The sequence below is a fragment of the Larus michahellis genome, chromosome 7 (genome assembly GCF_964199755.1).
Source record: "Larus michahellis chromosome 7, bLarMic1.1, whole genome shotgun sequence".
In the NCBI taxonomy this organism is placed as follows: Eukaryota; Metazoa; Chordata; class Aves; order Charadriiformes; family Laridae; genus Larus; species Larus michahellis.
In genome coordinates, this window is record NC_133902.1 from 36259373 (window position 1) to 36403551 (window position 144179).

General features: G+C 38.5%; 1 protein-coding gene across 1 annotated transcript; it reads right to left on the minus strand.

Moving 5' to 3' along the window:
* Positions 1-11263: 11263 nt before the first annotated feature.
* On the minus strand, positions 11264-111804 carry MYO3B (myosin IIIB). Its single transcript, XM_074593516.1, has 16 exons — positions 111651-111804; positions 109590-109678; positions 107992-108121; positions 93044-93123; positions 89886-89906; positions 88362-88439; positions 86308-86513; positions 76650-76761; positions 75575-75737; positions 74779-74859; positions 65350-65470; positions 55503-55566; positions 54481-54619; positions 14266-14372; positions 13845-13891; positions 11264-12528 (listed from the first exon to the last, which is right to left on the minus strand). The coding sequence occupies exons 1-16, from the start codon at positions 111802-111804 to the stop codon at positions 12393-12395; spliced, it is 1728 nt and encodes a 575-aa protein (XP_074449617.1). The 3' UTR covers positions 11264-12392.
* Between the last annotated feature and the right edge of the window lie 32375 nt (positions 111805-144179).

A 144179-nucleotide genomic window follows, 5' to 3' on the forward strand; every position in this document is an offset into this window, starting at 1 on the left:
CACGAGGCATCAACATACAACTGTATTGCTGTACCAGCCAAGTTTTGGGACACTGTTTTTTCCCTTGCCAGCTCCTTGTTGATCCATGTTTGGCTGGTTCCCTCTAACAGTCTTACAGGCATTAGTTATGACATTACTGGCATGTTCGCATCACGGAAATCTGGAGAGTTCAAAGAGGACTAAAAGTTTGGGGTACTTTTCATTCATGGCCATTCAGAACAATTTAGAGGACGCAGCAAATTATTTCCATCTAACCCTTGTTCAGTGCCCTTCCTGCATGTCCTAAGTGTCAATCCAGGTTTTGTTGTTATTTACAGCTATACAATGATATACAAAGAGCTAAATGAATACTTATAGGATATTGAGAACAATCTTGTAATCCTGCCTCTCAGAGTATTATGAGAGCTATTGTTAAACACGATTTTCCAGCTACTGATTAATTATTTTGTCAAAAACAAAACCAGTGTGATTTTAATGAAAGTACCCAGATTTAGTCTGGCTGAGCAGACAGATTATGTATTTAATTGTAAATGGGCTGTAAACATCTGAGATCTTTACATATGGAGAAAATAATAGTATCTATATTTAGATATGTGAGTGAAGCTTGGGTTTTACAGGATTGAACTGGAAAAATCAAAGTGATATATTTTTATCTCTTGGTATTTTTCTGATATCTCTTGATCCGCTTAATTTGAAGGTGGAAACATAAATGTATGTTAGAGATACCCAGAGATATCCATCTCTGTGCAATTTGTCTAAAAGAACCCCAATAATTTCTTGCAACATAATGAATCCCAGAAAAATAAGGGGAAAATAATTTTTTTTTAGACTGTATCATTCATACATTCCTCCTCAGATGAAGGATTACAACTATTTTTGCTACAATATGCTTGTAAATATGACGGATAAATCACAGCAAAACTACTTACATCAAGCCATCTAATAGCATATTTATGGTGGTTTGTTTGGAGAAGTATTTGCTAATTAAATATACTATTTATCACCTACCTATGATTTTCATCACCTACCCAGTAGGCTATCTTTCTGGAGTTCCAACTACTAAATTTCTAGTATGGTATTTTTGAGAATTAATACTCACAGATTTTTTTTTTCCTATTCTTGTGCTGGTATTTTCTGGAAACTTATGACAGGAAAGATTCTTTTCAAAGCTCATAGTAGATTTATAAAAGATAATGGGCTTAATGGTTTAAAAAACTGATTCCTTGCAGTACTGCAGGCCTAGAAAAAAAGGCTTTACTTTGAACCATCAAAAAGTGAAGATTTTTTTTGTGATTTTTGAAAGGCTAACCAGATCCCAAGATACCGATTTCAACATCATGGCAATTTCCTATTCTAGAAAAGCTAGTAATTTCATACTGGATACATTTTATTTATCTTTGGTTTTGGAATTCCAATTATTAGTCCCTTTGCAATTTCGTATTCTAAAAAAATTTACTTGGAGTCACGGTAACTATACCGCTCGCCTTCTCGGGAAACTTCCAAAGAATCTTGAAGTGGTTTTCTACCATAGGTGTTACATGCATCTTAAGATGCTCTGCAAGATGATTTAATGCTTTATTATAGTACATGATGAGGATAATCTTCAAAATTTACTAAAGGTTGCCTCTTCCATGAAACCTAATGATTCATATCTTTTTTTTTCCCCTCTTTCAAGTAGCTTCCCCTCTTTTCTTCTAAGTCTCCCTCATCATAGTTTTCTACTCCATTGTCCCCGAGTTCATTAATTTTTCCCTTCATCCAAGATCATTAATACTTCTCTCTTCATGTCCATCATTTAAAATTCTTCTTCCAAGTGTCACCCAGGAATTGGATACAGCAGAGGAAGCCATGGGCTAAAACAGGAAGGCTTTGCCCTCTCAGAAATAACAAATTACATGCTCTCCGTTTGGTTCTGAGCAGCAGTTGGAAGAAGCAGTGAAGCTGGCACCTTGTCACTGTCGTGTGGCAGAGACAATGAAGAATCCGCCTCTAATTCTTTTTGACACAAAAGAAGACAGGAGAGAGAAAAACCATGACCACCTTGATCTTCAGTTCCCCCTTCCTGTGAGAGCAGGATGACAGTGATGTTTCCTGCACGTTGTGGCTGAGCAGAAGAAAAGTCAGAGTTATCTGAAATACCAAACATTCTCAAGAAAATACCTAACAGTCCTCAGAGTACCGTCCATAGCTCAAAAATACCTTAAAAGAAAGAAAAGTAGCCTTTAAATCAGTCGAATCAATACCTGTCATAAACACTGCATTTCCTTTGAAAGTTTGTATCACTGTACTTTTAGCTTGTCAGCAACATTTCCAAGTACTAAGTGCACTTCTCTTATTATCAAAGCAAAGAAATACTTATATCCTCAGGACTTCCATCTGCAAATTAAAAAAAAAAAAGGAATTTAAAAAACGTAAACCATAAATGAAACTGTGACTGGAATTTCTTCCTGAAAACACTGTACTGAGTTACTAATGAGTTTCTAATAGAGAAAGCTCCTTCAAATTACTTATACCTACTGGTTTAATGGTGGGTACGCTTACCTTCTTGAATTTTACTGTTGCACAGGGAGTCCAGACTGTCGTCCCTTTTGCACTTTACCTCCTATTTTCTTCACAATTTGCAGATATACTCTAAAAATCACTGTGAATTTCCAGCTTAAGTGAAAAAAATATGCAGATCTAAGTTCAACAAAGGTAGCCGTTTCTAACAATCTCTAGCAAACACAACACAGCTGACAGCTGAATGTTACAAATGGGGCCTCGTAAACAGGGCTTAACAATGTCGTTTGAGATCACAAGTTCCCAACCAACACTTGAGCCACAGAAGAATGTCCATTAGCTGCTATAAAAGCAAAATTGGTAGGGCTTTGTGATTCAGTGGAGGGCCTGAAAGGCACACAGAAGCAGACACACTCCAACACACTGGAGAGTAGTAGAAATTCTTCAATTTGAATAATTTCCACTCTCTTTTTCTTCCTCTCACTAATATGAAATCACGTTTCGTTTCAGTTAAGAACATTTTTCTGCTCTATGTTTAATCACGTTCACGTTTCCTTCCAGTTTAGCTTCCACTGGTCTCTTTACAGAGCATCCAGTATGATTTTATACTGTGAAGAAGAAAAAAAACCCTCTGTAGCTCGAGTTGTTTTGTCCCACTGTTGTGTTCTTTAATCTTTTGTTCGATGCATGGAAAGATGCTAACCTTTCCGTGCTATCTTAACCGTGGTGATCTGGGAGCAAAGCAAATGAGATTTAGTAGATATGTTTCTGTTGTCATTATTAAACTTCATATGCTTTGCTATGTAGGCAACGTGTTTTATTTCTCTTAACTTGAAAGAGGTTTCTGTCTTATTGTTGCAATTTATTAAGGGCAAACAATCTAGGGCTTATAATAGGCCTGTAGGCAGAACAAAGCCCTTGTCAAATGGAAGGGTTGGCTGCTCAGCTGGGTAGCATGTAAATGTGCAAAAAGAACTGTTCTGTTCAAAGACACTAGACATGCTTTTTAAATAAAACATCTCATATAATCGAGAGTTGCCATTTAAGTGTTGTGTTGGAAATGTTAATTTAAAAAAAAAATTAATTTAACTGAAGAAATAGAGTTGCAGTGTTATTTTTTTGGTAAACTCTCATAATAAGCAAAATCCCACATACCACTAACATTTTTATTAGAGCCTGAACACTGTATGTTTCTAAAATGGCAGTTTATTGTCATTTTATAACACCGTATTATGCAAGTTAGGATAGGTTCATTGAGTGCTGTATTCACCTGGGCAGACCATGTAAACTTGATCTTATGCAAGACATGTTTTGGGGTTTGTTTTTAACATGAGATCACTGCCTGTTACTTTGACATAGTATAATGTCTCAAAAAGTAAGACAGTTTCTCATTCTGCAGCTCATTTAAAATTTCTCATTATGTGCCTCCTTTGCAAGAGCTGAAATTAAAATGACAGATAAAGATAACAACATAATAGGCGTTTTTTTCATGCGCTGGTCCACTTGGGCACAGGCAGTTCTTTTTTTCCTCTTCTGTTGAAACGGATAATCAGGACAGTATCATCAATTAGATTTTTCACTTTAACTTTTCATAATGTTTCCAGACTTCACTATTTGGCAAAGACAATTGGGACAGATTTCTTTATTTTTTCCTCTGGCCTAAAAATCAAAACCCCCCACTTCCCAAACTGTTACCACCGAAGAGTTTATTAAATGGCTGAAAAAGACAGCTGGTCCCACCATCTGTTAAAAATTTTCAGGGGCCAAATGAAACAGGTTACACCTTTAGCCATGCCAAGTCTCCCAATACCCCCTCCCTCTCACAGCCTGTGGAGGGCTAATCTGAATTTCACGCTCTGATTTTGCTATTGCTAATGTCTGAGCTTCTTATGTGTGCTTCTTGTAGTTGCTTATATTAGTTCTCCAGCAGTAACAAAAGCTCCCCTCTCCTTTCAACCTAGCTCATTTGCAATCAACGGAATCCTGGGTCTATAGTCTCCTTTACAATAAGATACTGTACCTTGAAGGAAACCCACAGAGAACCTAATATCTGACTTTTTGGAGCAACAGAGAAAACCAGGGGTACGTTTCTGTTGTTTTGCAGCCACTTTTCTATAAATGCTAATGGAAGTAATTCAGATGTGCCAACAAAGACAGAATCTGCAACACACTGCAGGTGTGAGGGGGCTGAAACAAAAGGGATGCTAACCCTAATGGTATTTCTTGTCATTAACAATTCTTTGATGTTCATACTCGAGGCTCTCTTTTATCTTGTAGTTTTTCAGCCATCTTTGTTAACATGCAGTGCAACTAAATCTTTTTTCCCCTAACCTTTCAAGACATCTGCAAAATGTTTATGCTAAGTTAGTTTCCATAGCATCTTTCCGTAACACACATTGAAGTAAAATGAGATAAAGCTTGGAAGGTTATTATTAAAACATCAGTAAGTTCCTATCATTAAGTGAAAGGAGCAGATCAATAAAAAGAAGCTCTTAATGTTACTTTAATAAGGATGAGTTTCTTGCAACAAGACTGGGGATGAACTTCAGTGTAACAGAAGCGGTGTTTATAATATAGCAGCTCAGTTGATAAGAACGAGTTTGTTTTACTTGTACTCATTTAAAAAAGAATTACAAATATCAGTAAGTTTCTATATTAAAGAGCCTTTCGCAATAGAATATATTTAAGGACATTCTAATTTTCCAGAAGGGATTTCTCTACCACTAAGTGGGCAATGGCATTCAGTCAAGACGCTGTAGGTGGAGTTTCTCCATATCCATCTGTCTTTCCATGACTTACAGATGGAAAAACGCTGTGTCTTTTAAAATGTTCAACCCAGTAGGATGACAGTAAAATGAAATGAACAATCAAAGCGCATAAGATGCCAACCCGAACTACTGCACAGCACTACCAGTAGACCCGGCGCTTTGCTCTCATCCCATCGGTCATGTCCTGTTAGATCACATCCCATTTTATCACAGTCTGTTGCGTTATTGTTGCAGCATGCTGGAATGTTGAATGAGCAGCATAATCAATCAATACCAATTTCCAATTTGAATTCAGCTGTAAATCTGCACTGACTTAAAAATGCTGGAGATTGTAATACCAGTTATCTAAAGATACAGTTTTATGAAGCCTCCCATTTTGTTTTTCTTTCAAAACTTCATTTCTAACAGATCGATTTAATCAAATAAACAGAGTCTGTGCCCGCATTAAGTTCAGCACTTATCTTTGAATTTGGATGTAAACTTCCACCACGGTAATTCTACAGAAAAAGGACATAAAGAACAGTGGTTACGTTCACACTTTTTTTTTCTTTTACAGCTTACTTCCATCTTGAGGCATAAAGGCAAACTAGGAACAGTACAGTTAGTACAAGTTAAAAATTTGTCCCAAGTTTCATCTGTACGGATTGATGGACCGAGCTGCTTCTCTTGTTTCACCTACAGCATTCAGCAGTCTTAGAAATGTGCATGGCAACGGGGGATCTTAGGTTATTGACAATTTTATGAAACTAAGAGATTATTTTTAATTATTTTTCTTGCGACAACACTGAGGAGTGCTCATTCCTGGCGTGACAGAAGTTAGAAAACTAACATTTTCTAATTTTCTAAAAGTTTCAAAGATTTTGCGATCCCAGTAATCGCTGTTCTGTCACAGAGGCCTTTACATAATCTCTCCCATTGCATTAACTGTGTTAATTTGTTGCTTGTAACAGGAAGCAGCAGCAAGAACAAAAAACCACTGAATAAACTATGTCACGCAATTTTGTGGAAGTACCTCCTCTCCATTCCTCTCCCTTTGCTAAAGGCTCCCACATAGGACCTTCATATCGTTGTTGCCCAGCGACACAGCGCTGCCATACTCCAGCACCCAGCTTTCGGAGGATCACTTCCAGCAGAACCACAAGACCCTGCTACCCCCGGCCTGGCCCTACCCATCCCCACCAGCTCATTACACACCACGGTGCACCAGTTCTGCACTTCCAGTTTTAGATAGGTCTTCATTAGAGACTTGCCACCATCAGTAGCCCAACAATTTTTGGAAACAGCCCTAAAAGGCCTCCCTCCCTCCCTCCCTTCCTCCTTCCCAGCCCAATGGAAGGCATCCAGTCCTTGTTGTGGCGATATTACCTCCACTGAGAGATCAAGATGAGACTTTCAAGCCTACATTTCACTGGTGATGGGTCAGGCATTGGGACTTGGGTCTTTTGTAGAAAAACGCAAACATGTTGATCTACCTACTTGCCTTCTCCATTTGCCAACTATCTTATGAAATACTATTTAAATTATTGAAAAAATAATATCTCCCTGCAATTTAATTAAAAAATAAGCCTGCCAAACAAAAGCAAGGAATTTAATCTATTACTGGCCTGATCAATAATATGTAATTTGTTTTCTGGAAACATTACTCCAAGATGTGTTTTTCACCTATCTGCTCCTATGTCCTCTAGCATCACATCACATGAGTACTACAATAAATACCACCCTGATAGCACAATGTATGTGTTTACTGTTCTGATTGATACTGGATTTATACATGTAATAAAAATAATTTCCAATAATTCTTGAGAAATCCATTAAAATGAGCCAGGGCACCAGCCTGTGTTTAAAGACACAGTGCACTATTATTATGAATTGTCGGCCTCCTCCCTTACCAGTTCCAGTGCCCAGCACGAAGGAGACACAAAGCCCCTCACTGAATTCTGTACCCTTTAGCTCTGGCCCAGAGGACTGCACCCCGGCCTTTGGTTTTCCGAGTATCCTGTGCTACTTTTGTCAGCCGGGGAGTCACGCTTTGTTGTCAAGCAGAAACATTTTCTGTTAACTAAGCGTTCTGCTACGACTCCTCCCAGGATGAACAGTCTTAAAGAAAAGGCACATCAACAAAACTTATTTCTAGTATTAACAACAAAACTGACATTATTTCTCATATTTTGTTGTCAGAGTTAAAGGCAGGGTGGATAAGTTTATTACATGCCACGTCTTGTGGATATATCGGTACTAAAACTACTTAGCTGTTTCTTATAGGATGATACTTTTGTGCCACATGGCTTTATTTTTAATTGTATGTACTATAATAGAGTCTGGTTAACCAGAAGACATTTAAAAATGCCAGAGCTTGGATGTCTCTCAAAATTCTCCTTCCATTTTGAGGAAAAAAACAAAAAAGGAATGAGAACTAAGAGTATGGTAGACTTCAGTTATTTATCTCATTGCTAACTATTTGACAATAAAACGCAATACCCCTATACAATTACAATTCTAACAAAAGGAGGGAACAAATGATTTAATTATAACATAACTTTTTTTTTTTAAAAAAAGGTAAAACTTTTAAACTGCAGGCTTTAGGCATACATGTCTTGCACTGTCAGAGACAACCATATAACAAAGTTATGAAACTCATCCTGCTTTCCTACTGTTTATTGAGTTCAATATCAAATAAGAATAGACCTAAAGACACTACGTATCTTATTTATTTTAAATTTTTAATATCTTCTATAATTGAAACCATACCTGTTTGTCATGACAATATAAGATATAAATAAAAAAATATTCCTTCACAATAATGGATGTTCGTTATGACAATGAAGGTTAGAGATCACCCAGTCAAGACCACCTTTAAATAAAGTATAGCAAAAATTGAAGGGTTCTAAATATAGAAAATAGCAACACTAGGAGGTTCCTTACAAATCTTTATAGCGTACAACCATTTATATTGAATGACAAGCACACCGAGGGTATATAAAAAGTAGTATAAAGTAAATTGGTAGCTCCCTTTTAGCCTCTCCCAGCACAAGTCAGAAGGGCTCCAACTCAATTAAAAAGGACCACGTTTAAGTACATTCCTTTTGTTTAAAACTGAAACAAAAAAATCCACTTTGTGCTTGTGTGCATGCATGTGCCGTGTATAGTGTTTAGTACCACAGTGCACCAGAAGTCAGGAACTTACTGGAATTAAAACACAATGAGACAATTCCTTGGAAGTAAAAACATTCACAGTTATATAAAATACAGAAAAATATCATATAAGTATATAATTATATAAGCATTATGCTTATATTAGCAACTATGCTGCATGACATAAGGTAATCAGTAGTTGCCTACTATTAGGAAGAAATTTTCCTTCCAGGAAGATGACTCTGTAACTGTCCAGTGTGGGTTATTTTCTGCACCTACCTGAAAATTTTGGTTTTGATTGCCACCACCAAAAGGAAAATCAACTTTTTGTCTGATTGGACTCAGTAAAGTCTTTAGCTTTACATTTTTTATAGCCATATTTTATAAGCTTCTAAATAGCAACAGCTCCTTGGATAGCCTGAGAGGGGCCACTTAAAAGACCCTCAGTGGACAAAAGCCTTTTCCACCGCTCTTACAGTCTATGGGTGAGGGAGGTCACAGTGGGGGCAAATTTAAGATGGCTGCAATTTACTCCTATTCTAAGGTCCCTTTATGTTACTAAAGTGATGTAAATGTTTAAGTGAGAAGCACGTTTAAAATTACCAAATGAAAGGGGCTAATCTCTGAAAGCTCCCTGCCCGATTTTTGTTGGCACAGAGAGAAGTTTTTAAGCTGCCATAACTGAAAGGCAGAAATTGTCCTCATCAAGAACTGGTTCCTAGTGCCATTAAGGTCTACAGAAGAAATCTACTAAAATCCCTTGTTGAGCTTCACCCTTTTCTCTCTCATCTGCTGAAAACTGTTTAATATATTACACACTGTCGAAGAAATTTTCTTCTTTCTAACAGGATTTACACTCTTTACTGTTATAAAATATTAAGAACAGGATGTGTTATGAACTATTAAGCAAAACACATTAATATTTCAGGATAATATACGTGAAAGGAAATAAATCAGAACAATGCTTCAATTGTATCAAAACCGAATGAGAAAATCTCAGCAATTCACGCTGATGGGCTCCCACTGACCACGATCATCACCCTGACACGTCTCCTGTGCTCCTTGTGACGCACAAATCAATCAACCCAAACGCACACATCTATCAATGAACAGCAGTTCAACTCTTTGGCCAGTTTTAATGCAACCGTGTGGTTCCACAGCAAGCTGAGGATGCGGCTTTAAATAATCTAAAGGCATATACGTGCTCTAAAGTGAGGATGAGAGAAAGGCCACCTCGCAGGGGTCATCTGGTGAGCGTAAAGTGAATTGATCAAAAACAAATGAGGCAAGGGGGCTAAGTTATGAAATAATAAAATGCACAGATTGGGTTTGTGCACAGTTTTTAGCCAAGAAGTAGCAAGAATGAAAACACACTACTCAACAGCAGCTTTTAGATCATAACCTCAGTATAAAAACATTAGTGACATTAAACTAATTTGAAAAATTACAGCGGATGTAGACAGTAGCATTGCAAATAACAAGGAAAATATTGTATTTCACCCTTTCCGTGCAATTAAAGACTGCTTAAAACCTCGTTGAAGTCCATTTCTGATGTCTGAGATTGATAGAAGATTAACAATTGGGAAGAAGAAAAAAGAAGAAATCTAAGGAATGTACTTACGGAGTGTTTGCATTTTGCTTGTGCTTTACTATTTAATGTCTGAAGCTGCTCTTGTAAAATCGGGCCCCCATTCAGCAAGGCTCTTAATCACGTGCTGAAATTTCATTGATTTCTGTGGGACTTAGGCTTTGGCTTAAGTGCTTCACTGAATTATATATCATTTTTCACTTTCCCTTGCTTCTTTCTGAAATTAATCGGACTACTCAAAGTAATGTGCTACTCAGCGTAAGGTAAACTGTTGGTTTTTAGACAGGTGACATAATATCTAACTGGAAACCTCACTACCATTTAACTAAAACAATTGATAAACTCTAACTACGCATAATAATGATGTGAACTGCAGTAATAATAAAACTTTATTTTCCCAAATTGTTTTCAAAAGGGAAGGATGGAACCACAAAGCATCGATATTGCTAGAACTCCATGTGATCTATGCCAATACAAGAACAGAGTAAATCATTTGACTCTTTTAAAATAACGTTATTTTCCATCTGGATATGTTACAAATTAACGGAGAAATTATACATTGCGTAGGAAAAGAAAATTATATGTTATTTTTGATGAGGTATCATAACAAATACTCATTCTTGTTACATTTTGATAAAATGTAAAGAAACTGATCTGCACACATGCATTCATATTAGTTGCTATTCATATTTGCACTGCGGTTTTTATTATCATTATCATTAATATCATTAATTCATCTGCAGCTACTCACCAATTCTCCGTTGTTTAAGGAGTCCCTAACTTTTAAAGGCTCTAACGTGCCTTTAAAGTACATCTAACCAGATGTACAGCAGAGGAGAATGAGCAGTGAACTGAAGGACTCCAATCTCTGTCAGGATTTTAACTTTTAGTTTCAACCTTCTGTCACGTTTTGGGTGAAGGATTGTTCTTCCTGGAACAGCCGAATCCTTCTCTCATCCTCTCAGCCCTGCCGGACTTAATTTCTGTGTTTATTAGGAGAGACAAAGCTTTTGCTGAACTGTTTCATTACCTCTTCTCCTTTCAAACCCTATTCTGGCTTAGGGATTCCCTGCCTGCACTTGGGTCTCATTTGCCATGCCATCTTTCCTTGTCCTGTGGTCAAAAAGACGGTGCCAGTGAACCCTGATAGATAGTAAGAAATTCAGTAGCTTAAGGAGCAGGTGTGAACTGCACCTCCACAAGGAAGAAGGTTTGTTAGCACAGATCAGAGTAAACCCATTGGAGGGGGAGATAAAAACAAGCACCACAATTAGATCTATATAATGCATGGTCACATTTAATCAGCGTGGTTTCTCGAAAATCCCAAAATAATAATTTTGAGCAAATTTGTAAGGCGATACACATGTGAACGTTTTATTTCCAAAAGTTTTTGACAGGCGCTTGTATGGAAAAGAAGCAAAGAATTGTCACAGATCAAAACCGTGGCTCAGAAAGAGAAAGTAAAGAGTAGGATGAAATAGCCAGCTTCTGTCACAGAAACGGTTACTAGCAAAGCACCGCAGCCTTCCATGGAAAGTTACATATTGTTTCTTTGGAAAGAAAGTGAAAAGCAAGTAGAAAACTTTGCAGGTGACTTTTTTTTTTCCTGCTACATACAAGAGGGCTGTGGAAATGTAGGAATCACCAGAGTCCAGAGATACAGGTTAGGAAAGAAATTAAATATTTGCATGGATAACGAGTCATAATGATGGGTTCAGTCACAAGGGCAATATGAAGCAGTGTGTGAAAAGTTCACTTTCAAATTATTTTCTTCTTATATTTGGAATAATTCTTCAAGTTAAACTTACGGTAAACTAATACTTTAGAAGAAAAATATTTACAAGGTAAATTGAGACACGATTATTCTTTTAGATAATTTTACTCTGTACATTTTTGTCATGTTAAAAGCCATACACTGCACAGAAAGTTATAAAGCATGACATTTAATATCAGTCTAATGAAATACAAAACATTTTCACCCCAAATGAAAAATTTTCAGTACAGAGGTCTTTTAATCCAGTTCAGTTCCTTGATCTTATTTTTCACACAGCTCTACCAGCAGTTGTGCCAGCACAACAGAAGGGATGGCACAGGGTGGGAACAGCAGCCGGGGGGAGCAGGGAAGAAGGGGTCAGAAATGTATAAACCAACCTTGCTGCTAAAGAAATGTGTCTTTTACCAACATCAACAGATACAGGTAGTGCTGCTCCCCTTTACTGGAATTGCTTATAGAAATACAGTTAAACGGGACAATTTGCAGCTGCAAAACCAGGTCTAATTTAGTGAAAGTTACTGAAATTGTATTTTTTAATATATTACATAAACACACGTGCACGAAGTTAGCTGGATGGGATTACCGGCATGAAAATACCCTTACCAGTATTAGTCAATAGAGTAAGTGAGGTTCAGCTTTGAGCAAAAGACACACCTCTTGAAGAAGGAGGAGATGGGGAACCGAGAAAGCTGTCATCTTCAGCGATAGATTCAACAGCTGACAATGATTTGTAATACTCATCCTCTCCATCAAGCACTTTGATTTGGCTTGAAAGAAAACAAACAACATTTATTAATTTAAAAAATGAGTTCTGTCAATATCTTCAGAAATAGAAACTTCTCCTTGGATGTGAAAATGGAGGGTGCTAATATAAGAAAGGAAAAAAAAGGGGGGATGATTTGATGAGAAAGACATAGCTTTTATACATACTTTTACTTTGCTATTACTTTTTTATGATTATAGTCTGAATGGTTCTGAGGATCAGTGAAATGCAATATAGTCTTTCAGTTTGGGTGTACACAATGATAGAGCAACTATTTGCGTCAAACGGGCATTTCATTTGAGCCATGTGGCTTTTTTATCTGTATGTGCTCCACAAGTAGGGTATGATTTTGATAACGTATTTCAGCTGATGAATTTGCCGTGAATATGAGCCAAAGACCACATCACCAATTTTTGGGAAAAGCCCTATTGACATCAAGGGGCTTTCATTTTTCCTGTGATGTATGATGAGCACTGCAGTCCCACGTTAGTGTTTTTATTCCTCGAACAGGAATACAGACTTTTTTAAACTAGGGAAATAAATAAACCGAATCTTGCACAGTCATGCAAAATTTTGGGGTTTAACCTTGACTCAAAGACCTGCTATTCATACAATTACATTCAGAAGATTAATTAAAACCAAAGGAAATAATACAGAAAGTTCTTGTGTATTTTTGGAGTAGATGCATTTGCAAGACCAAGCATCCATCAGTTCTCTCTGGTCCACGTGACCAGTCAATGAAATATTTTGGCACTTGCGTAGGAGCCAACCTGGCTTTTGTAAATTGTTTTCAGTGATTTCTACCTATCACCAGGTGATAACCGCTCGTGCGACAATGAGAATGGATGCAGTTCGACAGAGAAGGAGCAACCCCCTTTTGGGCTGAGGGGCCTCTCTGCCAGCTCTTACAACGTGCCCCCCCGGGAGGGCTGAAGCCCATTGCGAGCGTGGTGCTGCAGAGATGAGGCTTCTGCCCGTGTTCTAGGTCAGAGAACTTCAGTTTCAACGCCCTTCGTCTGGCACCTTTCACCAGTGCTAAACGCACTTAAAAACACGAAGAAAGCTATTTTTTTTTTCTGTAGTAGTAGTACTCAGAGAGAGCTGTGGAGAATATTTTGTGGTAATCAGTTCTAGTGGCTGCAGACAGCAGTACATGGAAGTTTTATATTTGCTTCTGCAGAAAATGTCCAATGTCAATGCACAGAAATATGTTAATTGTTTATTTTTAGAAACCTCTCTAGAAAGTTTTGCATATTCTGTAATATCACAAAGGACTTCTTCTGTTTACAGTTGCTTAGAACTAAGAAGATAGATATTTACCCAAGTTTTCTTGGCTTCCTCTTGCTCCCTTGATATTCTAGAGTTCCCTGTGGAGAGGGCCAAGAACACACAGTCAAAGCAAAGCAGCAAGTCGTTAATTTTTAATTCAAAGTGATTTTGTGTTGAATGCAAGCAGATGCTGATAATATCAGAAGTCACAGCATAATTTTTTTGATCAAAGGGCTCAAGTGAGCCTGATGAAGCATGCATCTTGCTCGTCTTTGATAAACCACATCAATTATTCACCGTGAAGGCAGACATCCTGACATGAAAGCAACAGATAAAGAGCATAAGCACATGTTCAAGACGAGAGCAGAAGAACGTGGGGGTGGGGCTGGAGGGGCTGAAACAGGTATTAATAACAGAATTATTAACTGGAAACAAAGCCAGTAAAACAGCTTTATTGCCACTTTGAACTCACATTTAACTGGTTATAGTACATGTTGTCCTCAGGGCTATTCAGCGTTTTGGGCTGCTGACATCGTCGACGAGGTGTTCTCAGCTTCTGTTCAAGACAGTTTTCTGAACCTTCAGTAAGATAACACAATTTAGTTTTAAGCTGTGCCAGGTGCTGTGAATGACTTGGAGTATTTTAGTCTGTAAACAGTCTTTTCTTCTGTCCTATTTGGTCCTGGATTTATTAGCAAGTCTGTCCTATCCAAAGTAAGCACACAGAAAATTGGGGATCTTTGTTTTCTCTTTTGAAACTTAGTTCAAACACAAGTTGTTAAAGCAGAACTTCATTTTTACTTTTATAACATTTTTTATTCTTCCATACGTCTATATCACACAGCTCCTCATTCCTTTCACACTTTATCATAGTATCTTCTGTTATCTAAGCAGGAAATGAGGTATATTGTGACTAGCTAGGGATATATCATTCAGCAGCAGCAAAACCGTTTTTCTACAGTAGACAGTAATAAAGCCCCTTGACTGATGAGACTTAGTCTATTATCATCATTTTTATTATACAAAAAGACTACCTTCTTGACACGGCTCTCTGTTTAATCAGAGTAGTCGGACCGGTTTGGAATTAGGCTTTCTTAATATAATTTGTGATGTGCTGCAAAGTAACAGTTGCTTAAAGTCATCTGGAAAGCAGAGTTTAAAGATGAAGGAAGTATTTCAGAAGGGGTGGATTCTGAAAAGAACTAACAGCCTTTTTATTCCTTTTTTTTTTTCTTATTAAGAAAAAGACATTATAGTGTGCTGTACTCTATTTTACCAGGCGTTTTCTGTGGCACATCCTCTAGATTACCAGAACAACTATTTTCAGGATAAATCAGGTTACTAAAAGACACTGCGGGGGGGGGAGGTGGGGGGTGGGGGTAAGGAAAGGTCATTTACTTTTCATATAATTCTCCCAATACCTTTGACTTTTCTGGTATCTCCCTGTTAAAAAATATTTTCGTGACAGTATGAATAAGACCAGTTTTTGGTGGCACTGAAGGAAAAATATACATCTTATCACATTTGCATTCCATACTGCATGGGAAACTTGCTCCGATACAAAAGACCAGCACAAAGATCAAGTAGCACACGAGTTCCTTTAAACACTTCAAAACTGAAGTCAATATGGCTTGTGAGGATGCAGGGCTCTAATCTCACAGATCCATTTGTAAGATCTGGCCTTAAGGAGCAGATAATATTACAAAGGAGGTTTATTATACACCCAGGTTTACAGTCTGCACCTATTGTACTTTTCTGCAATTACTGAGTGAGGCAGAGGAGGTGGCTGAACTTTGGCCTTTTCAGCTAAATGCCTGACCGTTCTGGGAGATTTTTCTCTCGTTCACTGTCTTTCCCCCTCTCAACAGTGAAATTTGAAAGATATTCATTTCCTCTCAGTGTGGGACTGCAACGCCTGTGTGGGAGGACCCTTGTTTCGTGCCAACTGTCATGTCCCCTCACACCACCTGGGAGGGATGGTGGGTTAAATGGCCACCAGGGAACCGACTGCAGCTCTGGGTCTAAAATTCAAAAACAGTTTTATAGAGAAAGGTTACATTTCTCCAGTAATACAAAATAACATTTGAATAATACATTCATGCTGCTTGCTAATTTAATGCCCAAAGCTTCAATGCTTTATACTTTCAACTTCAGTAAACCTTTATGTTTTTGCTAAAGAGATTGTGATGGCTGAGCCCGAACCTTTGCTACTTACCTGTATTGTATAAAACCAGACAAGGCAGAAGCTGGTCCAGAAAATACTTCTGGGGAAATTGGCTGCCCAAGTAATACCCGTGTCTTTGGAAAGCTTTTTCTCTAACATTTAGATAGGACATAGGTGCAATTTTGTTCTCTCTGAAGTCTCTGGAAGTTTTGCAGAAGACCTGCCATAACTATATTCTACTCTCTCTCTGGTCTAAAAGTTACTCAAATTGATCTCAGAGCTTTCTGTCTCACAACAGCAGGGTCTGCAATTTTTGCAAGCAATGTTTTCAGTTGCAAGGCCGTACGAGTTCCTTTTTACAGCAATGTAGTTCTCCAATACCTCTCCTCAAATAATTTTTTTAGCCTGGCAAGAGGCTGGTATGAATAAAGACTCAGGTCCTCACAGTTCTGCAGAATTTCACACACCTCTCACACACCTTGCCAGAAGTAAAACCACAGCATACAAATATTTATAGATTTTCAAGCAGTACAATAATATGATGGGGTATTCTTTTTACCTTTCCCTCAAATGCTTTTGTGGCCTTAATGTTATTTTTTCAAAACACCTATGTGTACAGTGTTTTTTTTTTTAAATGTCTTTTATTCATTAGGATTCTGAAACACTCATATTTTCCTCTAGTTTTTTATCCTGACACTTAATTATTTCTGTGTATTCTATGGGTGGTCTGCAGCTTGTGTCCTCCAAAGGAAATACCCTTTCAGTGGGCCCATTTGTCTTAGTGTTTAGTAGCATACTACATGAACAGTGAAAAATCTGGTAACATTTATCATAAACTACCATATCTGGAGAAAACAGTATTAACATGTGCTCAACACTCAGCAGTTGAATAGGCATTTTAAATGCTGTTCTAAAATATTTTGCTTTGATGACAATCTTAAAGCCACCAATAAGAAAAAAGTCACTTGTCATTTTAATGGCAGTAACAGCAGCACCGGTATCATTAACAGGGTATTGTCTACAACGCACCCAAATTGCGCCAAGTGCCTCTGGCACATCCAGGCTCCCGAGTTTAGTACAAGTTTAGAGACCAGATGAGGGAGAGAGCACACGCTCTTCCTTCAGGTTGTCCTTTAGCACCATTTTGTTAAGAGATCTGCCTCCCTTTTGTCTGGAAGAAAACTTTTGCTTTGCAACTCTAAGAGTAGAATATCCTTATGTTACAATTTCTTTATTAGTAAATTCCTTACTGCAGCGCAGAAATAACACAGAGTAGGCAAAACACCTTCTGCTGAGTGCATTACGTCAGCTGATCTAGCAAGTGTAGGGCAGCTGAGGTTCTGGCCAGCCTCCTCCTCTCCCCACTGGAACCCAGAGAGGCTGATAGACGGGGGTGAGCAGGCTCATGCGGATGCTTCCCTAAAGCTACTACAAAATTGATGTTGCTTACAGGAAGGAATTAGAAAGGAAAGGAATTAGAAACTGGCAAATGGGTAAATCTGTTGGCGTACACAGTATTTATAAGTAAACAAACAGCTGGGGTTTCTGTTTACTCCTCCATTACAACTATTGGTTATCCTTTTTATTTCTCTGGTACGTAAGAGCCCAAGCCAATAGACCAGGACCTTGCAGTGCTCAGACAGACTAAAAAGATCTGTTTTTTTCAACTAAATGCAAAGTCAAACATTCAAGTTACATTTTTCAGGATTGGGAATTGCATAATTAGAAAGCAGTGTCTCCAGGAGAGACTTGGGAATCATCTTGGATATTCAGCTGAATATGAAGCAGACCGGGTGCAAAGCAGAGGACTACTCAACAGAAACAGGAAAACAGCTTTAGTGTTGAGTGCAGAATTATTTTAAAGTGGGAGCTATAAAGTGCAGAATGTTTTGAGAATAAGAACAATCTGAAATCTGGAAAACATGCCATACAATGAGAAATTTAAAAAGACCGTTCTATTTCAATTTTTTCAAAGGAAGGTTAAGAGGTGATTTGAAGCAAGTCTAAACTGTAGAGAAGGTGGAGGGTTTTCACCTTCAGAAACAAACGTCTGAATTGTCTAATGGTCAGAAGTGGAAGAAAATTTCAGACCAGAAATACAGCACATGGCAAAAGCAGTCAGTCAGGACAAAAAAAATATTTAGCAGTATGATGGAAACTCGTGTTGAGATTAGAAGCTTCTAGGAAAGGTATGTTTTGACCCAAGCTACAGTTAAAAACTCTTCAAGATACGACACAGGTCACTTCTAGCTTAATATCAATCCATTTCTCTAATGTGATTTTTACCCTGAGTGTCAATCTGCAGAAGATTTTGTATTGATCTTTTGATTTCTGGGATATACTTTCACCTCTGAATTTTCATGTGTTTCTTCCTCCGGTTTCTGATGGCTGAAATGGAAACGTTTTTCTTCAATTTGCCATCACATCCATCATAACAACACTTTTTATGACAACTCTTGGCTTGGAGATGATTAGCACATTTCTTATGCCATATCTTATTTAGATGGATTTTTCTGTTTAAAAATCTATGCTTTCCATAAACTGCAAAGGACTGTTTCAGAAATGCACAAACTACCAGGTTTAATGAAAGACTTTAAAATGCTCTTTAGCACTAACACAAGGACTTTTGCATCTAGGATTTGCGTCCCGACCAATACTTTCAAAAGAGTACCTGCAAAAATGTAATTTTCTAATGACTTCCCATGAGGCAGATGATTTCACTTGATATTCAGTGAACATCTCATCTTAGATGTCCTGTTTGTCTTGCTTACCTTGGTATTGAAAACTTGCGGACAGGCACTGGGCACACTCTTCAGAGGAATTGAGAATCATCAGATTTTGCTCTCTGAAATGAATCTAGGATCTTCATAAACTGTTTGTGATTACACCCGTGCTTCAAAAACCCCTTGGTGCTGATGACTTTGCCAAACATCGCTAATTTTTCTTATATGGAAAATTCAGCAGAGAAAATGGTGTTGAGGCAGCTACAACTGCATTTGGAACTTATAAAATTCACTGATGTGAGTCAGATTCTTTTAAGGTTGGTGCAGCACAGAGGGGGCTCTAAACTCTGGATGACATCGTACTTTTAGCAAGGAATGCACAGAAGGGATCTTTGCCAATACGTCCGTGCCACAAAGCAGGCTGCGTGGCCGATTCCCTTGCCGAAGGGACTCCATCCACAGCAACACACATTGCAGGGTGGAGCTGAGTACGCTTATGTTCCTTCTGAAGCCATTTACTCAGGTTTGGAAGGGGTTAGTCTTGTCTCTTTTTCTCTTATAGGTGAACAGACACCTAATATCGCAGGAAGGGTAGTTATTCTCTAATTAGTCAGACGGGGAGATTTAGTGTACAAGAAGGGGCAGCCTGCTAAAGGAAAGGTAATGGGGCCATTTAGAGGATCATATATATTAGCAACAGTGTAAGCAAATAAAGTAGATAAATCAGTATGACCAAGAAAAATAGTAAGCATGTGGCTGATTTCCAATCTATAATATCAGATGAAACATGAAAGTGCAACCCTTAATTATAAGCAAATATTAGCACAGACTCATGGGATCTCATCATAACATCTCAAGGTCTACATTCATGAAAATTTAAGCAATGTTTAAAATCATGTTAATTTGTTCTTTGTTTGTTTCTTTTCCTGCCAGTCTAATTTATTCCAAAAGACTTTGGTTCTCAAGCCTGGATATATTGATCATGCCTATGTAAAGCATTGTTATAGCCTGGGGAGAAGACTTTTGTGGAAAAACTCGTCTTTGTTCTCCTTTGATAATTTATATGTATTTTGATGTTTTCAAGCTTTTCCAGTTTTGAACCATTTTTCAAGGCAGCAAGTTAACTTCACTTTTTCTCTTGAAGTCTTGGGCAAATGCAGAAATGACCTCACAGACAACGATAATATACATCCTCCTCCTGGACTGGATGCTAAGTGGATAATTATGTGCAGCATGTTGATTTCAAGGAACAGCTACATTTTCTTCTGTTCCATACAAGTCTGTTCAAGCAGAGGACTCGAGGGGCTAGCGATTCTGGTCCCACTCACATCAGTGTTAAATGGCAGTGACGGAATGTCACTTATACAGCAAAAAATGCTTTAAATGAACTATGCTTTATGATTTTCATTATTTCAGCTTTCTTTAAAAAAAAAAAGAGAGAGATTTAAAAAGGGCAACCAATGCTGTTTGGCCATGAGTGTTCATACAAACATGTTTTCCTCCCTTTCTCGTTCCCATGATTCTCCACCATTTGCACAAATTTGCATCATACCGTAAGTGCAAAATGGGAGTAAAATGAAAAACTTGCCTGAGCAGCAGAGTGAATACTCAGGCCGTTAGCCCCCACCGAGCTCCTGCTGCGCCTGCCTGCCTGTCGTATTCAAGCCAGCTAACGCAGATTTATCTTGCGCATCCCTGTACTAAACTGCGGTCAGCGTGACTTTGGTATGAGCACACATTAAGAGATACGAGGCCCACATCACAAGAGTGTTTGTACGCTGCCTGTTAAATGCTACCAGCTATAAATGCATCAGAAACAAGGGCAGGATAACAGCTGTAAGAGGCTTCACAGAACAAGTACTGTAGAATAATCTGTAGCTTCATTCGGGAATAATGAAGTTATCAGGTCTATGCTATATACTATAAATTTAATTATGTTGTGGTAGTTCTGCAAAAATGCTGGAGGCTGATAGAAAATAAACATACCATCTCTGGAAGATTTTAATCTCAGTACAGGCAAAACTACACCAAGAGACAACATAGGGTAGGAGAGAATAAAAAGCAAAGCTACTTGGTGACTTGAGTAACAAGGTATGTCTCTAATATCTTCTTTTCCCTTCTGAGGTTAATGAGAGGGGAAAGAGAAAACTAGAGGAAAGAGAAATGGATGGGAAAAAGACAAAAAATGAAACAATCAAGTAAGATCCCGAGAAACTAAGGAAGAGAAGAAAAGGGAATAAACAACCATTAACAGTGAAGCAATAGAACCTAAGTTCTGGCATCAGAGGATTTGATTAATCTAGTGACGACAGGAGCCTGGAGGCATATTGGCATATTTAATACTATTAACAATTGTAATTCTCTCCAGGATACTTCATGCTTACCTAGTAGTAGCTTCAGAGCTCTGCAAATGTTCAATAAGGCCATCCATTCTGTTGATATAATGAGATATAGTATGATGGACACCATTCTTGCCACTAAATTCCCTCAATCCCTTCCTCTACAGAAGAGTGTCCAGGAATATTTATAGGGGCTGGTGCTCTTCATGCTGCTAGTGACAAGCAAGCATGGGAAGAACGATAAATCAGATGTCCTTTGAGGAGTTACAAGGCCTCAGCCCTTGCTAACTCTCACAAAATATCTTACTGGAGCTTCACGTAAGTGTTGCTAAGTGAAAGGACATTACCTACTTCAAAAAATATATATTAATGCTTAGAAAGAGTGATTAATCCTTAGCAAATCCTGCAACTCCAGTGTACTCAAAGCTCTTACTTGGATTCGGTAGGTAAGAATAATAAATTAGATTTAACCATTTTCAGTGTCAAGTGCTTTGTAGTCTATAGCTCCAAATGTAGTAACCAGATTCACTGAAAACACAGAATCTGGAGGGGTAAAAAGCCCTATAATAGAAAGATTTAAAATAAAACAAAATCAAGCTTCATGATCACCTCGGATCCCCCACACAACTGTGGTGAACTAGAATTCTGTTTATTCAGATGGAGTGTGCTCATAGAGCCAAGAGCCATAGACTGCTAGGGAAATTAGTGTAGCCTCTTTGATGTCATGTGCATCCCAGAATTTGTAACACACTGCTAAAACTGTGAGTATAGCCTTTTGTTTATAACCCTAAACAGAACCATTTGAATACACACACTGAAAGAACTCGTAACAGAAGCAATGCATTTTCTTCCACCCAGTGATTCATTACTTACAGCTTCATTTTGGATACTGCAGTTCTATGCAAAGCCATATGCTTTAGATTATACAGCACACTAAGCAAATCATAAGTTTTTCAAGATGGTATGTAAAGGCTGTTTTTGCATCTGTTTGTTGCCAACGACCCAGATGATACTGTAATTAGAACAACAAATATTTTATGTGAAATCAATCATTTAGCTGTCTCTGAACCCTGAGACAATGGCTTTTAGGTACACTTTGTTGGGAAACAAGATCCATAAATAGTTAGAATCTTGTCTTTTGTTGGGTTTTTTCCCTTCCAACACAATTCTGATCTTTCAGTATTTGTCAGTTCTTTCAGTTTCTATTGTGAGTGATTTAACTGTAGAGGCAAAAGGCAGAGATTAAACAAAGCACACCAAAGAACTAAACTGTCAGTGACTAACATGGGGAAGATTCAAACCTGTCAGCAAACAGCATGCTTCTACAAGTACGGTCCTGAAGACATGTCTCCCTATATGTGTTGAATATACACAACCCCTCATACGCCCCGCATGTAATAACATCTAATAGTGGGTTCCAGACGTGTGCCAACTAGTCAACTAGCCAGTCAAAGCCCAAGAGGCTTGCACAGCTACAACTTTAACTCCAGGGAATAAATCATGCCAAACCATCCTGAATGGCAGAAACTACTTCTGGACAATGAAGAAAACTTAAACCGATGATTATTTTTCTTCCCCTTCTTAAACTTGGCCCAAGGCGGTTGTGGAAACTGCTTTCTGGTTAATTCTTGAGAACTCTTCAGAAGAGACAGTTACTCATGAAAACCAGGACATTCCAGGTATGCTGGAATTACTACATATCGCAGTGTATTGCCTGGTTTTAGAAGACCTGCTTAATCCAATAGCCACCAGGTGATAAAAAATAGCTATCTTACATTATCGTGTGAGGTAAGTGATATCTCTCTTGCTGTTTGAGCAATGCTGTATAATCAATACAATGAAGAATGAAGAATTTCGCAGGGGAAAAACCTACTGAGAGCAATTAAATACAAAGAGATCACTTCCGGATCGGGAAATCCCTGAGCCACAAACCATACTAGGCTGGAGAGTGTTTTGGGCAAATATCTCTGCTTGCCCTACTTTTGTACTATACCCTAGGCTTTTGCTCTTACTTACTGTCAGAGAGAGGAAATTAGGCCAAACAGACTTGGATTGGACTGGAAATGCTCTGTCTTATCTTTTGTTTTTTGGGCTTTTTTTTGGGTGACGTTGCTAGCATTCAAATGATCAGGAAAGAAACCCACTTAAAATACATTCAAGCAGGCCAAATCCCCAGGAGACACCTGACCCTAAGGTTGAGGTAACTCCTCACAAGGTGCATATCAGAGTCTTCAATGCAAAGATCACTTCAAGATCAACTTTAACTGCTTATGGCAGGACAATTGTGTTACATTTACCTTTTTGTTAGCACTGCACCAGATCAGCCTGAGCTTCTGGAAGGCAGAAGTAGAAACCCAATGCAAAGACGAATACAAAGGAAACCCGGGCATTCTTCAATTCTTTGGACATGCCCCGTTTTCCATTCTCTGTAGGTAGTCCTCTGAGGTGCTATTCTTGAAGCAGAAACACTGGGACACCTACACAGGCACTGTGCACCCAGAGGCTTGCCACGATGCAAGCTTGTCCCATCAGCACTGTGTCATGGTTGGGACTCAGCGTGGAAATGCAGTTTATTTATTTAGTGAAGTTAAAGAAAACAGGTTTAGAAAAAACCTCAGGTGACTATTTTGTCCTTCCCTGCCTTCCAAAGTAAAACCACATCTCACGTTGGAAGAATAAGAAATTTTCAATATTGCTCAGAAAGAAAAGATATCAAAAAAATCTTCACAAACATGGCATCAACAATGGAGCCATTCATTATTACATCTGCACAATAAGATGACAGCTATTCCTTCAAAGAAGAATTATGATGATGATTTAGTCAATCTGATTGATTAAATAGCTTTGGCAACTTTAAAGTACAAATCCCAAATATCATGACAGTATCATCAATTTTAGAGATTCTCCAGAGTACTTTTGGACCCGCTAACGCACAACTTTTTAAACTGCAGATTGTGGATCTCAAGAGCTGCATATCATGTGCTAATATGCCTCAGAAAACTCACTGGACATTTGGCACTCGTTCATCTCGTGGATTCTAGCTAAGAAAAGCAAAGCATATGGGGAAAAAGATGAAACAAACATAAAAAGTAAACACAGCGATTAACTTTTAAAAATAAAAAGTCAAAACATTCAGTGCATTAGAGAACAGTAACAAATCACAAATACCTTTCTAATACGGCTTCTCTACAGAGCCAACTACTGAAGTTGCCAAAAATGCATCATCCAAATGTGGGGAGTTTGTGCAATCCAAAGCAGGGCAGGAGGCAATCTGTAAGTTCACACTCAGTTAAGATGTGATTCAGAACGGGCCTGTGTTTCAGAGTTGCTGTCCTAGCATATAGCCTGGATGCTTTTAAAGGTAATCCCTCACCTTCTTCCAAGCTGTAATAATACCATTTTTATCCCATACCCTCAGAGATTAAGCCACTTGATTGACTTTGAATTCTGGACACACAGGAAATTTGTATTAATTTAGCATAATGATGAGGCGCAATAAAGGCTCTGTGGAACCACAACAGCATGGTCTCTAAGGTTTTGTTCGTTACAGAAACACAATTTGCATATCTAAAGGCTTGAAACCATGGGTCCATATTGATACAACTAGTATCTCAAATTTGAGTGTAGCAGATTCAGCATATATTTCAAAGAATAAATGGTAGAAGCCCAAGATAAAACTCTCAGTAGATTTCTTCATTAAGAAAGAAGTTTTTTTCTGAATTCAAGGTATTTGGCAGCAGTAACTTTTAAAGGAAGTATTAAAGAAAGCTTGACTGAAGCCTGCAAAAATGCCACTAGTTAGATATTGGCTTCCCAGTGTTGCTACAGTGGTTTAGCCTGCCATTTGTAAATGTTGGAAGTAGAGAAGGTATCTTGGCTAGACAAAGGAAACTAACGCTGCTGACGTACGTGCTACAGTGATACATTCCTTTAAGGGGTTGTTAATTGCTTCTGGGACTTCTAACGTTAGACCTACAATTAGCGATGGTGCACAAGTGATCTACAAATCAAACTCAGGCCAGTAAATTCTGAGGGAATATTTTGAAACTGAAGAAGCATGAGCAAACTATTCAGTCAGTGACAGAGTTGGAAAAATAACTAGGAACTAGAAAAAACCTTCAGGCTTTAAAGATGTCTGTATCCTGGATTTACCTCCTTCCAAATCCAAATTACAACCTTTTTATTGACAACTTACACTATGAATCTCATGGTAGAATGCTAGACATGTATAAAAATACGGGGTCATTATTTCCAGAGGTGTAGTTCATTAACTTTCATCCTGAAAAGGTAGATGGGAGCTTCAAGTAGTAGCAAAGTGTATTCAGAAAATGTAGAAAAGATGTTTAAAGAAAACTGAGGGAGGTCTGCAAAGAATTTCAACAGAGGTATCTCAATCCTAATAAAGCCATTTTAGGCTACGTATTTCATGATACCTAGCCAGACCGCCTGCTGTAAGAGTTTGGGGAGTGCAAAACACATCGAATATGTATACTTTTCATCCAGTCCTTCCTAAAAGCCTTCAAAGAAAAGTTTGGCAGACTTCAGCTCGTGGGAGCAGAGGAAGACATACACATATGCGCACATGTACAAATAAAGTGAGTTGACTTTCCGATATTACAGTGACTTGTTTATGTGACAATATGTTGTTTTGTTCTGAAATCACCTTTCTTGACAGGGCACAGCTTGCATCAGTACATTAGCTCAGTGTATTATATTCCCCTCTGAACACAGTCTTTGTACTTGAGTGTCACATTTTAAATTGGTAAATGCTACAGAATTAGTTGGATTTTTTATTTTTCTCATAAATACGTGACTAATTCTAGTGACTCTGATGACATTTTATTCCTCAGAGCTTAACAAACCCTTCTTTTACCAAAGTGAGTGGTCATTTCAGGGTTCAAACTGAAGCACTAGGAGGGCTGATTTTTAAACCACCACAGCTCACCCCTTCTGGTAAATCAGGCTCCTTCATGGTATGTTAGTGTAGGTACGTGGAGCTTCTTGTCAATCCAGAAAATACAGACTAAGTGATTTCAGAAATTTTTGGGGGGAGTTGATTTGGACATGTTTTCCACCTCTGAACTACTATAGATCTTTAATTTATTTTTTTTTTCCAACTTATTTCTTACAACTCTGTACTAGATTCTTGGCTGGTAATTGAATAATATATCCCTACAGAATAGCTTGTGATCAAATTCTATTTGTGTCCTGATTCTGTACTTGGGTCTGTGGTTATTGCAGAGCACGCAACATTATGAATTAACACTCTATTAGTTACCATGCACTAATTCCTTGTGTGAATGACCTACAAAGGACCACACAGAGTTACAACATGAATAAACTAGTGCATTGCAAGCGTACCTATTGCCACGGAATCCCACTTCCGATTTATCTGCTTCGGATAGCTGAGAAGTATGACCATATTAACATAACTCATCCTGCTTCTCGGTAGGACTAATTAGCTTAGACACGGCACCGCACTGCACTGCACTCATCCAGCTATACCGCCTCCAGGGTCTGATTCACATCTAGCTTGAGCAGCTTTGCAAAGCACTGGCATGCGCTGAGTCGCTGTATCATAAATTTCTATTATGGCTTATTCTATACTAACTTTCCCATGGAGACAAAACCTAAAAATCAGTTTTACTGCTGTGAACGCATTCATCAAATTTTCCTATTGAAGTAATGCCATAGTAATAATGACAATATCCTGTCCCCAGCAGAAAGGCTCATATCCTGAAAATGCTAACATTAATGCATACCTTCACTTCTAGAATTAGTTCCTCTGAAGCCAGCCCCAACACTAAGCATATGAATACCAGTGAAAAAATGGAAAGTATCAGAAAACCACATTGATATTAATACAGTTTAGAGAAATACGATTAAAATGGAAATGTATAACAGAATTTTAAACTCTTCCCTTTAGAAAGGGCTCTCTTAATTATTTTGATTATCAAAAGGCCCGATGAAATAAAAGGCTATGGGCAGAGAGAAATATGCATTTCTCTTCATTTGTAGAAGATACAATACATTTTAAAAGTTCAGCACTCACTCTAGCCACACAATACTTGAATTATCTCACGCAACTGTTTTAATTCAGAGATAATCAAGAGCCTTTCTACAAACGAGAACTTTCTACAAACACACAATAATATGTAGGAGTACTTAAGCTAATCTTTGGTGAAAAATTCTTCTATTAGGTTCTTCAATAAAATAAGCGCAAAAATAACCTTTGCGTTCATGGAAAGTATCAATTCCACATGTAGCTGCTCAGCATTGTCTAAATTAACTGGATATGAAACTGGTGGGTGGACAGAGGCAAACTGAAGATAATCTGCAAAAATTTATGTTTCCAAATAATGCACAAAACACATAAATCACTTCAAAGAGGCCCATAAAATTATAATTTTCAAAAAAAATATTTAAATTATAATATAGCAAAAAGCAAAGAAACATGACTTGTGGACCATAAGTTACAGTTCATTGTTTGCTTTCACAAGGTAGAGTGGCAGGAAATTATCTCCCTCTCGTCACGCATTTCATTTTTGATTAGGTGATTTTGCATTATTTGTAACTTCAAAAAGCAGCCACAAAAAAATGAGGTGCCAAAGATATTTTTTCTTCTCTGAAGATGCAATTTTCTCGAAGAAAACACCATGTACAGCAAAACAAGATTTTCAGTTTTTACTGCAAACGCTCACTCGTGCCAGCAATCTACATGAAGTCGATGCATTATGCCCCTGCATAATAATAGATCATGTAAGGCCTTGTAAGACGGGATGAATATTCTTTAAAATATATGTTATTATTTAGTGATTCATCCCTTTTTATTACTGTCAACCAATAACATGTATTTGTTCAAAACAAATTCCTGTTCTTTCATCATTATGTTGACATCATTTTGTTCAGAACAATCCACAGTACAAAAAGGGCAACATTATTTACACAGAACCATAAATCCTTATTTTTATTTCTAAAATATACAGTAGAGGTTAACTACACTTATCATACTTTTTTGGCATTCTGCGTGTGTCTCTGCTATTAGGACTTGGTCTGGAAAGTTTATGCGGAGATACAAAACACCTCAGGTCACTGTTTTGGCATATGAAGTCTTAGCTTTATGGGTTTGGTGTATTTATTTTTTAGAGAAAGAGGGCTCTAGTCACTGTGTTTCAAAACAAAGCCTTGCCGAGTAGGATGCCAGTGGGCAGGCTTCACAGCTGCTGCGTGGCCTGTGACGAGAAGGTGTCTGTAGCACCTGACAGCGCCGGCAAAGGGCTAATGGCCTCATTACAGTCGTCCTTCTTTCTCTTTCCCCCATGGCTGCAGACAGCCAGGACTAGGGTAACAGCCTGAACACACAGAGAATTTGTAACACTGGCCTTGTGAGGGATGAATTTCCCAGTTGCCTCTGCTGAAGTGTTAAATTCAGATGTCTAATGATGACATTCTAAACATCATCATTACTTATTTCACTGGAGCTCAACGAACACAGGGGAAGAGACAGTCAATCATATTATGAAAAGCTACATGATTTATTGCTCCTCTTACACACGGAAACAGCAGTAGCTTGTGCCACTATTCAAGAAAGACTTGAGTCCCCAAACACTTGCTGTGAACCTGGGCCCACAGGAAGGAGGCTGAACCCATCAGAGTTCATCCTTGTACTGAAACAGCACTGGAGGAGAGGGTTCAAGGAGACCAAGGAGCTGCAAGCACACACCTGATTACCTTCTCTAGTTTTATTTGTGGATGATGAAGTCATCAGAACAGATGTAGAACAGAAGTAAATGTTTCATGTCCTATCACGTATCACATCACTGAAGAGAAGGCAAAGCTTGTACTTCACGTAGAACCAAAGGAACAAAACCAGGAATCCTGCCTGCAACCGCACTTTTCTTATCGCTTTAAAGAACTCATGGCAAACTTGCGGATAAAAAGTGCTCTGTTGCTGCCACGTGTAGCTAAGATGGCATCCAGCCATATTTTTAACATCTAGTAAAAGCAGAACGATGGCAATTTAATCACAGAATCACAGAATGTTTCAGGTTGGAAGGACCCTTAAAGGTCATCTAGTTCCAACCCCCTGCGCTGGGCAGGGACACCTCCCACTAGACCAGGCTGCTCAAAGCCTTATCCAGCCTGGCCTTGAACACCTCCAGGGACTGGAAGCTTAACTTAGCATCCATCAGAAAAATGTGCTTGTCAATACTCAATGGGAAAACAAAGAGTCAATGACACCACAAGAGGAGCCTATGCTTGGGGTTTTTTTGATGGTATCAAAAAGTGTATTCTAGATTACTAGCATTTGAACATGAGAAACTATTAAAGTAGCACAGTAAGTCAATAAAACGATCTCACTAGACTTGCCAATGTGCATAAGGGGTTTTATCTTCCAAAATAGCCTAGTATTTAGTTGTATAAGCTCCAAATGGTGTTTAATGGGTGAAAACGCTTAAAAATTTTGAAAGGTGTTCCTACTTCTTGGCCATTAGCATGCCGCGCCAGGGTAGTTTACATCTGCTTCAGTTCTGCGTACTCAAGATCACAGCCCTCCTTATTTCTATAGGGGAGGCATTTCTACCTACGTGGAAGAGAAGCATCCCAATAAAAACTGTAACAGGGAGCCACTAATGGGCCCTCTTCAGGAAGTGCCATGACCAGACAACTGTAACTGCACCTGAGTTAGAAGTTAGTCAAGCTTCTTTTTTATTCAATTATTTCTTCACTAATACTGGAATTTTAGGGCAACAGAAACTTTTTTGTGAATTCAGGTCATATTAGCTAACAGTTTCAGCTGAAATAACATGAAAAAACTTCAGAGATGTTGAAACAATTCATTCTGGCATCTCAAAAACAAAACATTTTGATTTTGTCACAAGGGGACTCCTTTCCCAAAACAGAGGAGGTAGTGCTGCCACCCCTGATATCCAAAAACTCAGTGATTAGGCCATGTTCTTAGGTTGTGAAAGATGTAGCTTCAAACACCTCCTTTAACTGATTTGGTACAGGGACTTGAACCCAAACATCACGCTTCTCAGGAGAGTAACCTAACTGCTGGGCTAGAAAATATTCTTAGGTAGGTTTCTCTCAGCCTCATTTGTTGAAAGCGTCCCACTTTACATAAAGTAGTTAAATATTCATTGAAACAGAGATTGAAAGCCAGGTGCTGGCCCCCTTTTCCTCTGACTGCTCAAATTACCAGGATCTCAAGTCATTCACATGCTCTCTGTTTCTGTGGCCTACTTACTATTTAATGTACATTCCACTGATGGGAGAAAGGGGAGAAGGAGAAAATGCTTTCTCCTCTGAACTTCTGTATCGGCCTCGAGCGTAGCCCAGGCCAGCGAAAACATGGGTTGGTGAAAGTTTTGAGCCTTACCTTTGCAAGGACAGTAGTATGGAAGGTATGAAATTATCACTTTCCAACATGTAGAGAAGTTAAAAATAAAACAGTTTAATGACAAGAAATAGTATTCTTTAAAGAAGTGAGACATCTGCATCTATTTGTATCCAGCGTTTATCCCTATTGGCACAATTAATAAAAGCTATGCATAAATCACACGAAGTTCATTAAATCCACTGGCTCAGGCTGCTGGCTAATTGGTAAATACACACTCGATAAAAATGTAAAATGTATGCCAACTCCACATTTTAAAACTGGTTTCTCTGCTTCCCAGTTGCTTTTCCAACAGAGCTCGATTTTCACGGTTATTGGTCTTAGGGAAACAAGAATGCCCAGAAGATGTGCCAAAAGATCTTAGGCCCCAGAGCAGGAAAACAAAAAGCAGCTCTACTGAGCTTACAGAGACCAAGAGGTTAGCTATCCCATGTCTAGGGCGATTTTCTAGCGTACCTGTGAATCTAAGGTCTGCTGATGCCAGCCGTGCATGTTTCAGTAGACTCTTTCAGGCACTCCAACTCCTTTATGAATGCAGCCTTCAGCACTTGCTTCTGCAATGTTGCCTTCAACTAGACTGACGAGAACGCATTATTGCTCAGCGAAACTTTGACCAAGTCAAATCTGGCAATTCTGATAAAGTAAAGGTCCAGGAACTATGCAGGCCTGCGCAGACAGACAGTCTGACACTGTCAGAATTAGACACAAATAAAAACTAAGCATGAAAAACACAACGAGTGTGAGAGTGGCTGGAGTTGGAGCCATCTACCCCAATACTCCGCTCATTTGGACAAGGTGAAACCCCTGTGCTCCCCAGCCCAGCACACCCTCCTTTTCAGAGGAGGTCAGCACCCAGCCAGCCACACATTTTTATAGATAGGGAGCTCTGCAAAAGACTTTCATGCTTCCAATGCCTTTTAACAAATCCATGGAAAGCCTCATCTGAAGGGTCTCTTTTCGCCACCATCACTGATGGCTCTGATTGTGGAGGGCCTTCCTGACATCAAACAATCCCAGATGCAGAGAGGCCTTGGGAGCTAGCCCAGCGCTTTGTCTAGGCCTGACCTCAAGTTTTCTGTATTTACATTTTTTCCAAAACATGATTTAGAACAGATGTCACTGGACACCAGAGCTCTTCTCCAGGGCTGGAGCAGAAAAATCACAGCAAAAGAGGGAGATACAGAGCAGCTCAATTTACATTACACGAGGATATTGATCTGCATAGCAAGGACAGCGGAATCCACCCATCTTCAATTTAGTTTAATTAGACTCACATTCAACCATCAGTGCTGGTTTCCCTCTATTAAGGCTCAAGCGAAATGCTTGGTTTGATTGTGAACAGCCTTTATAACTAAGTGGAGTATTTTGGATTAGGGATGGTTTAGGACCATCTCTGCTTGTATTCTCTAGTTCTGCCATTGCCTTTGCCAGTGCCTGGACAACATATTCAAAGCACTTGCCTGAAACCACACTTATGGTGTGCATGTTTGGAACAAAGGATGAAATAATGTTGACAAACAGTATTACGAAATTGATATAGCTTTAATAGTGGCTTAATGAAAGAAACGGGAATATGAAACTCCCTTCTTCTCTAGACAATGTGTGGTGAAATAAGCTGTCCGCAATGGAGGGAAAACGCTCAAAAAGAAACATTTGGAAACAATACAATGACATATGGTCCCATATGTTGAATCTATAATGCTTCCTAATTCCTTCAGGGTAAAATTCACCCTTCTCCTGAACAAATTCCAAGTAACTGGGATTTGCCTGTGAGGACTGAAGAAAGGAATAAAATCTGCCCTCCATACACAGACAGGAGATATGGCTACGAAGCAACTTCTCTGCAGTTGTACCCCTGGATTTGAGCAGCACTGGTAAAGTTTTTTGATCCTTTTCTGGGTATTTATAATTGCTGATCCAAAGGTTCATCCTCATCTCTTCTCCCTGGTCAAGTCTGCTCAGGGAATGCTTTCCCCGCAGGGTGCTCCACAGTAAAGAGGGCACGTGCTCAGCTTTGTGAATCATGGTAGGACTGCAGAATAGGCTAGAGTTGCTTTATAAGTTTTGTATATAGAAAGCTGCATGTTGGTGCTGATAAGGCATGCCCAGGGCTCCAGGGCACGCCTTTACGTTCTGCAGCAGTTTTAGGTGATGCCTTTACAGCCCTTAGTTTTTTGAGATATGTGATTTCCACTCATAATTTCTATGCAGTTCGCCAGTCCCTGGATGAGGGAGTGGGAGAGGAAAAAGCCTGCAAAATCTAACAACAGTTTTTATGCTCTTACAGAGCAGATTTTGTAAGTGTGCTAAACACAAGTGGTCAAACACCTATCCAGCAATGGAAGTGTCTCATATCTAAATGCTCTGAAGTAAATTGTGATATAATAATAATTATTGGAATTTTGGCACATTTTGGGTGGCTGCATTACTCACAGGGTCAGCTCAAGGACGGGCAACTGCCTAGGTTACCTGGAGATACTGACGTGGCCACAGTTCTGTCGAGTCCTCACAGCTCTGGAAAGCCAGGCTACCTAGAGCTAAGCTACACACTTGTGGTTTTCATCACTGACCCTTATGGACATAACATTGCACTGCAATACGTCTGTTCATACGTGAGAGGGAAACTTTTCTCACAATCCTTATTCTTGCACTCCTTCTTGATGGGATGTTCCAAAACCTCAGATGCTCCAAAGATGACATATACTGCTATTTGCCTGCTCATTAAAGTACAGATCAATGGCCATTTTATAGGTCATTTAAGCTGTTTTTTAATTTGCTTATTTGTCATCATCTCTAGTCTGTTTCAGGAGCCAATAATTAGCTGTATTCATTGATCTAATTGTTTTGTATATGAATAGTTTTGAAATTATAGGTTTCTAAAAAGTTATATATTTGAGTTCTTGTTCATATTTTTTAAAATTTGTGTTAAATACCATGCCCTCACCAGCCTGGCTGTTAGGAAGCGGCACCTTTGCATTTTGTAGATGTGGGTCCTAGACTACTAGGACTATCTTTACACATTCAGCCAAATTCAGCAGACAGTGTCCTCTGCCGCTGATTCTCCTCTTCCTGTTTTGACTAGATCATGCAACTGAGCTGGCTGATATGTAAGTCAGATTAAAAAAAGAAAAGATGATTTTGTGTTTTACCCAGATGTGTTGGTAGTAACAGTAATGACCTGTGAACATTGGAGGGAGTAACACTGCAGTAACTGGCACCTCCACTGAAAAATGACCTGTGAGATGTCTAGATTCTTCAGCTCAGCTGAAGTCCATCAACAGGGAGAGGGATTTAAAAGGTATGTTCATGACTGGTATCAGAGACAGGTAAAAAGTGTAGCAGATATGAAATGAGATTAATCAACTCATTAAAAAAGTTCATTTAGCAGAAATCCTGCTGTGAAATGGGAATAAAGGCAGAAAAGCCTTTGTCCCCAAATTGGCAGGTCAAGGGAACTAAAGCAATACACTGAAACCAACCCAAATTTTCTAGTTTTATTTTCCCTTAGCTGTGAATACATAAAGCACAGGCTCATTATTTCCTGCATTCCTGAAGGATACCTTTGTTCTTTACTTTTTACGACAAAGTTTGCATTAAGAGAAGTTTCTGGGGAACTGGTATGGTTACGCATTTCATCCTCCACAAATCGATAAACCTAAACGTACACAGTGGCATGCTGCAGTGCCCATGCACAAGCTAAGGAGTTTGAAGAAACTGCAGGATGCTTCTCTGAGCTGCTGGTCTGGAAATTGGCAGTGTGCTACATCTGGCAAAAACATCGCCCAGTAACAGACACCAGCTACAATATCCTCTGCACGTAACACCCAAACCTCCGGGGCCCTTCAAGACTTCAACATTCAAAAACCTCTTTTATGCTCAGAGATTTCTGAAAAGACTCTCACACTATGGCTGGTACACGTTGGCTTCTACAAATGGTCAGTAATACTGGTATCACACACATGGCTACTAACTAGTTGTCACAGACTTCTGGAAGTTGGTTTTCTCAAAGGCAGAAAAATTCAGATGTGTCTGTACTGAGTGTCCTGGCTTTAGGGAAGTTGCAAAAATTGCCAATAAAACGAGCGCGTGTGCTACAAAAGATCTGGCTGCGTATGGACAAGACGGTTGTGTCAAGCTCTGCTTTGAATGAGCTTTTGTTCTTGAGTATTATTGGAGTTGACTCTGAGATTCTGCTTTACTACTTTAGCTGCCCAGCTGACTCAGCTCAATAGTGCTGTCCCAACGGCGCTGTTCTACAGCAAACACTGGAGCCCAGCATGCAGACCTCTAAACATGAGGTGTTTCACAACCCTGGCTTTCAGAAGGAATTTCTACTACACAGAGATGCCTCTTCAGACGCAGCTGGAGCTGTTGAGAGACTGACCTTATCTCGTAACCGGATTGGAAACCATAACCCTAAGGAAAGACAGGCACCATCCTAGGGAAGCAGTGTGTGCTCTGGGATGAGCATCTTCTCAATCCAGCTCTACTCATTCCAGCTCTAAGTAGAAGTCCATCCTCCAGAATGCTTTTTTATTTTTCTCCTGGAAGACAGTTATAAAGCTGTCATAAACTCAGAGATGGACATGATGGGCTTCAGATCTCCAATTCCCCCACTAAAAGCAGCAGAGGTCCTTTAAGGCTATAGGCAGAGATTAAGAAGTACTTGACTAAACTACAAAAGACAAGGACGGATACAAAGAAAGTTTTTAGGCCCAGAACCACAATAAACTCCCAGAATAAACTTCTCCCCAGTAAGTTTCTAGAAGACACTAAGCTAACCTTAATGCTGATCCAAGCTGAGTTTTATTACCTGATAGATACAGAGCCAACAGTACATCCTAAATATATCCACACAGTTACTATACACGCTATGCTACAGGAATGAAAAGTCTTCCTTCTTTGGGAAATCATCCTGTCTTGAAGGGAAAAAATGATTATCCCTCTTCCAATCACCACCGCTTGCTCTTCCCCAGCTCTGAAAAGGGCAGTGAAGGCTTCTCCACATCTACTAGAAACCACTTCAAAAGCTAAACCAAGATAGGGCTGAGGAGGGAATGGTATGGGAGGGAAGAAATGATAACTCCTGTATATTTATCTCCAAAACTACTCACTATGTTATTTTTTTGCCTCTCTTTAGTGCTTGTTTCTGTCAGTCAAAACACTTACCAACAGACACTCCCTCTGTTTATTCAGTGTCTGTGGCACCTCTATCAGAACGTCAATCAGCATCAGCAATGTGTCAGCCTGTGCTGGTGACAAGAGTGATGCCTGCCAGTCTCCCCCCGACGGTAATGTTTACACTACTTTTTTGTTTTAAAAAATAATATGCGAACTTGACACTAGCTGCATTAGACCATCACCAATACTTGGAAAAGTCATCTCTCATTTAATATTTGGAAATACTTAAAGAGTTTGAGGAAAATATTTTCATGGAATGTTTGATGTAAAAAATGCTTCAAGGCAGATAGATTTTTTTTTTTTTTCAGTTAACATTTCAAAATTGCTTCAAGACTGGATGAAGGATCTGATGAAATATTTCTATGTTTTAATTTTCCAGCTGGAAAATGAAGCTCTACTTAATATTTAAAAGGTCTTTTACAAAATACACAGAACTATTAAAAACACTACCTGGGCTATTCTGCAGGAAAGGGAACAGAAACAAACACGCCTGGAATACAAGGCCCTGCAGCCACTCAGCAGTCCGCAAAACAACTTCGGTGAGTGTAACCACATCCCTCCTTCACAGGCAGGCCATTCTCCACAAAAAGCACAGAGCCAACCCACTCTTGCCAGATATTTGAAATGATGATTAGGGAAAAAAAGCGTCGACTCACCCAGGACAAAGCTCAGCGTCTTCTAGAAGGACTGGGTCTGGCACTTGTGTGAAATCATCCTTAGACTGACTGTTAAGAAGGGGCACAGTGTGCAATTACTGCATCCACCTAACATTTCCTGGAAGAGGACAGGAAGCTGATGGGTCTATATCCCCACTCATCATCTGGCTGATTGCCTAAATTGGTTTTACATACAGGCAGCTGGGAATGTTTTATAGCACTCTCCTTCACATTCTTTCTCTAGTCACTGCATTTTTCCTCTTACATCAAATTTCCTCTCTGACTGAGAGGGCAGCTCCTGGATAACTTTGCTCCACGTACGCATGGAACAACTGGTACCTGCTTGACGCTTTGCTGCAACATTTGCTCTAGAAGGGACTAGCACTTTAAAAGTGGATGGAAGGTTGCAGAAGAATTGTGATTTACTGATTCACTGACAAAACTTGGTCCTGACCACTCTGATCTAGCAGAAGGCAACACAGCAGCAACAGTGGAGGTTTATTCAATTTTCACAGTCTTTTACTGTTTTCTTCAGTAGAATCACTACCACCTTAAACTGGAAGATGGCCCACTGACCAGAGCCTGTTTTCTCAACCTGTGGAGGGCAGGATTGGCTGTACAGTGATGACTACTTGCTGTAGTAACTATTAGAACCACACAGGAACCATAGACCTACAGGAAAGAATTAGAGTTTGAGTAGTACACAAGGCTGAGCAAGATACGTTTTAGACTTTCCACTCTCGCGGGCTCAGCTGTCCCATCGACAGCTTTGGTGTATATACACCCTTCAAGGCACAAATGAAGAAAAATCATTCTTTCTGCTATTCTCAGGTCTTTTTCAGCCTGCTACAGCAAACGATGCAGTTTATTCTCTCACTTACAAGACTCTGCAGTACTAGCAAAACTTGTTTTAAGCTCTCCCTGTTTATTTTTCTCATATTTCAAAGGTAACTCTTCACTGCAAGCTCACTCCTCCTCTGCTAAAAGGAGCCCTATCTTTTAATATTTATGAGAAAGACTTAATGGAGAACTGAAGGTCTACAGTCTTAGAGATCACGATGCACTAAATGTATCTCATATGTCTTGCCAGGGCTAATTTGTCTGCATGGAGTGCTAGGGTTGACACTGTACTAAAGCTTCACTGTACTAAAGGTCCGGTGCATTTGGAGCCACTTTTTTGACTACTTCCTACCCTGCCGGGAGCACACATCCCAAGGGACTTTCACCTGTAAATTCCATCGCAGCGAAATACAGAAATCTAGTCTAGCCCAAAGACATGACAAACTTATGACTCATCTTGTCCACTCTTGTCTAAAGTTTTCTGTGAAGCAGATGACATTTTCTTCACTCACTGTTGTAATCTGCATATGAGAGTTGAACAAAATCTAACAGGGTTCCCATAAATCAATCCATTTTAGGGCCCAACACTGTTGCAGGCAGTTATGCTTAGGAAAGTTGGAAACCATCTGTATTTCAGCTTCTTGGACAAAGAAAGAAAATTTCCATCTTAAAAGCGGGTAGTAAACCTGGTGGTAGTTTTCAGTTTTAGACTCATCTGAGATGCTTCAACAGAAAGGGATACTGCAGCCATACTGCAAAGTACTACCAAACCAGAATTTGGCCTAGTGTATGAACTCAGTCTCACAGTGAGAATCTGTGGTTGAAAACTGTTAATTCTTAATTTCTTTAAGAGTCAGATCTTAACTTTGCAATGACTTCTTTTTCATCTGCATGCAAGATTTTAAAAATAGGACTGGTGTTTCCTTTAATTAGTATTTGATACAGTATTAATATTCCTATTTATCTTCTACATGCCATATGGATTAAATTCTCATTACTTTTGATCTTAATACTTTTAAAATATGTAAATCAGCAGACAGACACCCTCTTTAAAGCAGTGTTTGCACACCACATCTATTATTGCCTTGGGCAATAGGAAAATATCTGCATTGCTAAAATTCCAGAATTGTGAGGAAATCTTGAAAAATCAGATATTAAACTGATCAGTCTAGATGAATTATATAATGACTATGTAAACTGCAGTTCTTTAGATTCAGCTGTACCTAAAAATGACATTAAAAGTGGCCAAAGACCATTACAAAACATGTTCTTAAAACCAAGGTAATTTCTGGCAGGAGAAGAACGTTTTCACAGGTTGAGCTAATTCCAGATGCAATGCCTTAGAATAATACTATACTTCTTTGAAAAACTTACCTTTAATCTCAGACATTAAAAATGTAATTATTTGGTTTCAAGTTTACAGAAGATACTGTTATATTAATTCATCTCTTATTTTTCCAACACTATAGCACACTGCTCAAGAATAGATTTGCATGGGCATAGATTTCAATTTATCTGAATAAGCAGAGGAGAAACTCATCAATACAAACAACAGGCAAAGAGAAGACATGGGCCTAACCTCTCTGTTCACAATGTAAGTAATCTTCAACGATATGGGAAACATTTAGATTTAGTGTTGAATGAACATAGTTCACAAATGTGTCAGTCTGAAAACAAAAGCCTATCCAACCATTCTACATTTGGTCTTCCTATAATATATAATAACATATTTGTAGTAGGCCTGTTACAGCTGCCAATATACTGCTGAAGCGTATGCCTGAGTGTTTTTACAAGAAATTAAGAAAATATAGCTGTGAAAAACAGGGCTGATGCCTGCCTTACTCTGACTGAGAGGTGGAGGGAGGACACTGAGCAGCTGCAACCACACTGCACGCCCCAGAGCACACGCGCAGTGCCTGCATGGGGTGTCCATTCCCTACCTTTCAGCCCTGGAAAATCTGTATCTGTTGAGAAACACCACAGGAAAACTAACGTTCTGGTTAAAAAAATCCCAACAACATAAATTGCTCTTCAGTATCAGAAAACGTATTTTCAGGGAAATCGGGCACCGCTGTGTCCATTTAGTCCCTTTTATTTTTTTTTTTTCTGATGTCAGCTAAAATCCACTGAGCCTGTGCAACCTTCTCCATTGTCTTGGCTACGCGCCGAGTACAGGCCAGCAGCCTTACAGCCTGATGTATTTCTAGCACTTTGCTTTTGTTTTGGTTATCTTAGGAAGCTACAGGACTAAATATCAGTGTTTATTCAAGCGTCATCTAAGAGAAAAGAGCACTCCTCTTTAAATTTATTCACATGAGGCCACGTTCGGCAGGGTTCATACCAAACGAAAACCGGAGCCCGAGCTCTTTAATCCTATGGTACAATAGTTGTGTATAGTCCATGACTTCCCTGGGTGCACACCAAGGAGAAGGTCGACAGCTTGCTTCCGGAGAAGGCAATGCAAGTTTCTTAAGTACGAGAAATAGAAATTTGGCCTTTGCTCTGAACAACAGTTTAGTTTAAGGCCTAGTCTACATCAGCAAATGCTATCAATACATTTATTTCTTACCATCATCTGGGTTGATAAAAGTCCTCAGCTAGAAATATTGCTTTTTTTTTTTGACCAGAACAATTTATTCCATCTGGCAAACTGCTTTAAGAACTGCTTTACTGTGATGAGATGCCTTTCCAGCAAGGAGGTTTGCTGGCATACATCTGCAGTACAGTTAAATTTTCAAAATCTTCTAACTGCAGACACAGCCTAACTGGCCAGTTCTGTGCATGGTAGCCTCTCCAATGAGGAGACTGCTAACTCCGCTGAATTAAAGCAGGCTTTTTTTCAGATGCTGTCCTGCATGACTACAGTAAAAGTACAACATTTGTTTCACAGGAATCTGCAGGCTGTAGTCATACACATACACCAAAAAGAAGGCACATCGCTGTCCTTAAGCTTCCAGGAATCTGATAAGCACCACAAATATTAGTCTGAAATTCCTATGCAACTAAATTAAAATGTTTTCTCATAGTTATTTGCAAAGGCATCATTAGTAGGGTACTACTTATCTAAACAGCAATTGTACATCCAGAATTGTGTTTAGAATAACTAGGTGACAGAATGTCTTGTACGTAATTTAAATTTCCCCTTTAAGTGTCTTAATGACACTGTAGGGGACAACACAGCACTTAGTTATTGCTGCTTAAATGCATTATGTACTTACATCACAATTATTGCTCATTACTGTTTCACAACACAGCTATTACATATTATCTTTGTCTTAAATGTGAAACATATCAAATAGGAAAGTCTCTTCACAGCCATGCAGTTGCCTATACTGTTCAACCCAATTTACTTTTGAAGTTGTACTATAAACTTCTAATTCTAAGCAGTCACTCAGAATCCACATTTCCATCTTTTTTTTTTACATTGAGTGGTCTTATTTCAACAACGATTGTTACAAACTTTAAACAAAATGTGCGGATAAGCACTGCTACACCCTGAAGTACTGGGCCCTTCATCGTCAATCTCCGCCTCTGACTGCTGCATTTGTTATATGCAGAAGGAGGAGATGTTGCATACGAGCCTGTGAAACTCTGTGTTAATAAATCAAGGATCTCTTGGCTACTGAACTCACAGCTCTGTTCTCTAGTTAGTTCACAAGTATTTCATATCAAAGGGATGCAAATGTGAAGGTTTAGAAATAAAGAGGTATCTTTCAAATTCGAGGCTAAATAAAAAGCCTGACAAGCAATATCATTAATAACCTGTACCACTTTAGTCTCCCTTGCTGAAACTTAAGCACAATGCCCCATAGTGGGAGCAAGTTCTCTTTCACCTCTGCTCCAGGTAGGAGACTTACTTTGTTCAATGATACAGCACCTACAGAAACTGCATCAGAGTATTTAATGAAAGTGACCTCATTAAAATACATTAATTCATGCAGGTATTACAAGCAAAACTTTGCCTCACCTTCCATTTTTTTTAACACTTGAAAGTGGAAACCTCCCACCTCCTTCCCTGCAATCCCTCAACACATAGCACATTCACACGAAAATAATCTTGGACTACCCCACTGGAAAGAAGCTTCATAAGCACCTTTGCAAGTGCCAACTGAACTCTGTAGGCTTTGTGTGATGCTGGAGTCCCGATGAACAGCTGGGTGGGCTCTGACTTATTGCAGACTCCCATGGCTGGTCGCTTCTCCTGGTAGAACCACTTCCTCATCTCCTCCATGACGTTGTACACTCATGCTGAAGCAGGCAGAGGGTTTAGCAATAGAATATAGACTACTTCCATGGGCCACACAAGAAGAAGGACAGTTCCCAAAAGCTCTCACCCTCCTGACCTGGCAACACAGGCCGCACATTCACATGAGAATAAGGCACAATCAGGATATCAAATTAACAAAGTCTATTGTTTTCAAACATCTGAACTGTTTTAGATTAGTGATGACTTCTTTTCCTGTGCCCTAGCAAAAAGGGAGCCTTGTTTCAGTTCTAGATCACTCCTGGCAAGTCAACTGGGAACATGCAGAACACAATGTACACCAGATTCCAGCACACTGCTGCCTTCCTGCTCTGAGCTTTGTCATCAGCTTACATGAAAACAGGCAGAGGCCCATCCCACCAAAACTTGTTTTGCTCAGTTTGTTTTTGTTTCAAAAGGTCCTTCAGGGGAAAGAATCTGGTCAAAAATCCAGCCACAATTCAAATTGTTTATATAAAACACACTTGGGGCTCCAATCTGTGGGAGCAATATTTTTAAATGTTTGTGTTTTTTGTTTCTGATTTGTTGTTCTTACTCAATGTTCTGATGTTGGTATGAATAAAGCCAGACAAAAACCCAAGCATTAGCTTAACAAATATAATCCAGATACAATGGGCTAGATTTACAGACCAGCCATGCTTATTCATGGTGTAGCATGAGGATGCATGACGAAGTTGAGCATAATAGGCCCAATTTACAGCTGCCCTGAGGCCTCTTCAGAGAACACCCCTAGCACAGAAGGCCTGTTTGCTGTATGCAGAGCCAGCTCTGTGTCTTTGTTCCTACTTGTCCCAGGATAGGACTCATTCTAAGGCAGGGCAGCACGAACCTGAACAAAAGCCACTAGGATAAAATGCTCCAATCCTCGAGAAAAAAAAACAAAAACCCTCTCTTCTCCCATATCCCCTCCTTTTTCCCAGTTTCAGTTATTGATGTTGAACTGAAGAAATCTCTGCCGATATGGGGACACCTTCCTCTGCTACACCTTTTCAGAGGTTACAAGAGGCACTTGACCTGCACCAACCCAGCATCTGCAAACTTCCAGTTAGCTTGCAAAGGAAATGGTGGACACAAGCTCTTTTACAGTTAGACTCAGGTCTCCTACAGATCATAGGTACCAGTGATAATTTTCAGAAGAACTCAGGTACCTCTTCAGCATTAAACTTAGTAGCCAGGTTTCCAAGGCAAAATTTGAAACACTCAAATGTTGGTCAATTAAGGTCAGTGACTAATGATGGTCATTTAGGGAGTTACTGAATGCGTTGGAAACTGTAGTTCTATTTTTCTGCCCATAAACAACTTTTGGAAACTCTTAATAAGCTGACCTGAAGTTCTAGTGAAAATGCATCCTGTAACATTTGCTTATTACTTTGCCAGTAGTAATGTTCCTCCAGTCAAACCAAATTTACATGCCTTTACCTTGCTGTAAAAAAATCAGTATTTCCATGGCAAAGAACCCCTCCAAGCTTTCTTTGGGTCAGTTTTATCCTTCTCATCACTCCTTTACGCATGTTTGCTGTTCTGAGTTTGGCTTTTTCTGACTAAGGTAAATGGAACTGCAAATCCAAAGGCTGCCAATGATGTTCTCAATGCTGAGAATTCTTATTTGGAGAATTTATTTGACAATTCTTGAGTGAATATGCACGTCATCTACCACTTATTTTATTTTTTAACAGAGCATAAACAATAACGCAAAAAAATGGTTTCTTTCAAAGTCTTATTGTGTTGTTTCTTCATTAGCTACAGGCTGCAACCAGAGACCAATCTGGGACACACTTCCTCTTTCAGCAACAAGGGATAAAAGATCTTGATAACCCACTGACCTTAAACATTGATTTAATTGTGTGCCAAGTCAAAGCATACATCTGGCCCTGGTTCTCAGAAGCAACTATCAGTTCAGCCGAAAGCTGTTAGTTTTAAAGAATCAAGGCACATCTTGTTCTCCTTCAGACGACCCTGCATAGTCACAGGACTTCAAGAAGAGATAACTACCCACTACGAGCAGCTCTAGAACCGTGTGAACTTGATTTAGAACTCTTGCCAAAATTCCAGTACATTTGGAAAGGTAGATAGGATGCCGAAAGTCATAGGTTAATGAATTCAGGCCCGACTCTAAACACCCCTAAATTAAAATATGTTAAGCTCTTGCTTAGGTCCAATATTGAATAAGGAGATGGATGCAGAGGAATAAAAACTAATGTTAGGAAATAAAACTGAAAAATTCTTCAGTCCTTTTCTGCAAAGACAAAAACTCCCTGAAAGCTAAGATTGACTCATTTAAAACCAAACTGTTTAATTTATGTTCTCAATGACCCTCATCTAATCCACAAAGAAAACTATGGCAGAATTTAAATCAGTGCGCATTAGCAGTTTAAGAGTTATTTATTTAGATCCTGTTGAGACCATCAACAATTTTACAAATGTAACCAAAAGGTAGAGGACATTATAGTTGTACGGCTACACTGGATGGGACAGTGAAGCACAGAACGCAAGACTGTAAGTGCTAGAAGTCCAGTGGGGGTAATCTCAATTTCTCCTGTCTCAGTTAACTTCTGGAATGCTGTTCCAAAGCTTAAGCGAATTCTTTAACCAACTGTGCTACTTGGAGTCTCGTGTTTTACCTTGTCGCTTCTCCTGATGTGACATTATATATGGACAAACTTTGCTATCTTTTTATTGTTTGTTTTAAATAGCCTCCAAAATTCATAAATAAAAAAATAAAAAAGGGTCACTGAAGAAAAGATTGTATTACACAAGGGAAAATTTCCCTTATTTCATCTCATCTGTTCTTTATCTTCAAAGATTTTGGACCAATTAATGCTCCACCTTTTCAGAGACACACACTTCCTAAGCGTAAAGAAAAAGTATGTTGCAAATAATTATGTAAAATGTTGTAAACTAATGATGCATTGATATGGGCACTACTGCAAAAGAAATAGTTGTTTCATCTGTCATGGTCAGTGTCTTCTGCCCTACTGACATACTCACTCTCCAAGAAAAGGTTAGGTTGGTTCTTTTCCTTTTTTCCTACATGCCTCTATTTCCCGCCCCCCTCTTTTTTTTAAAAAAAAAAAAAGTCAATTGCCCATCCTTGCAAGTCACAGCACAAACCACTACAATTCTACAAACGAGTTACAGAATTTAAGCTGCAAAGTGACTGATACTGCTTTTCTGGCTCTGCATGTTTATTTTGTGGGTGGGAAGAGAAGAGGGAGTTTTGTGAATTAACAGTGATTTTCTTCAATGTGTGCCAATGACTGGCTTGTGCTGTGTGGTACTACCATGTAGGCAATCTTTGAATTAAAAAAGTTTAAGGCTGCAAGTTGCTTATGATGATGAAATGTGATAATGAAAATCCTGCTTCATTTGCAATGCCCTGAGACGTCTCTGCCTGTGGCTCCCTGTGACGATTATGTTCTTCCCAGGGAATGTTTTAAAACAGACTACAGTTTGCAAATAAAAATATCCAGTGCACTCATGTAAAATTTCATTTTTCTAAAGCAGTTAAGCTCCTTTGGATATGAAGCTGAGGAATTCACCCTTCTTGGGCCCTAAATCAATGATCAAAAGGCACAAAGCATGAGCCTTGATATAGCAGAGAGAAAACTGATAGATACTGCAGACTCGACCTAACAGCTGTTCTGAATACCACTGCAAGGGGTAGACTCTTATGAGGAGATTAAGAGCAGTACTACTTCCAATTTATCAGGTTCTTATGAATGAAAAATTAATTGGAAGCACATGGACAATGACAGATGAAAGAAATCGATATCACTTCGTCTCTAAGTCTGATGAGCTAAATATGAGGGGCGAGTCCAAACTGGAATCTTATACCCGTGCCATTATGGGGCATTAGGGGAGACAGGATGCAGATCTGAACTTCATATATATTCACCTGTCTCTGAAAACAAATCAACAGCTCAAAGATTTTTGTTAGAGAAATATCCCTTTTACCTATTTTTAACTATAGTAGTTGGTTGTTCTGAATTTTAAAACTACACCCATATTTGCTGCTGCTCAAATTAGCTCACAGGGTTTTTTTGTAGAGCTGCAGCAAACTTTTTTTTATTCGCAAATTAGCCTTTTCAAACCCCCAAGCTTACTGTTATTCATTTGATAGTCATGCTCTTTATCGTAACGAAGAATACGCAGTAAAGAACAGCATTAAAAGAATGTAGAAGAAACAATTGCACCACTTTGCTGGAGGGCATTTTTGGTGTTTGCAAATCCCAGTACCACAAAAAGAGGCTGGAACAATGTAATATTTTTTGCCTTATTCTGAATGTGACTTTTGTGTGCGTGCATGAGGCAAACATAAGCGCACTGGTGAGAGGGAGTCCCAAGAATAGCACTGCACTCACAAAGCCACAGAGACCCAAAGACGTACTTCCCAGCCTATAGAGAAAACAAGTAGCTGCAGCTGAAGGTAAAGAGCTGGTACAGCTCTCCAACCTAAACACCAGGCAATCACGCATATTCTCTGTATTTAATTCCCAACAAAATGTAAGAGAGTCAGATGAGGAAGGACATGTTCAAGATGACTGTGTCTTCCATGGGTATTCTTGATGCTGTTAAGCTTGTTACTACCTCTGCGTTCTCCCTGTTAGACTTAGCCCGGCTGCCAGGGCAGAGAAAAACAGCAAGCGAGAGGCGACACAGTCATTATATAGTTGTGTTTTCTGCCTTCTCACACTCTTCCTTGCTAATATTTCTACATAAAACACTGATTTGTACAAGGCAGGACAAACCTTAAAGACAAAGAACAGGCACTAAGACATTTTTAGGAAAAGAAATATTAGAGTTCATAAAACTGTTCTTTCATATACGTCGTGTTATGACTAAGATATGCTCCTTGCCTGCCCAAGCACACATAGGAAAGCGGCTTCTCTGTCTCCCATTGGCAGCAATAGCGATACTTCCTGTGATTTTGGTATTCTTATCTTCCCTTGGGGGAAAGGTGTTATAAACAGGGAAGGTGGGAGTGTGGCATTATTTTTCTGGTGTACTGCCAACATCAGCCAACGCATGAGCACAACCGGCTCCCAATAATTCTCTCCATATGCAAGGAAGATCCTCAAGAAAGATTATCCTTGCCTGGGGACAGAAATGAGCTCTGCAAGCCCGTAATTACTGCTACAAGCTAGTATTTGCTATTGCTGTATTCAACCATTATAATCAACTGAGGTTATCCGTGAGAGAACTGAAATATACAATATTTCTAGTGAGTAGAGAGAAATAATGATGGAGAGCCAAGGAATACAATCATTGTCATGAGCACAGCTAATGAATAACTGATTCAAGGTAACTTCTTTCCACCCAAATACTCCACAGCCAGCTCATGATTTACTGAATGGAACACCTATTTATCAAACTGTATCTAAGAGTAACTTACAGTATCTAGATCTTCACATAGGTGGTTGCAAACATTTTGTCCTGAGTATCTATCCTTTATTTGTCAGAGACATTATTTTTTTTTCATTTACATTGATCAGTCCTGCAAATTATATACCACAATTTGCATTTCTATTAAGCTGTATATGATTTTTGGCAGTTAATCACAATCCACTAGAATAATTACCCAAACTAGAATCCAGAAAAAAATCCAAACACATGCAAAGTATGTAAGATTTTGAAATCTAAAATTTTTTCAGAAATAAATTTGTTATGGTACTTTCTGAGCCATCCCACACCTCACATACCATTCTGTCACCATCACATTAATTATGTCACTGCTTTTACCACCGTGTTTTCTCTTCACAGTATCTGTGAAGAACTGTAAAAATGTAAATAATTCAGGAAAACGTATAGCATCTTCTAGAAAGAAAGATCTGAAATCCACTATTCCGACTTAGCTGTGGGGAATTCAGCAGAGTGAATTCACATTTTTAAATATCAGCAAAGAACCAAAAACTATTTGGTAACATACAGCTAGCAGATGAAATCAAGCTCTATCAAAGCCAATGATTAACTGTTCTAGCCTTTTTCTCTAAAAAATAACCTGAAATAAAGACACTATCTGAAGTTTTCTGACAGCGGGGAGAAGTTAAAAAATTTGGAATTGTCTCTTTCTTTGCAAAACACAAAATATAATTTGTGAAAATATTATTATAGTTATTCTCTTAGGAGAGAACTTTGTGTGCACCCTCAAAGCTCTGTACCTGCTCTACTTATTCTAACAAAGTTTATTTAGATAAAACGGTGTGGTTTTTTAGAGAAACAGAAGAGTAATGAATTAGGAACCACACTACTTGCACGAGTAGATCAGTCATCTGAGATACACTGCTGATTCAGAGCACTAGTAACTGTGGCAAAATAATAAAAATAAGGCTGCTAGAGAATACTTAGAGAAATTTCAAGCAATAACAACAGAATGGTGAAGTACGGCATGATACAAAGCTTAACTACCAACAAAGAAATGACAAAAAAAGGTGCTCTGACAAACCTGTACGTCATGGATAGAAAATGAAGACAGAAAGAGCAGGTGAACTGCAGCTTGGATCAGAAAGACAGTGGTGGACGTTATGTGTTAAGAGGAGAAACTGAACCCCTATTAAAATTTGGGAGCTTTGGCACAGCATTATTGGGTATATATTTATTAAATTTCCCTTATTTCTTACTATCATTTTTCAGTATTTCAATGAGAGAGATCTGCAGTCTCTCTTTGTTGCAATGCAGCCACTGTGAGCTGAATTTCAACTTGTTTTATATAGAACAAGCGCTGAGCTGTCTCTGGAGAACTTTACTGCAGTTTATCTGTGCAGTTTACTTGCATCTTACTTTATCTCTCACCTTTGATACTAATCAGTCATGGCTGCAGGTCAAATCTTTTTGCATTGGAAACAATCACAATAACCAATCCAGAAGTAAACCAGCCTGTAATGAAATTCACTGCCTAGGGCTAAACATAGAGCTAACATGTGTTTAACAAATCGAAGCTTGTATTTATCACTTGTCACTGTTTGTGTCTTTGTCTATTGGAGGGGAAAAAACAATTAAGGAGCTGAGCAGTAAAGAAAAACTTAAGAATAGCCCAATTTCTTTTCAGATTTGTTGGTCTATCACTTTGGCAAAATGCAGTCTGCAAATCATGCCATCACAGAATAGCAAAAGGTTCAACAAAAAGCGTCTAGGGGTGAACCAGTTCAGAATACAAACGTCAGCAGTACAAATTGCAGCTGAAAACTTCACATAAGGCTGAGAGAAGTTCAACTGACTTCATTTACATTTGCAGTCAGGTTTTCTGAACCTATGCTGGAACAATATGATGAAGAATTGAAGTACTGAAACTGAGGTACTGTGTTTCTCACCCTAATGGCTAGTGAAGCTAAAAGGATCCCAACCAGCACCGATCTAAAAAGCAGAAACTTGGGCTTTCCACGGGATGGGAGGTGATGGTGCCTCCTGGGGCCTCCTGCAGGGTCCCACCATGTGCAATGCAAAGCACAGTAACAGGCTTACTTGTACCAACAAAATCCATCTGCATAAATATGCAGCCTCACAACTCTGGAAAGGTGATTATCCTTTCTCATATTGATAGAAACAATAATGATTGCTTTCAGACAGCTGTATTTTCAGCTTATTTTCTCCAGAGACATCCTAAAAAATATCTTCTCCTTCCTATGATTTCTACTTATAATTTCTACGTATGTAAAGTAAAATGAATGATTCGGAAACATGATTTCTGTTTACTACGCCCAAAGCTCACCATTTATCCCAGGTGCAAAGAGGTCAGTAATCCAGTGATGCTCTTTTAAGGAAAAAAGAAAAAGAAGCTACTTTTTCTCCTGCTCATGCCCAGTCAGATTTTGGCTCAAAAGCCACAGAACACTACTGTAGCGGGATCCTTTCAATGGAAATCCATTATACAACATAGCACATCAGCCACTCCTCTGCCTCCGGCTAATATTAATTCCACTGCTATAGTGTGGTATGTAGTAGGAGAATACTGGCACATAGCTACAGCGTGCTCAATACAATCAGATCATGCTACTTAACACTACCTTGCCCTTTTCAGTATTTCCTGTAACATTCAGACTTTCCCATGATCATGCTATTTTATTTGCATTTTACTTGCAAAAGAATAACCAACTCAAACCTGACCCACTCAAATAAAAACCCCACAACCAAACCCCACCCCAAATCCTCTGCCCCAAAAAACCCTAAACCCCAGAGATGCAGGGAATTTTTCACGTCAATTTTTTATAACTAAGAGACCCAGTTCTGCTCACTGTGACGATTCTACTGACTACAGTCAAGTTTTTCATGATTTACATTCCTTCAATGTAAAATTAGTCTCAGTGGGGGGCTTAAAAATGATGAAACGAAACTCCTGATTAAACAACCCAAAATAATTCTAAATAGATTACAAATTCTTTCACTTAAAATCCTGAATGATAGGATTCTGAAATTAACGGCATCCATGTGTAAGTATCCCCTCATCTGCCAATGACAACTAGTTGAAAGTCCACGCAGCATTTCACACTACATTATGTAGCAGCGGTTTTGTTTTTCATTTAGAAAGGAAGGTTTGCTATAATGGAATCAAACAGGAAGCTGAGTTACACAGAGAGAAACAGCTGAATGCCTTGGATTGATCTCTCTCTCACTTGCAGAAAGTGAAGTGGCATCTTTGGTTACAAGGCATCCAGATCTTGATACCACACCTTGTCTGAGATACTGCCCGTTCTTTACCGTAATGCCTATTACAGTCACGCTGGGATATTGAATTTCAGTGAATCAAAGGATAAAAAGTGCCCCCATTTCCAAACTACTAATGATTATTGTTTTGCTGTAGCTGTTATCTTTTTAAAAACAATGTATAAATAGGAATTAAATGAGATCAAAATTAAAATTATGCTACAATGTTAAACTACTGTGCAGAGTAAGATCCCTATATTTAATCACCTTTCACTTGCAAGTGCAAGAAATCGAATCAAGGCTGTACTCTAGGGCTGAGATTGAGGCAGTTTCGAGTGTTTTCAATAACAAAGTCTGACTCAAAGAAAACTCTACTCTGAAGCAAAGCCCAATCACCTAAGTATATTCTCTGTGGCTTGGTGTTTTAACACTATTATGGTCCAGACAGAATTAAAGCTGGATCACTTCTTTAAAACTTGAGTTAAGCCCTAACAATTAATGAAGTCATAATTATTTTAGATTTCCTATTTAGGGTGCTGAACCTGTATAATCCGTGTGATGACAACCAGAGAGTAACTTTTTGGGAATAATGTCTCCCACACCCACAGTGCCCCTTGCTAAAACTTGCCCACAGTGCCATCTGAGGTGGGCAGCAGCCTTCCTCCCCAGCAAGCAATAATTTAACACATTTCATTATCTCCTTGCCCTCTGGGTGAAAAACAGTGATTACCTTCACATGTTTCTCCAAACCCAACACAGCTACATTCACCAAATCGCATTTTTATGATTGGTTTACCAGAAAGGAAGAGAAAAATGAGCAACATAAAAATAAAAATACATACTGCAAGGAAAACATTCAAAATGGGTCACTGACTAGTGGGAGCCCAGCTGGGAACACACCAGGCCCTAATTTCCACTAGTTTTGAGAATATAAAAGATTAAGGAATTTAAAATCAAAGGCTATGCTGGAAATGGCCTACTGATTTTTACAACTATAGTGCAAGTTTCACTACCTGTGCCTCAGATTGTGGCTACAGACACTGTGGATTCCATGATTCCAGATCTCTCAGAACCCTGGCAAATTTCTCTACCTCTCACAAAGTTTCAGCATTGCGGACAATAGTGTGAGGTGCAAGGCGTAAACTGAACACCATCATAAGACATATACCGTTCTCCCACAAGAGAATGTCTATGGCCAGAGACTCTTTGCGCATGTTCTCACTTGTCCAAGATGTCTGTGTTAGCATTAAGAATTATGTCATCCTCTGCTCAATGCAGCTACACTGTTATCTTTCCTTTTACAAACATCTTGCCTTTGCAGCTCAGAAAATCTGTCATATTTACTTTTGAGGCAAAGCTACATTGCAAGGGCATGTAGTGATGGGCCGAGGGGCAATGGTTTTAAACTAGAGCAGGGTGGGTTTAGATCAGACATTAGGAAGAAGTTCTTTACAACAAGGGTGGTGAGACACTGGCACAGGTTGCCCAGAGAGGTGGTGGAGGCCCCATCCCTGGGGACATTCAAGGCCAGGCTTGATGAGGCTCTGAGCAACCTGATCTAGTTGAAGATGTCCCTGCTTACTGCAGGGGGGTTGGACTAGATGGCCTTTAAAGGTCCCTTCCAACCCAACGCATGCTATGATTCTATGATTCTACATCGGTCAATTCCCTATGAAGCACTCACTTCTCATTAATAATTTCAAACATTCTCACTTTCTATCTCATCTAAGGAAATACCACTACTTGGCCTCTGGAGATTATATTTACATTATTTTGATTCTTTCGGTACTACTTTATTTGGACTAGAATAAGTAAGTTATGGCTTAATTGTTACTATTGACAGGACTCTCCGCCCCAGCAATAAAGGGGCAGTGTGGAGGAAATGACACTGGAGGGAATCCTTGGTTTTGCCCAGGGGATCGCCTGAGCAGCGCAGAGCAACCCCTGGGACTCTCTGCAACCACAGCTCATGCACGCACTTGTGCTGCATGCAGTCTGGCCATACTGCTCAGTCGTTCTATGACCCAGCGGAAAGGCTTTTGAAGTGAAAAAAAGAGGCTTTTGTTTCTGCATTAATTACAGGGCACAGTCTTCGCAGGATCTTTGTGGAAATTTCCTGGTTTGTTTTCCCTTTGCCAATCTACTACCGAGAACGGGCAGCCTGTGCTATCAGACAGCTGGATAACAAGATGCGAGTGAAAAATCTGCTTGCTTAATACAAAAATATGTAAAATCATATCAATCATTTTTCCTCTTTTGTGTTCTGTCCCCCCTTGACTGCACTAGAGCTTCACCTACCAAGGCCTCAAGACAAATAAGCAGCCTCCCCTTCCCTCTGTGCTTAAGCCTGGATACAGACTCCCTCCTTCAGCAAATATCAACAGTGCTTTGGAACTGGGTCACAGACGAGGGCAGAAACCCGTCATGTTCCCTTCCCCGTTGGCCTCTGTGTTCCAGGTCCACAGCACTACCACCACCAGGCTGACAGACTAGTTCTGCCTGTAATGTAATTTAAAGAGAATTCATAATCAATCTATAACACTGCAGAATAATGTTTCACTATGAAAAATAACAGTCTTTGCATTGTTTGGACCACCTAGTGGACAGCTTTTTTTGTGTGTGAATAACAGCTTATGTAGTACAGCCCAACATTATAAAACACATGTATTTTATACACGTGCTCTTATTCCAAGAAGATATTTGCTATTTCACTTGGTTTTCACAATAGGTCTGACAATATCCTCTTCTGAAAGGTATACTTCACACAGTAAGACTGAATAAAGACTGAGCAGCGTGTGAAAGCATCTGAATTTCCAAATGCAAACCTTGCTTTTGAAAGCACCCAAGGAAGTTGTTATTCTTAAGCAGGTTTACTTCCTTAATAGTTACTCATTCCAGTGTGACTATATGATCATCTATCTGAATACCTTCATGCATAACTACGAAATTCCTTACTTATCTGTATTTGCACACTTACACATACACGTTTCTTAAATAGTTCAGATCAACATTGCATTTATCTCTCCTTCAAATTCTGTTCTTCTGTGACTTCACATGTTCTGAAGTCTCTCTAAATTACTGAGTAAATGGCTCTGAATCACACGCTTGCTAAGGGTGCAATTCTGCCAGTTTTACTCTCTCTAATTGTTTTACCTCAGATACAATGTTTTTGATTTCCAGGAGACTAGTTGTAGGGCAACATATGATACCCAGTGAGAGTAAGGATGACAGATTCAGGCCCTGACTGCTTTCCTCGAGAGGATTTGCTGCAATGAAGATATTTCAGTTTGACAGGTTTATTGTTTAACATGTAATAATTTAAGATAGTAATGCACACATCCCCTGCAGTACCACACTATGGATTCAAAACCCATATGGAGAGAAATGCGTGAAGAGAGAATAATGGATTTCTCAACCTGCTGTATTTACATACTCTTCTGTTTTTAGCATGGAAAACACATTATGCCGGGGTAGAAGACTGAAAACATTGAATTTCCATTATTTCCTGTGACAGAAGGATCTTCCTATAAATACCTCTCTTCTTACCTTTACATTGTAAATTGTTTAACTGAACTCCATAAAGTTTAAACACATAAATTGCAGGATTAGAGCTCAAGTATTCAAATACATTTTTGTAGACTTACAAGACGAAAGATATCGCATTAAATACATAAACAGAAATGTTAATGTATGGCACAAAATTATAAACAACTCATTTTCAGTAATAACCTGGAAATCAATGTATTATCACTTATATTTTGTCTCTAATTACAGATATCACATTAGCAACCTACTTCATCTTAAACTGTCGAAGGAATTCTATGATCAGAATTAAAGTCTGTATTCACAGATTTGCAAGGACACAATGACTACAATAACAGAGAATAGTATTCTGATAGGTAATGATTTCCTGGAATATTCAAAGACAAACCCGTTAAAACTCATCCAATGTCATAATGTTTTACTTCAGGTTTTTAAACTGTTACTGACCATGGCAAAAATAACATGTCAGCAACTAAAATAAAAAAACACATTGCACAGATTGTAGAATTATTGCAGTCTTTCCCGTGTTGCTGACTGAATCTTTGTACGTGTGAACAAACAAGTTGTCTTTCATTCTGCCAAACGTGAGAGATTTCATTATTGTCTTCCACTTCTGAGGCTGGAAGGCAAAGAAAAGCTGAAGCTCTTGAAAGTCAAATTGATTTCATTAAAAGGGTATTTTGAGATTATCAACCACATTTTTAATAGAAACAATGTTTTAAAAATCTCTATACTCCTGCCCCTGTTAATTCAGGTACTTAAGGGCTTTTTTATACTTCCAGGATGAAAATATGTAGAAGGAAGTTAGTTCCTTTATGTTTCCTGCTTTCCAAGGGATTGTTAAAAGACCTCTTCCATATATAAGGCAAGTTACATGCTGACAACATGTAGCTTATAAATAGTAAACAAACGATCTCTGTTACTTTACTATATTTCTTACCTCCTTTTTTATGGGATCTCAAGGGACTTGACAACCGATGGTCTGCAACTGACTGGGATTGGCTAATTGATTGTGAATCATTCATTTCGAACGAATGTTTTAGAATATATGGAGAAGCAGAAATCTCATCCAAATCCTCCTGGAATAAAGAATGCTGGTTTAGGCACACAAGAAATATATTGATTCCACTCTGCCATGACAACTTATAGTTGTGATCTCACAGAGAGCAACTTCTTATTTTCTATGACTCCGTGAAACGTCTAATGCTAGATTTAAGTTACACAAGATTCTTGCGGCTTTCAGCAACACCAGCTTAGCACCCATGTCACAAACATTTGTTTACTTTTTTCGTTTAACTTATTTATCCCCTTTCTTCATGCAGTTAAATTATAGCATGCACTGTATGCTGATTTCCTCTCATAGTTAATTTGTATCTTTAGAAAAAAGCTATAGGAAGGTATTAATCTGCTTAACATTTCTAAGTACATCATCCAAGGGATTTTGTTTTTTTAATCTTACATATGCTCAGCAGAGTTACTGGCAAAAACTGTACATTTTCTCCATTTCATCCTTTCAACATCAAATGGTAAGCAGCAAAAATTGGATCAGACTTCAAAGACTATGCTGTGCTCCAAGTCACAGAGCGACTCCTCCATTTCACATATTGAATTCGAGCAGGATATCAAAGTGCTACCAAAGAACCTCAGGTCCTTACTAAAAAAGAGTCTCTAACATCTGTAGAAAGTGAAGTGCACAGACAAATCACCTCAGGGAGCAGCTAGCATTTATTCTCAGCAGCAAATTTCCAGCCTTTTGATTCTCTTATTCACTGTACCTCCCTGTCTTTCTACAGAACTAAAGTTCTTAGCAAGCAGGCTTTTGTCTCAAAGACTTCAAAACATCACTAACGGTTTCATGTTCAGATGGCTACGCCAAGCAGCCACGAACACATTGCAGAACTGTGGATTCAGGAATTTGAAGTTATAATGTGATGTTATTTTAGAATATAAACTTGGTAGTACCTTTTTTGTTTGTTTGTCAAGAAAATCAGGCACCACAGGAGAAGACTGGTTACTGGTTTGCTGCCTAAAAGCAAAGCAAAAGAAAAAATTTAGTTTAAATATTATAATTTCTTCATTCTTATAAAAGGTTTACTGGCATACACATTTTTTGTTGATTTTCCCTTTTCCCCCTCCCCCAATTTCTAAATATGCACATTTGATCAATTCAGAGAAAACACAGACCAGCCCCATTTCCTCTTCTAAGGCAGAGCATGTTATTAAACACAGTATCGGCTATGAGCAATGAATTTGTCATTAAAACTTTGTGGATACGTGCAGAGGTGTAAAACGAGTTTGTGAGAATTCTATGAAATTGAAGTAATTTTTTAAAATTAATTTGACAAGATTTTACATGAAGTATCTTTTCCCAGGGCTGTGAAAAGCTTTTTTCACAGAATTCAAACATAGACACTCAAAATTTGTCTAATGAGGAAGGAGTGAAACACACAGCTTTGTGTTCTCCTAAAGCTATTTGGTTCAAGCACAGAGCAAGGAGTAAGAGTTCTTAGATTCTTTCTCTATATCTGTTATTATTTTACTATCACATTATGTCACCATACAAATATTAAAGGCCAACTCCTGCTCTCGTTAATGCTAATTAAAGTATCATAAAAACCTTCTGCAGGGCCTGATCCTTGTTGGCAGGCCTTTGAAGTCAATGAATCTCTTGAATAGTAAAGTCCGCCCAGACAGAACTTGCTCCAGCATCTTTAGTTACGCAAAACCAAAAAAGGACACTACCAATTTCATTTGATGGATAAAAACCTGAGGTTCACAGAGATTATTTGATATGCTGATGGTCCTAAAACAAGACTAAAAGCAAGACTTTCTGATTGCCAAAACACGCCTCAGCCATTGCATCATTACTCTCCAAGCCCCTCGCAACTTCTCTGAAAATACGATTAATGGCAGTTGTATTTCTACTTACAGATGAAAATGTCTGAAAGATAAGTTTCAGTCATAGATTTTGGTTCACACATATATATCACAGCTTTTTTCATCACAGATGAGGAAAAGCTTTTCAAGGTACTAAGTAGCTCATTCATTTTTACACAGTTATTACAACTGAATACATTTCCATCCTTTCAGTCACAGTGGGAGGGGGGAATATAAAGAACAAAAATTGCTTTACTGATTAAAAAATACAATGTATGTTATCTCAAATTTCATTTTTTGTCAATACTTACGTTTCAGTTTGCTACATTACTTATAAATTACTCATGTAACAACAGAACACCATGTTGGACTTTAAAAAGAAAAGTCTGGCGGCATGGGCATTTTACCTTTCAAAATACACCTTTAAAATGTACCTTCAAATTAAAATAACACTAGTGAAGGACCTGAAGCATTTTTAGACTATTATATATTGAATTTGATAGCTGTACATCACCATGCATATGTATTAGATAATACATTTATTCTGTGACATCCGCAGAGGCTACCGAAGCATTTCAAGCCTTATTTGCAATAGGGTTTAGGCTCTTAGGTTAAGTTTGTCTGAACATGTCAACCCAGCTCAGGAGCATTGACTTAATTGTTTCAAACTAATCACAACAGCGACGGCATCACGGTTGTCAATAACCTGTTTCAGGGTGCGGGAACAAAACGAAGCATTCATGAACATGGTAAACATTCGACTTTTCTGTCATGTTGCAATTTCATGAATGAAGTTTGGCTTTGCTTGTCATGTTTGGGGAATCTAAATTCCCCTTTATTCTCTGACACTAAGAAAGAGAAGGAAAACATTCTGACTAATCTATGGTTTGAATTTAAACTGGTGTTTTCCTTGGAGGAAACGGAGGGATCCGTTTTAAAAATGCATTCTCGTTTGATGCTGGCACACTTCTTGTACAGGAACATATAAAATATGTCTAGAACTGTATTCAACATTGCATTTGTGCAGATTTGTAAAGTTCTTTATTATTATTGCTTTTGTAAATATATTATTTAGATAACCATTTATTTAGTGGCATTAGTTAGATAACTTGCCACTTTTCCCAAAAATTACTCAAGCATTTGTTGAGATGATTCATTTCCCCATTCCCCAATATTGCAGAAAATAAACCGCATACGAGCTAAAAATCATAAATTATCCTCAAATATCACTGTAGTGGACGTCAAAATCAAAACCTGCGGTTAGATCAATATGTTGCAAATGGCCTATAATGCCAAGATGGACTGAATCATCGCCTAAATTTAAATATTCAGATATTGGGGTGGTTTGGATCTGGATCTAAATCTGCAGCTTGAACTAATCTCTACCTTCTATAAAATGAATCTAGAATTTAGTATGGTTTTGCCAGCACTGTAACTTTACCAGGTCTAGAAAATTGTCTAAATGTTTAAAGCACGAAGGTAAAGTTAAGCAACTTGCCTTCTGTAGAGCTTAAGCTAACAAAAATCAGCCTCTGGAATTCTGAAGCCCTTAGACCCTGACCCTCTGTCAGGATCCCAGTGGTTCCATGTTTCCAACTAGAACAATCCTAAGTTGGGTTGTGTTTGGCTGAAGATACCCCAACCTTCCACAGAACCTACTGTTGCTGATACAAGGATGCACTTGATGATTACTAGCTTTTACTCATGAGCTTTTCGTTGAATTTTCTACCCCCTGTCCTGTTGAGAAGGGGGAGTGACAGAGTGGCTTGGTGGGCACCTGAAGGCCAGCCAAGGTCAAGCCACCAATGTCAAACTGGCAGGGAACACTTCTGAAAACATGGCATCAACTGTAGATGCTGAGCACCTTGAAATCAGTCTCTGAACTATTCTGAAAATCTGGCTAGCATGCAATATGAGAAATGCAATAGCAACAGGAGGGCAGCTCGGCAGTAGTTCATATAAACCAATTCGTGAAGATAGCTGACATTTTCAAACGTGGCACCTGAGGCTAATTTTAAGGTGTTGGGTATTTTCAGGTATCTTTGAAGGAACTGCTTGTCCTATGGTTTCCAAAAATTTTTATTTTCCACATTTGCAGGAAAGCAGCATTTGGGTCAGAGTGATGAGATGCGGTCAGCACACTCACCTGGGAAGGACGCAAGAGATCCCGGTTCATGTGCCTGGTATCAGTCAGGCAATACAACAATTTGCTGCTGAATGTTCAGCTACTGAGCTGTAATACACCTCAGTCTTCACATACGGACTGTCTACAAATCACTCTATTAGCAAGAAACACTGACAGAAAGAAAAACATTGATTCTTAGGGTCTGTCTACACATGTGTATAACGTATAGCCACACTGTCCTTAGCACTGAAAGCAGTCAAACAATAGTGGCATAAAACTAGTAGTGCAGACTAATTTTTGCTGGAGGAAACCAACTAGTTTTGGAGTTATTCTGGCCGTTACGAGTGTAAGTCATGGAATTTGGACTTTCGTCATTTTAATGCTTTTGAAAACGTTAGAAACATTCCTAAATATTCCACTACAAAGAATACAGCATAAATTGCATAAATAACGTATTCCTGAACAGAACAAATTTAATCATTCCAGCTGGGTAGATGAAAAATTCCAAAGGGATGGGGAGGACCAAAAGAGAAAGATGACAAGGAAAAATTCTGCCCAAATTTCCATTTACGCCTTTATAAATCATGAGTAACTATTTGAACTTATGAACTGTAAAGTAATTTGAAGCTCACATGACAGCAGAATCAGGCCCAACGTGTTCCACCACTGTGTGCCACAGGAATTGCAGATCTCCTATTTCCATCACAAGCAATAACCTTACTGCTTGCTATGATTACAAATAGGAAAGTGAAGCAATTAAAGGAAAGCAGAATGTCTTTATACCAGCTTTTACTGTGGAAAGAAATGAAAATTCATATTCAAAAGATGACTTACACAAGAAAACATTGTGTGGTTTTGACAGAAACTGAAATTATCCAAGGAGGAAATTATGGAGCAATGTGAGAAAGGTGTAAGCAGCAAATCACCAGGACCTGATTGCATGCATCTGAAGGTTCTGAAAAAATTAAGTTTAAAATGTGGAGATGCAACCCTTTCAAGCAGCTATCCAGGAAGTACACTAACATAGTGATTTTTTTTTTTCCTTTTACTCAAAAGAATCCAAGGAAGATTTTGTTCTTGGCTGACTGATTGAACCTCATTTTAGTGAGAGACAAGCTGCAGATCAAGTCAAAAACAGCACAGCAGAAGACAGAGGAGTTTTTACATGGCACAGTTTAATACACTTTAAGCCAGTTTCTGAACTGATCTGTGCTCGTGTGACTGAAATCGTTTATTCTCCACACTCAGTGATACACAGATACGATGCTTATGTGCTAGCCCACCAGTGTCCATGCAGGTGAATCCACACTGCATGCTATTTCAACAGGCCTCCAGCTGTTGCAGAACATTCAGAAATGAACATTGTTCATTTTTCAGGCACAGCAACAACTCTGTTGCAAGTAAAGCTGACCCAAGAATTCTGTTAGAACCATTTTTATTCTTACTCCGTACACTGCTGCAGCAATGGCTGCTGGCATTAAGGTGCTATAAAAGTGGCTGACTTGCAATGACAAACCCACTGGCACAGAGACGTTACATTTGAAGAAGTCACTCTGTGTTTGCAAATCATAAAAAAACCTTGGCAAATCATTTAACCCATCCACATTTTCAGAGAAACATCAGCTATACCTACTTTTTTTTTTTTTGTCATAAGTTTGTCTAAGCTGATTTCCAAAACCTACAGTGATGGAGGTGTCAAAACCTCCCAAGGTAGACTACACAGAGCTTAACTCGGCTTACCATCAGTGAGCGGTTCTTCATGTCTAACCTAACTCTCCTGTGCTGCAATGCAAGCCAGGTTCTCAATGGAGAACAGCTTGTTCCTTTCCTCTTCACATCAGCCTTTCATGACCGGAGAAGTGATACCATGTGTACCCTCAGTTTTCCATTTCCCTTAGAGATCTTCCCTTATCATGGTTTCTAGGGTTGTCATCATTTTTGTTGCAGAGGGACTCGCTCATTTTCTTGAAGCGCAGTGTCTAAGATAACAACACTAACTGAGGTCTTGACAGTGATGAGAAAATGTGAGGTAGAAAGCATCCTCATTGCGACCACCCAATGTAAACTCTGGAGCAGGGTGCCGTTACTGACTGACATTCATTTTGTCGTTCATTACAGTCCATGTACCTCTGTTTCTAATTCTAATCCTGTCCTCTTAAACCCTTGTAACCATCATTCACTTAGTACTGATACAAATTTAGTAATCAGATTCTGCTTCATCAGTCAAGCCATTAATGAGTAGAAATAGACCCATTTCTGGAACTTGACTTTCAGATGCGTATTTCCTGTAGAACAGAGAAACACTGATAATTTGTCTTTATCTATAACTTTCCAAACACCTAAGTTGGTATGCCTGTGTAGTTTTGTTCAGGCTTTATTATCCAGTCTTAATTCCCTAAGTCTCATGTGAATGCCAAGAGTTTTACTAAAATTAACGGTTTCTGAGAACCTATGCTGACCAAAGCATGAACGTGATACCAACTACCTAAAAAGAGAAAGATGTAAGGAGAAAAAAATCACAATGAATTCAACACCAGAGTGTAAACTGCTGTTGATGCCAAGTATGTTCTAACACGCGTCCTTAACACATGGAGCTCCATAAGGGAACAAAGGAGCAAGGGATACTCACTGACACGCAGTTATAGTTACAGACATAACTGATGTGTAACAGTCACTACGTGAAAACAACCCTTTCTGCTGTACTGCATAGTATAAGGCCACTGATCATGCACATAAAGCTAATTTATATTGTGATATTTATCAGTCAGTGAGCTACGGTTCAGTGAGCTAGAGAAAAAAAAACAACCAAACAAAAAAACAATACAGGAAGTATTTTCCAGGCTAAGTATCAGATCAGTATTATTTAACACAATGCTCATTTGGGAGGGAAATGGATAAGAAGATGGTGGAACATGCAGGTTACAGATGATTTGATGAGATTCTAAAGGGATTTAAAGATATTTGAGGATGACAGCTCTGTCTGAACAAGAACATAAACAACGTCGCACAGATTAAGGTCCTTAGTCACTGAACTGTAGATTATCCTGCTAAGAACAAGAACATTTATCAAAAATATATTCACTAGAGATCTGTCAGTCTAACAAGTTAAAAATCACAGGACGTTTTAGAAAATTACTTCTCCCTTTCCCACAGATTATTCCTAATTAGCTCAAGAGATTCCTAACACTAACTTGAAATGGTAGCTGTGCTGTTGCAAAATGCAGCATCTTTGATTTCATGCGATGATCAGTTGTAAAATGGAGGCAGACATGAGGCGAGGCTGGTATCTGTGCTGGCCTCGTGAGAGAGGGGACCCTGTCACACTCCTCTCTTCTCTGGTGTCTGTTTGGCTCTCTCCAGAAGGGTAAAGCTGCTATTCAGCAAGGTTGCAAAAAGGGGTCTGAAGGGTTTTCACTTTCCTCATTTGAATTTAGTCTTGGCCATAGAATCATAGAATCATCTAGGTTGGAAGGGACCTTTCAGATCACCTAGTCCAACCATCAACCTAACTCTGACAAAAACCATCACTAAACCATATCTCTAAGCACTGTGTCTACTCATCTTTTAAATACCTCCATGGCTCTTCAAAATAACTCTGCCCTTTTTAAGTTTTGAATGAGCTACTTTGGGAAAGGATTTGACTGTGATTGGTTCCTTCACACCACACAGGCCTGTGGGTTCCTCTCTGTGGCTGACAATGTCAAGAAAAGGCAAGTGTCACATACACAGACTGGAGTTTGGAGGGAGAATTCAGACTTAGTGTCAGTCTCACAGGTATATAATTAATCCTATGACCCTTTTTCAGTAGGAGTCCCAGGGCAACGCCACAGCTCTGTGGAACTCAATGGGAAAACAATTTTTCAATGAGACAAAGCCACTTTTCTGCCAACATTTATATTATTTTCATATACCTATTTCTATTCCTATCAGACATATTTGCCAATTCTCAATGTGTCTTCAGTTACTTGTGACATCAGCTTCATACAGGCAAGATTTTTGCATTTGAACACAGTTAATACTGGTTTTCAAGTCAAGCATATAAATGCAGGAAACATCTAACATGCAACGTTAAATGAACTAATGTGTGCATTAAATTAGCATCTACATCATTTATTAGTTTGAGTTCGCTAATGTCCCGCATTCACTGACTGAAGAGTCTGAACTAGGTGTAGAGATTAGATTTCCTTGAAGGAATTCAATTTTTTAAAGTGCCCTTTTCTTCTGAACACTTTAAAACTCATTACTTAGTAAAACTGAGTGCTTTATGTATAATACTCTAACTTCTTTTTTTAACAGATCTTTGAAAAAGCAGCAGGTTGTCATACATTTAAATGCATAGTTATATTCCTGTGCATACAACAGAACAGAACTGCATGGGATTTTGCTTTCTGATCCTGAGTACCTTTAAGCTCATTTTTCATTTTCCAAAACTACCAGTTAGAAAGAAATGAAACGAAAATAAAAGAAATGAAAAGACAATTTTATTATTCTATACTTTAGGTTCCATGGTATGTGAAGCCACGGTGAGGCTGTCTTCTCTAGGGACAGATTATCAGCTACTGTGTTCAAGATCTGCGCTATTATTCATCAGCTTTCCTGTTTCCTACAAGTTTCCTGTATGACTGAACAGCCATATGCTTAAAACACAACAGCCCAGTAACAGCTACACGTAGAAGTGAGGCTTGATTTATGGGAAGTAAGTTATCGGCTTTAGTCCTAAGATTCTGAACATCACCTGTGAAATGCTGATCATTGTCAAGTCTCACTGAAATCACTGGAACCTGAGGCACTGCTGAGAAATTGATAGGATTAGGCAAATAATCTGCAATGTTTATTGGGGTTAAATTTGAGAACTGCCAGCAGTAATGGCAGTTTAGCAACTCCAGGCAAAAGAAGGTATGCATTTATTTATCTGTCTGATTGTGCACAGCAATCAGGACTGGGGGCAAGACCTGGACGGTCAATGTATTTTTACATGGGCACCTTCAGGCCAGGTATCTAAAGGCATTTAGACATTGATTTCAACATAAGTTCAGCGGCTGAATATCTTTGAAGGTCTGTATATTTGTGCTTCACAGACCCCAAATTTACCTCAACAGTTACTGAACTATAAAATCCTCATGAGCTCAAGGGCCGTACAATTAAGTAAGCTGTACCTAATCCAGAAAAATACATTTGTTTGGAGAGCAACAAGGAATTCCAGAATCAGCCTAATGCAAACAGGGAAAAAAACCATTCCTGGTTAATTATACAAAAAACAGGTGAAGGAAAAAGTTTAAATAGGCTGTGTGCCTCCAAAGAAATCCAGGTGAAAGCTCTAGATCACTAAAAAGAAAAAAAAAGAAGCCTATTTACATTGTAAATAATTATAATTTGGGATGCCAAAGAAAACTGATAATAGGCAGCTTATTAGCTCTTGCTTTTAACCATCAGTGCAGACTGAAGAACAAATGATCGTGTGATCAGCAATAGTTCTAAAGAGATCACAAGATACACACCCTTTAAGCACTTAAGAGACAGAAGGAGCTGCATGCATACAAAGGGAATCATAAATTAGGAAACTCATTGCCCCAGTGAGCAGTGAGGCAATCCAAAGACCAACCTATGATGGTAAATGGCAGTGGGCTCACTCTTTTCCCTGAAAATCATTACCAAAAACATTTCTTTCTTTATTTAGTCCTTGTCCAATGGCCTGAACCTTTTTCTTGCTGAAAACAGAATACTGAGATTCTGGAGCACTATTAACCTACAAGAATGCAGGTTGGTTACACCTGATCAAATCCTATAATAGTACACCAGAGCATGCAGAAGACATTATTCTATATAAATCAATCAAAGTTAGCATGGAAGTTAAAATAACTCAATGTTATGAGCATGCACAGAGAAAGAAATATCATTCTGGAGAAGTTAATGGTTATTTCCAAAAAATACCTTCTTAATGGAACAGCAGCATCTAGTTACAGTCAAGCAAGTCATTGATTTCCTCAGAGAACTCTCAAGAGGTATAACAGAACCTGCATTTATATGCTATATGGGAAGCACATAAAATAACAGAAGTAAGAACTGGAAGAAGCACTGGGATGTCCTGATGCCCACGCCACGGGAGAGATCTCATAACTCTTAGTCACTGAAACTTGCTAGTCAAAGGGATTAATCCAGCAAAAGCAGCCACCTCTCCTAGAACACTACTGGAGAGACAGACTTAGACAACAGCTAAAGATATAACAGATCCCCCTTGCCTCTCACGTCCAAGAAAGTGCCAGAGGGACATTTGGCTGGAGTGACTCCATTGGTAAGAAAGGTTAAAATACCCGTCCTCTACAAAGAGGAGGGCACCACTACTACGGTTTACAGTATTCCTAGGCTTTCTGTCAGTGACTTGTCCATCTGCTTTTTACAACTCTTTTCCCTGTCTCATTGCTGGTCTGCATGGAGCTTTACAGACACAGAAGGGTAACTTTCTACTCTTGAGAATTTAATAACATGCACTGCAATCAATTCTGAAATGCTGAGCACTTGCAATCCTGTCCACAACCTACGGTCTTCTAGGTACTTCCGAGAACTGCACAGAAACAGGACAGGAACCCAAGACAAACAGCACCACAAATAAATCTAACTCCGCTAACTGGGAGAACACCGAGATGACGAAGCTGGTGGGGGGACTGGCTAACCTACAGGTGCTCAACCTCAGAAAATGCCAGATGCCTAAGAGCTGGCTGAAGCATGATGACCCATCTGCTTCTTTCGGATCTTATTGTGTGGAAGATGACTTCTGTTAGATAATAGACAGCAAAGGATTCAACTCACCAGTGCTCTTCACAGCCAAAATCAGAAGTAGAGCAGCTGCTCATAAGCTGAGGATCTGCTACACAGCCAGTACTGTTTTTCAATCTTGTGTAGTTTTTCCGAACAATATATCCCCTGAAAACTAAAAAACATAGTAATGAATCAGAGAAAAATTCTGCAGAGCCTGAAAGGCAGACTGGCACCTGGCACAGCAGTATAGAGTTGAATGCCCTCAACTTCTACTGACCCAGCGGACAGAAAGAACACTTAGCGCCTCACAGGTGTGGCTCCAGTGGTTGCAATGTTTACAACAACTGGAAATTATACAGGTCTTTACACTCTCACTGTTACAGTGACCACTTGGCACAGCCCACACAAGGAAAACAGACCTCAAAATGAGAACACGCCTAATTAAAATAGGAATCCAGCTTAGAAAGTATTAAAATACGTAGCAGAAAATCACTGCCAAAACGGTTTCTTTAATCACAACCCCCGTGATTTGAGCCAGTGAGAAGTTTAGAGAATGAGAAGTTTTATTTGCTTTAATTGTGGCATAGGAGGGTGGGGAGCCAGGGAGAGAGATACTCAATTAAAAGTACAACTATTACTAATGTCTTCTCCTATTTTTCAATTAACTGCAACCATAATAAAACACTTAAAATACCCCTCATACAAATAATCAGGAAAAAAATCTACAGAGACTGGAATTTATACTGTTCATAAAAAAAAAAAGATCTGAACAAAACAATCGCTAGAACTACTACATGAAGTAGCACGCATGCAGCGACACGAAACGGTAAAGAAAATGGCAATGAATAATGTTTTGAAGATCTCTGCATCCTTTATTTCCATGGACTGTCCCTGGATTTGGGTACGAAAATAACTCAGTTACTTCTATACTTTTATCTGACATGAATTTGCTTGAATTCTTGACACCTGCGAGCAGTTAATAATAAAGTTCCAGCAAAAACCGCAGATAGTGATACATGCTGCACTTAGGACAAAAGACTAAAAAATATTGCAATGTACACTTCAACTCACAAATTTTTAAATTTTGCTTCTTGTAGGGTTTATTTCAAGCGCTATTTTAAGTAGAAATACCTTGATAAAAGGGGAGAAAGGGCTGAATAAGGAAGAAAGTACGTACAGTATCAATGCCATAGCTGAAGTGTACAACAAGCAGTTGGTGAATAAGAAGGCTGAGGGCTGTGAGGGAAAGGAGCTGTTTATTAGTCTAGCAGGACTGCAACTTAAACAGTGAGACAATATATAAAAGAAAATGAGAGCTAAGATTAAGAAATACAATTTTGAGGGAAAAAAAAAAAACAACAACCCTGTCCAGGAGAAGCTTTTAAACACACTAAACACGTGCAAAAGCAGAGTCAGTCTGGGGACTAATTACCCAAAGGAGGAGGAGAAGAGCCCTCACATTGGGGTTCCTAAAGTCCAAGGTTAAATATTACAGTGGGACGTAGGACAGGCGCAGAAATGGGGTCTAGGGAAACCTAATATAGGATCAGGGTCAAGATAACACTGTAGATTAGAAAGGGAAATCAGGAGATAGAATAAATACAGAATATAGAATAAATTGAGAACAGAGAAGTTGATCATAAGATTAACAAGTTTTCCCTGTATCTAATGCCTCTGATTTTATGAAAATACTAGAAGTAGGAATTACCTACACAACAGAGAATAAAGACCCTGTAGAACTTGCAATCCCTCAATTATTACCAAATTATGAGATAATTGATTGATTTCCCTTTTCTTCCATTTAACTGCTCTTACAAATTTAGCTCCCCATTCATGTTGGGGTTTTGTGAGTAATAAAAAGATCGTGGTGGAAACAAAATAGAGCTACCTTGATTGCATCTGCTCTTTCCCTTAGGAAACGGCTGTAACTAATCCCTTCTTTTCTATTTTAACTCCTGTATAGTGCTAACGGTCTTCTTTTCAGCCACCTACCTCCACAAAAATACATGGTGTCACACTTATTTGTGCAATATAAGAAAATTAAAACCATCTGAACAGTTCAAGCTGTGGTATGCAATGCACCGTAACAGTCTAAGCATTTCAGTGCTACTGAGGTTTCCAAGGTAAGAAGCAATAAAAATTGCCTTTTAATGAGAGGTCACTAAAATAAATAACCATTCACTTTACAGAAGGCATGACAGAAGTTGGGCCTGCTGAGGTGTTGTGCCGAATACAGAGCTCAGGAATCGTGAGGCTGAGAACTTTCTGCCCTTAATAATCAGACTGGAAAAGTCCGCCTGTCTGGCAGAGACGAGGCAAACATTCACTTGCCCCACACGATCAGGCTTCCAATCCTTAACTATCCCCTACTGACCAGACAAGGAGCCTACTCCGGCATTGGCAGCAGAGACAGCTGGCCAGCAGCCACTTCTCTGCAGCTGAAACATGCTGAGTATCAGTCAGCCGATGGACTACCATAAAGATAAAGAAGCACTGAAACAAATGAACTAACAAGATAAACTTCAGTTTTATCCTTAGTAATTTCTCAGCTTTCAGCAGTTCTTTGCATGTGTGTCTGTGCCTATAAAACCAACCCTGAGACCTACTGTGATTTTATTTTTTTCAATTCTTTTTCCCAGAGACTCTTATTAATGTCAGCATAACCATTTTGGTCTTTCCCTCAGTCACAACAAATAACGTTCTATATCTGATTTAATAAACATAGTGTTTACGCTGTCTTTTGTTTTATAACGTATTTTCAACATCAACTCCTCTTCAACTTAACCTTTCTGCAAGCTGGTTTCTAACATTCTTCTAGAATACTTTGAATCTGACAGGTAAACGGCTGTATTTTTCCTGCTTTCCCTTTGACTCATGGGATAACTGAACTAGCAGGATAAACAAACTTGTCTCTCTCTCAAAAGCTTCATCGAGCATCAGTAGGACTGCATCTTTTCAACATTTATTAACTGGATCTATAATGTTTCAAAAGAAATGCATATGCAGAGAATTCTGCTGGGGGAGTCTGAGAGGCTGGGAAGCTGCTCCATCACAGCAATTTGCATTACTGACTGGTGCTGGTTTTGACACTAAGCACTTGGCTCAAAGAGTGTGAAATTAGCAGACTCATGTTGCTACTGCTCCATGAACAATCACTGCATCATTGAAGAAGAATGATTACCAGCTGTCACCTCATTTTCACCTTATCCAGTCTATATTCCAAACTTTCCAGCAACAGTATCTTTAACCCTGATCTTTACAATAGCCAAAAATGACAGGATCTGAAAAGCAGCATAGGAACTGAACTTAATTTTAGCACTTCTATTAGTAACTCGGTGTTAAATGTTTTACGTGCCACAATTTAGGACAGGAATTTTACTTCTTGTACTGATCAATTCTCACACAAAGCGAGTTTTCTGTCAGCTCCAGCACCTAGCCTTCCTCAGGGAGTCTGAAATTTGGTGTCTTGCAGTTAAAAACCTTTATTTTAAGGTCTAAGTACGAAGGCATATACATTACACGCAATCTTGCACAATTCCAGATAGGAAAAGTCCAGGCATTTTCCCTCTAATTCCCATAGGAAATATATAGTTACAGAGCAAATTATGAAGCACAATGTAGAAAGATCAAAGCTAAACAACCCCGGGTCTATACAAGAAGTCTAAAGAAAGGAGATGAAGTAGTATTTCAAACAGCAGAAGGATTCATTCTCAGTCGCAAAAAATCATGTTAAGCAGACATTTTTCACCCAGACACATTTTTAACCTATAACATCACCTATAATAACATATAACAGCAACTCGGAAATGAAAGCTCATGCTTGCTGAAGAGAAGATATCATGGTAGTTTGTAATCAGAAGTTGATTTGCTACGAACAGCATATCACTTTCTTAATTTGCCTAGTTAAAAGAGCATTCAGCCGCTTAACTAACAACATCTGAGAGGATTTGGAGCCCATGAATCTGATTCTTCGCTCCATGCCAAATTAATTCTAATGAACAGTAAAAGGGATGGAGAGTCACATCCTTTGCTGGGTCCGATGAATACCTCCCCTCTTTCACCTCTCACTCTGAATAGATATTGAGTGATGCCTGTTTAATAGCAGAAAAAAAAGCCCTCTTGTCTTAAGTTCTCTGGCAGAAGCATTACAAGAAAGCAAGTCATGAGTTCTCATGTATATGCAGTAACTACCAGTAACAAGCAGTGACTATTAGGAAGAGTCACCACGGCTGCTATCAGGTCTGGTGTCACTGAGGCACATCACCACTTGGACATACGGTTTTTAATTACCGTGCATTGCAGTCTCTGATCTTGAGACTTGGTCAAAGAAAAAAAAGTGAAGATGACTGTGAAGCTGTTTGTCAGTATCAGCAAGGGAAAGGAACAGGTTTTCCAACATATTGAAACTGATTTTTAGCAAGGGCATGAAATCCAGTAGGAATGGTCTCCTTTTCATCTCCTCAAAAACAGGAGAGAAAACCAAAAGGAAACGCGGACATATTCACATCAACAGAGCTCAGCCCAGAGATGGGGACGGACTACAGGACTTCATACTTCAAAACCATAAAGCCTTCTCACTTTTCCTAATGTATTCCCTGCACATGAGCAGCAGGCTTTTAATGGTTACTAGAGATAGATACTGAAAGTGAAGAATTACTGGATGCCCTAAGCTAGTACAGAACATAGAGAGACGGAAGAGTAAAGTTAACCAAAGCTGTGCAGCCAGTACAAACCAGTCTGGATTACCCAGAATGTGAAATCAAGTTAATACAAGGTTCAGCTGCCATTAAGAGAAACACATACATCTCTTCAATGATTCTTACACTGACAATGTAGTTAAAAGGAAGAAAATTAATGATATAAAAACAAAACTGGATCTGCTACTTAGCGGTCGTTATTTTCAGGAGAATTAAAAAAATATATATATTTTTAGATATATTTATAAAGTGCTTAGAAGTTTTTGGAACATTTTACTCATGCAATTCTTAGATCTATACAACAGTATTAGCCAAATACATGTACACACACACGTACATAGTGATATAAATAGAGGGATAAATATAGGGTTTTCAAGAAATACTTCCTCGTCTTCTATTGAAGCCAACATTAAATCTTTGCTGTTGAAAATCCCAAAGGTAACACTTTTATTAAAAGCTTACATTGATTATAAATGTAAAATAGTAAATTACAGCTGTTCTCAGGCCCTCTTTTTTTATTATATTGGAGTAAATTTTGCCAAAAGCACATGTTAGAGATATATAAATAGTGAGCAACGCTGCAGAAGTTACAGAAAGAAAGCTATTTACAAAGGGATGCTTCATCTGGCTTCCTTCTGAACATCCATCACTTTTTATTTAAAAAAAAAAAAAAAAGGCGCCCAAATCTTGAGTTCTTGATAAAGAATCTTCCAATACAATGTGACATATGGTGAGTGTGCGAGCACGTGTTGGAGGAGGAGATGGTGGCTCAATGGATTAGTCATTTGCCTTTCACCTCTGGAAGCATAGTTAAACTCAGTCCTGACCAGAGCTGCACAGTATATTCCAGATGGCTAAAGTGGGCCTAATTAAAATGAATTCAGTGATGTCACCTCGGATCTAAGTGAATCGCATGCACCACTCATTTGGCATTTTGGCAATGTCAGTTCACAAATGAAATAACCAGATTAAAATCCTCCCTTAAGTCTTTCGGGACAACAGTCACACTGCATGGAAATACATGCTATTTATCATAACTAGAAAATATACTTTTGTAATTGTATTATCTGTTGTTTTAAATTCTAATTAATTCATTATTCTAATACAAAGAAACATTAAATGAGACTTGCATGTGAGGTAAATCAGTGCAGCAACATTTCAGTCAGATGATTCAGTGGATATACACTGATTTAAACCAGCTGTGAATCTGGCAACATAATTTAAAAAAAATTCTTAATTTTAACAAAATATTTTTTCTTTTATGCAGATGTAAATCAAAACAATACAAATCCCAATTACAAAAATACTCAGAAGTGCAAAGTATTGTTAACTCAAACATTTTACACAAAATCATTCTTTACATTTCGTCTGTAAGTTAAAAAATTGCATTTTCCAACCTTCACAGTTTGGGAAAGTGACTGGAAGAAGCAGGAAAGACCTTGTGTACCCCATGTACCATTTTAGCCATGAGTCTAATATCATCTGTGCATTCTGAGAACCTGCAGTGTAGATACATTGAAGCAGGGCAGCTTTTTCTTCCCCACCTAATTCAAACTCACAAATATTTTGTTTCCTAGCAAGGGTGTTTTCCCCCCTCCGAAATAATCACTTTTTTTCGTGTAATATAATACACTCAGGAATTGTATCCTCATGTATATTGTGAGCGTTGTTTTTTTTCTAAGTTTGTTTTTTCTTCCAACATTTCTTCAATGGATAGTGAACTGCTGGGCCCACAGAGATCTCCAGACCACCAGCTCATGTATTTGAAAGGCATCTGTTTATTTTTAAAATGCAAATGCAGCCTACCTCAAAGACTGACTTGCAAGAAATGAACAATCTGAACAAGTCAAGAGGTTTCCAATCAGGAGCTGTGTTCCTCCTTTATATCAGGCTATGATCACTTGCTGTCAAAACCACTTAAACAATATCCTGGAATCTGAATGAAGTCCCCCTACAATTAAAATGAGCAGGATAATCCTGCAAGAATTATTCAGGCAAATCATTTTTCACACAGTTTAAAGTAATGATAAGGTCATTTACAAAAGAAATCAGCGCCTTTGAAATGCTGACTTGTAGACAGAGGACTGCCTGGAGGAGGGCCATAGATAACAGTGAAGACTGGCCTCCTAACACTACCCTCGCAGTCTTTGGAACTGATTCTGATGAAGAGAAGGCCCAATAAGGTTAATACCCCTACTTTGATCTCTGTCAAAGCGTACCAGCAAGAATTAATTTACATTTCAGATGAAAAAGGTTGACAGCATGAAAAGGCATCTTGTTTCTGGTATGTGAATGTGCTGTAATAGATCGGGAATTCTGAAAGGAAGTTCTGAGGAAGCTAAAGGGATAAGCCGAGCGGCTGCTTTTATTGGGAAAGAGATGAAAGGAAAACAAATTTCAATATGCGCTGTTCTGTAGAAACATGTAAGCCAAATGCTTCCTAAATTTCAAGGCCTGCTTGAGAGTGAGGGGGGAGGGAAAGGAGAGGGAAGTACATATATTTTAATTATATGGTTTTGCTAATGTCTGGATGACAAATGCAGACAATCTATCTCACTGCCTGAAATGGATCATTTTTAAGAAAAATACAAAGGTGATCATACTCCCATTTTACTGAAAAGCTGCCTTGAGCTACACACTCGCAGTATAAGATGTGCAGGGAAGGGAGAGATTTGGAGTTGCTTTTGTCTCCATGTCACTAGGCACTTGGACAGTGTAATGTAAACAACAGAAAGACCGTCAGTGTATTCTAAAACCTGGAAAATGGCCACCATTAGCAAGCATGAGCTTTGTTTTGAAACACAGAATAATTAGCAAGTAGAGAAGAGAAAATGGGCACAAAAAGAATTTTCAAATCGAAAGTCCTAGATACAGGTTTCCAAAGGCAGACAGAAATGTGTTGAGAATTATTATTATTAGACCCCTTCAAATGCAGCGCCAAAGACGGGAGGAGCAGACAGACTAATTAATACAAAGGTCCACTGTGTCACTCTTAACCCTATAGTCCTAATGCTTATTCACCCAGACTGACCACTGAAACTGTCAAGTGCCAGGTTACAAAGGAAGACAGTGCGTGTGTTGGTGGGAAGAGCGCTAACAGCATTCCTCCAGCATTAGGTCCAGAGGGCTCAACAGAAGTGTCCAAATTCAAGGGCATGGGTACGCTCCCACTGCCTCTGCTCTGCCACGTTCAACGCAGCGTCTCAGAGATGGCAGGAAGGAGCACAGCTCCGAATCTCTCCCATGTGTGCAAACTGCAGAATAGATCAGTTGCTTTCTCTAAAGAGCCAGTAATGAGCATGCATGTCCTACATGCCGAAGAAATTTGGCTGGATAAAACTCTAAGGCAGAATGTCCCCTACGGTCTCCAAGTGACGCTGCTACGCACCAGCTTCCCGCTGAACCGGAAAGAACTCTCATCTTAAGGAACTAGTAATAGTGGAACAGTGATGGGTCAACTATTTTGCTTTCCTTTTTACAGCAAAAGGCTGTCGTAAAAGTCACAAAATCAAAGTCCGAGTATGACCAAGTGTTAACGTAGCAAATACTCCAGAAAACAGTTGCAGGAGGTACTTTAAGATCTGCTCTCTGTGCTGTCATGAAAACAATAGAAAATGACAACACAAAGGACAGGAGGAAGGGGAAAGAGTGCTTATGCAGTCCCTCAGTGCTTGTTGTAATGGGAGAAAAAATTTCTCCTTCACAGTTCTCCGTTTAACAGAATATTCTGCATTTGAACCTAGAGCTATAGTTCATGATTCTACATAAAAGTATGCATGCAAAGCTATAAATTATTATTTTATCTTAAGTTCATTTCTGTAACTAGACTGGTATTCTGCTTTCTACTGAAAGTCACAGCTATGCTTAATTTCAGAGTAACAAACTTAGAGAAAAGAAAAACAAATGAATTTACTGGAAATGGCTTGAGAACAAAGTAAAAGAATACTTAGCACACATCTTTTTCAGATTGACGTTAGACTTTATGATACAGAATAGAGAGGTGACAAAACCTAAGGAATTATAGCACAGGAAGCTGGTAAAATAAAGGTGGTACCTTGGTTTATCTGTAAACACATTTGCTACAACTCATTTCTGATCGACTACAGTCTTTCAGCCTGGGGTTGGACAGGGGAGGTGTATTACACTGCATCATATGGAGGCTGCTTCATATTGGCAGCATCTGAAAACACCATTGAGTTCACAGCACTGGTTCTTAGATTTCCATGCCATATGGTACCCTGCTCTCTACTAGAGACCTACACAGCCCTACGGGCCTGTTCCTCCAATAATCTCTTTAAAGTTTATTCAAATTCATATTGATATGGCTGCATAGGAGTCTGGCAGAGAGTCAAAAGATTGGCCAAAGCTGGCAAACCCAGCAAGCCGTCAAAACAAAAACCTGTCAACCTGCCAAGATTAAGGCTTGACACAAAGACAGAAAAATGTATGTCCAGTGCTTCCCATCCACGCTTTTAGTCAAATCAATCCAGTGCTTCATACCAGCTCTACATATAGTTGAACCATGCTGACTGTGCTCAGAAGAATCTTAACATCTTGACAGCTTTTAATCAGTATGTTTTGCTTCCAGAGAAGTACTTACAAAAAGCCCAAAGTGCCTGATACCTGTCACTGATGTCATTTGATACTGAAGAACAGATGATCAGAAGTAATGCTTTTGATAGCTTTAGTTCGGACTGCAGGTATTTCTCTTGGCTATAAACACTGACACATGAAATCACCCCAGCAAAATAGGTGTTGGCAATTGAAATAATGTTTTAATTACCTGCTTGAATATGTATAGCAGCATCAGTTCTTCTGTTCCTTATTTCCTTGTACTTCCTGCGAGCTTCATATCCTCTCCAGGCTAAAAATACAAAACCATGTGCTGGAAATTACATTTATTTAAGGAAGTGCTACAGCGTCTACAGAGTCAGAGATGTGCTGGAACTTTCATCCCTTCTGCCATAACCACTCCAGCCCCCACCCCCAGTACCTCTTTCCCGTCCACCCACATGTTGAACTCTGGGTTCACGACTGCAGTATTCACATCCCCCCAACTTCAAACACTGCTTCACTCATCCAAATTTTAATTGTCACCATGTGCTCACTTATGTCCTCATCCAAAAGGCAAAGGTGCATGATCATGTCAGCACAGGAACTCCCCTCCTCACACAGCTCCCCAAATTCGATATAAGGAAGCCTGCTAAATTACTGACAATGAGCCTCTCAGGCCCACCCAGCGATGTATGTTATCTGGAGTTCTGGTATACATGGGGGTGGGGGGGCATGCTGCTGCATTTCATTTATGTGCTGCATGCTAGTGTAGACATACCTAACACTATTTGCATTTTGTGCACAAGCATCACATCCAAATTACTAAAATATTTAAATAAAGACATTACCAAATACTACGATGACACCTTAGGAGTAAATCGATAATATTTGCATCAATTAGCTGGACAGAAAAGCACCTCTGGTTATTTTGATTTAATAATAATCTATTACAAATGAATAAATAATGTACATGCAATTTAACAGCTTGAAAGACACTCAATGAAATAGGGAATGTGAACATTTACCTGACTGTATGGTAACAGCACTATTTTCTCTTTTCTCTTTGACTTTCTTGTACCTCCTTGCTCCAAGCCATCCCTTGATATAGGCTTGCATGACCACCACCCTCCCTATAACTTCTCTCAGGAACAAATTTAACTGCTCTATGTGGTAATACTTTAGAAAAACCTGAAATGGAACAAAAACAAAAAAAAGTATTACTTGCAGGCAGTAACATAACCTCTTGTATTCTGCCTTTTCATTAGGCTTGGCTTGCGTCAGCCTATTTTAGGGCACTGTTGCTGAGAAAACTTGTAAAACGCTGCTTGTTGATATCACAGCAATTTTGTGAATCAAATATTTGCTCCCAGTGTGCTGGTGAAATTTCATTATTCCACTGATTATAATCACCCCATTGCAAAATAAACCACATATTTACCCCCTTTACAAAGTAAATTGGCCAGGAGGTTATTTTCAGGTATCAACAATTTTGAAATATAGGCTTTCTTGACAGTGGGAAGGTAAGTCCTGGGTTGAATTTGTTCTGAGACATAATATTGTCTAACAGGAGTCTGCTTCAGGAGGCAAATCCTATGGGGTGCTTACATACACTTTATCTGGGTCTTGAGCAGGAAAGTTCTCTTTGTTTTTCCTTTGTGCACGGTAAAACAACTCAAGATACTGTGTAACATCCTTTTTACACCAAGTCATTTACTCCATTTTAAACCATGAGCAAAGGCTCTTGACAAAGCCAGCATCTGAAACTCCAGGCTCGCAGGTTAGGCCAGCGTGTGAAGTTTCAGTCATGCCATGATGAAGAGCAGGAGGAACTTGAGGAAGGCACCACCACAGCAGGCACTGTCAGAGGTACTATCCTTATCAAGGCAGCCACGTGCAGACTGCGCTTTGGGGAGGTACCCAATGCATCGCTCCTCTTGCAGCACTAGCTCAGCTGGCTTCGGAGGGCACCTCCGTAACCTGGGGGGCCAACTGGAGCACATTCCTTGCTCTTTTGTTCATTCACACAGTACTTTTCAAACTACTATTAGACATGTTTTGCTGAAAGGATACTATCCTGAAGAAAATGTTAGTGCCCTCTACCTTGGTTTTCCCAAGAATCCAGTTGTCTAGTTTAGATTTCTCCAAAATGGCAAGACAGTTTTCTCTGCTACCAAGGGGAGTCTCGTGTGCCTTGAATGCAAGGTAATAATACCTGCAAAACAAAATGGCATAGAAAGAATTGACTTGACAATCAACATGTACTTTCACTACTCTTTCTCTAGCTCAGCGCTGCATCTCTAGAACTCATAGGCCAAATTCTCCCTTATACTCAGTCCTCTTCATAAATCATGACACAGCTGTCATGAACAGATATTTGAGTGTATGCATGGTATGGGAAAATAAGCAGTACCATAATGGTGATAAGGATCTGCTGCATTCTAGAAATCCCCAGTTGGTGTAATTATCCACAAAGTCTTTCACAAACCAGTGCAACTTTGGAAATACTCAAGGTTGCTCTGAATTTTTCAGATGAACAAGGGAATGAATGACAGGGAGAAGAAGCAAAAAGTGCTAGAAATCAGAGTAGTAGAAGGGAAGGCAAAAATAAAACCTTTTGCATATCATGTGTAAAATAAGTACGCCATCTACAGAGATACATAACATACTTTGGCCCAGTAAAATCTCACTGGAAGTCTGCAAGTTTTGTTGAATAAGCAGGTGTTCCCTGAGGTGTTCAATGGGCCTTTACAGATTTCTGAGTGGGAGAAAAGTCAAATACTAGCACCAAAGAAAGAGAAAAGCATTAAAAGTTATTTGTGACCTGGTGCCTGTTTCCTATGAGAAATGCCCAAAAAGGCATTTCGGAATCTTTCGATATTTTAATTACTGGTATCGGTCACTTTTTTCCACAAAGAAATGTAAAGGGCCTTGACATTCTTTGGGAACTATAAATCCACATAAGTTGTCCAAGGCTCTTGAGCTAGTAACAAGATCCCTCCCGTCAGTGGAACTCAGCGGAGCTTCCCATTTTCCGTATGCCTAATAGAAAGACTGAGGATTCTCAGCCAGCACTGGGAGGGTAGGCTGCACTATGATACAGTGATACTGATTGATTATCGAAGCTGCAAGGCTGCCACTTGTGTGAAGAATAAAGACTAGTTTACAGTAAAAACAATTCTCATATCAATCTTCATTTACAGAGAGCACGATGCTCAGACTGCATGAATACCTACCTGCCTTTTGCACCTCCGGAAGAGGTCATATATATGCATAATTAAAAAAACCTGGCATTACTATCATATCGGTGCTGATGGTTAAACAGAATTAACAGCTATTTTGAAGAAAACCCAAGTGATTTACTCCTCATATGAATGTAATAATTTTCTTTAGTCAAAAGGATTTCTGTGGTAACAGTAGGTTTGTAAGTCATTAGGCATGTCTTTTTATATGTTTGATTGGGATAAGCAATTAATTGGAACAATTACGATCAATTTTAGTGGCCTTTGGAGCAGGCCCATACTAAACAACATTGACTTTTCTTTTGTCCACATTCCCTTGCAAAGAACAGCCCCTAACAATTACGTGAAACAACATTGTTGCACAAATAATTAATGAAAAAGGGATGCAAACATGTTTGAACTAAACAGACATTAACAATGAATCCAGCAATCCCTACCTGTAAAGTGACCATGCATTAATGAAGAATGGTTTTATAGTATTTAAGTAACTCTTCTTGCAAACAATTATGTTAAGTAACAGCAAGAACATGTGCCAGCTAGTTTACAAATTTAAGGTTATTATAGCACAAGTAGACCGTTAGATGGTAACAACTGCCACCTCAGCTCCCATTAATGAACCACCAGGTGTTGTCTTGGTCTTTATTAAGTTACGGTTCTACAGGTGGTACTCTATTTACATTGTGTTTGGGAGGAATTGGCAGGTTGAGCAAACCATTCGCTTAATTATTAGCATGTGAAAGAGGCATCAGATGTTCTTTAAAACATGAAGAGAAGAATCCGACCACTGAACCTCAACGACACATTCATCTGTAGCCACATAGTGGCAAGAAAATATCCCACCTTGTACTGAAGAAAATATGGAGAAGCAATTAGAAAGAAAGGAATAGCACAAGACTTTTTTTTTTTTTTTTTTTTTTAATCAGGGGAATATGATTTTCAAATATTAGCTCCAGTTAATCTCTAGATACCAGCTCCAGTTGTCACAAGAAAGAAAAAAGAACCACTAAAATAGTCAATAAAGATCAAAGGGGGACAAAATGATGTCTGAAGGCAGAAGCACTGGAATCAGTCCTGGACCAGAGACAGAGATATTCACCCACTGGAGAAATTGCCCACTCTGAATAATGACAGGAGATTATGTATTAGTGAGTTATTTTTAATGCAAGGACTTTCTCAATAACATGATATCACAAATTCTTTAGCCAAGTCTTTCAAAATACTGAAAGTCATGCCATTTAGCAGGTATGGAGAAACACAGTGCATTTAAAAGAAAAAAGTACGTTTCCTCCACCTTATTATGAACTTAATGATGCCAGTTTTCACAAGACAAACGGAATTATGAGTTGCACTAATAAAACTCAGATTTAAAATATACATGTCACAAAGAATTTGTGATAGCGTGCAATTTCAACACATACTTGACAGATACATCAGGGAAGTTGCACTAATAGTAAATTGCTGTTTGCTTCAAAAGCCAGGTCAGATAGATAGCCACGTTATTTACACACGTACGTAACTTAAGCAGTTCCTTTCCTTAGAAGGAAGGAAAGATTCAAGTGAGGGACAATATCCGTTTTCTGGTTGTTCGTATATCTTTTAAGGCATGTTGTAGTTGGGAATTTTAAAACCACAGAACAGTTTTTAGATAGCACTGATGCAATAAAATAGTCAAGGAGGATCTCATAATTTTTGAATCTTACTGTCTGATCAATGACATTCTAATTACTTGAGAAGCTGATTTTTTATTTGTGAGAGACACCTGACTAAAAAATATTTTTGAGCTATTCAGTTTACATGCCTGACTATACCATTTTGTTTATGACAAACGTCAGTATCTTTCAAATGTAGTACCCTCTCCATTAGCTCTCTTTCATGATCTAGGATGTAGTTGCTTTCGGTACTCAGAAAAAAACCCATAAATAAAACAAGGCCCATTTTTCTTAACAAATGCTGTTTAAACAATTTTTTTAAAATAAATTTACATTTATCTGTCTTCTAAGAAAGCAAGCCATTCAGAATGATTGTGATTTTACAAACCATGGGAATAACTTTAGTTTCTGTATGTAAATATATTGTCGCACAATATTTCCTAAAAACTTCCTCTAAAAGGTGTTCTTCCAAATGTTTTGATTGATCCAACCACCGCACAGCAGTCTCCTGTAACCGGTTAAACACACTGGGATATCAGATTTTCAACATCAGGCCTTCAGTTCCTTTTTAGTTATGTTACCAAAAATGAGGCAGAAATGACTCAACTCATCAGAAATAAGGTCTAGCAATATGAGACTGGCAATTTCTTTTTGATTATTTCTCCTCCAGAACTGCTTTTGGAGGTTGCATTCTGCCCAATAAAAAGGTCTCTAGATCAGTGTTCCAAAGCTCAAACCCATGTATTTTTTTTTCTATCCGGTGCCTGTTTTCACGATTGAATCACCGAAGTGCACAGCAGTTTGACTTGACGTGCTCCGTGTAACCGGATGGCAGCGCAGCACGTGCCACACAGGGTCATCCAGTTATTTTACCTAATCTAAAATCTTTGTACAGTAATGGGCCATATGGAATATTTTGGAGGAAGGTAACATGTTTCACGTTAATGTATCTGGTAAAAGTGTGCAAATATTGTACATGATGAAATGGTAGAGAAAACGTCTAGGAATACACCCAAAACTTTGGGGTATATGCAAATACACCCATGTGTTTTGATTTATTGGCCTAATTTCATCTCTACTATACTTACGTAAATCTACTGTACAGAGATCACAGAGTGACCTCTATTTACGACATTTCACCAAGGGAAAAAACCAGATTATTAATTTCAGAAAAGTAGAGCTAGAAATCACATTTGTTTCCAGATGAGATGAAAATTTCATAACTCTACTTTTTTATTTCCATATTTCCATTTGTTATTCTAGCAAAAAAAATGCAGTAGTCTGGAATACTTCAGTGCTCTTCTATGGTAAGCCAGTACTTTTATTTCTATTTTTAAAAATAAAGTTTACAGTCCTTCACGTGTTGTTTCATAAGCATGCATATATTTGTGCAAAAATAAGTTATTTCCTTGGGTTATACATCCTGCTTGAAAATCTTCTACATTGGAAATATAGCAAACACATTCACCTACATTTTGCCTAGAAGTGCTTGACTAATCGCATTCTCAGTAGCAGCAAGACTAAGTAAGAAAAAAGTAATTTCCCCTCAGAAGAATTAGTTTCTCAGAGCCGATGAAACTCTGAAATTATGTATTGCTTAACCAGTGGTTCTTACACTGCACTACAAACTGTCCTTCCTGGACATGAATAGTATTCCAGACAAAACATACATTGAAATGGGATTAACTGTACTTTGTAGTCATTAGGCATAAACCAACGTATTTTAAAAGTTGAATTTATCCCCAGATCATCAATTGCAAAGCTAGGACATGCAGAGTCAAGGTTAAACGTTAAAGACGTCCACGGACACTAAGATACAGAAAACTTCAGAATGATGCTATGCATTAACTATCTGATTACGGCCAGCGCATTGTAGTGTTGGTGGTTTTAGATTAGATAAACTGATTGTCAACAAATGGTTCAATTTCCCTCCCCTCCTTAAAGGGTGAACTGTGGAACTGCTCAATAAATAGCATTTAAACAGCCCCATTAACTGCTATACCAGCCTCTCTTACTAAAGTTCCCTTCACACTCCAGACTTAAAGGCAGCATCAGTTCTACACAATTAACTCAAAAAAGTAATCATTAACCCTTTTTCTCCTTAAAACAAATCTTTGCACTAAAATACGCTGGCTTGAGGAGGAGAACGGACCATGATATGTGAAAAGCATGAGGTGCAAGAGGGCAAAATCCCTTCCTAGCCAGAGCCCCAGCAATAGTAGGGAGATTCTCAGCATTCCAAACAGAAGGAACATTTGTTCCTTCTCAGCCTTGGAGTTGGAAAGTTTAAAAAGCCCATGTTTTTAGCACTGAAAGAGATGTTAAATGACTTCAAAAAGTTCCTAACTTGTATTGCCTATGTCTCACCTTTTTCAGAAACTTCGGCATCTGAATTCATACAACTAATTACATTTGACTCTACATTGAGTATGAATGAAAAATGTAAACAAATAATGAAAAAAAATCTAAGATACTCTTGACATTCAGTAACAGATACCTAACACTTATGCTGTAAATCATTAGATGAACATAGAATCACAGAAGTACTCTCAGAAAGGCATAATTTCGTCCATTCTGCACATATAATTCATAAGGGGTTATCAGACTTTTCACTCCTAGAGGTTTCATACCTTCTGCATCCTGCAACTGTTTACCAGTGTTCTGTGAATGACAAGTGTCTAGAAAATATATGTGGAATGTACAGTAGTTTACCATATTTAAAAGTGTACAGGGACATTATATAGATCTGCTGAAATCTTTAAAGCTACTGAAACAACTAACAAACATTTCCGTGGATAACGGTAAAATCAAAATATGAGGGATGTTACAATTTTGTTTCCAGAAATCACTTAGGGACTTTGGTACAGTGCAGACTCAGTGTTAAAAGTAAGTTTGCATTAAAAATGCATCATTTTAAACGCAAGCATTTCTTTTCTCTGTAGCGAACCTGTTGACTTCTAATTTAATTCAGCGCTTCCCTGATTTTGAATAATAAACAAGTCTACCACCACTGCATTTTTGGGGGGGTTGAAGAAAGCACATACTGAGGTAACATGTTTTATGGGATTTTGCAACATTTGACCAGTTTTTATTCCTAGCTCCACTCAACAGAGAATGTGACTCATTAAGGGCAATGAGGCTTTATATGGTCATGGGAAATGTAAAACTGACAGTTTAGAGACTGTGTGCACCAGGTGTACCAACAGCGACCTTATGCAAATTTGTACTGTGAGATTGAAACAGCAGAACCAGCCTCCCTGGGATCGCAGTGACAGTAATAGCGCTGTACTGCCATGAGCGTATCATCTCAGTATCATCCGGCTACTATGGAGTAGGTGGCTCTTACAGGAAAAGCGTATCCTGCATCCTAATGCAGTACAAAGAACTTTAATGCAGAACGTAAGCGGGCAGAGAAGAACAAACACAATCCTTAAATGCAACTTGTGCAAAACTATGTGCTTATGAGGCACTTGAGGCACAGCAGCATTTAGCACCATTAGACTCTCAAGTCCCTTATCTTTCAACCCATGGTAGAGTACATGCCACATCACACAGAAGGTGCATACAGCCAGGGGATATGCGGTGAGGACACACCTGCATACCACATCATGCCATGTGAAGCTCCAAGGGCCTGGACACTTGGATATATACAAGGAGCATCCCATCCAGTGGGACTTTCTGTGCGGGTCCCCGCTAGAAAGCACACCTCCCTTAGCTGCTGCGCAGCACATGGTCAGTCCCTATGCGGCCCACAAGCCAGGCACCCCAGGTTGCTGATCACATTAATAACCTGCGTATGAAACCTGGGATTCCAGCCTGAAAAAGGGGCCCTGCTGCTTCACAGCAAACACGTGAGACAGACACATGATGGCTCGGGGTGCGAGACAAGGCCAATGGAGACAAAGGGCCTGAGACTTGACAGGTCTACAGTGTTTACAGGGGCCGTAGATTACATTTTCTTGCTTTAAGTAAAAGAATATGTGTATCTATATACATAAAGTAGATAGTTGTATACTTGGCTGAAGAAACATTGCGTGAATGAATTACAATTAAGTCCTCTCCTCACCATCTGTTTTTTAACTCAATAAACTACCTCCTGGTTTGCAACACTGAAATAATCTGTTCTACATGAAAACAGAAGACAGTAAAGAGTAACATTAGACAGAGCTTTATCTTTTGTTTACCTCCCACCTGATAAACCCTGAATGGTTCTGTTCCCTGCCTTTGATTGTTTTGTCCTCATATTTCCTGCTAAGAGTTTACAAAACAGCATTATTGAACAGGCAGATAAGAAGCACACCTATTTGTTTAATAACATCAAGGGAGAAAAAGTGCTGGCTCATCCATTTTGTTGTTAAGTTGCTCAAAAGGATCAAAATACCAATTAACTTGCTGGCTTAGAAAATCTTTGATATCCTCACATTTACTGACATTTTGAAACTCTTGTTCATACTTGCCTAATGTCTTTTTGATTATGAACAAAGAAGTGCCAATCTGTTTAGCATTTGACCTGTTTTCTCAAACATTTTTATGTATTCAACTACTTAGTTCCTAAAAACACTTTACTAGTCATGGCTGTAAATTGAAGAAAAATGCTTCTTGTTCCATTGATAGCTTTTTAAAGCATTGTTTAAAAATAAAGAATGAACTGAACAAAGGAGCAAGAACATCCCCTCTCCCGCCTCCCCATTTATATTCTGAACTCAGGGAAGTCTTCTATGCTGTTGGGCAAATTGCTAAATCTCCCCCCTACATCCCTTGTCGTGTTGACTTTCTTTCCTGAAAGAATTACATCAAGTTGGACTAAAAACATGGGGAGTATCTGACAAGATGTTAAACACAACTTGCCCTTATCTGCAAGAATGGAAAGCTACAGTCAGCGCTGCTTTTATTACGATTACTTTCCAAGGTTGTACTCAAATTCAGTGCACTTTTGAATGAAAAGAACCTACTGATAAGAGGAGGCCTAATTTCCTCTCAATTTACACTAATTTCAGTGGAGTTAATCTTAGTTCACTTATGTGCAAATTGAATAAAAGTTAAGGTTAATAATTCTGCCTTCAGCCTCTTCAGGATGTTGCAAAGATGTGTTAGTGATCACAAAAATTTATCTCTTTGTTAAATCTGCTCTAGAATGGCGTAATCTTACTAAAATTAGTCACATAACACAAAAAAAAGGTGGGGGGAAATCATGTCTAAAAATTAAATTGCTTTGATGGACAAATGACCATGTTAGTTACCCTTCCTAGGACATATATCTCTAGTGTTTTCCTATTGCATATTCATGATCTCTAGAGGTCCCTTCCAACTCTGAAAAATCCCGTGATTTGGAATATATTACAAATCATTAAAACTCTTAATTTTTCAGAACGAGTTGATTAATCTATGGTTTATCGTTCAATATCTCTCAGTGCATGGACTGCGGATTTCCAAGCCCAAAGGACTGATTTATACACATGTAAATTTACCGAATCTCTGGGTTTTAGAAAGGCCTGTGAAACTGTTTATGTCTTTTCTTTCTCAAAAACATAATCAGCTCCTTCCCTCTAGCATCATGTGAATGATGTGCTTTCACTAGATTCATTAACTCTCTATTGTCCAGATCAGCAACCTCCAGTTCAGAAAATATCACTAAATGCTTGATTTAGCCGTTCACTACTTGTGCCGACTGTTGAGTAGCTGATTGCTTAATGGTACCGCTTCTGCTCCATTACTGAATTACCAATCCTAAAGACCAAAAAACAGTAACTACTACACAAAAACATATTTTATATCTAGGAGAAACTATAACGATCATATAAACATATTGTCATCATAAAGCCAACAGCATTTCCTGAATCAAATTGATAAGTTTTTGAGATTGAGAATAGTATTAAAGCTAGTAATAGTAGCCATGACAAGGATTCAGGTGAACAGAGATCTAATTATAATTCATGATACCTCCAAGATAATGACTACAAGGCTATGAAGCTATTATGAGGAATATTTCTAGATCACAGATCTTGCTTGCACGTGAATGTTTTTTCCAGTTACACCAGTGAAGCGCATTTCTTCATTATTAGGCTTACATCAATGTACAGGCACATGCTCTCCAGAGCACAAGTAGCTCTTTTCGGCTGAATTTACATAATTGCTGAGATGACAAAAAAATGAGGAAAACGGGAGGGAAAGAGGTGAAAAGGGTGTAAAAGGAAGAGGTGTAAGGGCAAAACGGGTAGGCAACGGCAAAGATTTCTTATGTGAAGACCCTCTACATGGGGAACTACACCAGTACAACATACCAGATTTTAATTCATGCCTTAAGTTTTTCCACTATGGCTTTTCTAAATGCTAAAGGATGTAAGAATCGAATTTGATACCTTATTCATAAATATATTTTAAATCAATTTTACAACGTGTTATGTCCGAAATCAATCGATGAAAATTTCCCTAGAATATTCGTAATTTTTTGTTTAATCTAATTAAAATTCTCAAGCTTGAAATGAACACTCTCCTCGGATATTTATTTTTTTTAAAAAAACAAAGATTTTATATCAGTTAATTTTAAGCATGTGCACATTCTTCATATGATGGCTGAAGGTCACTAACCTTCCAAATCTTTGTACTATGATGCATAATTTCCACTTGTTGCATCTACTGAAGGAACCATGGGGACAGGCTTACTAAGTGCTCGCTGCTGGTCTCACATTGACTTTTCTCCGTTAGAGCTCAGCTATCTCTTGTAGTCTTTATCTCTCCTAGTGACTGCCCTCATTAGGGAATCAGACCATACACGTACAAACCATGTTTGTAGAACTTTCTGTACTTAACAGTATAATATATTTAATTGAATGGAGTTTTAAAACAACAGCCATGTTATAGAAGTCTTACCTTTTTACAAACTCTTCAAAGAGGATGCGATGAGAATACCCTTTTTGACGTATTTTGACAGTTTCCAGAATTCCAGTGTATCGTAGCTGCAGTAGAACTCTCTCATGAGAAAATGTCAGTGCTTCTCGATCATCATTAGGTTTAATGCAGCGGATAAAGTGAGGCTGTCCAACGACCATTTTGGATAAAAGATCCATGAGGGAATACTAGTGAGGAAAATAAAAAAAGATGCACAGACTTGACAAAAAACTGCAATGGACCTACTTAAGCAGGAGATATGTATTTGTAAACAGTATGCAATCCTTCATCACATTTTAATCTGTAATGTTAATCTGCATTGACGTTTTATTAATTTTAACCTTTAGGTTAAAACCCAGAACCTATTAAAAGTTTTCAATTGTAAAAACAAAAATTATTATTTTAGTTCTTATTTCTTACTTACACCTTTCTCTTTGTCTCCTCTTATATTACATTTCTGTAGTTGAAGAAGGCCCATATTAAAAAAAAATAATTGAAGAATGTCCTAACTGTGATTCTGTAGGCACATTTGATCAATAAAATATCCCCAAGAGAAGAACAAGCTTTACTGTGAAACAAGCAATCACAGAAATTCACAGAAAATCAGGCGGGAAGGGTTGCAAGAAGTCATCAGTTCAGTTCTCTGCCCAAAGAGAACACTAAATGTATCTGTGCCATTTCAGACGCATCTCTGTTTAATCCATTTTTCAGAATCACTGAAGATATAGACTGCACAATCTCCCTGGACAATCTACTGAAGTGTTACATTATCATGACTATTCATAATGTTCCTAACATCTAACCTAACTCTTCTGGCTGTAACGTAGACCCATTACTTTTTTCCTATCCACCCTGGACATGGAAAACAATTTATTCCATTGCATTTTTCACTAAAATGAAAAAAGTGTGATCAGATCATATATATCAGCTTTTCCAATGACTCCTCTGAATACTGATACTTCTGCTCCATCCTCACCTCATTAGCCCACTGTACAATCAGTATTTCTTGCAAATACACTCAATCCCAAAATCACATACAATACCAAGCTGATTGTGGTCACTTTGCTGTAGGCTGCATCCATATTATGGTGTGCCTTTTTTTTTTTTTTTTTTTTTACATTTCCTACACAGCTGACAACTGCGTAGCTCTATAGCTCTATGCAGGAGCACTCGAAATCCATACTTGTATTACCAGACAATTATGCCTCTAGGTTCCCAAATTTGGATGTGCGTCCTTGTACCCTCCACACTGGGACATCTCAGTATGTATTAGCTTCCTCTATGCCTTTCCTTACGCTATTTTGCACGACAAAGAAAACACTGAACGAAGCTTTGACCCACGCTGGGGAGCACAGCACTGTGAACCTCCCCATTCTGCATGGTACAAGTGCTGCCTGAGCACCAACTGCTCAAAACTTTTCCACTCTGCAATGACTGCAAGAAAAAAAAACATTAACCAAGAGCCTTGGATTGGCATGCGGGTTTCCTGACTCCTAACCTTCCAGTTCCAACATTCTCAATGCCTTTTCCTTACCTATTTGATTTAAACACACATACAGAATATATGTTACCCCAGACAGGATTGCTACTGATAAAATGGCAATCCGTGTGATTTATAACAGTACTTTCAAAAGATGAATTTGTTTTTACTTATTATCACAAATGACAAACCTTAGGCTTTAAAAGTAGGTATGCCCAAGCTTGTGAAAAAATACGAAGGCTTTAGTAACAACAGCTATTTTATTTGCACAAAATCAGTTTTCTGTTCACAAAGAGGCCTGTTCTAGACCGCCAGCATTTTAGATGGAAATAGTCTAGATTCTAGGTCCTGTTACCAATGTACTCAGCAAAATTATAAACGTATATTTATGAGGAAACAGAAAGGAGCAAAGGAAAATTTATGAGGCTACAAAGGCCCCACAACAGAATAAAAAAATTCTCTTATGATTCACTTTGATCTCGCAATCGTACAAATATTTTAGATATATCTATTGTTTTTATCAGCAAAATGTTTGTTTACAATTAAACTTTTGTACCCTAAAGTAGGAAGCCATAGTTTGCCGCTTCATGTTAGTTGTTTCCTCAGGGTGTCGCATCACCTCCATCGTGTCGACCTGGGAGACAAAACCCAGATGTTAGAGCTGTGCCAGAAACACTGCAGATCCACCCCACCTCGCCTGTGAAAGCTGGCTTCAGTTTTTGTTAGGGTCATTCCCTCAGGTGTGAGTACTTCAGAGGACTTTATCAGAGGCACGAAGGCCAGCTTCTAACAGATGCAGGACGTGCACTGATTTCAGAGAGAGTGGTAAGTGTTCCGCACGGTTTCACACTTTTGTTATGATAGTGTAACACTAGGCCAATGAAGCAGTTAGAATCATAGAATTGTTAGGGTTGGAAGGGACCTTAAAGATCATCTAGTTCCAACCCCCCTGCCATGGGCAGGGACATCTCCCACTAGATCAGGTTGCTCAGAGCCCCATCCAGCCTGGCCTTAAAAACTTCCAGGGATGGGGCTTCCACCACCTCTCTGGGCAACCTGTTCCCCCTGCTTCACCCTCATGGTGAAGAGCTTCTTCCTAACATCCAATCTGAATCAACCCATCTCTAGTTTTGATCCATTCCCTCTAGTCCTACCATTACCTGACGTCCTAAAAAATCCCTCACCAGCTTTCTTGTAGGCCCCCTTAAGATACTGGTAGGCCACTATAAGGTCTCCCCGGAGCCTTCTTTTCTCCAGACTGAACAACCCCAACCCAGACTGAACAACCCCTACCCCCAGTCGTCAAAATGCAATACTTTATGAACTCATTTCTAAAAAGCATTTCTCTTATCACCACTACAATGAACTCCATCAGGTCTTATTTTCTATATAAGAAGAGTCACCATTTCTGTAATGACCAGAAAGCAAATTAGCAGAAAGCTGCCTCATTTTGCTCATGTATGGAAAAATGTTGCTGTTGGATAACAAGTGGCAAACAAAGTAGGTAATCTCTAAATGCGTAAGTCCCTTTCTGCTGTTGTGGTTACTATTAATTACCATTGCCATTTTGATGCCAAGAATTTCAGCCATCTTACTCTGCTGAATTGTCATAGCTTCAAATAACACTTTTTCAGCATTTCAGAAGAGTTATTTTTAGAGTGTATGCATGGACAGCAAACATATTGCTCCTTGTATATTTTAGTTATATTGTCAGTACAGCTGTTCTTATCAAAATGAAACCAGAATTTATGAATGAGTATAACCATGGTTACCAATCACAAGCAGATTGTGTTGCTGTATCACAGCTCAACAAAATTAAAGAAAATCAACCAGCATCCTGTTTGCATGGAGCATTAACAACATTTTAGCATTCACTTGCTTTGTGGCAGTTTACCATCTGCTCTGACCAGGTGGCATTTGTATAAACCAGATAATGCTGTTGTCAGCACCTGTGCTACACTTCCTGGACTTTGCTCCGTACGATCATTTCCAACACTCACTGACTTAAGACCACTCTTCTGAACACTAAAAGTAATTGCTGAAAGACTACAGTTCTCAATAAAGTAATCGCGTCTCTTACCTTCAGGAGATATTTAGGAGACTGCATGTAAAATATAAAGGAAATGAAGCACTAAGTAGTAATAGATCAAGAAAATGGATTTTGTGTTGGGGAAGAAATCAAAAGAAAACTTGTGAAGACAAGATGCAGAATACAGATGGTGCAAAGAGAGACAGATTTCCATCAGGGTGACCATAAAAATTTCAGTATGTTTTTGTAATCTGTGATGTTCTAGCCCAGAGCGGTGTACATGCATTAGTACGTATCTCAAACTAACACACACACAAAAAAGAAAAAAGATGCAGTTTGGTTACATTTTTAAGGATGTTAACAGAAAACTCTGTAATATATCCCGGGAAAAATGCCTTATCAGCACAGATAACATCAAACATCTTAAGAAGTCACCTGACAAAGTAAATATCAATGACCTAATCAGAACAGCAGGCATGTCCGTGGGGAAGGATATAGGAATGTTTCAAAAGCTGTTTTTTGAGAATTGATATCTAAATCTCTAGTAAAGGTCAGGTAGAAGACCAAAATCATACCAGTGAATTTTGACAGTGAGTTCAGAGTAACTGGTAACATTTAATGTTAAAAGACAGACAATTTAATCATAAAGAACACCAAATCAAGAGCAAAAGCAAATAGTTTGAGGACTGCACCAAAGCCCAAGCACCCATGAATTTGAGCTTCTAAATTGGATTCTTGTCTGTCTAGAAAAGCAGAGACTCTTAGAGGTATTGTTGTTGGAGGTTCAGCCCTCACAATCTCTCAGTTGTATCTGGAATATCTGCTGGCCAATAAAGGGTGAGCTAATGCCCTGCCTTTTGGGCAGTAGGACACTGGAAGCATCTCCTTTTCACAGCTGCTTATTTTCACCAAACCTGGAGAATCTTACGATCTTTCAGACAGCCAGTCTGTCAAATCTGGTTTACTACAGCCTGCTGGGTTCAAAAGGGTTTGGTTTTGTTTTGTTTTGGGGCTTTTTGGGGGGAAGGGAACAAACACACAGAAAGACAGATGGTCAGAAAAACTCACAGAGGAAATGTAATACACTTTTTCTCAGAAAATCAGAGTAAAACCCAGGTTGTGAGATTCCTTTTTTGATGGATGGAGTCCTAAATTCAGATCTGTACAATCTGTAAGGACTAGGATCAATTCCCAAATCTTTCTGACAAGAAATATTTGAAGTTTCCATTAGAAAAATTCTGATAGACCCTGAAGCTAGGGAGATTTTCCTGTAAGAATTTTTAGAAGTTTTGTCTCTGGTTAATTTATAACATTGTGTGTCCACGAAGCCATGCAGTTTTATGGTAGGGCAATAATCACATGTACAGCAGGCAATAGGCTTTATCACAACTGGCTTGTCAGAAAATGATAGAACATAATAAGAATGTCATGATATAATCTTGTGTTTTAAATCACTAGCTACGCTTTTCAAAGTAAAATGAAGAATATTTCAACTTTTTGAGTCACATTTTTACATGACAATAGTAGTGACGTACAATATACATTTATACAATTACAACTGAAATGGAAAACAGCTTGACCTAGGAAAGACAAACTGTTCCATCACTAAAAAAAATCGCTTATAATAGTTTTGAAGCAATATTAAAGGAATGATTTATGACATCATGTCACCTTATGAAGTCACTGGAAACTATTGCTTTCACATATTGACCACACCTGCTGCTGGCATGGTATGAAATACTGTAAACCCAAAAAATACATTAAGCAAAAAAGCTCATCAATTAAATAATACATGAAAATTTCCAAACTTCCAAACAAAATTATGTTTGTATTTTTTTAACAAGCTATAAAAGAGTAATTTAAAACCCTTTTCCTGAAGCTGTTTTAATTAGAAGTTTTATGAAATTATAAGAAAGATTTTTTTTTCAGCTAAAAACTATTTCAATTAACATTTTCTGAATAGTGCTGCACTTACGCATGTCTTTTAGCTCCGTTAAAAATTTGAAGGGTGAGTAAAAACCACTTAAACACTACTTAGTATAACTGTGTGTTTATTAAAGCTTTAGAAGAGAAATGCTAACTAATTGTGTTTATTAAAGCTTTAGAAGAGAAATGCTCTCTTCCATTCCAGCTGTATCAATAAAATGCATGCTTAGAAAGCTTATGCTGAATATGGCTGCATGTGGAAGACAGTGTGTGTATAATACAAGAAAATTGGAAAGGCCGTTATCTGTCCTTCAGCACTGAAAGTGTTTATACCAGAGAGGAAATAAATCTCTGAAATCCACATCTGTATTTGCAGGTACAGTGAAGGATATAGATGTCTGGCTGACACGAATTACTGCATCATCATTTGAGCATGAGCTCCTAATAACAGGAGAGAAGGAAAAGAAATAGAAAACCCAGAACACAAAATTCTGTAAACTTTGGAACAGATGTGGTTATGACATTTGTTTTTAAAAATTATTACTGTGGAGGCAAAAACAAATCCCAAACCCTTAACTAAGCTAACTCTAACAGTACTACTCAGGAAGCGGGGAGGGTGTGTACATGCCATAGGCTTGAGGCACAAGAGTTCTCCTCACAAATTAAGTGTACTCAGTTGGCAACACATCCTATTAACTGCCATAAAATTATCCCATCCTTTTGCAATTATGCCACAGACTTTTATGGCAAAATCCAGCAGCGTTTAAATTCTACAGGAGTTCTTTTCAATGAATAGTGGTTTTGGTTTTGACGAGTTACTCTTTTCTGGTCATCTGTCAGTCACAAATGTCCCCTGTTTTTTCACTTGCCAGTCGAATAAAAAAGGAACAGACCATTTTTTTAAGTTTGCCTTTCATTCTGTTAAACACACTATTGAAGTTTTACCTAATTAAATCTTTTTCTATCCAAAATTGCCAGAGGAAAACCTTGACCCCGTTGGTATCATAAGGAATACGGCTATCCATATCAATGTAAATGAGCTTTCGCTCCGTAAGTTTACAGATTAATCAGCAGTAAATTGATTCTTCACTGGATTCTATGATAGTGTCCTCACTAAAACTGGAAACAGTGCTCCCAGCTGAGGTGTGTGTTTGCTGATATTAAGGCAGATTCTTATTTAGTAAGAACCCCACTATACACCTACATCAGCTAAGCATCATGCCCATAGTCTCGCTGTAATGTTTTATGAACAATTGCTTGTCTTCAAAGGGAACGCTACTAACCTTGATACGCCCAGCACTAAGCTGCGGAGGCAAAGACCTAGATGCTGCCGTCACTCTGGCTCTTGCCTGTGCCAAGTTACCTGTTCAAAAAAGAAAGAAATACATACGACAAAAACTGTCGAAGAAGCTTAGCAGGGAAAATTTATACGGTGGAAAATCAGCTTGTGCAATAGCACTAAAAATAGCAGACACCACCACGCTTCTTCCACACCCCACTCATTACCAATTGTGTCTGCAGAGCATTCAGCACAGGCATGACAGAGTGCAGTGCTGATTTAAAAGGGAGGAAGAAGTCAGGGATAAGGTGGTATGTCACTGACCTTAGCTACTGAGCTGATGAAAACAAGGACAGCACAAAGGCATACAGCTCAATCACTAGTAATCAATTTCTCTGTGACTCATTGAGAGGTTTAAAAGAGAAGAAGAGAGCAGAAACAATCTTGTTTCTATGAAATCATGTGGATCCTGAAGTGTTTAGACAGCATCTTAAGCTCACAAACTAATGAAAGAGATGAGAAAATGATAAGACGGTATCTTTTTTTGACCTTTTGACATGTAGGCCCTGCTTAATCCCCGATCTTATTGTCCCTCGAGGTTTTTAAAGACTGACTCAATTCCTCAGGCAAAAACATATTGTGGTGTCAACTGAAAGACAGACGCCTTTTTTTAAATGTACAGTATGACGTGTCCTAAACTTTTTCCTCTGTACTTGTAGAAAGCCAAAGTCATCACAAAATAGCTTTTCAAAATAAAGGCTCAGAGAAGAGAGAGGAAGCGATACGGGACTGTGCATATGCAAGACACTCTGTATATTTCAAAGTTTTAGCAAGTCTAGCACAAGATGTCCAAATGTTTTCTCTGGCTATATCTTCAGAGGCTAAACTGTGATTAATAGCATTGAAAGAACCCTTTGAAGCAGGATTGGTGACATCAAAGCCCTAATCCATGGGTGGCAGGATTTTTATAATGAGTGGGAAGCATTTTAACACATTTCAAAGGATTTACAGCATGAATAAACAATAGGCCTCTGCAGATGTACCACACACCTTTCAGAACCAGAACACATAAATAAGTGTCCATTTTAATTTAAATGTAAATAAAGTGTTAACACTTCTTTCAGATGCTAAGTGCCTTGTTTGCATCAACTCCAGTGTTTAGCTGTTTGCTTTACAGAAAGTCAGTAACTCCAAACAGTCTTCAGAGTTTTGCTAAACTATCTATTACATAAGTGGTAAGGAGGCAGGATGGGAAAAACGAAAACCAAGAACACTTAATCGCTGGTAATTATTCCATACGGGAGCAGAGCAAACCCAGCGTCCACAGAACGCTGAAAGGAACTCTTGCTCTTACTTTCCTCCCAACAAGAAAAATACCCATCCCCTGAAAACAGTCTGGGGGCCAGCACTCAAACACAGCAATGACATTCTTTGGAGTGATTCAAACATTCCGTATTAATTTTCAAAAGTATTTCCCTTTTAAGCTGCTGGCACTGGGACTGACGCAACGCTGCAAAGCTGGCATGTCATTTCCAGATCCACCAGCATGTTGTTACCTGACAGCCTAAATCACAGTGCAGAATACAAGGTATGTCCGTGTTTTTGGAAACTGCTTTAGGCTCTAATGTGTATGTTAATGAGAACTGCAACTCTGTTTTGAAAAATCCTGTATATCTTGTATCGACATACACACAGAGTACATACAGTATATACATGTATCTCTCTAAGGTTAAAACGAGGACTTTAATGAGCAAGTAGTCAGTGAATTTATTTTTCTCTTAGCTGTAATGTTGATATTTTTGTATGTTAGAAATTACTCTTTTGTGTCAGCAGACAACCTGGAAAGGTTGTTTTTGGCTAGGCTTCAGATTAGCACGTCTAAAGCTTGAAAGCCTCACACTGGAGAACTGATGACAACAACACAGGATAAAAGAGGGGAGGAGTTGGGAGAAGAAACAAATTTGAATCAGATTGTTTAAAACGACTAAAACTTTGTTGTATTTTATAACAAATTACAGAACTCTAATAACCAAATAAAATCTATAATGATTAGATAGTTGCTCAAGGTTCACCACACTCACTGCTGGCATTAGCTTTCTAGGGTTTGTAATTAATATCCCTGAGCTCTCCCTTAATTCCTCATGCAAAACTAAAACTAAATTTAACATTTTTGATCTGGCAAACCAAGCAAATAAATAAACTTTTTTATTAATCAAAAATCTTTAATGACTTTACAAACAAAAAAACCCAACCCAAAAGTGGTCAGTTCTTCAGTTACTTCAGATACTTCAGTCTTCGTGATTTCGTTCTTCAGTTACTTCCTTCTAGGAATGGATTCTTACTAGTGCTTATTTTATGTGTCAATTGAATTCCTATATAATTACTAACTACTGAATTGTGGCATCAGATGAAATCCATAGAAAAAATATTATTAGGATTTTCTTTTCCAGATCAAACACAAAATGATGCTTCAATAAAAATTTGTGAATTAGTCATCTCAAGTAGTTCATGTTTGGGAAAATAACTACCTATCTTTAACACGCCTAAGCCATTAAAACGAATAAACAGAACAAATGTGGTTTGAAAATTAGTCCACATAATAAGAAATGTTTCACTCAGAGTTTGCATGGTGTTTATAGTACGTAAACATTTGGTGCCTGTCCCTGCATTCGATTTTCATTTAGAAGGTCATTTATTACTTTACACACCAAAAATAATTAAATGTTATTCCACTTTGTGAAGAACATCAATATTTGAAGAACAAACGTTTTTAGATAATAAAGTAGCCAGTTAGAACTGCCATGGGTTCCTTGAAAGGTTAAACTGGTTAAAGGTTAAAAGACTGTGCTGTGCCTTTCAGAAGTCTAGCTTCACACCTGTTATACGGTCAACGCTTTAGAGAACATACAAGTGACATCCATGTAGACTTAAATAAAAAACTACCTATATTAAAATCCAACTCCATAAAATGGACCAATTAAGCAATTTAAAACCCTCGCAAAATTTTCTTCATTTTTTTAATTTAGAAAAAGCATTCATGAAGGAGGGGAGAGAAATTAATGGTTAAAATTGGGACTAATCTTTTAAACATGCGCATGTTTAATTTTATTCACGTGCATCTCCTTTTCAGTCCAACAGGACTGCTCATCTGAAAAACTAAGGCTCCTACCTATGTGTCGGCTGGATCAGAGACTAAGGTCTCTGGGATTCATTTGTGTCGGTGGGGGAGTCAGTCTGTCCCAACGTTTTCTCCCTCTGTTTCATAAAGTTAGGAATGTCATTAATGCTTTGAGAAGTTTCAGTCATTAAAGTTTGTGATGTGCTCTGAGAGCTTCCATCAGAAAGAGAAGTAGCAGCACAAAAAATTATGCACTCCCTGGCTAAGCTCACTGTGCCAACGCTCAGCAAAACTCCTTTTGTCTTGACGCTGTACAGGAGATCTCACATCCCTGCAAACATATTCTTCACTGATGCCTCATTTCGGCTAGGTGAGAAAGACCATACTGCCAAAGTACCTTATCTCTTCTATTATGCAAAGCCAAGCAGGAGAAGTTTTGAAAGTATTTCAAGTATTTACACAGCACAGAAAGAAGAAACGGGTTTTCTTCTTTCAGGTTGGACTTTGCCAGTGCTCTCTAGATCTCAGAAAGGACTAGTCAGCATTCCTGTCTTCTCACTTGCATCCCTGGCACTTACTCACTGTGTGATCTGGCCGAATTAATGATTTGTCCAGCTGTTGACTTTCCACACTAATTAGGAAAAGTACACTCTCTGGCTGGATGTTCTGATGTTACTTATGGTTTGTCAGTGCTTCATTATTCTTAGGTGATGGGTTCTATAAGTAGTACCCAGCAAACATTAGTAATATTAGCACTATATTTATAACCTCATTTTGGTTATGTCTGCAATAGATCACTCCTCCCAAAGTAAGGGCATGCCAGGTAAGAATTACATTAAGCTTTGATACAACATTTAGTTTGGGAAGTGACTTAGAGAGAAAAAGCCTAATGACAATGTCACCTTACCGTACAAGCTGTACCAGGGATATTACTATTATACAGAGGGCACAGTACAAGCTCTTTCCTTATCCTCATAAATTTTATTAATTTCTTTCATGCTTCTGGTTCAGATAAAGAGGGGTTACTTGAAACACCATGTAGATACAGTATAATATGGTCAGAAATGCTACAATGCATTCATATTTCATTGACACCACTTCTAATCACAGCTAAGCACTTGCACTCCAGAAGAGGTACGGAGTCAGACAATGTCTTTGACATACACAGATTCTTCTCCGTCTTTCCTTTCAGTACATTTTATCTAGCCTAAGGAAGTCGACTGCTTATCTCCATAATGCATTTTCATCTTCTGCTACTGTAAGACTAAGCTTTTCTAGCTCGACTATAAATGAATACATGTACTTTTTTTATTGGGTACTAATTTGAAGCTGGTCACTGACTATCAAAACTCTATTCTTTTGAGTCACTGAAGTCATTTAAGCTAATCTTGTGCAATAAAAAGCTAAGAATCCAATTTTCTCATATACTATGTATTTTACACAATAATATATTTATAGAAGTTCTTGTCTGTGGAACACAACTGTCAATATAGACAACTTCCACTGCTGCTTATTCTGAAAAGAGAATCACTTTACTTCCTATTCAGAAGAAGTAAATACGAAAAATGAGAAACAGTATTTCCAAAATCAGATTGATATTACAAAACAGAATCTGATAAACATGGAAACTTTGTAATAGTGGGGCCCACCTGGGAATAACCTAATAATGAGTAATTGCCTCAGAAGCAAAAAAGATGCACATTTTGTCCTAGTTTATTGGAAATGAAAAATCCTTGCCACAGTGAATGACAAATTCTGATCCTGATTCTCAATTAGACTAAAGGTTTCTTTAGCCTTATTAGCATGAAGCAGACACAGATCATATTTACAGATACTTAAAAGCTTTACATTGCTAGACTGGGATTAGAGAACCTGAGTGTAAATTCAGTGCTGCTATGCTTTTTACTGCATACATCACAGATACTTCAGTGGTCACTTCCCACATCAGTAAGGCACACACCGGCAAACACACAGCATGATGCTTACTGCAACAAATAAAACTTTGCTTGTTAGCATCATTGCTGCTATGTTTAAATATTGTTCTAACAGGGTAGGGTTAGTAGACTTCTTGTAGAATACAAGGGAAGTAAGGCACTGACAGCAGCTGAGATGAAATGAAGGTCAAACTGACTACTATATTCCAAGATATGTAAACATATGATCTCAGAAAGAGAGGTCTTAACTGTTACCCTTACCTAGTAAAGAAGAACAGGTTAAGGTATATAATTAGTTAGTAGCAGTGCCGAAGATATTTTTAAAACAACCTTGAGTATTAATGGCTACTTTAAGCAACATGCCCAATTTTCCATCTGAACTGAAGCAGATGTGTAGCCATCTATTTGGCAGGAGTGTGTCCACTGAAATGCAGAGATTTCCTGAAATATCACAGACAATTAGAAATTACACTGTAAATAATCCTGGAGTTTTCTACTGCTTGATGCCCAGCATTTTCTTTAGTCAGGTCTGCAGCCTGACTGGCTGAAGACTGACTGACAGGCTGGCCACAGCCTGACCTGGTCAGTGTCCCAGCTGCTGCATTATAGAGAACAAAGTTGCTCAGCTTTTTATGATCTATACGTTGTCAGAATACATGGGCTATTTCTTTCAGATACAGCCCTTAGCAACTTCCATCCACACAGAATCACAGAATGGTTCGGGTTGGAAGGGACCTTAAAGATCATCCAGTTCCAACCCCCTAGACACCTCCCACCAGACCAGGTTGCTCAAAGCCCCATCCAGCCTGGCCTTGAACACCTCCAGGGATGGGGCAGCCACAGCTTCCCTGGGCAACCTGTTCCAGTGCCTCACCACCCTCACAGTAAAGAATTTCTTCCTAATCTCCAATCTAAATCTCCCCTCTTTCAGTTTAAAACCATTACCCCTCGTCCTATCACTACACTCCCTGATCAAGAGTCCCTCCCCATCTTTCCTGCAGGCCCCTTTCAGATACTGGAAGGCTGCTATAAGGTTTCCCCAGAGCCTTCTCTTCTCCAGGCTGAACAACCCCAACTCTCTCAGCCTGTCCTCAAAGGAGAGGTGCTCCAGCCCTCTGGTCATCTTCGTGGCCCTCCTCTGGACTTGCTCCAACAGCTCCATGTCCTTCTTATGTTGGGGGCTGCGAAGCTGGACACAGTACTCCAGGTGGGGTCTCATGAGAGTGGAGGAGAGGGGCAGAATCATCTCCCTCGACATCTTTAGTAGTGTACAATTTGATACTGTTGTATGTAACCTACTCAGGAAAATAAACCTTGAAATCTCTGGGGAACAAGAGACAGTACAGAGTGCTGCAGTCTGTATCATTGGCAAAGTACTTCACCATCAACACAAGGTCTTCTGTTGCCCCAGCAGATTTCCCTGGTTCCTGTACCACATCTGTAACTGAGATTAGAAGAAAACTATAGATGTGCATTTTTTGTGAAGACTTCATTGTTAAGGAATTCTCCATTAATTTTCAGCATTAGCCGAAACCCTCGTAGTTTAATTACCTTTATTCAGCACAGACAAGTTTATTTCTTCTTCCAGTGGTATGTGGAAGAATACTTCTAAAAACACACAGGTTAAAAATATGGTTACCACACATGCTGATTCAGCTCTGGTCTCCCTCACTGTTTTATGTAATTGACACCCTTTTTCTTGCATGTTATGTAAGGTATTTTTTCCCTCAAAATCATATATGCTTTACCTAGAAAAGTAAAATTTTGATTATGAAGAACATGGTAGTTACCTCAGTATTTTATCTGTGCTCCCTCACCAACCTGAACCTTGCAGAAATAATTTTCTGCAAGAACAGTGAATAAACAGGAAACCCAGGAGAAGTCAAGAATTGTGATTTCCAGCCCACTGTTTGTATTTCCAGAGTATGTTCCCTCTCCATACAACGTATAAAACATTTTATGGTACTTATTCCACCACTTAGGACCTGCTGCTGAAGCTGTTCCATACATACACAGTCTGATCAAAATCCTACTAAAGCCAGTGAATATTCCCATGAAATTCAGCAGTAAAAAATCAGGTACAAAGACGTCACTGAAAGCACATGGAATAAAATGGAGAAACACTTTCTCTGACCTCCCTATGACTATCAGTCTTCTCAGTGGTTAAGACCCTAAGATAGACAGGATAAAAATGGCGTCAAAAACAGGGTTCGACACTTCAAGAGAAGAGCTGTCTTTTAAAAGTCTTAATTTAGGATGAGACATGGTTACAGACCTTTATGAAAGTCCCAGACCTCCCCATTTTTGAAATCTAGGCATTAATGGTGTTGACTACTAATTTAATCAAGTCTCAAAGACTTCTCAACTGAAAGTTTGCCCCTCTGGATCTCAGTGCTTCCATATACTATCACAGCACAAAATCAGTTATTTTTCTGGTAATTCAAAACATTATTCTCACTTATATTTGTATCTCCACGCTTATTGAAACAAATCCCCATTCATACAAATGCCCACAAATGCATTTTCTGTCCAGGCAGTTCAGTTATAATAAGTAAGACAAAGTCAAATAATATGTGAAATGATAACACTGGTTTAGTAAAGTACTGACCTTAACAGTTTGTTGTAGGGTGAAGGAATAAAGAAAATGGATAAAATAAAGCACAAAATCATAATTAAGACAGGCCACTCGGAGTACGAAATACTCTAAAACAAACACACAAAATCCAGCACAGACTCAGAGGTTTGTTTCCCACCAACTACATTCATCTCTTACATACATTAACCCCTAATTCAATTATATTGAGAGAGTGGGAAATACAAGCACGTTCTTTGTAAAGGACACACCAAAATCATTATGGATATTCAAACTAGCAAGGTTATCTGAATATTCAACAAATTTATCTGCTCTACAAACTCACTAGCAAATTTAAAAATAATTGCTCTTCTAGGATTTGATCTTAAGAGCTACTGAATGCTTCCAATGGTGTATCGAGCATCTTTTGACACAGTTTGACCTCACAGTGCCTGTGGAAACTGCCTAGTAAACTACTCATTAAAACAACTACAGTCTAATGCTCCCTGAATACTTCTCTATTTAAATTTTGTACGTGCTGCACAGTGAGATCCCATAGTCTACTAATTAATATAAAAAACAGTAACATCTTCCATACAATGCATCTTTTGCTTTCTCAATATCGATACATTTTGAATTCAATTAGTATACCATGAAGTGTTAAGATTAATTATTGTTCACTACTGTGAGATAATGTTCATTGAAGAATTGAGAAGTTAGGCTAGAAACATGGAAACTGAAAAGACATCTCCTCTCTTCTGAGAGAAAGGTAAAGAAAAATTATTCTCAAGACTTGTCCTACAGAGAATGGCCTATTACGGATCAAATCAGTAAGCTCATCAAGGTCTGCTCTTAAACCTGCTCACTTGTACTTTTTTTAGGGTTCAATTTGCAAGCACTTGAAGATAAAAAAAAATATATATCTATGCCCTTTGCCCATTTTGAGTACAATGTAATCTGTGAAGTCTCATATTAAAACCAGAAGATTTCTGCTCGGGCAACACCCTTTACCAAACATAAACGGGATAAATCTAACCTAACCCTTCTCAACTGTTGTGTTTACTGACATGTGCAATTCCAGAGATTCACTGACACTTTATTTATAGGGAGTTATTCTCAACAGTAAATAATTGTTATGTCTTACACAAAGCTTTAGCAGGACTGAGACCTTAATTTTAATCTGATAGATGGTTCTGTTCCTAGATGAGTTCTATTTTTAGGGCTATTTCAGGGCATGTTTTGAATCCTACTGCTAGCAAGTCTTGTGAGTATCTGTGTACTGCATTTGTCCTCTGACACAAAACCTTAGGATGTGAAGAAAAAGAAACACTGAACTGTAAAATGCTCAACTGAAAAACTAAATAAAAAGTAATCCAACACTCTACCTCTCAAACTCAGTTAAGCTACATTTAATTTAGTTTACTGATGTCCCACATCTGCAACCCAGTAAAGTTCACAATTGTTACATTGCACAGCTGTGGTTTAAAGCCTCTCTTTGCACACAACACACTGGCAGCAAAGCAAAACCATTAACTTTTATATGCTTTTAACATATGGACCAGTTAGAAGTAGGAAAGCCCTATGTCCCCAGTGAAAATATATGCCTTCCATTAACTTGAGTCAAATTCTTACGAAATATAAATTCTGATTCATCTTTAAGTCGAGAGATTATAATTACAATGGCTTTGTTTCCGATTTATTTGACTTGGAGTGCATGCAGTTATCTCTCAGAGGTAAAGATACTAACACAAAAGTACCACTACAAAAAGATTTTACTGTAGGACAAATTAGTAAAATTACGATGTATTTGAGTCTTTTGCTCTATTGTGATGTGTGGAATTAAGAGGAAAAAATCCGCTAAGTCCAAATGGAAACATGTTATATTTCAGTGCAGAAGTATGACACGCACAAAGCCAAAAGACCTGCCACTAATTGCCGGAGGAAGGGCTTGGGCTCAACAGCGGTGCACAGTGACAAACACGACAAGTCAAATCATGGTTCCACTGAAAACAACGGCAAAGCATCTACGATTTCAACTGGCCAAAGTTTCACTCTATGCCCAGTAGCATCTGTTCATGGGACTGAAATGCAAGAAAATCCATTTGTTTCCCTCAGTTTTTAAGGGGAAAATCAAGTCTCTGAATTGGAGAGACATAGATTTGACAGATGGACCACTCAGTGGATAAGGAATTGGCTGGATGGTCGCACTCAAAGAGTCGCAGTCAATGGCTCAGTGTCCGAGTGGAGGCCAGTAATGAGTGATGTTACTCAGGGGCCGGTATTGGGACGAGCGCTTTTTAACATCTTTGTCAGCAACATGGACAGTGGGATTGAGTGCACCCACACCAAGCTGTGTGGTGCAGTTGACATGCTGGAGGGAAGGGATGCCATCCAGAAGGACCTGGACAGGCTTCAGAGTTGGGCCCATGCGAACCTCATCAAGTTCAACAAGGCCAAATGCAAGGTCCCGCACATGGGTCAGGGCAATTCCAAGCACAAGTACAGGTTGGGTAGAGAACAGATTGAAGAGAAGGACTTGGGGTGTTGGTGGATGAGAAGCTCAACATGAACCGACAACGTGCACTTGCAACCCAAAAAGCCAACCACATCCGGGGCTGCATCAAAAGAAGCGTGGTCAGCAGAGTGCGGGAGGTGATTCTGCCCCTCTACTCTGCTCTGGTGAGACCCCACCTGGAGTACTGCGTCCACCTCCGGGGTTGGAACTAGATGATCTTTAAGGTCCTTTCCAACCCAAACCATTCTATGATTCTATGAATCAGCTGCTATCAAAGTTACAGACAAATTAATATTGAGACAGTACTCTTGTCACCAAGGGGTGGTGAAAGCAGTTCTTTAAAGTGATTTTGCAAAAGGTCCTAGTTCTTGTGTTCTTTAGTGTGCATAAACAAAGCCTGAAATATTTTTTTCACATTCTCTCTCAGCACACGGCCCATGAGTTGTTTGGGTTTTGTGTTGTTTTGGTTTATTTCAATATGAGACATATATTGTTTATAATTACTTTTTGTCTGAGGGCTGGAGACTCAAAGGCACAAAGAAGGCAGGCTAAAAGTCAATACTGAGGAGGGGAAATGACCTTTAGGCGGGCTAATTATAATTAATTTGGTTTTGAAAAAGATCTATTTTCCTCCTATTTTGGCCAAAAAAAATTCCCTTGTTAAAACATCATCATCCTAAGTCTTCAGTGAAGGTTGTGAGAACTTTCATCCCAGTTCTTTTTGACAGATTATGCTCTAATATCTAGGCACCGTGAACAAGGAGTGTTTATTAGCCATGGATGATACATTGATACTACAACACTCAATGTGTGAGCAATACGCAGTGCTACCATAATTAGACATGATGCTGCTGTAGCCGTAATGGTTCCCAGCTCTGTATTTATTCTATACAGCCAAGCCCAGCCCCTACAGACCCTCAAAGCTAGGACAGGGACGTTTCCCAGTGTCTCTGTTCTGGTGGTGGGAAGGGAAGGCTGGAGGACTTCCCCTTCCCTCCCTCCAGGTGGCAACTCTCCTGCCTCTTTCCAGCAAGGACCTAAGGCAGAGCAGAGCAACCCTGACAAAAGCTCTAAAGGTCTGTGAGTCATAGAAGGGGAAAAAGTCTGCAGAGATTGTGCTTCAAGAGCAGAGAATTATGTTGTGCCGCAGATTTTCTGAGAAGATGAAGCCCCTCTGGCACACCTCCCTGTCCTGCCAGCATGATCTGCTCAGCTGGGGAACATAAGGCAAGAGAGAGAAAAAGTGGAAGAGGGATCTGCAGTCTCAAAAAGGCCCCATGGTGCTTTGCCCACGCAGTCTGATGGTACCACCACTTAAAGGTGATACTGCAAAATTCTTGAATATCAGGGCAGTGCATCAAAGGGTCTGATTCCTCACTGATACCACTAGTGAATGTACCAAGGCCCTCCTTAATTTCGTAATTAAAGCCCTCTTCTCTTACAAGAGGACTCTATTTTCTAGATTGCATGATCTCTTTTCTCTCTGATGCTTTAGCCACAACAGTGATAAACCAAAACTAAAGATAAACTGGAATGCATTATATCTGAATGGGAACATCCATATTCAACTCTAGAAGTGACAACTTTTTTTTTCTTTCATGCTCTACTTCTCTCTTGTATTTGGAGTAAATCCTATTTTAATTTCAGAATATACAGAATTCTCAGCACAATAAACTGTGTCTATAGAAAAAAGTGACAACTATGGAAGCAACTGGGAGAACTAGTAGGTTAAACCAGAATACGTTCATTCAGTTTTGAGTTTAAAGGTCCCTAGAAAGTGCAAACAGATTCCGAAACATGCCAAACGTGCCTAAGTTTCCACTGAAAGATGACAAAACATGCTGTACAAACTACAAAATTAGTGCCAGAATGTTTAAGTTCTGATGTCTCACATCAGTAATTGTGCACTCTCTTAATCATAAATTACTATTACAAATGTATATTTAATGCCCTGCTGTTAATTTCTGGCCCTTTAAACTACACAGTCTGCTACTGTGAAATAGAAGCATTTGTTAAGAGGGGATAAGTATATTTGATAAATTACAGGGATTAACATGATCTTAAATTAGTAAAAGAATTTAGCCCTTTTAATATTTATTTTCTTGCTGCTGCTCAGTTTTTGACAGCGGAAGACATGACAGTTATATAAATATACTTCAAACAGAGGATCTTCTCAGGGTGGGAAAGGCATCTTTTTGTTCTTACTGGTATTTAAGAACTCCGTTTTCAGTAATCGTCGGACTCACGCTACCAGTCTCCAATTCCCTCTTGCTTCTGGGATAGCACCACCTAGTGACTACTGCACATATTAGAGATTGCTGCTCGGCAAAAACCACGTACGCTGCAAATTCCAGAGCTAGTTGCAAGCAGATGTGAGAATGTGCTGTCACTCATCTTCAAACAAAACACCAGAGATACTGGCAGAAGGCTCATTTCAAGTCAGGGTTACCTGGAGAGATGCAATATGGCTTCCATGTAAATTATTAACTTTCACATCAGTCAGTAATCTACAAAAAGCTGGAGAAAATTGTATCAAGATTATGAAACTTAATCTGTATTTTCTCTGGTGTGCTGTAGGATTGAAGCACATGTGGAGCGGAGGGAAGAGGGCTAAGAGGCAAGGACAGAGTATGATGGGACGTTTACACAGTCACTATTATTTTGCTTACAAAAGCCTCTTCGTAGAAAGTTAAGAGAATAGCATTATCTTTCTTCACTGAGCAGAGATGAAGCAGCATTGCCAGCAATACCTTCTGTTCCGAGCCAAACTTTTCATTTATCTTGCAAGCTGCCAAAGCTAAACCTGGCAACAATCTGATTTTAGAACACAGAGGCCCCAACCCAGGATGCGAGTGCCAATTATATTGGACAGCTGGACAAAAATAAAGTAAAATCACAAAGACTTTTAAAAGATAAAAATGACATAAGGGTTTTAAGCTAATCTTATAAAGGAGCATACGCATAATTGTTTTTTTAACAGGATGTCCTGTACCAACTTGACAGAAATACAGACAGCACTCAACTTGCTGTGTGCTCTTCATGGAAAGGTAAATGTTCTACAAGGGGAGGCAGAAAGCAGGCAATTCATGTAAATAAGAAACAAGGAAGGAATGGAAGAGAGAACACAAAAAAAGTGGAAATAAACCAACATGGTAACTACACATTACTGCAATGAGACTTATCTTGTTACTGAACCTATTATGCATCTTGGGCAAAATACGCAAGTTCATTACCAATGCCACTGAATATATCTCTAAAAAGCCAGAGAAGATGAGTATGCATGAAAGCATTACCATTCTGATTTAAAAATAGCAATAAAATCAAAGGTATAATATTTACAGTAATTGGGACTGGTAAGCGGGACAAAGCACCTAATCCGTTTCATTCTGACAATACCTCCAAGGTATAAACTGGCTAGTGAAGAGGGGTGTGGAGGCACATTTGACCAGATGCGACCTTTTTTTGCTTTGCTTGATCCATCCAGCACGAGTAAAAGAATCTCTTTTACCAGTTTAACATGGGCTCAAATGTCAGAAGCAGACACAAAGATTCTTTGTTCGCCACTTGGGCACAAACCAGTCCTACTCCACCTTAAACTATATCCCCCTCCATCTAAGCTTGTCATAGCTGAAAGGAGAAGCAGATTCCTCATTGGATCCTCACCTCTCAGGACCTCTAAAGGCATAATTTGAAGGGGGGTAATCCAGAGCCTTCTAATTACAGGAAAAGAACAGAGACGTAACAGGAATCTATCCTATGTAGAATATAAACAGATATTTTGCTATCAGTTTTATATGTGAAAAGAAGGCTCCAATAAACATTTTTCTCCAGATGTTCTTTTTCTACATAGAAATCTCAAGATCACTGGAGGCTATGACTGGGCTACTGAGGTTCCAGAAATTCCAGACAGAGCTGCTGCACAGGCACAGAACTGCACCTACCGCCCATGTACAATAAGCCTACACAGCATTACCTAATGCACGTACACTTATTTCTACCTAAAAATACAACAGCCTCATTTGTATATGTCATATCAGATCACAAGAATTTTGCAATCTGATACAATCCATCATATTTAGATTATTCCCTAGTATTACGTCTTTTTCTTACCCATTATGAAAAAGATACTTCAAAAATGTTAAAAGTATTGAGAAATGTGTACATTTGTTGGCTTGTTTGCATTTATGCTGCAGAGCTATCATTTGCATAGGTTACTGCTATACTGGCATCTATCCATGGAACAATCAAACTTCACCTTGCTGTTTTATTTAGCTATAGATCTGCGCACTTTCTTGTAAGTCAGTGTCAACAAGCTTTAAATCAACTGAATTAATTAATTCTAGCAGATAAGTATGTGTTTTTTATGATTTGTAAGATGCTTTATGTACTGCATCGATGCATCTAAATAGATGGATATTGCCTCCTAAACAACTTGATCTACATTACATGATTTATGAACTGTAAGACACAGTACACAAGAATCTATCAACTGAGAACTGAACTTAGTAAAGGACTATGAACGAAGAAACTCCCATATTCTCATCCTGCTCTAAGAATGAGTTCTTGCCCTACACGTCAAATAATCTGCCATTCTCTGGAGTAAGGGATGAATCTTGCTCCCTGTTTGGTTTTTTTAGAGTAATTCATGTCCACATATTTAAAAAAAATACGATCACAACATTTTAGATATCGAGGAAACTTTAAACAGCAGAGCTGAAAAAGAATTTAAAAAATTTGTCCAGGAACAACAAGAGTTTTAGAGGAGTAGGTAGCTGAAGAGGTTGAAATGTTAGCAAAGCTGCCCAGAAAATACCTGTTTTTGTTAATGGGCTAGAGAATAGCTGCTGAAGAAGTTTGTTCTCTGAAGTTCGCAACACCACCACTATGTCAGCAGGAAGAGTGTCTCTGTTCTTCTCAAGGAATGCACAGGCATCATATAATACCTAGCATGGGAAACAGAATCAGAAAAGTTGCCAAAAAGGGTTTCCCAACAAATACTATGTTCTTTAAAATGTGAACAGTCAAGATGACCAAAAGACCAGTTAGTTTGGCTCTGACAAGCCAATGAATTACCTGCAAAGCACTTAAAAGTGTACAGCTACAGCAGCGTCTCCAGAATGCGAACTGGCTATAAACAGCACCTATATTCATAGCACGTCACTGCACATCAAATTGGGTTAAATGGCTTAAATCATGTTGTATTATGCTTTGTCATGTCAAACTATGGTATGCATGAAGCAACATAACAGAGATACCTCATTAAAGCTTAAGTTGACAGTTTACGTGTGAAATAAGAAATGGTGCTCAGGTGGTCATCATCTATTTGTTGATCTATAACTAGACCTGCTAGACGAACAGGAGTAAATTGCACATCTAGGTACATTAAAATAGGCTTCTCATTGCTTCAAAAATGGTAGTAGGAAAACAAAACATTAATTTATTTCAATTATTTTAACTGTTTTTATTATAAAGTAATGCCTGTCTATTTGGATTCATATAAGTTAATTTTACTTAGCTTTTTGATTATTTATTTATTTTTAATTGCAGTAATTTTTAGATCTGTTTTATTATCACTAGCAATATTCCTCTCTAGCCTAATGCCATGAGTTTACACAGAGAACTGGCCAGTGGTGTTTTTATCACTTGGACACTTGGGTACAAAGAATTTATTAAACCTATGTGAAATTTTACAGTTTTTCTTAACAAGCCAGAAAGCTGGACAAAGTTTACTAGAACATATCTTAAAATTTTGAAGTCTTATGAGCCAGAGATGAGACTTCATTGATAACTATATAAACCACAGCTATTTCATTTTGATTTTGTATATAAACAAAGATTTGGACCTGAAATCACAGGCAAAGCTCATGTCACATGAAACAACTGGAATGTTATTCCCCATATAACATAACACATGGACTGCTGAGAACAAAAGAAATCAGGTGCTGCAGAGTACAAGGAAACATCTGTGCTAGCTAGCTCCAGTCTTCCCAATGCTCTCTATAGGATTTTAAGTTCTACTACAGACGCTGTTTTACATTGCATTTTATCCGTATACTTATACACACTCACACAGAGAACTACTGTGGCATTCACACGATGTTAACAATCGCACAGCCTGTTTGGGCTCCAGAGGGTTGCTCTGTTGAAATGGTTGTAATAATGGTGTTTCTGGTGCCAGATTTCTTTCAGAATAAAATGTGGTTATTGTCTACACAATTTTTGAAAGAGCCCTAAGGATAGGTTCTAAAATGGACTACTGCACATGAAAATTTTATCGTAGATTCTAGGTTTCCATAAACTTTATAATTTTGTCTCTTAAAATAAAAAAAATCATAAAGCAGAAACTTTGGCTAAAACAAATAATGACCATACTGCTATTATTTGAACTAAATAAAAATCGCATGACCTTACCTTTCCAGCATAGTGCTGAATACCAAATGACAGTTCTACTCCTTTTGGTCTCCAAAAGTATTTGCATCGTAAGTTATCTTCAAATTTATCTACACATTGGGAAGAGACATTGATATAAGTGACTTAGAGTGACTAAGTAAAATCTTCATCCTAATTAGGGACAGTTTACTGCTCAAGAAGCCAGAACTACTATAACAATTTATATTATCAGATTGCTCAGAAATAGCTGTGTGCCAGCTTCTCTGTACTTTTTTCCGAGGTGCCACTTCTGAATGGAACAGCTCATTCTAAACTAGACCAGTAAGACTGGCTTTCACATCCCACTGTTTGTGGATAGTTCTCTGCACGGAAAACTATGAGGGGCCAATGACAAGGTGTGACGACTTCTCATATTTTGCTATGAATTTGCTTATATGTGTATAAAGGGGTTGGAGTGGGTTTATTTCAACTACGTGCACTCAAAGCTGTGCATATATCTTGCTTTCTTAAATGCCTATTATTTGTATCGTTCCCTATCTTCCTTTCCCCATTTGTTTAGCTTTGTGCATCATGTTTTAAGTATATGTTAATGTCTTCAGGCTGGGATCATCTCTCATTTACTTTGGACTTCTACAGAAAAAGAGGCTTCTATCTAAAACCTCGACGAAAGAGTCCTTCTGTTTCCCGTGACTACCTCTAAAGTGCTGACAGAAAAAGAAACACCACTTTCTAAGAAAAATGTCTTTTATGCCCTGTGATATTTTGTATGCTCTTTAATATTTTGGAATTAGATTAGTGCTGATACTGTAAAACTTGCTATTGTATTTCTTTATCTGAACAAGCAACTAGAGACCTGAGGCCAGTACCAACTGATAGAATTCTCTGTCATGTTGACCAGTCAGAAAATACCATCAAAATGTTTTTTCTAATGTTAAAATCCATTAATATTTTGTGTTAGGCTCTTCTTTCTATTAACATTTAACCAAGCTTGTATTTAGAGCAAAAAGAACTACGTTTGGAATTTTGGCAGGGGTGGGGGGCGGTGTGGTGGGATTAATGATTATCTGGCACATCTGGAGAGGGCAAATTATCCCACTTTGCTGTCTCCTTGGGGGATCCTGCTGTACTGTGTACAGAGCAGTGCTGGACCAAGGAAAGTGCCGGTGTGAAACTCTAAGTTCAATATTCAGTATTAGCTGGTTCATAGGACCCCCAGGGAGGCACACAGCTTTAGTACACAAATGAGGGCTGGAAGAAACCATAGCATTCATTCTATCTGTGACCTAAATTCAAGTTTCAACTCAGTCTAGCAGAAGTGAAAAATCTTGTACATATATCGTGCAATTTAACAGGCAGCTGTTATTTTTCTCTGACTAACAGTTTGAGTCTCTGCTGCACATTCCATTGAAGGAACTGGAACTCTGTTTCATATCTCAAGAAAAAATGTAGCTCTAGTAAACAAAAGCAAGACAACAGTTTTAAACATGGCATGTGCTGCACGCTTTAAAGTTGGCACCAAGATTTGTTAAAATATAAGTAAAATATGCATGAAGGAAGGGAAATATTCAGCCAGATGGCACACCAGAAATAACACACACTTTCTATTTATGATGAGATTATCTGGAGTGAAGCAGTATTTTCTAATTGGATAAACATGGGCCTAGGAGCCTGGGAGATCTAAATTTTACTCTCAACACGAATGTTGCTCACAGGGTGGTCCTAGGCACAAGATTCTACAATGTCTCAGCATTCTGAGAGATTCTACAACAACTCAGCAAATGGGGATAAATGCTGCTTGATGTACCTCACATACAGGGACAAGACACAGGTTATTTCCTTATAACACTGGAAAGACAGTTAGCCATTGACACCTGATATACAAGTAACTTTTGAAATATAGAAAGAACAGAAAATGCATAAGCAGAGAAAAATGATGAAGCACAATGAAAAATATACTTAAAATATTAAAGAGAGTTGGCACAGACTCAGCAGGACAACTAGACTAGTAAAACTTGTGTAAAGATGCCATTCCGCCCTCTCAAAATATATTTGTTATTTCCCAGAATTTTTGCTTGCACATACCAACTAAAGTTAGGTCTGTTGCCTGAGGAAATCGACTTTCTTCATCTAGTAGAGACAGAAGACCCATGGGTTTCTGGAGGAACATATCTAGAAGTGGACGGTTGTCCTCATACTCCACTGTCGTAGCATCAATTCCCTCACTCTGATATTCCATCTACAAAGTCGCCAGCACAGTTTTAATATTGAACCAGTAAAAGCAACATCATCACCAGGACATTTACGATGCACAGCAATACTCCATAGGCCCCAATAACATCACTTACAAAACTTCAACTGAAAGATGTCTTGTCTTGCATTTAAATCACATACTCATTTTATACGCATAATGTACTCCTGAACACGATCTATGGTTCAGGACAGCTGATTCAACTAGTCCTCACCAGAGTTGAATTTACCTGCTCAAGTGCAAAGATATGTTGATTGAAATAAAACTGGATCTGTTCATTAGCAATATTTATGCACAGCTGTTCAAAGGAATTTCTTGCGAAGTTCTCAAATCCAAATATGTCTAGTATGCCAACATTCATCCCATTTTCAGCATTGCTGCATGTGAAAATATAAACAAAATTCATCATGGGCAGCACCAAGTTAAAATAAAAATAAGCATAGTAACCAAGATTGCATAATCAATTCAATCTGCTGCAAGAGAGGAGAAAAAAGGGTGCTTGCACCTAAGACAACTTGCGCATTTCACAGAATAACAGAATCACAGAATGGCAGGGGCTGGAAGGGACCTCTGGAGATCACCTAGTCCAACCCCCTGCCAGAGCAGGGTCACCCAGAGCAGGTTGCACAGGAACACGTCCAGGGGGGTTTGGAATGTCTCCAGAGATGGAGACTCCACCACCTCTCTGGGCAGCCTGTGCCAGGGCTCAGCCACCCTCACAGTAAAGAAGTTCCTCCTCATGTTGAGATGGAACTTCCTATGTTCAAGTTTGTGCCCATTACCTGTTGTCCTGTCACTGGGCACCACTGAAAAGAGCCTGGCCCCATCCTCCTGACACCCACCCTTTAAGTATTTATAAGCATTTATTTGTTCAGCATTGTTAACACTTTAGTTTTTCACTTGCTTCTTGCAAATTTCCATGAAGAAGGCAGAAGAAAAATAGGTACATAGTAACAGACACTTAGCATCCATATTAAAACAAGTGGTTTCAATAGGCACATCCCAAATAAAATCTATTGTCTGCTCCTTCAGGTAGATGTGTTTTTGCTATACTTGGTCAGAAGGGTAATTACTAAGCCTGCTGCTGCTACAAGCTGGACTGTTAAGAGCCCACGTGCTGGCTCAAGTATACTCATACCAGAGTCACCACTAGAACAGCAAGTATGGCTGAGGACATGTCTATATGATATACTGAAGTGCCAAGCAGAGATCTCAGATCAGAGACGTTTTCACATCACCTAAGGGGTTCTCTTGTTTCTAAAAATCTCTACAACTGCTTGAAAAGATCAAAGCAGCCAGATCAGTACCTGGCAATGAATTCATAAGGATGCACAATGTGAACATTTCTGTAATTATGAAAAATACAAAATCATCACTTACATCTAAAGCAGTAGCACAATAATAATTCCAGATCTATACTTATTACTAGCTTGCAAAAGCAGAAGGACTGTAAGGACTGTGAATACATACTGAAGTTTTTCAGTGTACTCCACTAATTAACCAGCCTTTGGTATGATTTTAATGTTCATTACATAAGAAGCATCTTTTTAAACAATTGTACAGCATTTTCAACACCCAATTTCCATTGATTTCAGTAGCTAAATTCAGTTCGGCTCTTTGAAAATGTTGGGGTTAATGTCCTGGAATTGGAATTCAGTATCATAGCACAGAAGCCATTTTGAAGCCTTAGCCAAAATAAACACAGCACCCTTTCTGCAAAATCAAAAATATACAAATGGATGAACCCATCAAAGACATATGCACAGTAAATACACATGATTCAGGGATGTGTAACTTGCCATATATTTTTATCTGGCTGAAGTAGCGTATTAATACGATTTACAATCCAGCTGAAGAGCCGGCCATAAAGTGCTTTAGACATTGCATCTCGCACGTCAGCTGCTTTGTCCACAGTATTTGTTCGGATAATGGTCTCCCCTCGAGTCACAACACAGTGGGAGGTTAGGGCCTCTTGAAGTTCTTCTGACCCAATACTTAGTAATGCAGCAGCTAAAAGACAGTGGAAAAAAGATACAGAACTGATTATGCAGCAGAAATCACCAGCATTGCCCAACTGTTACCACGACTTAGAGATTTTCACAAATACAGTCAAGTTGCATTTAGAGAACTGACAATGTCAAACTGTATTTACCATTATCTAAGGCTTCTGGGTTGGGAACCTCACTTTTGTCTGTTTGGTGTTGTGAAGAAATGGCAGCAAACTCAATATTTCCAGTATTTAAGATTCCAGTCAGAATTCTGTACACTGAGTACACCTCCTGTAAAAGATGACAAGAAGCACTTTTAAGGAATCCAATCAGATATATAACCATATTTAGGCTATGAAACAAAAAGGTGGGCACCGGAATGGCTATTAAAGCTTGTAGCTTGCTCTGAGACCAAGTTCTACAAATTCAAGTAAGCTCCTATTGATACAGAATACAGTGTGATATAGAATTGTGAATGGACCTGCCTGAGTACCAACTGAGACCTCAGGCTGGTCTTGGCTTCTGAGTGTATGGATATGCTTTCACGGTTCTTTTTTGGCATAAGAGAGATTCTGTGGCACAGGTATGTATCCACAAAATCAAACGGCAGCCTGTGCATTGAGGTGGTTTTTATAAAGAAGGTCAACAATGGTTTAGCAATTGTATCTCTTACCTCATCAGTGAATCCTATAATCCTAAAGCAATGCTGAATCGCTTCAAACTGTCTTCCATAGGAATCTTTAGTAACAATATCATGCATTACTCTTCCAGTTTCATTATCAATATATCTAAATAGAGTGGGAGAAAGAAAGCACCATACTAGCAGATATGCCAGTACAACCTCCAGTGACTTCAATACAAGTACCTCAGTAACTTGAAAGAATATTTACTTCAACATCTTCTCATTATATATTTTGTTGCTAATTCATAAGCAGTTTTCATTTCTGTTGCACTAACTTTCGCTTATTTTTTGTTAGTATCTATTATAGTGTTACCAACATCTCACGCACATCTCCTCACCCTATACAGATCAGATGCACCCAAAGTACAAATACCAATTAAAAAAACACAACTCCAAAGCATGTTTGGGTTCTTACTGAAGCATTACAGTAAGAAATCATAAGGTAACTGTCCTCATTTGAAAGTATGACAGAATTTCTATATAATAATAAGCTTGATTCTTCCTCCTCCTCTTTCAATAGTTCAAGTTCTCAAACAAATACAAATAACGTAATGCCTTATTGTCCATCCTCTTCTTTGCTTGGTAGGATTAAAAAAGATCCTTAAGGGATGGAGAAAGATTAAGAGAGATTGTAAGGCATCATACTGAAAGCAAGAGCTGATCAGTAGCTAATTACAAGGAGCAGTTAAAAGAGTGATAGTTACCTAGGAGGCTTTTTATCAGGAAGTCTATATTCAGAAAGTTTCTTCTGATGATAAAGGCCCGCATAAATATAATAAAATATATGGAAATTTTTCTCTCCCCTGGAAAAAAAAAAGTATCCTTTTAAAGCACGTATGTTTATTCTTGTGGTATCTTGTACAATGTAAAAGTAGAAGTTCTTATCATGAGCTCACTGAAGTAGGTAGCAAATCTTCCACTTGTTTTAACGGTGTAGGATCAGCAACTGCGAAACACAGAAACCCCAGCCAACCACAATATTTCTCCAGCGAATGGAGCAGCTCTGACTCCAACTCAAAAAGAATCTAACTGACTATTCTTGTCATCATAGACTGTACAAAGGATCACTGCTTTTGCAGAAGAGAAGAAAGCACTTAAAATAGAGAATTTTGGAGACTTAAACAGAATTCAAACATTACATAAACGTGAAAGGACAGACAATTAATATACATACACAGCCTGTTTTATGACCCTTGATTTTTCAAGTAGATATTCAGAAATCTTTGCCCCCATTACAGCTCCTGTGGGTGTAAACATCATTTCCAGATATTTTCCAAAGCGACTTGAGTTGTCGTTGATGGCAGTGCAGGCGTTGCCAAATGCTTCAACCAGAGGATTCACCTGAAGAATTTTCTCACGCAAAGCACGGTTATTGGCCTTGACAGAAACAGATACAGATCAGAAGGACCATTAAAATTATATATTGCTTACCCACAATCCAATTCTTGCTTCAGAAGCATAGCATCCCTTTCTCATGCTTGTATGGACTTAGATACTGCATTAACCTTTCTACTTATACAACAACAGGGACAATAAATTGATGAGGAAGTGTCCCCCACATAGGAAAAAACAGATTCTTCCCTCTCTCCAACTTTTCTGCCTCTGAGGTCTCACAGAATTAGTTATAGTACAAAACCCATCAAAAACTAAACACACCTACTTAAGGTTAACCTTATACACTTCATTTTCCCATCATTTTGCACTAACAGCATTACTCGTAACATTTAAATGTATATGATTCTAAGATTACAGCCATAGCAAGATCTGTCATTCTTTATTGTATAAAAGAACAATGGTATATGTGATAAACACTGTAGATAACTACAGGAATTGAACACTAGGGATCTGGAGCCTTGTCTTTAAAAAAAAATGCTGAATGGTTTGTTGTGGGTCATACTCTAGTATCTTAATGCAATACTCTCACATGCATGATTACCCCATCCCTAACTCAAGTGGGGCAATTCACATGAACAGTTTTAAGTATTAAAGATTAAATAAAGTGGAAATTGAGGGTGGGGTTGGGAGGATTTATTCATAGTTTTACATGATTGGTTAAGAAATACCTTTCCCAAGAAGGTCAAATGTTGGACGATCAGATGGGCACTTTCTGTCTTTCCAGCGCCACTTTCCCCACTGATGATAATGCACTGAACACACAAAACAAAACAGTTAAGTGCACAGCTCACCACACGGCGATTTCAGCTATTACTACTCCTATCTGTTATTTAATGTTTAGTACCAAGACTACAAGTTATTTTAAGGGTCTACTCTCTCAACTCCCTTCTGAAAGGAAAGATCAGCAAAGGCTCAGTGTAATAATTCATTCCCTAGATTACTAAAATGTGTCTTGCAATGCCTGATAGCAACGTGTATATGTGCGAAGCAGTGACTGACACATAAACGAGTGACCACGACTATAGGCTAAAGACACGCTATGCACATACATAGCTTGTTTCAAACGCTTAAAACTCAGAAAACTGCCACAGCTCAGTTGATGACATAATTCACCAGTGCATCTGAGCTTACTGCATTGAATTCACATGAATTAACCCTGAAACACAGGGTACAACTCTATTTAATACACTGATCAAATGTCTGCTCCCGGCTTTAAAAATAATCTTAAATAATTGCTGCTGTGCAGATAGATTCTGTAGGTGACACTGATATTCAAGCTAGAAGAACAAATTAGCATCTAAACATTTCAGATAAATAGGCATCTGTTTATTGGATGATTCTGGAAGAACATATCCATCTTCTTCCTGAGTCAGCAGTCCTTAACACATGGTATTTTATAGGCTCTCCTAATGGCTTCCAGATTCAGGCATTAACTAAAATGGTCTAAATCACTTGGTATCCATCCTCTCTGCTGTTACGCTTCATGGACAAGATGGAAGTAGAAGGCCAGTTCACACCTGAACACTGAAGCGTTAACACTCAGGTCATGGCATGTAAGAGTTCTAACAACATGTATTATTTTTCCATTTTTCGTGTGTTCTACAGGTCACCAGTACAATAATATTAGTCTTCTCAAGGTGCAGTATCAAATGACATATAATTAAAATGTTAACACTGAGGAGCTGCAAAGATTCAAGTGGTTTTATGCAAACAGCTGAAAATTATTTGTACCACACTGTGAACAATGATTCTTGGCTGGGGGAAGATACAAGGTCCTAAAATACTTGATGCAATGACACTTCATATAGAACTGAGCTTTATGAAAAGGTTGGAAAGGTGTAGCCATTCTGTACTGGTGTCTTGCGGTATCTGAGAGCAGCTGCAAGGGTTGACTCTAAATAATGTGTGCAATATGACATTTCTGGCTCATTCATTTGCTGCTTCTTGGGTATTTTTGTTCTTCTTGGAAATAGATAATCCTGTTAATCCATCGTTGGGTCATGATACCTAACTTAATTGTCTCTATGTGACTAGAGAAGTCATGTACAACAATTCATACGATTAAAGCCCATGAGTTCTTGTAGAACTCATAAAACTCTTGTAGAATTGGCCAGAACTGGATTTCAGCTTCAGGAGAAATGTTAGAGCTGGAGTCAATTTTCAGGCTTCACAGGAAAATATAAGGGAAAGCTCAATGGATAAAACAAACAGAATGAATACATTTCTGATCAGGCTACAGTGTTTACCTAATGCATCTTTACCTGAATATCAAACATAACATTCGCCAGGTAACGGAGATAAACATGCTCTTGTAATCCTTTGCAAACAGAAAATAAGAAACTGATTTAGATCTAAATCCAAATCACTTCCTAAATGGGTATGAAACATATAATATTAAAGATGTACAAAGTTAGCCTGACTGGCTAACGTCAAAACTAATTTTTTTCCCCAGATAACAAGTTCTCACATAACTTTTTCTACATGAGTACTTGTTTTGTTTAATGCCTCCATGAAAGAGCATCTAAGCCATTATAGAAGTACTAGCCGTCTCTCAGGCCAGTGTACTTCTACGTACTCAGTAGAACTCCTTTTATCTCCTTCTTTGCTTGGTATTTTCTGATTGCAGACTTATTTTATTCTGCTTTTGTGATTTTAAAAAAGCATTTTCTATGAATTATTGTGTAATGTGCAGGGTAAAATCAGAAGGATTTTATAAATAAAAATAATTATTAGCCCCCAATATTCATGTACATACAGCACCCCAAATTAGAGAGTACAAAGTTACAATCTTAAGAATGTAATAAAAAGAAATCTAGCTTCTAGAGCATGGTCTTTCATTCTCATTAAAATCATTGCTATAGAATTGGATTTGTGTCCTTATTACATTTATATAGACCTATCCTTAATGTATTTTACTTAAAAAATTACTGAATGGTTCCTACTTTTTGTGACTTGTAGTTAAAGGAATTGATTATCCATTGTGTCGTATCATTGTGTCACAGAAAAGTGGTTCAGATTCTGTTAATCTGCTATGGCGCTGAGACCCTCCTGTTTTTCACAGGTGTAAATTATTACAATACCTCGTGCAAGACAGGCTAGAATCAGAGCGTGCAGGCAACATTCTGCAGCTGGTGTCAAATGCCAGGACTTCATGGTGGTCCAGTAAACTAGATTGGTCAGGTTACCCTATCATCTTATTTGACCTTTTAATGTCTTTTATGTCACTGTATCCTCTTCAGAATTCCCAAATCTGACTAGATTTCTACTCTGGTTTTCCTCATGTAGGAATAAAAGGTTTAAAGAAAAAAATTTCCCGAAGTATGACACAACAGAAGATTAGCCATAGCCATGTAGTATAGTGGCAGTATGATCAATATCTAAAGCAAAATGATCAGATTCTTACCTGATCTTTGCTGAATGTAACCATACTTTGGTAGGCAGCATCTGCAGAAGCAAATATGTGGGGAGGATTTGATGAACGCTTCACACCATGGTAAAGCTTGGAAAACTAAATTTAAAAAAGAAAGCACAGTAGTCAAGATATGGAAATTAGCTACATAATTAAGAACTGGCAAGAGGATAGTGACTATCTTCTGCCTGTTCAACAGAAAGTAGCTGCCTGTTTTACCACAGAATCTCCACTGAATCACCTGGAAGAAGAGTGGTAATTCTTGGCACTGCCCAACTTCTAGAATACAGATTACAACACCTAAAATGCACTCCGATGTTTCCCGCACGAGCCAGTGAAGAGAACTGTATCACAAGGAACAACATTTCAAACACAAGCATTCAACCAAGGAAATACCCAACCTATACAAAAGAAATTTCAAAGATAACAGTGAATCTGAAATCTGGCCCCTCTACCTGCAACCCTGATTTAGGCACCCATGGAGACTAAGATTTATGGCTCCATCTCCCTTCATATTTGTAGGGAGTCAAGCTACTTCTATCTTTACAGCATTTGATTAACTTGTTTCTTTTAAGCAGCAGCTGATGGCACAGGACTTGTAATGGTCAAAGCAATTCTTCAGGAAGCAACAACCTCATCATGAGGAGGTTCGTATAACGGCTTCTGTTTCCCAGAAGACAGCCCTAAATGCCAGACAAGAGGCACAGCTGTGGCTGGGGTAATTCTCATCCCTCCTGGGGAATTTGTGCCACCAAGCAGAAAGGAATGAAATCAAATAAGACTGAATTTTAAATAAATAAATAAATAAAATTGTAGCCCTGCTTGTCTGGAAGAAGAAAAGGCTGGGGTTTAGTCTGTGCTCCTAGCTTCCAACATCACTTAAGTATTTCAGTCAGTGGTGTTAATAGAAAACATAAAGTGAGTACTGTCCACGGCTTGGAATCTCTCTTACCTGGGGAGAATAAATGCTGAGATTCTGGAAGGGGTTTAAGGCTATTAAAATGTCTCCAACATAAGTATAAATTTGTAAGTCAGCATAGCGTTTCTGCAGCTGATGGATAATTGTATCCTGAGAAGATTACAAAAAGTTTGACAGTTAAACAGTATCTTCCGAGTTAGGAAGATTTTTGTAAATATACTGAGAACACCGATTAAGAAATACTTATTATAAATGTTATTAATTATTTTTCAACTGCCGACACCACAAATCCAAACAAATACTTTACAATTCTTGCTAATGCCATAAATCTAAGTTAAATGGCAACTCCTATTTCCAGATTAGTACATGTTTGGTTACACCAGCCTGAGAAGCAAACCTTCTGAAGACAAAATGGCCAGGCACATTATTGCTGCACTTCATAGTACATTTCCATTTAATTTTTTATTTGACCATGAAACAAGGATAATAATTTTTCAAGGATTGAATTTTAAGTGGTAGTAAGAGACTGTTTTAAACAGGACACTAGCACAATTTAGTATTATGTCTTCTTCTTGCTGGCATGCAAATTAAGGATCACCAAAACAAAAATTTACAGATACTCTGCATATAGGCGATATAGTGAAATATGCAACTAATATTGTTTTATCACTTTTTATCCAGAGGCTGTAGATACCATATTACTCTATATAAGTTCATCATTTTTAGTGAAAATGACTTAAATCTAGATCTTCATGACTAAACTTCACATTTCATGAAACTCACAAAATAATTTCAACTACCATCACTCATAATTAAATTCTTCCACATAATAGGATTCACTGCTACTGCTTTTATGTCACTATATAGAATATTAACGAAGAGATGATAGCAGATCAGTCACGTGACAATTCCTTTGCCATGGTGAGACAAAAGCTTGCAAGAAGGAACTCTTCTCATTCTGTTAAAAGAAGCCTAAAAAGCAGAAACGAGCAAAATGTGAGGCACAATTGTCAGAAACTGCTACTCAGACTATACAGTACCTCATCGAGAACTTCTAGATTTACCAGATCGTCATCTAGAGAGTACTTGTCAGCTCCATCCACATGGTAAGGTCTTCTAGTATGTATTCGTTCATGCCTGGAAGTTTGTTAGTAAAGAGTGTTATAAAACTGTATCGAAGACAGCAAACATTAAGAGGCAATGGGAAGTCACGGCTGAGTGGTTTTGCCACGCAGAAAGCACAGACACGCTCTCGGAAATACACATTTTTGCTTGAAATATCCTTTTATAAAAGCAATAGGTCAGCTTGCTGTCCAGTGTAATATCTGTTTTCTCTTTCACAATATATAAGCCTATCTAGTTATCAATGCTCAGAGAGAAAGATTTATCTGTAGGCTTACTACTCCCCACTCACACAGTAAAAATTCTCCCTCTTTTCCCTTCCCTTCCTGCTCTAACTTAATAATCTACCACTCTGCTTAATTAAATCTTGCCCCCACATACCCAGCCTATAGTACTGTCATCTAACAAAGTTACAAGAAGCAATAAGTAGTATAAAATCCTTCTGTTACCTTGGTGTATGCCAAAGCGCCTCCTCAGATGACCCTAGATCTGGCCCAAAACAACATTTTTGAACTACAGCTGCCATCAGACTCTAAATCGTATGGATGTTCAGTCAGCTTGTCCTCAGCGATTTAAGACACACAATAAGCAGCAGAGACAAACTGTCGCATAACCCCTTTATAATCAGATTATACCGAAGGAATCTTTGAAAGTGCTGTGTATATGTTTTTAAACAACACATCTTGTTGAAACAGGGACAAATCAAGAGGCTGTAATATGTCTTCCACAGAGGGGGTGAAATATGAATGCTGTAAGCACAACCAGGCTTTTCTTTACAACAAACATAATCAAAGCATAGTAGGAGGACACCCACCGAGATACAGTCTGCATCCTGCTGAGTAACATTTAGCATTGATCCTCAATGACAGTCCCTGACAGACTGTTTCTGCACTGGTTGCCATGTCGAAAGTAGGAACCACATGATCACACATCCCGAAACAACGCTAAATATTACATCAAGCACTAACAGAACGGTTCCGTGACTTCGCACGAAACACTGTTCATCTCTAATGTTGAAGATTAATATTAAGATGCAGCAGGTCTTTTTTTCTTTAACCATATCTTCATATACTCATGGAATTCTGTTTCAAAAATGAGCATTGAGGCTTTTGCTTTTTTCCCTTTTATGTACACTTCTCCCTTTGAACCTAGTCAGCTTTCATTCAGTAAAGAGAATGTTTTCATATCCGAGAGCTATCGTATCATCAGAAGAATTATTGCATAGAAAGCCTCTAACAAAGAGGGAGGAGAAGTGTTAGCTATGAGTACAGCTTCACTGATAATTGTGAATCACATTTAAAGAACCTAATTTTTTTATGTCTATTTTTATTCATTTTCCTAATTTCCTTTTGTCTACTCTGTGAGTTCTGGAAAACTATTCTGTAATGGTTTATTTGAATTGTAACTAAATACAACTGTGCAAACTGTTTTGTCAGCTAGGAAATAAAATGGCAGGAACACAGCAGGTTTTGCTGACAGTCCCCCACTTATATTTTACATTCCCGGCGATGGTCGTTTGCTTGATGTTGTACATATGAAGAAATGAAAGAAGGAGAACACAAACAAGAAGCTATGAAAGAAAAATTGTTACAGTGGGTATTATTTCCAGTGGGCAGCATGAAGATCATGTGAATTCGTTCAACTCACTTAAATTTTCCATTTTCAGATCTTTGATTAGGTGGTGGGTTGTGGGTTCTTTTTGGCCTTTTTTTTTTAAAGCAGTCATTATATTCAAGAACATTACATTTTGCTGACAAGCCAGATCCTCAAAGAAGTAGAAATGTGTGTAAGTGGCCTAATGTACTACTGTTTTTACTAATTGTTGTTTCAACTTCAAACCAGAATTCAACCCCTTACTTCACTGCAGACAAAAATGCTGTTGCAAATAATGCAAATCAATTTGAGATGGGAGCACCCCTCAGTCTACAAATGAAGCAAATATTTTCACAGTCACTTTACTTCACGGAGATGTAACTAATAAAGCGATGGCTAGACATTATAGCTAACATAGCTCATCTGTGAAGCTTTTTCTTCCTGGAGCAAACCATCACAGCCACAATATTAAATTGCAACAAGCTGCAAGTACGGATGTATCTACCAGAGAGGTGCAGGGAGGAGGGGGAAGGAGGGCACATTCAAACCTAAGCATCTCTAATTGCAGAATGGCTTTGTAAACTAATCTGTTACCTGATTGTGTATTAAACTCCTGCTGTTTCTTCTCCTTAAGTGATAAATGAATCAATTTTTTTTTATTGGGGAGTTTTTCTGGTTTTTTAACACTATGTAAATAAATAACTAAGGAAACTGGTCTTAGTCAAGTGTAAGTAAAACATATATACCTTTGTGCACATATTTTCTTGTGCTTAACTCATTTTCCTAAGTACATGATTAGGAAGAGGATATTAGGAGCATAACATCACATTAGCTTCAAATCTCCTGCTGGCCTTATCAGTTTTCTACTGACCCTATGTCCTGCAGATACATTGACAGAGTGGGAAGCATACAGACAGTAACCTTTAACTATTTCCACAATTTTACAGCAGAAATACAATCTGCTTTTAAAATATATATATATATTAAAAAAACACAAACTTAAAAAGCAGAAGAAAATGCTCTTAATTTGGGAAATAACTGTGGCATAGAAAGTAGAATTATCAGCCATTTTTTCAATTACCCTTCCTTTCTGATAAAATGTACAAATTCTAAGCAAAAGGAAAATCAAAGGTGTTAGGTTATTTGCCTTAAGGTTCCAGCAATGTTCTCAATCATCCCCTGGAGGATGTAGTCTCGTCACTGACTAAAGAAGTGGCGTAAATGGCCAGTCACTCAAGGAACCTAACCTTATCAAACCTGAAGAGCACCATTAGATTTATTCCAGCATTTTAGTGACAAGCACTGTCTGTTGAAAAAGTTTCTATCCTCCTAAGCACCTTCCCTTTGCCTTTTTATCAGGCAGGAATAGCTGGAAGGGACAGAGTTTTCTTGGATTTTGGAGAAGGAGCAAAAGGCGAGAAGCATTTCTCCCTCGGGAGAACAGCTTCATTAAGAGGGTGGGAAGCATTAATTTATTCTACTTGTGGGGAAGATGGAGTTTGAAAGAAAATAACGTCTTTCTGTACTAGACACCAGCCATAGAAATAGAAATGCACTGTAAAGAGCTATATGCTCACATGACCCTGCTATAAAGCTGAGGATGGGAAGGAAAAGCTAGGTGGACCACACAGACTTCTAGATTGAAAAGTCATCTTGCTGGTAGGTCCAACCTGAGGAAGAAAGCAGCACAGACCAAGAATTTTCATGTTGATTGCGACGCTTCCTCTCTGATCTCTCTCCCCTCCACCCCTAACGTTCTTTTATGACTGCCTTTACCTTGGCCTCTTGGTGCAGTTAAGCATTTATGTTTACTGCTTTTTTTTCTAGGACTCACACGGGAAAAAACTGTTTCTGTACTTGTTATTCCTTATATTATTACCAATTTTAAAATGAATTGCACCCAAACTGAGACTGACGTGAAAAATACTCAACACAATGAGAAAGAAAAAAGAGAGTCTGCTACTGCCACACAGAGAAACAGCCGGCTCTCTGTGCATCGCAGAGTGAATTCTGCTCCTGTACATCAAGTTTCAGCCTGGAGAAATTTGTTGAAGCAAGGTCATAATAGAAACACTGACACAGCCTTAATTACAGTATAAATGCTGCAACTATAATGAAAATCTGTGCAACCTCCAGTAAAACCATATACAAAATAATCAGACCAAGGATCACTTGGGAGGGGCTACAGTAGCTTTGTGGTTTAAAAAAATAATAAAAAAAAGTTTTTAACACAGTTGCCTAATATTCTTGTAGATGAAGGCTAGAAGAATTGCATTAAATTACATTGCGTACAGCATCAGAGAACCACTTCTGGTTCTGTTTCTGGTATTATCTCTGAGTCCAAAGGAAATTAGTGGCTGGATGCAATCAAGTTCCTTGCAGTTAATTGCTTTCAAAACTAAATGTGAGCTGGCACAGAAGCTTGATATCTGGTTGTAAGAATTACTTTATTGGATGGACTGCTGCTGTAATCCAGCTGGCTAATAAGAAGCGGGAAGCTGCCAAGCTACTGTAGCCTCATCCTAATGTCTGACAAGGTAGCCTGAATATACCTGCCCGTCTCAAACTATTAGATGCTTAGTTTTCTTTTTGCTTTTTTTCCTTTTTTCTTTTTTTTTTTTCCCCCAAACTTCTCCAAGTTTGATTCTTCCTGATGTATGGATTTGTATTTTATCCTTCAAAATGCAAGGTTTCATAACTGTCTATTCCCCATTACAGAAGCAAACTTCTAAGTGGTGACCAGCAGTAGCACATTGACCCAGCATGACCCAGAACAGTAAACTCTGAACTTTTTTAAAACCTTATCCACACAAATGCTCAAGTTTTTTCATTCTTTTAAAATCTGAAACCAGAGGCTGGTAGAAGACCTCTTCTGGCTGATTCCTATGAAGAAGCCTATTTACAGACAGGAACATACATTACCCAGACGTAGGAAAACATCCAAGAGAAGAATAAGCCACCTCCGGAGTTGGCGTCTTCAAAGCTGCTGATAACTGGGAAACTGCCACTTTGAACCATGTAACCAAAGCCATTTGATACTTGATCAACATTAACTCTCAACATCAAATCAATTATAGAATTTTCAGGCCAGGAGTTAATTACTCACTTGAGGGAATATAGAAGACCATGGTTTTGCTCAACATCAGCTACTGTAACGTTTCATAGACAGGACTAGCAAAATCAAGGTAGATGGCAACTGGTGATTATTAAATATTTTTGTTACCTTAAAATTACTATGGACTTATCTATTGCATTTCATATAGTTGCCCCACGGTAACTCCCCCTAAAGAACAGCCAAACGCCACATGGGGACCCACAGTATCTCAAATTTTGAAAGATGGCTTATAAGAATATTACCAAGGGCAAAACTTTTAGGATGCATTCTGTGAAGACTCTCCTTCCCTTTTTCCAATTCTAAGCTTTTAATCATGTATTTTCCTCATGATGCTCTGCTCCTCCGCCACAGTCAAAAGACAATTAGTAGATCTGCTAATACATTTTAATTTCTCCATCTCACATGCTGTTGTGACTTCGCTTTTTTAGATTTTCTCCTGCATGCTATACGGGGTAGAGCAACCGTTATTTTAAGATTGTTCATAAACAGGTAATTTCTTAATTGTTGTACATTCAAAGGCAGAAAAAAACCCACCCAAAACATTTTAATTTCATTCAGTTTTGCTAATACTCAGTACTTTTCAAACCTTCAGTTAAACACTAAAAATCCTCAAGTTTTCCATTACTTCTACTCACAAGCGACTAAAATATTTTACGTTTTGGGGTTTTATGGAATAAAATGGAAAGTTTACTTTTTTGAGGAAGTCTTCCTAAAGATTTTATCATCAAAATTTATGCAAGGAAGGGCTGGGGCAATAGACAGAGAATACTGGGGTTCCAAACTTGAGTTTCCCTCTTAAATGTCTCCACGACAAGCTCCGTGGTGTTTTTAAACATTACTTAGGGAACTTGAGATATTGCCTAGCTTAAAGGACTTTGGAAGTTTTGACATATGTTTTTCAACTTTTTCAACACTGAAGCAGCTGCCAGCTTTGCCAGGGTTAGATTAAGTCCCGACAAGGACAAAAAAACAGGGATATTTGATGTTTCTAAACAAACTCCAGAGAACATGCCCATTTCTTGCAGTACATTTTGCCAATTTAGACAGCACAATAAGCCATTTAACAATTAGGAATATTAGGAATATTTAGGAAACATTCTAAATCCTTTCTGACTTCTTCCTTCAGCAGGCTAGCAATCAGCCTGGATGTTGGAATCTCTTGTACTATGCATCAAAAAAGCAACTGATCGCACAAATGAGTTCAAGAGATCAAAAGGCATATTTGGAAAGTGAGTGGCTCTCTCCCTTAACGGATTCTCAAAAACATTCTAATACTGTTTAACAAAAATATAATCTACACAAACAGTAAATGTTAATTGTTAAGTGAGAATTAACAATATCCGTAATCTGTAATGTATCTTTGCCTGGAGTCTTCCCATGCTGTAGGGCAGAAAGAATGGAAGGAAAAATGGCTAGAGCTTCAGGCATTACACGTTTCTCTTCATCAACAGGTTTACAGTGACCAAAGGTATAATACTGCTTTATAGAACAAGTAAAAGAAAGTTCTTGCCTCAGACAAACTGCTATCTACTTTTTGTAGGTATAATGTATTAAATAAAGCTATTGATAGCCATTTCATAAGTGGAGGAACAGAGAAACACTGAGGGCAAGTGATATAACAGAGATCATATAGTAATTCAGAGAGAAAATGAGGAATAAAACACAAACCTCGATCATGTTTTTGTATTGTAATTCAGAGGCTGCCTAAACTTTCTTGGTATTTTACTGACATGCAATTGCATGAATATCTATCTTGAAGAATTTATACCTGAAATACAGCAAGATTATTATCTACTGGACTTGTATACCTTTCTTCACTTAGAGAATACAGAATTAGTCTTTATCAACACTGAGTTATTATTACTGTACCAAAAACCTTTTTATAATTCTGTTTATCATTCCTGACCAATGTTTGCATGTTCTGTTGTCCACACCTTACTGTACTTTAGATTCCTACTTTTTTCCAGTTCTGCAATTTCATGTTACATTGAGGTACAAGTCTTTAGGAATTAATTACATTTCTTGTTCTCACAATGTTGTTATGCACAAGGACGCTATTTGAATAATCTGAAAGCATTTCACAGTCCTTGTGTGAGTACAGGACTGGTAAAGTAAAAAAATAATTAAAAAAAAAAGGCTGAGTGAGAGAGCCTGTGACAGCATCCTCTCTCATTTTAAGAAATGCTTCCTGCCTAGAGGCTGCTATATATTGATGGGAATAACAGTGCTCTAGCTCCCAATATGAACTACAAATCTCTATCCATGTGTTAAAAAGTAATGATTTATTTGACTTTAGAACAGGTGGGGGGAAAAAAATCAGCCTCGCTGTAAGGAATATACGTGAAGCAATGTTCTGATGTACTAACTTCTAGTTTTTAAGGATTAAAGAACTTTTATAAAAATAGAACTAGTGGACTAAGTCAACTACTTAGCACCGAATACACTTTTTAAGATTAAACTCACACAACTGCTTCTGTAACAAAGCTGTTAATGAAAAGTATATTGTTGTTAATTAACATTTATGTCCTGGTATTGTTAGAAACCAGACCAAACATACACACGATTAATTAATAGTTTATAAAAGGGATATGGAGAAGAGATAAAGATAATACCCAGAGGTCATCCTTATGCAGCTGTGACATTGAACTTTCTCACAAAGTTTTTCCCCAGGGGAGTATAAGAAACAGGCAATGCAGGAGTGGAGTGCTGATGCTGAAATTTCAACTTCATTCAAGACCATGGCAAAACTCAGGGATTTCAGTCTAAAAGATGCCAAGGGATGAAAAAAACCCCTTCTTCCTCATTACAAGTGTGGAAAGAGGGGTACTCTGGCTGGGTTTTCTGAAACTGAAAGCACCTATTTGCATAAAGATAGAAGATATCTGCATCTCACTGATGAAAAGAATTTAGGGAAAAATAAAGCTGATGAAAAAGCTTCAAAGAGCATCTTTTCAAGTAAAAAACGCAGGACATGTTAAAAAATTTCCATTTTTAAAGTCATCTTTTAGTAGCATAAACCTTTTCTTTATCTTATTAATTTCTAACCTAAACGAAATAATAGAGTATAATGCGCTCTATTAAGTTATCTCCCGGCAAAGTGCCAAAACTCAGTCTGTCAGCAACAAACTGATGATAGCAACAAATGCGTGTGTTAGTAGGCTCCTTTGAGCTCAGCAAAGTCAACCAAGTTCCACTTCAGTTCAGAGGTATGAAGAATTGTGCTAAAGTTAAGCCTAGCTATACTGCATGCAAAGATGTTTATAAATGAAGAATGAAAGAAACTGAATTGAGGAGACATTTCAAGTCTGTGGCTCCAGAGGTTGACCCAGATGATTCTGCCAAAAGGGGACAGCTTGCATCTTTCTACCCCTCTCCCCCTTGTTCCTGGTCACCTGAAGTATTCTCTCCTCTACTTCAGCTATATCAGTTGAGGCACCCCCTCTCCAATCACTAATACAGTAGAAAATTATCTGTGTGTTCTGCCACCTTAGTTTCTATCTCTTACTTTAGAAGCCCTAGCTCAGGAAGTTTTGACAGTCACTGGAGCTGTAATAAAAAGAGCATTATGAGCTTGTTCCTGGGAGCTGTAGGAAAATGAGAGAAAGAACTCAGTTCTCTTCAGTAGCAGTGAACTGCTAGATCAGCTCTCTACGTCTCTCTATCATACCCTCTAAATCAGTAGTACTGACTTTCTAGTCTGCAGGCTTGCTCTCAGGCACAATGACCTTAAGTGATGTCCCAAAACAGGCAAAACTGGCATGGCTCAATTGGAAAGAGAATCCTATTTAAAAAAACACAGCTGCTGAGTCAGTAAAGAATCAAGAGATGTAGATTCAAAGCACTGATGCTGGAAGACTTTCAAACGAGACAAAACCCGGATACCTCCTGATCAGTTATCATCACCAGTGACTCCATGAGTTCCCTCACAGTAGAATGCTGTTAACATCAGCATCCTAGTGATTTTGCAGTTTCTGGAAATTTTCAGCCTGTGCTCTGAGAGTTCTATGGTAGTATAAGCGGGAGAACATTTTCTTTTACTTATCTTTTAAATGATGGATGTGTAGTGGTGTTGTACTCCCTAAAAATGGGCATCTACTTTTCTTTATCTCTGAACACCAGGGAATTAATGCACATTTCATTGTACCTGTCACGTGTACATCAATAAACAGAAAAAGCATGCGCATATATCCAATGGTGCAATATAAAGTTTTACTCAACACGGGTTTTTAATTGGCCTATGTACTTTGAATTGGTGACGATACATTCAGATGACCTCTACAGATCACCACAAATGAATGCCAGTAAATTTTTTTACAGTATCGTGCGGTCATGTGTTCTTCTGCCTGTCAGATTCTGTATGGAAAATTATTTTTTAAATGCATTACAGAGTTTTTAAAGGCTTTTAATTGGTACCAATTTTCCTAGGGGGTACTATCTCCCTATTACAGAGCCAACCTCTTTACTATTATGAGACTATGTCTGTGCCTCTGGGGAAAATTATAATTTGATGCTCCTGGTGGCTGGTTCTTTTGTAATAATCTGATGTTTGTAGTCCAATATTAACTGACTGGCCCACAGACTAGATATTTTGCAGAGAAAGCTTTTGCAATCTCATTAAAGTTTGTACCAATTATTCAAGTTTCAAATCTTTGGAAAATCAGCACTTCATCATTCTGAACTGTAGGAATGTATCTGAGAGAAAATGGCCATGTGAGCCAGCCTCCCTACTATGAGAGATTAGATTAAGAGCAAAACAGGTGGTAGAAGAGGGAATTAGTACATGGGAAAAATGGGAACTGAGAAGGTAGAAAACGTTGTGCTAATGACTAAGCAATTTACTATGCGAATTCTTGTAACCAATCTGATGTGTGAACGAACTGCATGCACAGCGCGTGGACAGTGTAACGAGCTAATCAGAAATAAGCAAGTGGCATGTACGGCTACAACACAGGGTATAAAAGATGATGATCTGTGCTTAATAAATGGCTTCTGTTGATTCACATTGGATCGTCTGGAGTCCAGTTATTTCTCCTCACTGAACAATATGTTGTAGATTTCAATGGTGAACGATCACTAAATTTTCTCCTCACTGAGCATGCTCTCAGCCCTGATCAAAGTGGGCTGGTGCTTCAAAGAACAAGTAAGGATACCACAGTATAGGGCTACAACAATCAGACCTTATTTAATAGCAGTTGGGCCCATTGGCTTCAAAGTGAAGCCAATAGCAAGGTCCACCGGTTTCAAAGTGAAGGTAAAGACGACTATTTCTCCAGCAGCCTAATTGTGTCTCCGCTCTTCTCGTTCACTGGCAGAGGAAGAAGCCATCTAATTCAGACACATGGCTAAAAGCAAACCAAGAGCTCAGGGAAGAACAAGATGGGTACAAAGATTCTGCTGGGAGTAGAGCTTTAAGAGTAGAAAAGAACAGAGAGTAGTGCTTTAGGAGTAGAAAAGAAACATCTGGGAAAGATGAATTCAGTGATAAGAAACAAGATGGCTGTGAGCTACACTATCAGATGAGGAGGAACACCAAGAACAGAGAAATGGCTGGAAAAATAGAAGAACCTGGATTAGTACTTGCTGAAGAAGGTGGAAATTAGAAACAGAAGCTACTGGAGCGGTAGAGGAAGAAGACACAAGAAGCTGACAAACAGGTGAACAAAGCCTTAAGAACAAAGAGAATGAACAGTGAATGGAGACTGAAGGGAAAGATGGGTCAGATAATGATCTGGGACAGGGAACCTGGGACCAGTTGGTAAACTTGCGGGCAGTAGGGACAATAACAGAACTTAGCCTGGTCGGGAGAATACGATTAGCCCTAAACCCACTGCAATAGAGTCCCCATCGCCACTGCAATCTGCAAGTGCTACTGCACACAAGTTGCAAATAATCACCCTTGGCAAACAAAGTATTTCAGATGGGTTAGGTGGTGACAGGATGGACAAAGAGTTATACTCCTTTAGGTGGGCACTGATTAATACCGGGAACGCTGGGAAGCAAAATCCTTCCTACATTCTAGTCATGCATAAGGTGCAGCAGCTTGTTTGTCACAGCACTCCCAGTTAATATATGGAAAGGCTTGAGGAAAGAAATGCTGTCTTGGTCTTGATTCCTTCTCACTCCACATTATGGAGATAGATCCCAGAAGAATGTATTGGAATGCCACGAGGAATCAATTTCAGAGCTCCTCTTAGCACATGGATCATTTCACTCTGTCTATATCATCTATTTGGTCAACAGCTGGGAAAACTCTGATACCCTTTGGGCCAGCCAACCCACAGCTGTAGGCAGTCTGATCTATGAGGTATTACATGAGGGAGGTCTACTTAGGAGGCTAGATACAGCAGAAACTTCTCCCTCACCCACAGCAAGCACTTCCTGATATATTTCTCCAGAAAAGGAAAAAAAAAAACAAACCCTCCACAGAAGTCGACTTCACCTTGAAACTGTAATTACAGCTACTCCTTCATTTTAACTTGTACATTTTTGTTTAGGCTTTTAGCATTTAAGCTACAGAATCTTATGGCATGTAAGTATATACATGTTTATGACTTATGAATCATGACATTTAATTTTCTTCATCAACATTAGTAGGTGTTTGTTTATAATAACGGGCCAGAGCCTATCTCGCTCTAGACAAATTTCATATTACAGAATGATTGCTGAGCTTGGGAAGGTGTGTTCATTTGCATTTAATTCTCTTCTGAAACAGTGAAATTCTGCCACCCTCTGGACAACAACTAAACTAAGGCATATTTACAATCAGCCTCAAAAGTAAAAGAATCCCACTGCCACTGATAAACGTTCATTGCTTTTTAAGCACATTTTAAAATTAATTACTAGGCTGAATGAAAAATAGCAGTTACTATTAAACTACAGATAAAACAATTACTTTAAGTACCGAATAACCTTCTTTCTTACAGTATCTAATCAAACAGCAAATATTGAAGTGTTCTGTTCTTAACCTTTTCTAGTAGTCACTTCATTGTTCACGGTTGTATTTTTAAAGATCTGCTACCAAAAGCTGATATAATTTTTCATCATGCCAATATGTATTTCCACAAACCAGAATATTCTGAAATTATTAGCATCTCTGTGACTGAGCCAAAAGTGAATACACAGAGAACAGAGTTCAGTGGGAGAAAGAAGGCTAAGGAGAAGGTTGCATAATGGCTGATCTTTACTTTAAAGTGTGTTCATGGGAAAATATGTCTCTTGCATTCACATGGCATGGAGCACTTATTGCTAATCAAATTGCTAGTCAATGTCTGTGCATTCAAAGTTTCAAACTGTGCTTCCAGGATTAGTGTGGGGAAAGAGGGCTGCAGTGTATATGTTATACAGTACCTTGTTTTGGCTACAGAGCCTAGATGATGCTGTTCTTGGATGAGCTCAGACAGCTGTTTTTGCAGAGACATATCTTTACCATGTACTTGTTTAATAAACGGATGCTCCAAAAGGTGGGTGACTGAAGGACGCTTCTCAAAATCCTTGATAAGACACCTGTGACAGAGAAAGAGTGGTCTCAGGAGATGATGATCTTTCATTACAGCATGATTTGAGTTGTCTTATTGTGTGGCTGTTATTGTACAGTAGTTTCTTTTTCCACAAATTCAAGTTCCACAGTATGCAACAAGACTCTTTCTCTACACTGGAATAAATCTAGCATAAAATACTTAACTAAGTGAATTCACCCTACAATATACTAATATAAAGGCTATGAATTTGAGCTTATTTATCTTTTTAACTGTAACTAGCTTACTATGAGAAAATGGCATCGTATCTTGTAAGTGCTGTACAGTTAATGTACCTTAAACATAACCTAAGATGAACAGACAATACTTAATTCGCTTTAATTTTCTACCTATCCTCTGATGAGAGTTTCGGCTAAGAACTGCAGGATACTGCCTAACAAAAACCACAAGTGAAACCTGTGATATGACACTAGTCAGAACAGTTCAATGTAGAGCTCTGTTTTGTTTTTAAAATGACTGTTTCAGGTATTGCAATGAGAAGGTGTTAGCACAAGAATCAGAGAAAATTCTGCAAAGCTACATAATTCAGACTGGAAGAGAAATGAATGAATCAGAATTAAATGCTAGCCAGGGTACCAAAGTTTTGTCTGTGACAGGAACAGGTGATCTAGTAATAAGCAGAGAGATACATGCTATTAAATTAGCATAAAACAAAGTATCAAGTTCATTTCTATAATCGAGATTTAAAATTGAGGAAGCCATGATTAAAGTTGAATTCTTTTCTGTACAATAAAGCTGAAATAATACATTCCAAATAGAAGAATGATCTAACAGTATTAGACTGCTTCAAAGTACCCTCTAATTCTTTATATTAAAGTATTCTGTTCACCTTGCTCAAATAATATTGACATTATTTGAGAATGTGAAAAAGAAATGTTGCAATTCAGTACATATCTCCCTTCTAGCACTTATCATTTCAGCAAATTATAGCCCAAGATGAGTTTATTTGATGAGATGCATTCGTATTACATATTTCACAATTACATCTCAGATTTGCTGGTATTCAGTGATACACCTAAAGTACATGGCAAATTATCACAAATAAAGATTATCTGTTTAGCCAAAAGTTCAATGAAACTTCAATACCTTTTAGAATAATTTATATTCTACCAGTATCAATAACTATTTGCAAAATTTAAACTACATCTAAAAAAAAATAAATCATACACATTAACTGATTTCAAATACTACCAAACAGATTAGCAAATGATTAAAGTTCAGCCTCACCTCAAATACTTTACTGAAGCCTAAAGTCTGGTCTTAAAATGATCCCGAAATACCTTCCAACATAACTTTAATGCTTTAGGTTCCTGAAAACCATTTTCCCAACCTCTTCTTGGTACATCTATAGTCCAGAAAAGACAGTCTGTAAAACGTGCTACCAGTTTTGTAACTATTTTGGTGAATGTTGCTCTAGGCCAGAACTGCAGCCTCCTGATAGAAAGACGGAAGTAACAGAACCTACTTTATCTCCATCCCTCTGAGTGCAAGGCTATAAGTACCAGTCCTTCCCTCCCGTGAACAGATCCATCATTAGCTTTCAACAGGTTCTGACAGCCACACACACACACACTTCTCCTTTTGTGATCCATGTTTTTCAAAAGTCAATACACCCGCACAGAGAATATGGCCCATGCCAATCCTGGTTAAATTTATATGTTTCCTGAGAAAAAGGAAAAAAGCATTTGAAAAGAAAGATAACATTATTCAGGAAGGCAGAGATAAAAAAAAAAAAACCACAAAACAGACCAACAAAAAACTATGCAGCACACAAAATCACAGATTGGTGGCAAGTATCTGAAGTGGAAATTTCAGTCTGAAAAGCTCATTCACGCATGTGGTTTTTACCGTACTAACAATAATTACAAATTTATAATATTTATGCTATATTGTTAATAACAAATTTTTCTTGTTAAATTTGATTATATCAGGAATTTTTCAGTAATATAACAATCCAAGTGAAGCTATGTTATAGAATCATAGAATGGTTTGGGTGGAAGAGACCTTTAAAGGCCATCTAGTCCAACCCCCCTTCAATGGACAGGGACATCTTCAATTAGATCATGTTGATCAGAGCCCTGTCCAACCTGACCTTGAATGCTTCCAGGAACTGGGCATCTAGCACCTGTCTGGGCAACCTGTTCCAGTGTCTCATCACCCTCACTGTAAAAATTTCTTCCTTATATCTAGTCTGAATCTACGCTCTTTTAGTTTAAAACCATTACCCCATGTCCTATCACAACAGGCCCTAATGCCATGGCAGTTACTTTTCAGATAACAACGACGCTGGAGTTTAAATGGATTCTGCACAGTTCCAGACAGAATATCTTGTGTTTACCAGAAGCATGAAGAACATACAAATCTTTTACCTGTTGGTATGCAGTTATTAAAATGAATCCTACTCTGAGCTCTGGAACAATGCACCTACAAATACACTCTATGGACAAGATCCAGAAGTTACAAGAGGTATTTTTCCACATGGATGGCCCCTAGGTGAAGCATCCAAATGTCCAGGATACTGCATTCATTAAGGAAGCCCAACAAGAAGAGACGTATGGGAAACATTTTAGAAAAAAGTTCTTAGCTTCTCTATTGTGTGCCTGAAATGCTAGCTGTTTGGGTCTGGCAGGTGTTTTAATGAGCATAGTGAAGTTCTGTCAGGGAGGCGGTCTTGGAGACTACCTTAGGATTACCTTTGCTTCTGTTGCATACTCCTGCCAATCCCCCGCTAACTCTTCACACTGCATGCAGGCTACTCTTCTGCTCTGCAACTATCAAAGTTTATGCACAGTGTCATCTACGTGCAGCCTTCATTCTCTGGTAGTAGGGTATTTTTGCAATCTGTGGTCAGTTAGGATTTCACTTGGAACACAAGTAAAACTTCATGAATTCGTAAGACGACCAAACTAATGACACAAGATATACACATGATTCTGTGATCAAAGACTCTGTTCCAAGCTCAGACAGAGCACACCTACTGTTGTGCCAAGTTTGTGCCTATTTCAAAAGAACAGATCCCTTTCAGATGGTTACTGAGATGCCACAACAAAGCAGAGAGCTAGTAACTACCAGCTGTGCAAGGGTGAGGGACAGCTGCTTAAATTCCCTGTAACTTCTTGTGTGACTACATCTACTCCAGTTCAGGGAAGAGACTGACACGACATCTCCACTGAAGTTGGTTTAATCCATCAAGTTAAACGGCAAGTTCCTAGCACATTAGGAACACAGATGCAGAAAGACCTGGCAGGCCACAGGAAATTGAAGCACGTATAGCATCTACACTCTCCTTTTGCTCTGAAACAGAGCAGAAGTGTTGACACAGTCAGTTCTAGAAACTACTCCTTATTATGTTTCAAGTGCCGTAACTGGCTAGCAGCTTAGTCACAGTAGGTACCGTGGGCTCAGCGCATACTCAGATACCCAGTACCAATTTGGTGTGTCACCAGGCCTGCCGAGATGGAGTGCAGGATGGAGAGCTGTCATGTGACATTGAAAAGATAGTCCTTACATTTCTCCTCTTGGTGAGCACTCCTTTGTTCCAATTCCTCTCTATGTAGACAAGACGTATTAATATTCTGAGGTATATTCACATTCTCTGCTTCTACACCCTGTCGTTTCAACTGTGTGGTTTTTAGTGCCACACTGAATGCGTGCTGCTGCTGTTCTTAGTCAATGTTACCTGTAAAACAACATTTCTTGGGCCACCACTTATGTGCTAGTGAAAAATGACATGTCAGACTGACAGTGTCACAGAAGGCGTTCAGTAAGGTATCATCTCCTCCACTGGAAGCAGCATTGACACTATATTGCTCTTCAGAAAAAAATAGTGTAATCTAGTATATCAGCTCTTACAGTGCTAAAGCCCACGTGAAGGTGAGCAGTATCGCAGTGTTTTCTACTGACCTGAACCCTGAAACAGAACTATAATGTGTGGAAAAATTAATTATATGGGTGCCTGAGTCCAACGTTGCCGGTACATTCAGTCAGGAGATGCATTTCACAAAAAGGCCAGAAAAAAAAATATCAAGAACTAATACAAAAAAACATCCAGCAATGTTAACATCCAAAAAAGGAAAAGTAAAGTAACAAAACAGCTTTTATAATGTCACTTACCAGAAAATATTCTTATTCAATGCAGCCAACAGAAATCAGTGTATGCATTATGCAAGTAAAAAACAATATTAAGAAGTCATATCACTGAAGGATTTGCTTCTGAGAAAAGGAGAAAACTAAAATATCTTCAGGCGCTCATCTGAGCATTTGTTTAAGACCAATTTGGACAGTTAGCTTAGGCTCTGTCAAACATCAAACATGCTGCAATTACAGATAAAACCAACAAATGTGCTGCACCTGCAAATTCAGCCAATTTGTTTGGCCTGTAGAAATTATATTAAAAAAAAAAAAAAAAGAAGTGGTTAGACTGCCTTGCATTGAGCAAATTGACTAGCAAATCTACTACAAGATGGGCTTCATATAAGGTATGATGAAGATATGACAGTATTTGGTGTGCTATTTTTCAGATCTAAAATAACGTGAAGGCTAAGCAAGCAGAGATTGAAAAGGAAACAAACATTGTACATGTTTGCCATGATGAAAGTCAATCCATTACCTAATTTGAAATTCTAGTATCTTCCATCATGCTTTCTTAGCTGAAAATTAATTCTCAGAATTCATTAGCGTCACTACATTAAACATAGGTTGCAGCCATTTGCTGCAATCTCGCAGCCAGGCTCCTAAGCACCATTTCCATTCTGCCACAATTACGGGCAAAGATGAAGCATTTATTAGCAGGGGATAAGAGCAGACTCCCATACACACAGGCCCGCCTGAGACAGCCTCTAAAAATTCACTGGCTGCTTGCACTTGGATGATAACATTGTTGGAATTGCTAGGTCTCAACAATGTAAACTGCCATTTTGCAAGTAGCAAATCAGATGACTGAAAAGGGGAGCTATTTATCAGCATTCATGAGCTAATATTTACTAATGAATAAATGGAAAGAGATAGATTTCAGAAGAACTGCAATGGAGGTCTAAGTCTCCTGTGTGTTCAGAAATAGAAAACAATTACTAATGTCATTCAGTATTGCAGCTAAACGTAAGTAGAGCAGCAGCAGTTATTTCTTTCAGAAACCCTCTTTCATCAGATCTATTATGATCTATTTGGCCACGAGTACTTTCTTTAAAAATAAAGAAACTAAGCAGGTCCAACCCTTATAGCTTAGTTAGATTATTTTGTATTTTGTACGGTACTATGTTTTCTTCAATTATTACATTTTGTGAATGCTACATTTTCCGACGATTTCTCGTCTGCTGGCAGTGGAATCCTGGAACTCCATTTGTCTCATAAACCAACTATCCAACCAGACATCAAGTCACTGTTTACCATCTACATGCACAGACGATGCATAGGTTGTTATTTGGAAGAAATGATGACTGTATATCAGACTCTGTATTAGAGCCACTAAACAGCCTTTTGGTGAGAGAGATAGAAAGTCTCCAATCAGATCAACAAACGGTTAGATAAAGTCCTCATTGCCACGCCTCTGGTCCCTCTCTCTCTGCCACTCCCTGGCCCATCAGGGTCTCTCCTCATCATCTGCTCCTCGCACAGCTCCACACCACCCTCCCCTGCCCTCCAAATACTTCACTGCTTGCAAAAGTACCTGCTGCCAAGCATACAGGACTCTCCTATCAGGACAGAAGAGCTACCCAGCGTCTTGAACAGGACTTCAGGTTATCCTGAAGTACTGAGATCCTCTCCTCCCAATCCCAGAAAAAGCAGTTAGCAGCTTGCCCCCAAAGGTAGGGGTGGCTCAGCTGGGGATCTAGAATGGAGATTTCCCAGAGGAAGACAAGAAAGAGTAAGGTCATATTCTCTTGATCCTCTCCCTAAGCAGGGAGAAGGAGGTCTCTAAGTTCTGAGATATTTTTTGTTTCTTCCCCATACTTTGCCAGCTACTTCCATCAGAAGGTTGTTTCGTGGTGGAAGATTTCTGAAATCAAGAGCGTGACCCCAGCTGGGTTGACCCCCTGCTTAGAGAAATGGAAGGACAGACACTGACAAACAAGATGATCTAGGCCAGGTACATGAGTTCAGAAACTTTCCAGTCAAGGAAGGAAAAATAACAATCTCCGAGACTGTTTTTAACTGGTTAAATGCTCTGTTCCTATCCGTTGCTCTGACTGTTCCTCCTTCCTCTGTACCACACGAAGCTGTGGCAGACACTGCTCAGTCATAGGCAACAGAAAGGTGGATAAGAAAAGACATTTAATGAATTACATTTGTAATAATGATGCAGGGATATGCGTGCTTCCCTGAAGCCTGCCTGCTTCCCGTTCCCAGGCCTGACCATCCCCCACTGCTGCAGGTCACTCGTTTGCAAAAGTAAACTAAAAAACTCTGACAGCTTTGCCAACAGCGTTTCTGTTTTCAGTCCTAATTCAACAGGACATACAGGATATAAATAACCTTATCTCCAGAACTATATATAGTTGCCCCTTTGGAAAAAACAAACGCTGAGCACTAAGGGTATGTATATAGGTTAAATAGGCCTCCTGTCTTGAGTAGCATCTCATGGTAAATAACAAGAATTTTACTGTTCCTTCTGCTACAATCAGATATCAGGATGAAAGACTGAATTTATGACAAAGTAGTCAGTCATCACGTGCATAATATAAACTCTGTTGGTCAGAACACATTTATATCTTTATTGATCTGCCTTTTTGTAGCAAATGCTATAAATTACTAATCTTCCCTAACAATGAGAGAAATACTCTAATACTGAAATGCCACCAGCACCTGTTTTCTTCATAAATCTTCCTGCAGTTTAATTTTTAACATCAAGCATCTTATAGTGTAATTTAGAGCACACATCTGAAACCTAACAAAGGTTCACTCACACTGAAATTGTAAAATTAGGTGTAGTAAATAGCTTTACCTCTTCTAAAGCTTCAAAAATGACAACAGGTTTCCAAGCCTCCTTTGGACTGAGCAGACACAACAATTTATTCTGGCTCATATACATGGTTTAGAGAACAAACAATGGAAACTCTATGGAGTGGCACCTCTTGCAGCTCTTAGAATGGGTCAGACTTTGCTCATGTTGAAACCCTCACAATTTTACCAGAGACAACAGAAATTCAGCCAGAACGAGCCTAGGGCACATTGCAAAACTAACAAATTAATTTATTTATTGTATGATGAAATTAGGGTGTTTCTAGCCTTTTACCAAGAATGGGTCTGCTGTGTTTCTTTGGCCTGTCCTTGAAGACCCAAGAACACAAAGAGCCTTCAGAACCTTTTACAACTGGAGCTTTTTATTAGGAACAGTATGTTTTGCATTTGTGCCAAACATTGTCCCTTAGGTATCCATCCCCCTTTGACGCTACAGCATGCAGCTGATTTGAGGCAGCTGGAGCATAGAGAAGGTAGGAGATAAGGAAAGCATAATCTGATACTCACAGTTTCTTTCTTTTACATCTTATGTCAGAGCCAGAAAGGCAGCTAAGGACAGAGATATTTTTCCCTCCTTCGGTGTTTGTTGCATTCTTTCCTATCTTCCGGTAAATAAGGGCTGCCACTAAAAAGGCAACTGTAGATCCACTATGCCATAATCACGGAGCAGCTGGGAAAAGCTTCTCACTTATACACCATTAAGCTGACTGCTTGATGCCCTCTGCTGTGAAACCCCAAATCCAGCCACTCTGTGACGTCTTCATTTGAAGTAACTCACAAACACCCAGGCAGATGAGATCCAGTTAGTTCTACTCGTTGGGAATCCACAGGCAATAACAACATTTTTCCCATTACAGTGTGCCAGAACCGACTTGTACCTCATGGCCCACAGAAGGACAGAAGGCACATCTATGCTTCCTGGAGCTTCCCTTAATCTAAAAGTATGCCGGACTGCTTCATTCCCAGCTCTGCTGTTGATTATAGAGTGACTTTGAGCAAGATGCCCTTCACCTCAGTTTCTTCAGTTTTAAAGTAAGGAATTGAACTCATCTCTATTCTATAAGTACAGATGACTTAAAAATCTGCTGTCAGGAATAAGGCGTTAGTATTCTATTGTTGCTTCAGTCGAATGCAAAGGTACTATTGTCAGGCAGAAATGCTAGATTATTATTTGTTTTACATTTTTTGCAACTCCAATTTTTACTGCTTTCCTATTTCTCTTATTTCTGCCTTTCATACCATCAAAAATGCATTCCAAACAAACGTGGATCATCTGGAACACATCCCTTCTTTGAGAACTAGAATAACTTAACTGGAAGGAGTAAGTCCACCCCTAAACCCAACCTACTACAAGATCAGCACAGACATATTGCACTTCTCTCCGCTCCTGCCATCTTCTTTCCTTCCCACCCTGCACCTTAATGTTTGCATCTAGCACTTCTGTCTTATTGTCCTCAGTCTTCTGCCATGCTCAGTCTTTATTTTTACTAAATATTATGGAAGTGAAACCCATGTAGTAACAGGTGGTAACATCCTGCCTTTAAATTTCCTTTCAAGTAAAGTAGAGAGGTGGCAAACATTAGGTATTACAAAAGGCTTTCCTTCCAATAGATGGTAATAAAGTTAGAGCTCCAGAAGCACCTAAGCTTTCAATTAAGCTTTAAAAGCATCCTGGTGAAAGACCAATAGGCAAAGACTACTTACGAAACTGAAATACTGGCTCTTAATGAAAACAGGAGCTTGAAGAAGGGAGTAGAGAAACTTTGTCTCATCAGACGATTACTTCACATGCTCTCTCTGATACTATAATCTTCTGTGCAACATAGTATTCCTGGAATTGCCAACGCTTCCCAAATAGGCTTGTCACTCCACCATGGATACAAATCTTTCTCACTGCACTATTCTTACTACTGTTAGTGTTTACAATTGAGAATAGCAAGCCACTAAACCCACAAGCCACGGGAACCAAGGGAAGAATGAGTGCTTATCACTAGTGGTAAGGAACTCAACAGTTTACTGAGTGAAAGATCTTGATACTATGGCATTCATAAACTCCAGCACGATCCTTTATAGGGTCACAACTTCAAACCTGCATGGGAGTTTTTCACCTTTACCTAAAATTGCAGTTTTTTACTACACCTGCTCATTAGAAAGCTGAAGATAATTGTACCCATTATATTTGCCCATTCATCTGTATAAAAATGTCTCATGAAATACTCAAAAGTGGTGGAGTTCTTTTGTCAGGTACTACAATTTAGTTATTTCAAGTTCATCTGTAGACAGATTCTCAGAGTCTACACTAATGAATAAAAGGCGAAAACTTACAGATTTGGTGGTAACCTTACACATTGCAATTTGTATCTTTCTGACATTTGCAAACCTCTTTGTCTTCTTAGACACTGTGAAATTAATCAGTTATGTCAAACGCATATCACGTTCTCAGTGACAGAAACAGTAAAACATTCTTTATGTAACATGAACAGAATGTCACTAAACAATTGCTTAGATTGTGAAAAAATTTGATCTGCATTCAGAGAAGTTAAATCTAAATGGAGCACTTAAAACCTACATAATCTAGATGATCTATTAATGGAATAACTCTGAATGTAGACTCATCAATATGAAATTCAGCTTGCGAAGCTGTGTTGAAATTGAGTACACAAAATTAAGTTTATCAAGACTAAAAATTGTATTTGTATTGTATATGCAATGTCATTGCTAAAATAAAAGTTGTATTCTGATGATAAATGTGACCATAAATCCTGTAACTTCACATTTTGACTTTAGTACTTCCTGAATTTCTTAATTCTTTAATTCCCTTCAGCTCAAGAATGACTAATTAATTCAAAGAACCATAATAGCTAATCATTGGTTAAATAAATTTAAAAGGAGAATGTCTGTCCCTGGAGATACCATTGCTCATTTTAATTAAAATTACCATTTTGTGATGTAATGTAAATAAAGGTTATCGTACCCTTCTGCTCCAAGAACATATTAACTCTTCTGTTTACCCCTAGAGATCAGTCAAGGTTTAAACTGCCAAGAAAATTATTTGCAGCATGTGAGATAACTGTACTGAATGGGCTTTTTTAATTCATTTTAACACATAGCCTGTATTATTTTATGAATAAAATCTGAAGCGCTGTATGTCTAAAATGGTGGTGGACACAAATTGTTATCTATAGAGAGCAATGTCATCTATGCTGTAGCTATCAAAAGAAAAAAAGCTTCATAAACATTCATAGGCAATGAATAGAGAGAGCTCTTCAAAACTGGTATGTTATTTCAACACAGAAATAACCATAGGTAAAAGTATACTGGTTTTAGAAGCTAATCCTCCAACAACTGATGTGGTTGTTCACATGGCCTTATAGGAATGGTAGGCCCTATTAATATGCAGCTAAAAATAAACAATTAACTCTTTCTCACATTATGAGCGGAGCAGCCAAGTTCTTAATGGACAATTAAGGAGTACAGATAAGTAGGCATGTATAGAATCTTACTGACCTTTTAAAAGTATGTATGTGCTGTGTGTATCTCAGTAGATGTCAAATACAAAATTAGGCTGCTACCAGGCTTGGCTGAAATTGTGTCTTGTCTGTATTTTTATTTTTTTTTTTTAAATATCTAACTCAGCTTAGCTATCTC

Bases quoted from the DNA above. Each gene is read 5' to 3' on its own strand.
- MYO3B (XM_074593516.1), bottom strand. From the start codon at position 111,804: ATGGAATATCAGAGTGAGGGAATTGATGCTACGACAGTGGAGTATGAG. The intron at 93,124-107,991 runs GTATTTTCTGGG...TTTTTTGAACAG, and splicing joins TAGCCCATTAACAAAAACAG to GTAACTTGGCACAGGCAAGA. The intron at 88,440-89,885 runs GTAAGAGACGCG...TTTGTCTCCCAG, and splicing joins CTCCTAAATATCTCCTGAAG to GTCGACACGATGGAGGTGAT.